Source organism: Dicentrarchus labrax, unplaced genomic scaffold (assembly GCF_905237075.1).
Source record: "Dicentrarchus labrax unplaced genomic scaffold, dlabrax2021, whole genome shotgun sequence".
NCBI classification, from domain to species: domain Eukaryota; kingdom Metazoa; phylum Chordata; class Actinopteri; family Moronidae; genus Dicentrarchus; species Dicentrarchus labrax.
Window position 1 is genome coordinate 9,594,997 of NW_026136709.1, and position 144,179 is coordinate 9,739,175.

General features: G+C 40.4%; 1 protein-coding gene across 1 annotated transcript; it reads right to left on the reverse strand.

Annotated features, from left to right (window-relative positions):
• Nucleotides 1-2,695: 2,695 nt before the first annotated feature.
• Nucleotides 2,696-86,238, reverse strand: ofcc1 (orofacial cleft 1 candidate 1). The gene is made up of 26 exons (XM_051410848.1): nt 86,162-86,238; nt 83,749-83,825; nt 79,030-79,096; nt 78,475-78,654; nt 75,149-75,253; nt 74,414-74,497; nt 71,876-72,100; nt 71,452-71,549; nt 69,972-70,058; nt 69,554-69,630; nt 68,162-68,288; nt 66,327-66,389; nt 63,488-63,730; nt 60,144-60,292; nt 59,815-59,929; nt 58,700-59,021; nt 52,522-52,613; nt 50,589-50,734; nt 37,697-37,948; nt 35,019-35,271; nt 34,359-34,522; nt 30,513-30,672; nt 11,133-11,330; nt 5,677-5,815; nt 5,365-5,473; nt 2,696-5,001 (listed from the first exon to the last, which is right to left on the reverse strand). The coding sequence occupies exons 2-25, from the start codon at nt 83,764-83,766 to the stop codon at nt 5,400-5,402; spliced, it is 3,438 nt and encodes a 1,145-aa protein (XP_051266808.1). The 5' UTR covers nt 83,767-83,825; nt 86,162-86,238; the 3' UTR covers nt 2,696-5,001; nt 5,365-5,399.
• Between the last annotated feature and the right edge of the window lie 57,941 nt (nt 86,239-144,179).

Here is a 144,179-nt window from a genome sequence, read left to right on the forward strand (position 1 = left end):
GAGTGGAATTTAATTTGTGGTGCTCACAGCTTCAAAGAATGACTTCAAAACTTCAAAGCCATTTTCAGTAAACAATTTTCATAGGGACTTTTTCTTTGACAGAAAGTAGTCCCAATGAAAACTGTTGGCAGCAAATAAAACAAAAATGTAGGTGAAGTGACCCTTGAACACGACTATTGAAAGAACAAATATTCAAGTAAAGGCTCTGATGTTTGAAATTATTAGTACTTCTTATTAGTGCGTCTACACAATTATAAAACCATTGCAAATGGTCAATACAAAAACTGTTTGTTTTTTCACTCTTTATTTAGTCAAAAAGTGTATTGATGAATATAATCCAGAAAGTTTTAGGCTGACTGAGGATTTTAAGCCAAAACGACCTGCATCATGATACACTCATACTGCATACTGTCTCAGATCAGTGTTTCTATTCCCTAAACAAACCAAATACAGAGCATTCATTCAGATTCGGAGGAGTGTTTTCTGCCATCCATTTAAACGCACTGGCTTTCAAGGCGGATTGAAACCCACAATATGTCCAATGCATGATGTGTACCTTAGTTCACAGATCCATAGACTGCCTTGGCATTATTGATGGTGATGCCTGTGTCCAGCTCGGCCCTGGCAGGTGCAGTAACGCAAGCTGTCAGTGTGGAGCGACCAGGCACATAGACTGATAGAGAGAGACAGCCAAGCCGAAGCAGTGCTGGCGTGAGGAGGTTTAATTGCTCTGTGTGGCATGGAAATGACTGTGTCCAACAGTCATCATCATGCATAGCCTAATGAAAATAAATTCTCTCAACTATATTCTGTCATTTTATTCAATTATGCTACAGGAGGCAAAAGGTTGCTGAGCTGAGTGTATTATAAGTGTTTGGTTGAAAATATGATATTAAAATGCCCAAGTCAAAATTATAAGGAAGATTTGCTAAGATATAAATTGATCTTTTTTTCCCAAAGGCTGGACTGGCCAACGGAACATCATGATATTACCTAGCCAGCCTATCATCAGCACAGCCACTTTTTGAGTGATGAGTCTCCTACAGGAACCAACAGCTGTATGTGCAAATCATGCATATAAATCAATTACCAGGGCCCTATGTACTTTAAATGCACCCATTAATTAAGCAATGTCAGACACAATGAACCGTGAAGTTCATTACATTTTTAGCATTCAAACCCAGGATTATTTGAAGAGTGCATGAGAGAGAGGGAGACGGGTTTACCTAATGATTAGCCCCATAGCTCAATGTCGGGCAGACGCCAGCGGAAATTTCAGGAAAGCTGTTGCGAGAGGAGACAGAACAGCAGTGAGCTGTCTCAGCAATCTACAAAACACGGAAGGGTTGATCAAAAGGAAAAGCAAGGAACAACAACAACTACAACGTGATCGGTGCTGGCTGTGCCTACTTTTGAACTTTCAACTCAAAAAAGCCCTCTCACGCAGCCATCCATACAAGTTCTACCTGATGGACTGATGTGAGTCAAATTTTTTAATATTCTCACTTTGCATTTCCTCAGAGCTTGAGTGCACAGTGAGGTTTAATATATATGCAAAGTTCTCCCGAACAGTGCATGCAACATGCAGGTGCAAACATGAGTACTCTGTGACTAGTGATGTGTGCACACGTAGTATACATCACAGCTAAGCTAACAGTGCATTTTTAATGTATCCAGTAAGTGTCTTAAGAAAGTCAAGAATAGTCTTAATCTTTAGGGTGAAGTGATAAAAAAGAATCAACAAAACTGACGCTTCAAGGTTTCCTTTCATCTACAGCAATATGCAGGTGTTTTTGTGCCTGTGTGTCTGTCAATGTGTGTTGTGTGTGTGTGTGTGTGTGTGTGTGTGTGTGACCTCTGTGTTGCTTCGTGCCAGGCTGCAGTTTGGTTCAAGTTGTTGTGAGATGACAGGAGAGGTTGGGGTGTGTGTGTGTGTGTGTAAGGGGGGTGAAGCAGAGAAGAAGCTGGGCCCAGCTGCCTGGCATTAAGCAATGACCTCTGCATAATGAAAGATGGCGACAACATTTCCCACTCATTACAAGGTTCCACACTGTGACAAGATTTGCATATTCATATATTTTTCCCTCCACCTCCCCTCCCTTTTTTTTTCACCGCAAATTATTTTTTTCCTGTGAGCAGGACATCTGCCTCCCTGACACTGCTCTGGAAGAGAAAAAATAAATAAATATGTGTGCAGAGAGGCACATGATCTATCCAGATGCCACAGAAATATGGCACGATGTTGACATCTCCGCACACCCCGACCGTGTGTGTTTTTTCCGCGGTTTAAGCACCAGGAAATCATGTTAGGGGTCAGTGGAGAAGAATACAGCTTGGGCAGAAAAACCTGACAGAGGTCTGGAATGTATATCTGTTTTGCATATTATTGTTCTACAGTGACATAAATGCCACCAACACACGGGTGGTGCAGGTTGCGCATAGTTGGGGACGACTAAAATTCATGTCACAGAGGAGAGGATCAGTAGATGTGTTCCTGAGCTGATTAGACCAGACCTTTCATTGAACTGGCCTAACCATAAAGCCGAGGTGAGTTTTTCTGTGTATAAATTATACGTTGTATAAAAATAAATATGTAATAAAGAAGAGAGCATTGTAACGTGTTTATTTACATCCAAAGATGGAAAATATCTATGTCTAATATATATAAGTTGAGATTTTTACATTGCCTAAAGTGTTTGAAAAAAGTTAGACTTTTATTTAATATTTCAGATGATATTTTTCAGCAAAATAAATATTATTTATAGATGAGAAGTAATGTGAACATACGATTGAGGTACCCACAAGTTAAGCTGAATGTAACGCCAGACTTCCCTGATGGATATTATACCGAAGGTTTTCTCTGATCAAAAGAGTATCAGAACGCCAAGCTCTCCCACTCCTTTACAAGACATAATTACATTTCAACATCAAACAAAAAGGTGCCATAAATGAAGTTGGGTAAATAGAAAATACAGACATGTATGCAAAGACAGTAAATGTACAAAGTTCTTCATCAAAAGAAATGATTCAGTGGTCCGCTTAAAAAAAACAATCAGAAAAAGGTTTGAAAAGAAAAAAAAAACAAAGCAGCAAAAGTGGGAATATGAATCCCTTTTATTTAGTTGGGTAACTTTAATTCAAATGAATCAGGCTGAGCTGCACCCGCCAACTGTGCCCGAAGAGTTGCCGATCTCAATGTGCAGCATAACGATCACCGCAGCACTTCTGAATACAAACTGTTTTATGTGAATACCTCCAGCTGAGGGCTACATAAATATAGAATTAGACAAAGTGTTATTTTTTTCTTTTTATGTTTTATTTTTCCCCTCTTTTCTCACTCTCCAGCAACATCCCCAGGTTGGGTTGGCTCTAAGCAGATGTAGGCACTCACTTCAAAAAGTTGCAGCTCCCTTATGATAGCTCTGCAAAAAGGTTTTCTTTTAACTTAAATCAGCAAATGTGTGTAGCAGAGACCTAGCGGCGTGTTTCTCTCCCCCAGAAATAATTGCTCCCAGGGATCAATTTGAAATTTAAATTGTGGTGAAATGGTGTTTGTCATTAACAATCAAATATTTGAACCATTGAAATACCTTTGCCCCCTCTGTATCGGCACCCTCTGCCCCCAGTTGGAGAATATTGCACAGGGCATTGTTTTGATGATGATGAACTGCAAAGCTGCTGATACTCTCAGAAAACATCACACGAGAGAGAAAGCAGGAGGAGAAACAAAAGTCATTCATCAAAAATTATAGATTTATATCAAAGTATTAACCTATCAAAACAGATACAGAGACCAGAGGAATAATATTTCGCTGTTCAGACCAACATCATGTTCTACATATACTGTGCTATTAAAGAAAGTCACAGAGAAAGTAAAAAGAACAGAAGTTGGGTAAAAGGGGAAAAAATGTATACTATAGAGGTAGTAAGGTAGGACAAATGGAGAGAAGGAGAAGAGGTCCCTGTCATCTCTGAAAGGCCGGGTCTCTGCTTAATGTTCATTATGGGGCTGATTGAATTGGGGGGTGTAGCACTGTCACTGTTAATGGAGTGATCTCTAATTGGAGCGCATTAGCTCTATAGGTTCTGGCTAGTCTCAAAGGCAGACAGAAGGACAGGAAGCAACAACAGAAACCTGCCAATGCTGACACTACACCAAAATAAACAAAATGTCATTATCAGCTGAGTATTTGCACACAGTGGAGATGGAACTGCCTGTAGAATTATGCCAACATGTTGTGCTTTCCTCATTTTGTATTACAGATGGACTGGTGAATCCAAAAATGTCATCTAATTTTTTCTTTAATCGTGTCTTCCTTTTATGGGGACTTTTAGGCTGCGAAGGCCTGTGGCTGAATGAGTGTGTATGAGTGAGAGTGAATGCATTGTGTGTGTGTGTGTGTGTGTCCATATGCACTGTGCGCCACCGCCCCCCCTGGGCTATGAATGCAATGCTTTAAACATGGAGGTGAGGAGCAACTTCAAGGCCAAAGTAAGGTGTGTTCCTGATAATGGCAAGCATGAACAGCCGCTATCGCCATCCAGAAAGACCAAGAACTTGATCCATAATGGCTGCCCATAAAGGGGAATCATCATCAATGAAAATGACAGGTTATTAAGATCCGATTTTGGGTGGGGGGTGGCTATGGCTTTAGTATGATAGGTTAGCTATCTATAAAACCTTTAAAAGCCTGGCCCTCAATGACATCAGTCCCGATTCTCATCTCCCTGCACCCTGTGCCAGAGACACATGCTAATAAGCTCACAACCTTTAATTAAGCAATATGTGTAAGTAGGCAGCCATTATGGCCTGATTTGTGAGCCACTTCATTACACTGAGCACCGGCTAGCAGACACATATTCAATACAAATCAAGCTGGCCTGAATATTATCCTGCTTAATGTGAGGCCAATATTGATATTTTATCACTCGTGTTCTGATTAGTGACTTTTAGAATCTTCATTTTTCATTGTGTTGAGGCAGCGCTGAACACCTAACGACCTGCATTCATTAGAAGAGTAGCGGAACATTGTTTATTAGGTTACCAATAGCTTATCAATTCACAAATACTATTCATGTTTACTCGAAAGAGATGCAAGAGCAATATAATTTACTTTATTGTTTATCTTGTGACTCAACCTTACATCGTTTAATTTTTTGACAATATTAAGAGTTTTCTTTCTGTAATTTAAAGGTATAGTACCCAGGAAGTACTACACAAATAATTACACACATGCATTTTTTAAAAAGGTAGTCCTTTCAACTGAGCAACTGTTCAACAATTCTGTTTTTAATATTTGAATTATTCAAGAACTGCACAGTATATTACAAAGACTAAAACAGACGGTTGATCGGATGACTTACTTCAAGGTCCAACTATCTCTTCCTTTGCTTTGATATCATTGGTTGAGGTCTTGCAGTGCAAAACTGGAGCCACACCCACTTTCTCCTACTGGCTCAACACGGCGGGACCCTGAGGGAAAAAAAACGTTGCATGAAACTGTAAATTCTGCCAAACAATCAGCAGATAAGAAAGGTGTGGACGTAAGACCATCACGTGTGTGAGATAAGGTGACAAGGACTACCAAACGTTTACTTGTCTTTGTGTGCTCTCAAATATTGTGAGCAAGCTGCGACAATAACACAGGTCATTTTTAATGCCGAAGCACCACTCACTCCCAAATAGTTTCTTCCGTTTCCGTAGCTGTTGTGGAGCACTTGCACCTTCCTTGTCCTCTCTCTGACTGGCAGAGCCCTGACCCGGGCAGGGCATCATCCTGGCTGGATTGTCCACCACTTCCACGTCACCAATCACCTTCAGAAAAAAAAAAAAACATGCATTGGAGAGTCAGCGAGGAAACTTAACAATAAATGAACAGTACAACAGTGTTAAACCCAACTGTTTCAGGAGATCCCTGGGGGGGCAAATGTATCAAGCATCTCAAAGTACAGGTTGAACTTGGATGACAGTGACTGAGATTGGCAGGAGAACTGCTATTTTCCTCTAGGCCTGCGAGTAGTGTTGTCATGCACAGTCTCTACTCTGTCCTGGTGCTTAGAGTGAACTTGGAGGAGAAGCAGAAATGGAGACTTTGTATGACACACTACCTCTCGTCCCAGAGGGGAAACAGCTCTCACAACTCTGGGTTGGCCTACTTATGTATAGTGATATGAAATACAACTTAAATCTCACTGGTACGAACCGTGATACATTGTCAATTTTCTTTAAAAAACGAAATATATTTATCATAAAATATATAAAAAAATAAATAAATACATTCAGTGAAATTGTGGTGCATAAATAATGACTGGAAATGTTCTGCATTCTTTCCATACAACTATATTTTATAACAGCAGCATCAAGTAGTCATGTCTAAAAGGTAGGCTGGCACTTTTCTAAAGTTGCAAATTACACACACAGAGAGCAGCAATTGAGCAAACTTGAAAAAATTTTTCCACAGAGTGCTTCTTTATCTTAAACTAGTATAAACTTGCCAGATAATTACATGCGGTGTACTTTGGAGAAGTCCTCCTGCTAAGCAGATATGGCTGGCAGGGAGGCATTAATCTCCTCATGCAACATACAGTACGTAGCCAAGGACACCCCCCCCCCCCCCCTCTCTCTCTCCTTGTCTGTGTCTCTTGTAGCCACACACACAATACATAGAAAAGACAGCACACAGACACAGCATACAGAGCAAACTCAATTCCTGTATAAATCATATTCATATTTCTGAGGGCTGCCGATGACCTCACGGCAAATGAAGCGTGGGTCCTCAGCTCCGCAGCGGCAATCAAACGTGTGGCAGAGTAATTACAAAAGAGGGGTAGGAGGGAGAATTGATGCGGTTTGTCAATTAATGTTGCTGCAAGGTGTTTTTTCGAAAGGTTAACTTCTTCATATTCTCTGCATGCTAAATTAGGTCAATATTGGTCTGGCGAAGAGTGGTCGTCATGCGCAGACGGACGGTGGGCTGAGTCATGGAACGACAAGACAAAGGGTCCTTGTTAATGAGAGATTTGATGGCATATCATGATGATGAGGTGTCCCTGATGAAACAGCAATCTGCGCTCTGTGCTCTTTACCACTTTGCATTGCTACTGCCTACCATTTCTCAATAATCTCCATTCATCAACATCAATGTCATTATTAGTCATCATCATCGTATTTCTCAGCTTTGTCACAGTTTAAAAAATATATAAATAAAAATCTACAAATTATAAGGGGATAACCTCTCCTTATTATACAAACCATGCAGATAACTAAATGCAATACAGTTAAAACCTTACCATGTGAATAAACTGCATACCTTTTGTTTCTACAAATGGTTAAGCCCCCTACCTAAAAAAAAGGGATAGGGATAGAAAAAAAAAGCACAGCCAAAATTGCAGAGAAAAGTGTTTTTATTTATACAAGTCGCTGGAGATGCTCATCATCAGCGTTTTTTCCGAGCCATAAATAATTTGCGCAGAGAGGTAATATTCAAGCTGGCAGAGCCTTAGTTGTGCATCTTTAATGGAAGTTTTACAGAAGCTGAGCCAGTTCTTGCATATGCTGCTGCCTCCCATATGGAGGAAAGGAGACAAAAGGAGCACAGTTGGCTTGTCCTATCTTTTTATAAGTCCATCGACACTTAAATGCTAGCCCCGGAGAAAAAAACGACACAGGGGGACATAAACCCACTGTGGTTTTAGGAGGGAAGATAATGACTTTGCCTGCATTAATTTCTTCATCAGCCATCTTGTTTCTTCAGACAGAGTGGTTATGAGGCCTTCTCTGAAGGTCCTAGGTTATATAGATTGCATTTCCCTGCATAATTTCGGCCCGAACAGTTGTTGTCAGCACTGCATTTTGTGAGTTGGCAGCTGGGGAACATCTGTTTATAGGTAATGAGTGTTTGAAAACCAACACCTCACTTTACCTTTAATGTCTTTTATTGGAGCACACTGATGGGAACATAGCTTTAACTTTTTGTATTGTTGTGATTCAGCTGGAAGATTTCTTCAACATGGTCAATATTACAGACACATGCCTTGGGCAACACACTGAATGAGAGCATATGATGGATCATTAATATTAACTTTCTTTAAACAGAATTCAATATGCAAGTCAATAAAGACTTCATTATCGTTATATTTTTTACTACACACTCACAACTCAGAATTTACTCCTTCCACAACATCCCTACTCTTGCTAACGATGCAACACAGAAAGAAAAAGAAAAACTTTCAGTCAACATAGGTGGTTCAATAATGGCTGAATAAACAACAGAAATATTAAGTTTCTCATGACTCTCACCATCCAGGAAATCAAACAGGACACACCTCGCTGTTCTGTTCCTTCCAAACAGTGTCTAACAGTGTCTATAGCTCAGGGCACTTCTTCCAGGACTTGCTTTTTAAAGGTGTTCGTTTAGACAAATTCTGGGTGTAAATTTGAGGGTATTATGCAAAGCTGCTGGCCCCTGGAGCTGTGGTCATGTTAGTCTAAGGGAGGAGTAAGTCCTCCGGGGCATTGGTGTCTAAGACACTGCCTGCGAAAAAATAGCTCTTTAAAGGAAATGAGCCATCCATCAATATTTCCTCAGTAAATGGAAACAGACTTCTTAAGTAACGGGATTAGTCATTTAACTAACTGGGACAGAGGATGCAGTCATGTTATTATAAAGTCAAATAAAGTTTTTTTGTCACTTATGATCAAGATTTCAAAACAAAATACAAAAAAAAAAACAGTGAATATATTGTAGATCCCACTACTGCAACTAATAATAATAATAATAATAATAATAATAATAATGGGAATATTTTATTTGTGCATAGTACACATCCTATATTGAAATGTTATCACAAAAGTAATGATATGTTGATATGCTGCAAGGATGCCTGTGTGAAAATGTCAAATAAACCTCAGCATATATGGCTTAAAGTAAAACAAATTACATTAGTTTTTATTGCTTAAACAGGATTCATGCTACATAATACTTTGTCTGCTAACATAGCAGTGTAACCACATCATCATAAAACATGCTATTATTCGGATAAGTGAATAAAGTAATAAGCCTATACGGGAAAACCCATAAAATTGCTTTAAAATGTCATAAATCTAAGAACAGAGGGGGACTTCTCTGCATTACTGTGGTCACTGCATCTCATACTAGAGCCTTTTTCTATTTCATTCTATATTTTTTATCTATTTAATTTTTGTAGAAGTGTCTGCACAGCTGTTATTTCTCTCTCAGGAGCTGTCACCTTACATCTGAAGGCCAGTTTGTACACAGCACCCTGTCGCAGTGTGTATATCGCTGCCAGAATTATATAAAGCACTAATAAAATCAGCTCAAGTGTTCTTCCGAGTGCTGGGGATGCCCTTTGGTGATTCCTGGATCTTTCCCTATACATAAAACCGGTCTATATATTCAGGGGAGGATTAGTTTTGAATATGTAAAGTGGGGGTCCGTGCTGCGAGGCGAAGGGGAATGGCACAGTGCTCTCTCAGCGATGCTGAGCATCGGCGTTATCGCTCCCCACTACCAGCGGGTGAAAGAGGATGCCATCGGCATCTCTTGCTACTGGAGGTCCCTGCCTGTTAAGTTGCAAGGAACAGACAGCAACACCCAAGGGAGACAGTGTGTGTGAGAAAAGAGAGCAACGGAAAGATAGAGTAAGTGTGTGTGTGAATGTGTTTCCCAAGGACAGTAACACCTATCTTTCACTTAAGGTGGCCTCTATGAAACTCCCTTCACAGTTTGAAGAATGGAGAGTCAGCACAGCAGAGATGCCTGGAATTCATTCTTTTACCCTCACTGGGCTGAGGTTTGTGTGTTGGGGTTACGCGTGTTGTAAATTTGTGTCACGTGATTGTTGTAGGTTTTTGTGTATACCATAATTTTTTTTTCCCACAGTAAGTGTAGATCCTTGTGTTTGTCTGTGTCAACGAGTGTGTGCTGATTGGCTCTGTACAATCCCCCCAGATGTCTCATCTGCTATGCACAGGTCTAGAGGCTACTCAGACACACACACACACACACACACACACCGACACCAGTAATAAATATACCGTGCTCTGTGTTTACTCACATAAGCTCACCATCACTCAAATTATGACGGAGAACCATTAGAACGCAAAAGAGCCTCAGAGCTAATTGTTAGCGCATATCACCCCCTCCTTCCTCAGTCCTCTGACATTCAAACTTCAAAATATTCATTTTGTTGGGATGATCCAGGTTGCTCTTGGGCGACTGACAGAATGATTGAGGAAAGGAATGACTCTTTGCTACTGCAGCAGTTGTCACAAAGCACTACTTTTAATTAGGCAACAATCTGTGAATCAGTCTGCTTCTGACCTGCCTGTCTTGCAGGGACATGGAGGACGAGGAGCTAAATATAAGTTAGAATAATCACAATGCACTGCAAAGTTGGGCAGCACTGTCTGCTTATTTTTGTGCTGTTTCAAATTACATCCCATCATAAGCCATAACACAGTGTTAAACAGGCACTAGAATTTTTATTATGCCATACAGATTGTAAATGGTTGTTAAGGGCAGAGGAGACAAAGAAAAAGGTGAGTTTTGTTGACTTTTGGTAGCAGTTTTCATTTGCATGATGAACTTGTTTTGACTTTTTTTCTCAGGGTAAATCCTGTCAATTCCTGTTTGAAAATAAAAAATAATTTCCCATGGAAAAAAATAAAACGTCGCTGTTATTCACCCTTTCAGACCACAGAGCTGTACTGTTGGCTTTTTATTGTTCTGAAAGCAGAATAATAAACTAGTTATAGCATCTGTTTCTGTCCTCTCTTCAGAGGATGAGAGAGAGAGAGAGAGGGAAGGAGGGAGTGGTTTGTGAACCTCAAATCCATCTCTCCACCCTTTTACTCTGCCTCCCTTTGTCCTCCTCTCTTCATTTCTCTGCCTTGGCTTAGGTATGTGCTTTCTCTGTATTTATGTTCCGATAATAAATTGCATTTAATCCCTTTGTCAATATCCTATGGTAGAATTGACCCTGAATATTGTCAAATAAAACTTTCACAGGTAAAATAAGGAAAGTGACCTTGTACTTACTGTAAATTCCAGTATACTGTGAAAATTTCTTTTTTTTGTGGACACATTGTATGCAACATGTTGATATCCCACCTCAATGATAGCTCCATCCGGTTGTCGGAGGAAGTGCCTGTATCTTTGTTTCATCCCACTCAAGTACAGGGTGTAGACTGCCACATGTGTGCTGGTCTCTCCATCTGGTAAGGGTGCCCTCTCCCTTGGGCTTTCACTAGGGGCCGCAGAACCTGCCAAGGGGTCTTCCGCAGTCCAGATATAGTCATAGACTGCCACCTAATCAAGCACAAAAATGAAGGAAGATAATGACATATTGTGAGCAGGGACTGTAAACTCTTGAATTTCTCCTACTGGGGATTAATAAAGGTATATCTTATCTAAGTCTTTAAAGTGGGCTGCTAAATAGTATTGCATTAGCAATTTATGTTGTTGGAAAATCAAACCAAGAAGACAAAAAACAAATGGATTAAAAATGAGGAGAATAATGTATGTGAAAGGGAAGTTTTCAAAAAGATCGATATCTTTCTATCAATCCTGTCAAACGTGAAAATACTCTTCAGCGCTTGCTACAGGTATGTTGTGGGTATAATCCTCAAATGGCACAAAAATATGTTTCCGTAACTCTATTTTATTGAGATAACCCAATATCAAAAACCTGTGTTAATATGTATATATTAAAATCAGTCTGAACTGTACCTGTACCTGTAAACGGTTAGATGTTCATTTTAATTACATACAACTGCAGCCACCAGATAAGCACCACTGGCGCACAGTACATCAGCGCGCTAATTCCTAGTAGTGCATGAGTCCTCTGGGGCCTGATCTGTGGCAGGTAAAGAGACAGGTTGTGTTTGTGATCATGTATACATGTATAATCCTGGTGGCAGGCTTGTTTATGACTCTTTGTGTGTGTGTGTGTGTGTGTGTGTGTGTGTGTGTGTGTGTGTGTGTGTGTGTGTGTGTGTGTGTGCGGCGTGTGTTGGGGGCTTACACACCTGTAATACGCTGCCCCTCTGTGTTAGGGTGAGACACGTGGAGCAAGCGAAGCGTGTAACATGTTATATAGGTCATGTAACTTGAAGTCATCCATGTGTGAAGATCATGGAAGCTCTCTGCCTTTCTGATAGTGTCTGCTGGCGGAGGCTTGAATGTCTGATCGCATGGATTACTGTAGATCGTATACATCATGTTAACTATAACACAAAGTAGTAAATCCATACGCACACACATTAAATGTAATGAAACTATGACAGAGCCTGTTTTGTCTGGCATAAATCCCAAATACGTGTTCCAGACTGCCAAACAAAAGGACTTTTTATGTGATCCCAACTCACTCACTTTACCCTCCCCTTACAAACACGAAGGAGAAACTATAGTGGCCGCAAAATGTGCAAAAAACAGCAAATGCTCCTATCTTATTCCGTTCTGGGCTACTGTAGAAACATGGCAGTTCAGCAAGGCGACCTCAGCGTCTGTAGATAACAATGGCTCATTCTAAGGTAACAACATAACAATTCCTATATTCAGGTGATTATACACTAAAACATACCTAGGAATCTCATAAATGTTACATACTGGACCTTTAACTTTCACACCACAGACCAGTTAAAACCACATGTCCACACACATACACTCTAAGCCACACACACACACACACACACAGTCAGAGTCACAAAGAGGAGGAAGTTTTTCAAGTAGTTTGTAAAACTCAAGGTGACCCCCTAATTGGCTGCGTAATTATGATTCGTCTAAAAATACAGAAAAAGGAAAAAAAGGCAAACTCATTCAGCGGGCCATGAGTGGCAGGGTCAAGCTGAAGGAGAGGTTTAATTTGGTGGTGTATCGATGTCACCCCACACTTATAAACGCTTAGCCAAACACAACTCTAGGCACTTCACCGAGAAAACAGTGGGAGCCATTACCCCCCTCGTAATTAGAGACACTGCATAAACTGCGAAACAGACAGCCCCGTGAGTAGAAAGGACCTCATTGTCAAAATGTCAAAGAGTCACAAGTGCAGAGAAAAAGAAGACTAGCCAAGAACATTTAAAGAAGGTGTGTGTGTGTGTGTGTGTGTGTGTGTGTGCATGTGTGTAAGGGGGGAGGTGGGGACGCGGGGATGCATCTCTTCAATGCTAATTAAGACGCTCATTAGTGAAATCGCCTCAACTGCGCCTTGCCTCTAGCTTGGCCTCGGCCCACACTGGGGGAAACTGATTACCTGAATTCCTTAAGTAATCAGCACCTCTGCTAGGCAGCAATCAGTCTGTTTGGATAGTGTGTGTATGTTGATTTGCTGCCTTTTTTTTTATACATTTTAAGTATGTGTGCAGAAAATCCAAGACCTTCATATATGGCAGTTTTTGGCTTGTTCGTGACACACTAAGAGATCACACATTGAGAGTCCCGAAAAAACTGGGTAAGAAAACATCATTTCCCGCTGTGCTGGTCACAGGAAGTGTGCCTATGACCCGGTTAAGGCCCCAGTCCAGGATTGTATAAACCAAGCTGTACAGTGGTGATAGAAACACCATGGCTTCAGCCTCTGTACTCTAAGTCACTTTGGTTAAACACACCTGCTTAAATTTCCCTGTGTGGTATGCATGTGTATGTATTTTGGCTTGCATGAAAATAGATTTTTTTTATGTTAGCCATGCCACCATCCTACGCTAATTAGCACGTGAAATCCAGTTGACAAGACTAGACAAAAGCTTGAAAAGGTGTTTGTGTGTTCGGTTTGGGTGATGCCATTTCATGCAATGCACCATGGCTCTCAGGATGCATCACTCCTGAGACACAAAAAGGAAAGGAGCATTAGAGGGCCTGTCTGCTCTTCACTACTCTGTTCTGGTCTGTTGTGTTGCGTTATGGTGCTAGCCTGGCTTCTAGCCCTAGCTTGAGTGCTCTCTCCACTCCACCATTGTTCCATTTGATAGCACTAAGTGACTGATTTAGGTTCAATGCCTGCATGGAGCAGACAGGCCAGCTGTGGGTTAAGCAGATAGCATTCAAGTGAGCTAACCCAATTCAAACCCAATCAAGCCAGGATTTATTGTTGGGGTCTGTATTTAGAAATCTGATAGAGTCTGCATCAGTCCCTTGACTTGCATCAGGAGAGACGGGCCTTATTTCTTTTAGCGGGGGACTATAAACAGCAAACCATGTTTTCCAGCAGGGACATAAATTTCAGTATTTGTAGACATTACCGCAAATGCACACAGAGAATGGGAGGGAGGGACAGGGGCACAGGAAGTGGGGATGGCACAGCTGCAGACATGGCTCCATGGTTCACAAATATAGTCTGTCTGTCTTTCTGGGAGAAGATGCGATTTCACACCTACCGAATCATACCATACCACGTATGAATGCAGAATAAAAGCAGTCAGTACTTAAATACAGGCGCCTGTGGAAAGCTTTTCTTTCTAAAAATCCACTGTGACTTGTAATAAAATTTGACTGACCTGTCAATCATTTTTATTCAAGTGTGTACAAATATAAAGTGTCAAGAGATGGATTTGGATTTCCTTTGCTGTTTTGTTAGTTTGAGGCCAAAAAATAGGCATCACTGCCTCAGAGATAAAAGGGTAAATGCACTACATTCTAAAAGGGATATTCGTTTGTGTTATATTTAAAAAGTGACCCATATTCAAACCTAAATTAGGATTTAAACTTGCAACTAAGAGCTAAAAAGAGGGCAGACCGTTTCTGGGAATTAAACAGTAATTTTCCACTGGGTGATAGACTGGTCTAGTAAAAGCTATGTCTGGGATAGGTACAGTGTATTTTATATTTTTATCTCACACGTCCTTGACTGTCACAAATATCAAAGTCTGACATTTTTCTCCATTTTGTGACATGTCGATATAAACACAGTGTCTAGGGTTGACCATTATTAAAAAAGGACATTTCCGCTGTGACCCCATCCGGCATGTCCCTGCTGACAACCAAAACACTTCCCAAACTTTACCCTATGACCTTGCACAAAACTTTGCTAGTTTCAGATGATAATCAAAACACAGTGTCAAAATGGGAACAAATCAAGTCACCCGTAGTCAAGTAATGTGTGCTTTAATCCACCATTTTGAAAACACTACCATAAGGGGATAAGGGGGGATGCATCACTGATTACTAAACACAAACTAGCAAGGCCCCTGAGTGAGTTATCCATAGCTATTAAACATGTAGCCTTTATTGGGGAAATGGTAGACATGTGTGTCCACCTAAGTAAGTTTTTTGCAATTGTGTATGATATATGAGTACATTATGTATGTGTGTGTGTGTGTGTGTGTGTGTGTGTGTGTGTGTGTGTGTGTGTGTGTGTGTGTGTGTGTGTGTGTGTGTGTGCACTTGTGCGTGTGACTGAACTGAAGGCAGAAGAGAAAGAAACGTCTCAATGGGCAGGCAGACTGAGCCGGGCTGGCGACTGTCCAGGACCGGAGCCTAAGGCGTGGGTACGAACAGGCCTGTCAGTCCCCGTGATCCCTTAATGATTGATCCAAACTAGATAGCCATCATTACCATTCATGCACTCTCTCTTCCCCAGGTCTCCCTTCCTCTGTCTAATTTTACCTTCCATTTGCATGTTCCCATGGACTAATTAAATCTTTCCCTTCTCTCTCATTCTCTCTATCTCTCTACCTCACTCTCTCTGTCTTTCTTTCTCGCTCCATGTCCATTGGTATGAAAAATAATGCAGCACATTTTTGGCACATTATTATGTATGAAATGTGAGGGCATAATGTATTCCAGTTGGTTGAAGTTCTCTAGACCCTGCCTGTAATGAGCACAACAGAAGTAGACTTGCTACACAGCCTGTGTGAATGCTATACCTCCATTTTCTCCCCTCTCCGTCTCTCTCGCTATCTCCCCTCCTATAGACAAAAGCGGCTGACCTTCCTTTCGTCAACCACCCACACGCTTTCTTCAGCTGTTTCCCACTCTTCACGCAGTTCATACGTTGGAGGGCTGAGGTTTCCTCCTGCCACCGCCATGATCATTTTGGTTTGTAGTTCTGTCCCACTTGGCTTTAATTTACAGTGGGAAAATAATTAGAATCTCACTTTTGCGAAGAGTGGAGTGAAAATGTAAACAATGCTTCCCTGCGGGCGGGTGCTTCATCACTTTGACAGGTGCATTTGAATTTGCCTGGGTGGCGGACAGGCTTGGTTATTTATGTGTCAGTCGCACATGGAAGCCCCGGCTGTGGCTGGGACTACGGTTGGGACTGAGACTAGGGAAGAGATTGGAGCTCTGGGTGATGCCGGTTTAGATTTGAGAGAAAACTGAGGATGGTGTTGGTTCTGCACCTGGTACTTGGAATGGGCTGGTTCTGGCAGTTAGAAAGGGCTACGGATTGGGAATGGAGCTGGATGTGGAACTTGTGCTGTGGCTGAGGACAGATTTATAGCTGTAGTGAGGAGGGGAAGAGTACTAGTACTGATACCTGGAGGGGCTAGAATTAGAGTCAGGGGGAGTGAAGTATGGCTGGGTCTGGGCATGGGAATTTGGATGTGGACAGTGCTTGAGTAGGTTTGGAAATAAACTGAGGAAAAACTGTGTATGGGCTTGGCTTCATGGGCTGGTACCAGCATGTTATAATAAGTCGGTGTATGTTTATTAGAGCTTCCTATGTAAAACAAGTATTTACAGCACACAGATGCTGTGAAAGTGCCAAGTCAGCTGAATATTAGCCAGTTTCCTGATGTTGTCCCAAGGATTAACCAAATCTGAGTCACAAGAGCACTGGCAAAGTCAGTCAGGAAACATTCAGAACTAATTGGGATACATTTTTGAGCAGTTCTGATTGTTATTGGTGGGATACACCATATGGACTATTGCAGCAGATTAATAAAGGACAGACTGGCAGCAGACAGGGATGCATGGGTTTATGAAGTGGAGAACTAGGAATGTCCTCAAGTCTAGTGCTACACCAACTGCCACACTGTACATACGTTAAGGGCATAACAGTGAAAAATTAATTGATACAGGTCTCTTATATTATTTTAAATGGTAATGGTAAATGGACAGTACTTGTGTGGCACCTTTCTAGATTTCTGACCACTCAAAACGCTTTTACACTACATGCCACATTCACACAGTGATGGCAAAGGCCATCACAAACAGTAGCTAACTCATTCATTCACATTCATACACACACACATACATACACCACACATACATACATACACGGATGCCCAGCATCAAGAGCAATTTGGGGTTCGGTATCTTGCTCAAGGACCCTTGCAGCGTGAGGAGCCAGCGATCGAACCAACAACCTTCTGATTAGTGGACGACCCACTCTGTCTCCTGAGCCCACAGCCACAGACACTGGACAACATTGAATCCATAGTTTTCATAACAAGCTATAATTCTAAAATGGATGTCCACAATAGAATTGAACTGTCTCCTGATCATCTACCCTCACACAAACCTGTAAGAGCCTGTTAGTCAACTGGTCATGGCAATGGATGAGGCCTAATAGTGTCCGTGATGTTTTTCATTAATAAATGGCTAAAGATTTAGAGGGAAAGGATCATCCTTTTGTATCAAGCACATATGATATCAGGGCAATGGAAACTGCTTACAGATGCTGTCATAAAAGTTTCACATGTGAATAGTATTTAAAACATTAAATCTGAATTATATGCCTTAATTGCTTATTTGCTCATAGCAACTTTGTTAACCACTGTATGAAAGCTACTGTATGTTAAACACTGATTTCAATGAACAGTGATTTTAATAGCCTATCTTTTGTATTTATATTGTCACTGTAATATTGTTAATTGCTACCATTTGAAATAGATTTTTCTGTACATTTCAAAACAAAAGGCAGTCATAACATGGAAATGCAGTGGGCACACTAGCAGAGATAGAGCAGAAAGGAGCATCAATGATTATTGCCAACTGAGAGAAGAGGTAGACATGGTTGCTTCTTTTGTCCACAGATCCTCATCCACACGCGCACACACATACACACTCATCTACATGCTAACACACACACATATACATCCATGCTCACAAACAGACAAAGCCTCACACAGTGAGGCAACGCATGCGTGCTACTCCAGTGCCTGCGGGCGCTTGGGGCTAGGCAGCAGGGAGTGGGGGGAGGGAGGGGAGGGTTGTGGGGAGATGGGGAGGTGGGGGAGGAGTGGGGAGAGGAGTGTGTACTGTGCAGAGGCTCTCTAAGCTATAGAGGGTCAATCCCTCCACTTCACCACCACCGCCGCCGCCCTGTCTGTCAGAGCTGGCCCGGGCTCGAGGCCCGTTTGCTGAGCACTGGGTTCATACCACAGACACAGACTGTATGTAGGTACACACATGCAACACAGGCTTATGGATACATGCACCAACACACATGCACTGGGTTCGCATGCTCACACACCAATTTGAAATAATAGGCACGTATACTGTAGTACAGATGCATAAGCTTTATACGTTAGGGGTCACAAATGCACATGCTCATTCACAGATATTAACGCATGCAGATATGGAAGCACACACTGGCTTCATGAAACACATACACATACAAGGCCAAGACAGGATACAGCACATTGCACATGGCTGGGAACAGACTAAACCATGAAGCATAAAAGACCACCGACATACATGCATGGATAAGCCAAGCAATGTCAGCCATTAGGATGGAAATAGATATGCTATTATTGTAAATTTGGCCAATATGTGGACGGTCGGCAGATATAATTGGAGCAGCTTGAAAATGGCATGGATGCACACTGTCTGCGTTGGGCCTGATTTGGCTGAAGCAAAGGTCTGTGTCTGGTTAAACGCACCACTGGACAAGACAGGCTACCCATTCATATTTGCATGCAGGGGCACACACACACACACACACACACACACACACACAAACACAAACACACAGAGTGACAAAATAGCTAGTACGCTACAGTAGCTTTCATCCACCCTCCTCTCATTACTGTGCTTATAAAGCAAAGATCATTGTCTATAAATATTTCAACATGAGTAATCATAGTTAAAGTGCAATAACACACTCCATCCAAAAGTAGCACAGACCAAATTGGACTTCGAGAAAAAAGATAAACAAGCAACAATGACTATATTTACAGTCAGAATAAACCGAACAACTTTAAAAGAGATTATCCAGTGAGATAGCATCTCTGAGTGCCTGAGATAATCCAGAAAATAAGATATGCATAATTCACTGTTACTAATCTCCTTAACAGAAAATAAAGCCTACTCCCAGCCTACAGTAAACAACTCATAGTACCCATCTTTTACTTCCACACCATGTCTGACTCACCCTGGGCCCTAAGGAGATCACTTTTCCAGGTTTGTTCTGGAGCAGATTGAAGTTTACCTGCAACTTTATTTAAGGAAGGAAAATATGTGTACCCCATGTTTTAATTCTTCTATAATGCCTGTTCACAAATGACACCTGCAAATATGGAACCTCAAACCTGCAACACCAAGATAGATGAGAGTATTGCAAATTGACAACGCATTTGTCAGTTGAAATATTTGCAAGAAGATAAAATATAGGATTAATATGAAGAAAATATAAAGCATGTGCATGCACAATAAAGTACATACCTCTATTGAAACCTAGGTTGCTACTATTTAGTATTTTTAAAGGCTACACCATGATTTTTGAAAACGTATTTTCTCAGTTTCTCAGTGTATGGAACATATTTTAAGACGTTGTGCTCAAAATGTCAGGAGCCCAGGCTTCATATTAAGATGCTGCAGACAGATGCCAAAGTTGAGTATTGCCTTTGATATCCAAAATTTGACTTTGGAGTAGCTTCAACCTAATCAGGCCTTGGAGGCTGGAGGTGATAAGTATCCAAGCCAATAACCGAAATGAGAGCAGGGAATCAGTGGTAAGACGCACACACACACACACACACACACACACACACACACACACACACACACACACACACACACACACACACACACACACACACACACATGCACTGACATGCACTGTCTCTTTAAGGTTATGACTGAAACCCTTATGAAAAAAAAAACCTTCCAAATGTCTATCTCTCCTCGGGATGTCATGTGGGGCTGTTAAGACGCGACACCTGTCACAATCACCAGACCTTCTTCATCCCCTCCGGGCCGCAGGAAGCGGCCAAGGTCAAACTCTTTAAAGGGAAGGAAGGGAGAAAGGGGAAAAGAAGTGACTAACGACGGACAGTCACAAAGAATCAGATCTGTCAAGTTCAAGCTGTAAAACCTCTGTGGAGTCAGGGGCTGCATATGCATCTGTGTATGTGTGTCTGAGTGAGCATTACATACAGGATGGCCGCTGCGTGCACGCAAAGTGTTGTCTGCAAATGGTACGTGCTGTGTAACATTTCTTCAGCTGACATAATTAACTTCTGTTTCCACAATGTTTGCATGGTCTACTCATGTAGCATCAATCAATGAAACATTTCGGTTAAGCTACATTCTATAACCACACCAAAGATATGAGCCAGGTGGTTTGGGCGTGAAAACCTCTGGCGCAAGATGAGTCACATTAATTTTTCTTCTGCTTGTGCAGAGCTCCTGCTAAAATCTTTTCTTATTCTTCAACAGTCCAATTTGTTGCCTTCTGTTTCACATTATGGGATGGCAGGGGAACATGGCAGGGGAACAGGGCAGGACTCCTTAGGAGGAGCTGGCCTGATGGAGGGGAGGTAGAGGATGAGGAGAAGGAGGGAAGGACGGAAAAGCGTCTCAAAGTGGTGAAAGCCTGGCGTCAATCTAACTTCTTCCAGCTGGACATGTTTTGACAGCTGACGGGCGAAGCTTAATATTATGAAGAAATTAAAGGAAAAATCTCGTCCACGTTGAGTCACATGAGGCAAGTGTCAATTTGAAGAACATTATATTTTGAAATAATCTCCCAGAATCTTAGCTTGATCCTTTCTGTGTGACACGGAGGTCGACCATACTGTCAGCTGCTCACTAAAGGCACTTCCTTCTTTTGGCTCTTTTTCACTCCCTCATTCCCTCCCTCTTTTCCCTCCGTCAGAAAAGCCTGCCCAGGCCCAGGCTTTGGTAGATAATGACATCCTCTCCCTGGATTAATTGTGAGGGACACATTAAGCAATGGGGCTGACACTCCCTGTAATTAAACTGTTCACACCGACGAGTTCATACTGGAACACTTTCTCCTCTCTCTCTCTCTATCTACTGCTGGAACTGTGGGCCTGTTTAGAAATGGGATGAGACATTATAATGCTGCATAACCTTGTGGAATTTAAACAAAAACAGGAGTGAGCTTAAGGTTTATGCATTGTATGATCAATTTGCCTGACATTTATCAATACAAAATAAGTCCCTGATTATATTATGACCCCAAAACAACACCTGTTTTTGGATACAACAAAACAAGGTGGTAGATGTAATTTATATACCCCAAATGAATCACTAAAAGTCAATCAAATGATCACATTTCATCAGATTTCTTCACAGTTAAACCAAATACAGTGAACACATGCCATCGTCTCTCCTGCTAGAGAAAGAAAGCTAGAAATTGCTAGCATTTATAAGACAGTAAAGGTGCCAGAAAAGGCTCTCCACTCAAGAGGAATTTATTTCCTCTGTGACTGCAAAACACGTAACAGTACTCGAAAAACTCTTAAATAAATAAAAGTCCTCAGAATATTAATTATCCAAAGCAGAGCCTATGAGTCATACTCTAACCCAAGAAGAGGGGACAATAACGTAGAGTATTGATATTGATTGTTACCATATAGAAAATTAGTGCGCAGTCATAGTGATTTAACCTGACTGCACCAGAAGGTTTGTTACACAGAATCATGTGGGAAGTTGTTGTTGAAAGCTGCTTTCTTCTTTGTTGGTGATTGGATGAACCATTTATGACCATCTATCATAGGCAAACTTCAACCAATCAGATCAATGAACCATATAACGCAGTCAAACTCTTACCGAAGTGAGTCGGGAGAAGAGCAAACACATCTTTTCCAATGAGAAAAGCCTTCAGTGCCATTCTTTGCTCTTCTTTCAATGACAAAAAATGATCTACTTCTGATGTAGCTGATGGTTGCAGCATAAGCTAACCTCTTTAGCCACCATTGCTGTTTACAGGCAAAAAGTCGCTCATGCTATAGCTGTCAGTATTTCCTCAAAGGATGCTGATTGGTCTGGTACCACTGTGGTTCGGACACAACCGGACAGCTTAAGCCTAGGAAGATGGATGTCCGTGTGATCTTGTGAGTCCAGCTGCCCTGCGAGGTTAATAGTGATCACCTATTTGCCAACCTTTGTTTGTTAAACAGTTAAAATTACTTGTGTCTGTAGACCCACTGAGACTTTGGTAATAGTTCTTCTTGTGACCATGCCCTTACATGCCCTGGTCTCCTGAGAAAGATATGTATGGCTATTGCGTATGTCCTCCTGCTCCCAGCAGCAGGTGCTAAACAGAGGTCAAATAAGAGGCACATGTATCATAGAGAACAATGATGACTGAAAAAAAGGGTGCGGGGAACAGACTCAACTCATCTCCCATAGCTCATTTAAGGTAGAAGTGGGTTCATGGTAAATGTGCACAAAAAGCCCTGAATAGAGTTTTTAAAAGAACTGCTGTTGTTGTTGTCACTGAATGAAAGTCTATGCTCATATACGTCAATAAGCATGTATATAGCATATATTTTTGGCATCAAAAATGTTGTATTTGCACCTTATTGATGTTTTATATTGCATTCTTTATATGTGTACTCTTTCCTTTTCCTTAAATTCTATCTTATCGTCTCTGACGCATTGTATACATTTTCAGTATCTGGATCCAAGAGCTTAAACCCTCTCTCTAGTTATTTTTGAATCATAATTCAAAATGGTATTATGTTTAAATATCAGTTGGCTGGTGAATCCTCAGAGACATTTGATTCTGGCACTATACTTGGAATGGGATGGGTCAGTTTGCATGGATAGGTTTTGTATTTACATCCATAAAATCTTATATGTATGGACTGAGAACGAGGTGAGAGTGTATAGGTGTTTGATCTTTATCTGTTTTCTTTCATTCTTCTTTTTTAACCACTGTGTACCGCTTTCACACATTACTGCCCTGCAAAGTCCATGACCTTTTCAGGAACACAGGCATGTAGCCTTTGCAGTCATATCTCATATTGAGCTCCCTAATGCTCTGTGGAAACTGTGCTTGCTGCTACGTCGTTCCTGTCCTTGCCTGCCTGCCTCCCTGCCTGCCATCGCCTGGGGCCATTGGGGCCCTCAGCGCTGTCCACTAAAAAAACTCCATCCGTTGTAATTGAAGAAGCCACTCTAATGTGACATGCACGTGCAAGCGCGCAGAAAGGTTTGTGTGCATGTAGTCACACTTACGAATGTGCATGACGGTGTACACGTGCTCAGACATAGTGCAGAAATGCACACTTTACACAGGCCATGCACATGAATAGTGTTGCTTTCGTCAACAAAAATTATGACTAAATATCGTCGTCAACGAACCTTTATCACGTGACGGAAACGAGACGAGAGGCAACGTAAATGGTGGTCATGTGGCGAAAACTATAATCAAATATATAATGCAATGTTGACGAATAAAAACAGGACTAAATGTGGTTTGCAAAATAAAAACTCTGCTAAAATAGCTCTTCATTTTTGTTGACAAAACGAGACGAGACAAAATGTTATAACGTTATTTTGTCTCACTATTATTATTATTTTGCAATATTTCTGTTTCCTGAGTCTCGGGGCTGCATCAGCGCACTGCGCAGACGCAGGCGACGTCACTTCCTCAATCCCCACTTGCGGCATTATTTAGAAGATGCAGCTGCGGTGGGTTAACGTTTATGACAACTCAAGAAACAAAGTTAAGTCTGGCACAAAGAAAGGAAAAGTTAAACTTGAATGTAATATCAATTTTTTCTGGCATTGTCATTTGAAGCTATTTTATTTATTAATTTTATTTAAATTTATGTGTGTGTACTTCTTACATGTTTGGTAGGTAAAATAAATATGTTGTAAATTCAAATCAGAGCGTCTTCCGTGTCTGGAATTGAATGTTTTCTTGAGTCTATAAGGTAACAATAATATAATAATAAGATAACCTTGTTTGACTTGTGAAAATTTTGGTTTTGTCTATACTATACTAGGCACTTGTACTATATTAACTGGGTTAAATAGAATTGCATTACTAAAAAGAGACTAAAATACAATTTTCATTGACTAAAACTAGACTAAAATGTCATCAGTTTCCGTCGACTAAAACTAGACGAAAATAGTCATGGATAATTCTGACTAAAATAAGACTATAATGCTCAGACTTTTAGTCGACTGAAACTTGACCAGACTAAAAAGAGTAAAAATGTGACTAATACTAATAAAAACTAAAATGACAGTTTGACACAAAGACTAGACTAAAACTAAAATTAAAACCGGCCGCCAAAAACAACACTACACATGAATGCACACATACTGACCACACTGCTCTTTAGTAGAGGTTATGGGGGGTGGGGGGTTGGGAAGACTCTGGTGACCCCACAATTACACACATACACACACACACACACACACACACACACACACACACACACACACACACACCATAGACCAGTAGTTGCCCTCTGACTCTAGACGACCCCTCCCGTGCTACTGAAGCACTCAGCTTCTCCTCTCCTCTCCTGGTGTTCCTGTGTTGCTGTTATGGGTTCCTGTTCAGGAGCTGAGGGTTCTATTGTTATGTGACAGCGGTTCCTGTGTATCCGGTCACGGCCTACCGCTCCCTCTGTCCGCCTTCCTCTACAAAGCTTCTTCTTCCTTTTCTTGAGTTTAGATTTGCATCTCAGGTGGCCTCCTACTCACTTTACTACTTTACTGTACCATTTCCACAGCAACACGGATGAGTGCTGCTTTGTATTGTTTTCTTGAGTTTCAACTGAAGTGCTTAATTGTAGAGAGTTTACAGGCCATGTAGATTTTATGATGTTAAAACTCCTCATTCATAGTAATACATTAATTCTGAAGAGGCCTTAACAAACTGAAGCTACATCATTATTTTGTGTAAAAGGCAAGAGAAAATATTGAAGACTATTTCCAAATTAACTTTTGCAAAGCTAAAATTGTTCTTTTTTTTCACAAAGTAATTGGTAGGACAAAGAATGGTAGTATCTCTCTGGTCAGGTGGTAGCATCATGTCGCTGCTGTACATTAAGATGGAAAACACATCATATATGATTAACAGCCAGCCTCCCAGACTCAGGGTTATCATTACCACTCCAATCTGTGCTGTTTGACTCTCAACAGGTTTACTCCCCACCAACCACGCTGCTGCTGCAAAGCACCTTGGGTGTTCCCAAACTTGCCCGCTGGTAACCCATTACCTAGACATACGGAGACAAACGGCACGAAGGTACGCAAATGTTGATGCAATCAGGTTGCGAAAACATCTCCAGGGCCACCACACAAACCCCCTCTCTCCTCCCTCCCTCATTCCCCACTTCTTTTAATCTCTGCCTCTCTCCTTCAATTATCACAATGTCACCACCACCACTGGGAAAGTTTCCTTTTGGTGAATTAACAGGAGAAGAGCTTTGCAGCGGGTAAGCTGGCGCTCTACTCTGTCATTGTCATGGCGGTGGCTCTGACAAAACAGTTTGCGTACCTGCTTAAGTATTACAGAAATTAACACCTCCCTTCCAGGTACAGTAATCAAGAGGGTGACGGGAGACAATTAATTAGGTCCATCTGCATCACTGCCTTTACATAATTAATGGGGCTCATTACTGAACCACTAGCATGATGTGGAGCATGCTAGCACACTCACTAGCTCAGAGCATGATAGCACTGAAAGCACTAGGAAAGAGAAGATCTGTGTTTGTTTGTTTCATTTTGGAAAAATGGGCCTGTAATGGACTAATCTGCAGTGTCGCCTGCAGTTACCTATCAAAACCTAAGTTTATTCCACAGGTTTTGTTGGCCTCCATGCTAAGCCATCCTAAAAAACAATGACAGTCACAGTTCCCTTAAAGGTCCAGTGTGTAACATTTTGGAGGATCTATTGGCAGAAATGGAATATAATATTCATAATTATGTTTTCATTAGTGTCTAATCACCTAAATAGAGTTGTTGTTGTTACCTTAGAATGAGCCTTTTACATCTACAGATGCAGTGGGTTGTCGTCTATGCAGTCTACCATGTTGAACTGCTATGTTTCTACAGTAGCCCAGAAGGGACAAACCAAACATTCTCCCTCGTGCTTGGAAGGGGAGGGTGAAGAGAGGGGTTTGAAATCTGCAACTACACCACTAGATGCCACTAGATCCTACACACTGGACCTTTCACTGGCAGTTTGCTCTTGAAGATGGCTTTGGCTGCAATCTCTTTCTACATGTTTTTGACTTTGAACCACAGCAATTATCTATAAAGACATGTACTTTACTTTGAGTGTAGTCTTCTTATTCTTATTCTTGGACAGGGGCCTTAAGTGTCCAGTCAACCACACTTCTCCATAAAGATATAATAATATTACAAAAATGAACATAAGAAAACACAAGTATAATCTCCAAACAATTTCTCTTGTGGTTTAAGCAAGAATTGAACAAAAGCACACTAAGTGCAGAATGTGTGACATCTCCTACATATGTAGATAGCTGTGTGGTACAAAAAGTGTGAGGTAAGTGTTAAAGAATTTCAATTATGAAAAATACCATAATTGGTGTGTGAGCTAATGCCCCCTCTCTCAGCTGTTATCCACAACACTTGGGGCTACTGATCTTTGACGCAAACTCATTCTTTTCCCTTCCTTCCTGTGATCAAATTAAAGAGCACACAAGTTGATAGGTCCCTGACTCATTCACCCTCTTTGCTTAGCCAGTAAGCTCTACTGCTGACATCTTAACCTGAGAGTAATGTTTAAACCTCGAAGCAACTCAAATGATCATATGGCATGAAGGAATCTATAATATAAAGTTAATTGGTGAGAAAGTAAAAATTAGATTATGTTTTATGACTGCCTTGTGAAAATTACAAGTTTGATAATAATAGGCCATTTGCAGGTTAGTTATTGAATGTGGATTATTTTTTTATTGTTTCACTGCTGGAGGGAGATACAGCATCAGAGACAGTTCTAAGTTACAGTGCAGCACATCCAGAAAATTTGTTTCAACCTAATTGATTATAATCATTTTTTGCTTTGACTTTACCCTGTATTGTGTTGTTGTCTAATGTAAACCGTACTAATTTCATGATACACATGAGAGTGGGAAATCTCTGATGCTTTGCACATTGCATACATTTCATCCATTAATGCCAATTTATGTTCTCTTATGTAAATCTTAGATTCAGATCTTTTTGTGTAAAAAAAAAAGGAATAATTTGCTTGTCCCATTAATGAGTTTTCCCATTATAGTTGATACTGCAGGTAATGTGACCAGTGATGACAGTTAAGGTACAAGAAACCCTGAAATGTCAGGCATAAAGTGTGTTGCCTGGTCAAGCATAGTGAAAACTGGCTGACAGATTTCTAACTTGTTTCTATTAAATGTTTCCTGACTGATGCACAGTCAAGCAACAAATTGCTACCTGTGATCCAGTGCAGCTTAAACATCTCTATACGGTGCTATAGAAGTAAAATTGCTGCTGCATGTTATAACATAATTCAAATTAGATTAACCTTAAAATACTTTCGCTTGTGATTCTCTAAATGATTTTGAGTTGCCTTGTCTAGCACCTGACATACAACTGGTCTCAAATTAGGCTAAAACAAACAAGAGGTATTTGCAGTTCCTGTTTGTTCCAAATCTGATTTGTTGAAAATGTCATACATTATCCTTTTAAGAGTGTACTGTTCAATAACTTTCTAAAATTGGCTCAATATCAGACTGCAGCTGTTCCTGTGAGTGCCTTGTTTTCCTTTTCCTCATCCCTCCTTTCTCTCACTCAGCTAATGAAGGCCTTGTGGCCCACTGTTATTAAAATTACGCCCTTGCCTCTGATATTAATTGGGTCCGTAATAAGGAATGCGTCAGATTCATTATTTAATTGCAAGGGCACATTTGGAATACAGTTTCTGAAATGTATTTTTAATGAAAAACACTACATCCTGACCTAATCATATCAACCTTATTCTATCTAATTAAGGATGCAAAAAATCATTAGAGTTGCAAAATATTAGTTTCAGCTCTGTCGGGCTGCTCCTTTGCTCGCCTTCATGAATATATTTTTTTCCTGTCTATGATAAATAGTTAATGAGGGAAAAATGACAAAAATTTGCATGTAGGCAAATTAGTCTAATAGGGATATGTCTTTGCTGAGTTAGGAAAGTGACCCTTTTCACAGGAGAAATTGTTACAATAATTATGAAATAATGGCAAGGCCCATCTTATTCTGATGAAAAATGGCTGGCTTGAATAATGTAAAAATCATAAAATGCAATAACCCTAAATTTTCATCATGCTGGAGAACGTGTTAACGTGTTAGCATTTTATCAGTTTAATAATGCCAAATTAGGGACAATATGAAGTATGCAGTAATTGTTGCTGTGCAGGGAGATATGCAGTAATGCAAGGATGATTTAGCAGTGCCACCACAGCAAGAGGCCATCAGTAGCTAAATGAAGCATTTTCTTAATCACAAACTTTGGGGGTGTAATTTCTTCCAAAGTCTCCAAACATTGGGAGGTTCAATTTTCTCCCAATAAACAGGTCCATCACCATCCCATTAGCAGTAGTGTAGTCACCTCTCAGAGCCAGGGTTGCAGTTCATTAAGGCTTGCAAGACAGGTGTAAAGTAATAGGACTTGGGGGAAAAACACACACTATGTATGTTGTAAGTAATGCATGTCTTATCTTATATAACATTATATTGATTGATTGCTTTATTGTTTCAAATAAGATAAATTTGCCTTTTTCAAGTACCAACAGTGTAAACAATAGTCATCATCTTTTCTCGTATTCACAAGCTCAGTTTTTATAAGATTCTCAATCAAGAATAGAGGATGTGAGGTCATTTACTGATAGTATGTTGAGTCAAAAGGTCTATTCTAGCATTTTTAAGCTTACTATGATGACACAATCCTCAATAAAGGTTGTGGCATAGCAGATCAACACAAACTAACTTGTTAACATACCAACTGATGAACTGCAATCATTATTCCTGTTTTTGTGACAAATTCTAAGAGACACAATCCTGTATTTATTAATGGTAATCATTTGTTCATCAGTTGTAACACTATCAATCGGTTCTTGAGAATTTTCTGTGAAATGTCTCTAATTGTGTTTGTAAAGATGCAGATTGCCTCCATTCAGACTGTAGACCATAACAGTTTAGACTGATTCCTCAAAGCAGGGTTTCCCAGAGGAAGTTGATTTTCTAGTAATTAGATTTTAGCAGTCATACAAATATTAACTACCTTAACCCTCACAAAACATTTCTGGATTAGTCAAGCTTGTTTTTACTCCCCTGTGAGACAAAATGGTGCATCATTTCTTTAAAGCCAGTCCATTTTTCACCAGAAACAGAGAATCTACTGGAGTTTCTGGTTCCATTTTTACCCCTTTACAGCCATTTGAACTTGTGCGAGCAAAGAGCAAGGGAGTTAATGAACACGGAGAACACCGAGCGATGTGTGCCACTAACAAATCCTAGAGAATAAATTAAAGGGGGCTGCAGTTTGATCGCTGGGTTCCATTTCCCTTATCTCAACAAGTCACATTTTCAATCACTATGCAAAGATTTTACATCGGGTGTAGGCTCAGTGCTAATACACTGCCCTTCCCTGTGTCATCACCATCGACCTACGCTGGGCTGTCAAACATGCGGCAGCTTCTACACAGCATTAGTAATTTCATGGGGACATGCATTTATGCGAAATGGAATCTTGCATTGCCCATGACACCAAGTTGTCCACATTAAGAGAATGCCCAGTGTAGCATATGCATATGCACCCCAGTATGTGTTGATTGAGCAGTCTTTCTTTAATGAAATATCTTCGGAAATTGGTTTCCACAGACTAATCAGGCAGCCCGCTAGCCGAGTTTCTGTTTTGGTAATTATCTTGTACTAATTAGAATGAAGCTAAAGACCTCTGAGATGAATTCTCAGCTTTCTGAAATGTAACTAAGGAAAATGTAATGATATAAAATGAGCCTATTCTATACATCCTCTCGGACGTAATATCTTCGTTAAAGTGACCCAATTGAATGTGGTATTGATGAACAGCCTGATTCCATCATGGCTACCATTAAACGTCCTTTCAGTATGACGCTCATCCTGTCTTTCCTTCAGCATTGCAACATGCCAGAAACCTCCTGGGGTTACAAACAACCAACTGTAATTCCTTCTCTATACACAGACCAATCTAACAGATTAGTATCAGTGACCTTTTGGCTCATCTTCTTGTTAAGAAAACATCCATTAGCCCAATTAATCTCCAAGGGTTTGAGGAGAGGAGCATTGTCTAGAGAGAAAGGAGAAGCTGCAGTGTAGTGAGATGCCTACCTTGCGCCTCTCCCCATTGAAGCCTCTCCACTGCTCCGCCTTTTTGACAATGTAGCTCAGCTCCTGATTGGACAACTCCAGGTCTTGAGGCAGGAAGTACGCCCCCTCCTTGGCTGTGAGCCGCTGGAAGACGTCCAGCATGCGACCATCGTTGTGGAATCTAGAAGTTGTGGTGTGAGAGAAGAATTGAGGAGGGGGAAGTGGTAGCAGGAGTGATGCCATACTGAATCACTGTCTTTGCCCTGTAAAGGTCACACGGGGTCAAATGTCAAAGCAAGGAAAATACATGCATCTTTCCCTCATGTCAAAGATTATAATTGTGGATAACTAGCTGGGTGGCTACCTCTGTGCCAAACAGCATTATGTCCTATTTTTCACTGTCATATAGGCTGGCTTTTATAGAACAGGTCAAATCCCGATGATCCCAACTTGCTGGAAGAACACATGAATCTTCTATTGATTACACAAAGCATGTTTGCAGTGTAAGTATAATACATCAATTCAAACACAATGAAAGAGCAAAAGGAATCAAACAAATTGGCCTGTGAGTGGGAAGCACTTTGTTAACACAAGCTGACTGTATCAGTGTCTGTGTTTGGCTGTGTGTCTGCGTGGCTGTACATCTGTTAAAGTGTGGGAGTCAGATCCTGGGATATTCTTCTTCAGTGTTAATGCTAGAGCTTCAAAGATGGCAGATGCAACGGACGTGCTGGTTGCAGATGTGTCTGGAGAGACCGGACTGAGTCACAAGAAAACGTTCGGCACAGCAGAAGGCATATTGATTCATACCTCCAGATGAGTGCACATCACCAAAGTGTTATTTTTCTTTTGCCACACAAGGGTGCATGCAGCCAACCTCTAAAAAAAATCACCATGTCTGTAAACAAATGCCTTGGCTGACCATCAAAACCAGAAGACCTTGTGCCCTTCCATAGAGATTCTAGTCTGTCAGAGGGTAATCAACTCTCAAATAAAACCAACATCAAGGAGACCGGGATTTATACAAGAAGCTGGTACGGAGCTTTGAACTCAGCATCATTCCCCATCGCTCTTGGGAGAGGGATGTTTGTAGAATCTTGACCTCAGACACAGGAATAGCATGCATTCATTTTCATCCTACACTTGAATTGTGCTTCTCATTCATTTATGCGGTCTCTCTCTTGGAGGAATTCACCATCTTTGTATCCTTGTGCTTGAAAACTGGCTCATTTCCCTTAGTGTTGGAAGTGCCCTGAATGTAAGTTTGTGTTACTTATATCTGGGGTATGACCTGGATGATAAGGCTCTCATCAGCTCTTCTTCAGTATAGGGGTCACCTTAAGGACATGTGTTAACTTATGGAATACATTTTAGCAGAATATTCATGATAACACGTCTATGGTGGATAAAAAGGGAAGGTTACTTTTGCGTACCTGTGTACATTAAATGCATTCAAACTGAATTTGAAGAATTATGCAATTTTTTCTATATAGCTTTAATTGCCAAACAATAGAAGAGTGTCCTACTTTCCAATCTCATACCAGTACACATTAATTTCACAAGATATAACAGCCAGTGCATTCTTCATTTAAGAAGAGGTGATCAATGAATAATTTGGCTATGGCTATGGTGTCTCACTGCTCCCTTATCCCTAAGTCCCTGTTAAAACTGTATGTTGCATGTGTAGATGGGTGACAATTTAAAGGATAAACCAACACAAATCTCGTAGTCTCTGGAACCCTCTCTATGCTCCCATAGGTGTTCAATTGATCCACATAATTTTCATTCTCATAAAACCTTTCAATGACCCCTCAGGTCCAGTATGTCATGTTTCTCCACTCATTCATTCAGGTTTTTAATTTCATTTGTCACCCGTTTATACATATAATCATGCAAACTTGTGTACTAAATATCTTTTAACACAGACACCCACACAAACAGAGAAGCAAAGTAATTGCACAAGGGAACGCAATCTAAGACATTTTTGTTTAGTCTTGAACCGTGTAATAATTTGGATTTAACTGCACCACTATCAGTGTAACATCACTCTCTTTGGTGTTTATGAAGTTTCAGGGAGGATAGAGGTGTAAAACGCATCACTGATGTGTATTTTCGCAGCCAGTGAATAAAGGCTGCCTAAAATGTAATTAAAAAAGGATAACAGTCCATTCTATCTATACATATAGCCCGAGGCATTTTTTTAGAAATAGGTCATGCTCTGTGTCAGAGCCCCTTCCTTGCAGCCAATAGGAAACTGTAACCCATAAAATTATCAGCCTTGCTTCAGCCTCGTGGCCTACATTCAATACAAACCCGTGTGGCGGTTGAGTGGCAGAAGTCATTATTCCCGGCTGCTGTTTTAATATTGTCCATTTAGCTGGAGCCCGATAAGCGTCCCGCTTACTGAAATTAGATGGCACCCTCTCCTCAGCCGCCAATCTCAAACTGATTAATTCAATAAGGGTTTTCTTACATTTTGAGCCGTTAATGGAATTTGGTCTTATATGAGGGTGGGAGAACACACCTTGGATGAATACTGAGTTACATTATTCAGTAATTTATCACCCGCCCTTCTACTTTTTTTTTTACTTCCATACTGCAAAGAATGATGTCCTTCTATTATTTAAAAAGTGCAATAGTCATCTTTTAAGCTGGAAATTTGGAAGCAGTGGTTCTGCTGTGTTTAAGTCCGCCCTCGCATTGCAACAGAGTGTCAATCTCCTGTAATTTTCTAAAACTGACAAAAAAGCTATGTTTAACTCAGCCAGTGAGAGATTCTTACTGAATGTTTTGTTTTTATCGTTCATTCCTACAAATCAGGAAGCTTCTAACCGCTCTGAAGAGGACATGAAACCCTAGTTGAAATTTTTTTTAAACAGTCTGAGGTGCTAAACCATAATACAAAACTAGCAAGTGAATGCTTCAGCATGGATGACCTCAATCTGCAAGACATGAGTGGAACACACAGTGCGTTAAGATGCGAGTACATGTGTGCACCACCATGTATATGCAGTCCATTTTAGTCTGTATGAAACCTGCAGCGATACCAACCATGCAAAACATTCAGCCTAATCGTATAATGTAAGGGGGTTACATGTTCACGCTATATCAAAACACATCTAACTTTTGAATTAGAAACGCTTTCAATTTTCCAACCAATTGCAGAGTTTGGTACATTCAAAAAAGGCAACTGTGTGGTGTGTGTGTGTGTGTGTATTTCCGCTTTTGTGTCTGATAACTAAATGTGTGTTTGTGTGAAGATGTGTGAGGTTGATGCATAACTGCATAAGTAATTCCATGCGACTATAAAATCAAAATGGATTAACTCAACATTTGTTTTCATTTTCTGTTGTTTTTTGTGCTTTTCTGTGGACAGAGGAAAGAAGGGAAAAATGGCGGATGGGGAACATGGCACGAAGCTGCAGGGGTGGAGAGTTGAGAGTTATTTCTGAACAGGTGCTTGAGAATAGTAGGCTGGTGAGGGCCAGAGTGTTTCAGAAAGGGTCCTCTTCTTCATTGGCAGACTGTCCCTACAGGCTGCGTCAATTCAAAAATATCCCAATGATAATTCTCAGCTTGAGCTGTTTTGTAATGCTTTTCAGCCACCAGGAAGGACAGACACAGAGCTTAAAGTCAAGGGAGAATGAGCTATATGAAACAAAAAAGGAACTGGATTCATTGGAACCGGAATCAATTCTATTTATTGAACAGACTTTAACTTGGCTCCTTTTTAGGTTGCACCTGACTGATGCGCATGGCTCATTTCTGTTCATGGTAATTGGTCAGCACGCTGAAAACAAACATGAAATTCACAGTTAGCCAAGTGATAGCCATTGGATCAGGTCACCATCTTCCTGTGTGTCTCACCTGAGCAGGTAAATGGTGAGGATTGTGATGGAGAGCAGGAATAGCACTGCGTAGAGGAAGAGAGTGATGATCACTCCCGCTCCACCTGATTGGTCAGCTCGATAGAAGTGCCAGTAAAGCTTGGCTGCGTCACCCACCGGTGTGTCTGGGCTGTAGGCGAGATGCTGAGGAGACAGAGATTGAAAGAAAAAGGAGAAAAAGAAGACAAATCTGTAACAGTTAGATGTATGAGACTGGACGTTTGCAATATGGTGAAGCTCTTGGCCAGTACAGATTGATCAAAGGAAGACCACATGATGGCTCAAGGACTAGGTTTCACATACTGGTCAGCTGGTGTTCCTCTTACTTCTTACATCTTAGATTGAGAAATACAATAAGTACAAATATAAGTTATTATTATTTGGTCAGACATAACCATATCAGTGTAAATTAACTTCTTCTTGTCAAGTGACTGACAACTCTGAACAGTCCAAATCATTTCAGCCTTCCTTACTGACAAAATCCAACCCACTGCCAAAAAAGACACCCATCTACCCTTGCACATTTTCTTTCTCACCCTCTCCCCTCCCCCCTTTTTTGTAATCTAAAGTCACTTTGCCAAGATAAAGTGAACTCCTATTTAAAGTGCACAAGTGTCCAAGTTATTTTTAAGTGACTTACCCCGAGGACAGCGTCCACTGCAAAGACTGCCAGGGGGTCGAGGACTGTCCACACTCCCTGAGCCATGATAAACTTTGACGTGAAGGAAGGGAGTGAGCCAAATATCTGTTGACAGCCCCATCTGATCAGAACCAGCAGGAACGTTACTGCATTCAAGGTCAGGGGACCCACCACCACCATCGCCAGCTCCTCCCGGGTGTGGAGCAAAGAACTCTGGTATACGAGGTCCACCGTGTGCGCGTGGAACTGGAATCTGGAGGGAGAGGAAACAGAGGCGGGAGATGTGCGTGTGGGTAGACTAGAGCATGAAGTGTGTGCACATGTCAATATGCGTGTAGTATATTTGTGTTTGTGATGCTTTGCAGCTCAAGGGCGATTGGTTCCAGCAATTCACACACTATGTTATATTGTTTGTAGTTGATTCAATCATGTGTAATTAGTTTGATGACATTTAACATGATAATTGGCTGGTTTACTGCCGTTTTCTGCCTTACCAGTCCCATGTGATGTGCTTAAAGAAAACTTTAATTGGCTTCATAATTTGTATAGACATCAAATTTAATAAAAAATAACACCTAAAAGAAAAACAAAATTGAAAAGACAGATGCTACAAGTATCGGTATTAATACCTGTGTTAACACAAATCAGATGGAAACTTGAGGAAGCTTTTCCCAGCCCCCTATTGTAAGTTAGACTCCACATTTACCGCAAGCCTCATGAGTTTCTTAATCTTCCCATCAGTCAGGAGGAGGCAGAGCCAGTGGTGGGAGAGGAGAGGTCCAGTTTTTGCTCATTAATTTCGATCTGATTTGCTCCAAGAGTCAAGCGTCTCTCAGATTCTGTCCATTAATCTGACAGTGGAGGTCCATTGGTGCTTTATCTGAGGCAAATCTACAAACACACAGATTCAACCCTCCAAAAGTCCTTTCAGAGCACCGAGATTACCTCACTGCATGACCGGTACAGACAGAGGAGTTTAATGTTATTTTTTAACACTGTGGGATTCTCTTTTCCAGATAAATTACACTGTTAAATCTAATTCCAAGAATGACAGGGGAATATTTCATTTATAGTGAATCTTGATATGATACGATGAAACTTTAATAAATTTGACATTGCATTTTGACATTGGCAGCATCATTCCATATCAAATATTGATGGTGGCAGCATCATTCCATATTAAATCAGATCTGGTGTCTCTTCATATGTGTGTGTTGATATGTCAAAACTTGTGGTACTTTTGTAATTTGGTTTTAGCATGTACAGTGCTTTTGCAAGGGGATGTGCATTGAAAGTAACTAAGTACATTTATTCAAGGACTGTAGTCAACCACAATGTTATGCTACTTCATACTTCTGCCTACACACAAACGGTCCAATATATATATCACAGATGGGTACTTTTACATTTAGTTTTAGTTAAGTAAAAGTGTTGTATTACTACAGTGTCAGCTTATAAATAACAAAACAAAAATAACAAAAAGAGAAGAAAGGAAAGCTCAGCTTTAGGTGTGTGAAGCAGCACTACGGACAGAGACTCCATTGCTCCTGGGCAAACCTTGCTGTCCGCTGATGTCCGAGGGTGGATTATGGGGGGAAGGATGAGGCAAAGAGAGTCAGAGAGGAGGAAAAAAGTGGGTGAGATAAAAACAAAAAGGGAGGGAGGCCTGTCATCACACTAACCACTAGACTGTCACTTGGTCTCTCTCTCTTTCTATCTCTCTCTCACTGGGCACCACCAGCTCTGGCCATTGCATGGAGAGAGAAATGCTTGGAGGGAGAGCAGCAGATTCGGACATGTGGAAGTTGTCATCTGACGTTGACCCCCACTGTTTTCGCATTTTTGTTTTTTCACCTCCTATCCAACCCCTCAGTCCATCCTTTTTTGTTTTTTATTCAGCCACATTTGTTTTTCTCCGTCAGCCTTCTTCTATCACTTTCCATGATTTAACACGTGATGTTTGCACCCCCATGTTATTGTAATAAAAACCTGCTTGTGTGCATGTTTGTAGCCAGCTTGTTTTATTGTGAATGAATTAAATCAGCACCATATGCCATTGAGATGTGATTTAACAGTTCTGTGGTATCTTATTGCTGTTTATTATCAATGCTGTGTACCAAATAATAACAATAAATTCCTTCCAAATAATGTAGCCTTTTGGGACTTAAAGCCGTGTGGTGAAATCAACAAACTCCCCCAGCAATGGTTTGTTAATATTGAGAGTCTTGTTAAAATGTTAATGGGGAGATTCCAAACAGATGATTTGGGCGTATCCAGAGTGTTTTTGTGTGTGTGTGTGTGTGTGTGTGTGTGTGTGTGCATATTTGCCAACACACACACTCTGCACATCCTCTGCTTCTTTCCATCTCCACATGCCATTTCACCAGAACCACACTTTGCATGTGTGTGTTTGAGCTTGCATACATGTCTGTTGTGTTGCGTGTGAATGTGTGTGTGTGTGTGTGTGTGTGTGTGTGTGTTTGCATCTGCAATTTGCCTATGTGCCTCAGTAATCAATGTATGTATCTGCTCTCCATGTAAAGGGATTTATGTCATCAGCAGCGTGGTCGTCAGAAATTGTCTATGTAGTTCTGCTCTGTGTGTGTATCCATACACCCCCCCCCGCCCCTACGTGTGTGTGTGTGCGTTCAGGGCGATATCAAAGGAAGCAAACTCACTTGTTGACAGGAACTGCTATGGCCTGGAGGTAGAGCCACTGGCTGCAGTAATGCAGGTAGAGCCTCACAAACCACATCAAAGCCAGCAGCAGCATAATGAGGCCGAGCTGCCGAACGGAGCCACGCCAGCTACTATGCGGCTGTTGTTGCCGCGGCAACGGCAGGCCCAGCTCGGACGGCAACATGCGGAGGGTCAGGCGGGCTCGGTCGGACAGGCGTGAGGGGCAGGAGCCAGATCCAGTCAGTACTGAGCTGTTTTAAGACAAGGGGGAGATAAACACATATGACAACTTAATTATTTTCTTTACTTTTTCTGTTCTAATGATAATAAATTCAAACACCTACACAATAATTACATCCTTAAACTATCAAATGTCCCAGAACTAACTCTTTCTATCTTTTATTTAATTTTTTAACACAGGATGATTACAGTAAACAGTACATGAATGACAGTGTCAATTTAATAATACTAAATATATCTATATGACCTAAATCGATAAAAAAAGTAATTCTTACAGTAATACCACAACCACCTGCTACCAGACAGTGGAAACACTACCATTTTGTCCACAGGGCCGCCAGAATCAACACAAAATCAAAGTTTCTTGTAGCTGCTTTAAATAGTAGAATACAGTGAGTGGTTACAAATATAAAGATGGGTTCCGAGATGAGATCTAATGACGTTGTGGATTCACATTGCAAATACTTCCTTTACTTTGCATGACATGTAGTATTCAAATGCATGTTTTTGCTATCATTCATGCATACATTTGATGTTTTGGAATATTACATTTCCCTAATGTATATTGAAATTGACACACATGTGCACAAATGTACTCTCACACACACACGAACACACAAATAGATAGGAATCCCTTCCAGCAGTGCTTAGTTTCCCTCAGCACCTCTGCCTCCTCTGTGCCGCCCTTTGTCAGGCCTGCTCAACTATTCCCTTTCATATAGAGGGCACAGATGGAACAGTGGAGGCGAGAGGAGGCAAGAGAAGAGGAGAGGAGAGGAAAATGAAATGATGTTAGAATGGGCTGATAACAGCATTTAAAAATGTCATACACCACATACAACACTGTACACTGTGTGCCTGAGTGTAGTAAATTTGTGTGTGTAGCTACGTGTATTGACATCCATTTATTATATTCTCAACATGTCAACACAAGCAGACACCGATGACCCCCATCGTCTGGCTGACAGTAATTAGACCAAGGCTAAAGTAGGTGTATACAGTAGAGCTATGGTTAGCATCACAGAGTATGACTGAAGGCCTTTGCCTGTGGACATCCCTGTGTCTCACCACTGTGTCCCAGAGCACAGTTGGAATTCACTTTGTAGTGTGTATCTAGGGAAAATGGTACACTGCCTAAAGACTAAAAATGAGAAAAAAAACAGAATCAATTGTATTGCACCCCCCTCGCCAAATAATTAGGCTAGACTTACATCAAAATGCACTATTGTGTTTTCCTCTGCTTGTATTGCTGCAGAAATACGAACTGCCACGCAGTTGCATTTAAAACGAAAAGGAGATGATCTTCACTGTTCCTGTGAGGTGGGCACACTCTCCGAAGTGTTAAATTATTTGAAGTTATCAAGTTCCTTAGTGGATGCACAGAAGAGCAGTGGTGTAGCTTACAGTACACGTGGGAGAACTCGACATTCATTCAGAAAATGCTCAGTCAACAGTTTGAGCTGATAAATATTCATAGCCCGGCTGAAATAAACCCAAGCAGAGAGGATAAACATCTGTCATAGAAGTCAGCTACCGGTCAGTTCTGTGGTTGACGCTTTAAAATACAGCATGTATGCCCAGAATTCCACTGCATACACTGATGCACTGTATCGCTGTATACTTCCTGTGTGAGGTCAGTGAGATGCTCCACATAAAAGATAATATATGCAATAGGGATGTAGGGAGAATTACATTGCATCTATTGCTTTTTCATTACATGTAAATTAAATCATCTGAAGGCACTGTTTACTGTTGTTTGCATTCTACTATTAATGTTACATGAAAATAGCAGCTATTTATAATGCGCTGCCACGGCCTCCATATTAATGAATGACACTGACGATAAAGATGACTTTAAAGTCACTACCCTGAATCTTTAGAGGCAATTACTCCATGAAGCAAAGAAGACATACTTGACAATAAAGATTTACAGGAAATGTTGCCAAAATAGTTTTTTTTTTCTTCAGCTTGTTGAAAAGTGTGCAATTCCAGTGTCAAATGTGTGTTTATGCAAGATTTTGAAGTGTAACGCAAACAGAAAGATGATAATGTATGAGCAAATGTGTGTCTCTGCGTCCCTATTGTGATTTTGAAAAAGGCACTTCCATTCTGGTCCAAGCTTTATCACGGCTTGCTTCACTGTGTGGTTTAAAACTGCTTTCCACACGTCTGCAAAAGTGGAATTACAGAGTAGACAAAAAAGCAGTGTGTCACAGACGCAGGCAAGATGCTACCCTGTCAAGTAGCATTAAACGAAAATGGCAAATACAACCTGACGCCCATCTTTCATATAATGAAGATATTGATGATGCATGAAAGAGGAATATTTTTAGACGTCTTCGTGTGGCGGCCTCTTCCAAAGGAAACTGGTAACAAGATGTGAAATCTGTTATCACCATTGAATTGATTTCATTATGGCACCTCCAATTACAAAAGTACAATACAGAAAAAGAGGGAAAGGCAGGGGGTGGAGGTGTGGGCTTTTTATCTTGCAGGAACGAAGGATGTTTCATTCCAATATCACAGCTTGTCCCCTGAACGACTGATAGCATGTGGCGTAGCGGCCCAGAGATGAAACTAACCATTTGAACAGGCATGCATTGGCACATAATACTATATTTTAATTGTAGTTTATATTATTCTGTGAAATCTGGGCCAGAAGCTGTTCCCTCATTATCTTTTGATATGTTTATTGTTCATTCCCATGTCATCAAAGCACATTGCAAAGGGACTCATCATCCTCCTTAAACATTGGCACAGAGTGCCAGCGCCCGTAAATCAGATTTAACTAGCGTATATCTGTCAAGTACTGGAGTAAGAACCATCTCCTGGACTGGTTTTCCCAGGCTGTGTCCCTAAATGTTGCATGGCATGACAGCAAAACGGGAGCAGTGCTCTTAAAAATAGCACAAAGTGAAAAGCAAGTACAGACAAGTATTAAACCTTAAAGACGGCATGGGTAATGAGAGATGGAGGAGCGGAGGGAGGAGAGGAGTACAGTGGGCTGTTACATTTTAAATAGCAGATTTATGGTGAGAAGGCTCCAGGGCCGAGGAGAGTGAAGGTAACCCTCAGAATCCCTCCACATTGCCCTGATGGCTTAAACCCTCCAGTCTAAGGCCACTTAAAGTATTGGACTTATCCCTTTATTTTGAGGATTAAGTTATTTTCTGTCACTTTCTTATTTGGGCCACCGGCATTGTTTATAAATGCGCTAAAACCACACATCTTATTCCACATAGTCGAGGAATGGTTTGCTGTTGGGGAAATAGAGAAAGCAAAGATACAGTGTGAAAACAGACTTAAAAGATTGACAGATAACGTGATTGTTTTGGCCCAGATGCACAAGTGTTGTGGTGATTATGGAAGTGTGATTATCTTAGGTGTCAAGAGATAGGACTGAAGATACCACATCTTTGTTTACATTTCATTTTTGAAGAACGCTGATAATGCATTTGTTTTGGATTGTGAATATATCTGTCATCTGTCCTATGTGGGTTGCACAACCAGTTCCTTTTCTAAGGCTTTGAATGTAATTGAAAAAAAAAAAACTTGGTGTATACATGTGGCAATGTAAACAAAATGTCAAGTTCAAATCTAAATTGTTTTAATTAAATTTTTAAGCTATTAAGAGGGCCTAACCCAAACCCAAAACAACATCATGAGCAACATATCTTTAATGATGGAATGACAACTAGAAATGTAGTTTTCCTACCTCGTTGTCTAACTGTAACAGAGCACAGACGTTACTAAATCTAAATACCAAGGTGTATGTGTTTATCAGTTTCCGTTTTACTCACAGCTCAGATTTATCTTTTATCTTATCAGATTTATTTGATTAAACTCATAGGAGTTTAGTTTTTTATGACAATGCAGGTCAGAGGCAATATGGAAGAAACAGAAGCCATATTACTGCTAAAATGCTGGATTGGGAAACGCAGATGTTACACGGGAAGAGAAGTCTAATATTTGCATAAATAACCTATGGGATCAATCCACAGGCAGTCAAAGGTTAGCCAGTGAAGGACTTTATAATAATGCCCTTGTCAAAGCAATGAAATGCACTGCAAGTATCCAGTAAACAAACACATCAACACACACACATACTGTACACATATACACACTGAATGACCTTGATAGTGCTGTTTGGAATTTCCAAAGACAACAATTTACCATTATTATCAAAGGTCATTCTCATTCCGAATATCTGCGTGTTTAGATAATATATACTATATGATTTAAGCTCTCAGCTATCGTATATCCATATGGTTACAGATAAAACATACAGCATACAAGTTCCTGTGTAAGGACAATGTGTTTTTATATTAACATGCGTGAACAAATGTGCATACTGTATGTATGCCAGTCCAAGTTTACATCATGCCCAGATGCTATGGTCATTCTCACAGCGGAAACATTAATATTTAACTGTCTATTTACTGCACTTACGCAGAAGCACACAAGTTTACGTAATGACTGGCATATAAGCAGGGCTTAGCACAGGTGGGGCAAATATAATTCAGGAACCAATGAAACCTCACAAAGTGGAAATCACAAAGAAAACCCGCTCCCACAAGATGTATTAAATGATAATCATTGGTTACTAAACTAGTATCATTTTTGCAAAGCACCTTGAATATGCGTGTGCATAAAAACAAGTTGAACAGAGCAGCATATGCCTGCAAGCCTTTTAGATAATTGAGTCATTTTTATATCATCTTGAGAGAAGTTTTATTTATACTGAAAATAAAAAAAATAAAAAATTGCTTCAGATTTAAGTTTGTGCTCCCTCTTGCTCTCTCACTCTCTCTCCTCTTTTTTAATTTTATTTGTTCCAAGAACAATTACCTTACCATTTGGGGGCTTTATAAGCATAGTTTTTTACACAGACCCTGGCAAAGCGAGAATACACATAAATGAGTTTCATTGACAAAATGGGAGCACAGTGGCAGGTATTTGGGGTGTAGTTAAAAGAGAATTATGGAATAGTGACTCAGCTGCAGAACTGGAGTCCATCATCATATAATTAAAATAGTATAACGATGCACCACCAAATTATCAGAATTATTTGCAGCTGACAGGGAGTGGAGGAGAGCATAATCAAAAGCAGTGAAAAAAATATGTTCCACTTAATTAGGAATCCATGTTTGACTAATAGCTGGCTGCTCATTTTTACAATGTGAGGGAGGTTCTCACATGCAGGCAAGCATATAAGGGAAATGGAAAAGGCCACAAGTGCTCTTGTGCTGTTGATCAGCTAGCAGTGGCTAGGATATATTGCTGGCACAGAATCCCAAGTTGATAGAACTGTTGATTATATCAAGATTTAAAGTGAAACCAAATGGGAGACTGGCAAGAAATATTCACATCAGCATTGTGGTGGTTATTAAGAGCAGGATTTTATGAAGGCAACCCAAACTGCTCCTTGGGGTTATAAAGTCGGGAATATGACACTCTAAGGTTATGACCATCAAAATGATCTGTCTATATGTAATCAACTCAGACAAAAATACAAATTCCTACTTTTTGATTATGATCAATAACAACACAGATATGAGAGTGGTATTAGATGATCATGAAACTTACAGCTGGAACGCTTACACCATTTTTATTATCACACCACTGCCTGTGAAGGAGAACTCTAATCTGATGATAATCCAGTTTTGTGACTCCTGCACTGGCCAAACAAACCCCTCCTGCAAAAATTTGTTTTGGCCTCCACGCACACCTTGGAATAGTTTCGATGTATACATGAGGTAGCTGTTTCATTGCCATGCAACATGTGGCGTTTTTATGGAGCGCCTGACTTAGCCCGAGAGGGGATTAAAACATGGAAATGGCAGGTCCCTTGGTGCGCTATAAACTAGGGTGGAAACATTTCAAATGCAGATGCACCTGGGATCAACAAACACACGGGGACTTCCCAGGCCCTCGTTACACACTCGGCTACTACAACTACCACCACAGTCCTCAACAATGAAGAACAGGTTGTTTTTCTCTCTATAAACTTTTTTTGGGGGCAGTGAGAAAATAGTCAAAACATGGCGCCACCAGATGTGTAGTACATCTAATGATTAATGCAGGACAAATAATAAATGTTCTAAGGAGATCTATCCATTCATCAATTTGGGTGAGGCGTACAGGGAGGAGTGCTGCGGAGGCTGAGTATGTGCCTCCAGAGAGTTGCATCAGTATTTAAATGGATTTCACTTCTCTGACCTTGCCTCATAACTGCAGGACATTGTCACCAGAGAGATAGAGACAGAGAGAGAATGAGGAAAGGATGGAGAGAGAAAGATGGAGAAAATTAGAGGCAGAGAAAAGTGAGATAAAGACAGAATTAGAGTGAGAGGGAGAGAATGAGAGGGAGAGAGGAAATAATTATGAGCCAGAGAGACTAACTATGAGTAATATGTGTGTATGTAGAGAGCAATTAAGTGGGTGATGGACAAAGAAAACAGAAAGTAAGAAATAAAAGGGTTTCTGTGCCGAGACATGACCTGAAATGCCACCCAGCGTCACAGAACAAACTACTGTAGCTCTTAAATCACTCTTTTTTTCAATTCTATCAATTGGATGAACACGGCCTGTTGTCTGTTAAAACTATTGTTTTTATGGTGTGGCCAAACTGTTACTGTCACTTTTTCTCTTACTTTCCAGAATCAAATTTTTTATATATCCCGAGCTGCTGTAACACTTAGACCAAAGGATTAAACCTTGATGCAAAAAGAATTACAAAAGTATTTCGGATGAGGCTGTGGAAAAACACCATGAATGGGCTCAGGCTTTTGTCTTGAGTGTCTTTTTAAAAATGTCACTCATATCTTATATATCTGAGCCTCCAAACAAATAAAGTTTCAAACAAACGCAAACTGTTAACTGTGGTGTCAGTGCAATTACCAATCAAGCATGCTCTGAACTGGACACGGCTAAAATAGGTGCTGATGACATCATGCCCATATATGCACAAATATACACGCTGTGAATCAAATTCTGATTGCATCGACATCTACAGCTTGTCAGTTATATTATTAGAGTTGCCTGTCAGTGATGTTTTCCTAAAAGTTCATGTTTATTTGCACAGGGCACAGTGCATTAGTGCATGTTTGTGCTACGGTGCATTAGCTAATATGTATCTGCATGTAAAAATCCACTTTTAAATTCTTGGGGAGCTGTTTGTTGACTTTTTGTGATATTCTTTAGATGTTTATGTCAGACTGGGGAACAAGTGATTACAGATGAAAAAAGAAGAGCGTGAGGGAAGTGTCACCTCTGGCCTAGCTCTCTTTCTCTGTAACACACACACAATCTCTCACGCGAAAAATCACACGCAATCACTCATATGCCCTCACATATAGTTCCTGTCATTTTTTTCTCTATCTAAACCCCCTTCCTCCCCTCCTCTCTCTTACGTGTCTGTGGGAAACACATTCATTTGACCCGGACCACCAATGGGACCGCAGTCAGCTCTGACTGACACCCACATCACTGCAGATTAACCAATCATATTGCAACATTAGCCTGTCAGGGAGCTGACAGCTCTGATTTCCATAAAGGAAGCAGCACGTTGATTGTGTGTGTGTGTGCGTGTGTGTGTGTGTGTGTGTGTGTGTGTGTGTGTGTGTGTGTGTGTGTGTGTGTGTGACTGCGAGATCCGAAAGTGACCCAGGGCACGTCTGGCCACAGAAAATCCTAACATGTGCACTTGGGCTGCGGTAGCCAGGGGGCCTCTCTTACACACACGCATGCACGCACTTGCGCGTACACGCACACAGACACATTCCTGCCCCCTCAGCACAGGAAAGAGCCCTGGAAAGCACTAGAGACCCAGGGGTGAACAGCACTGCCATCACCACCCACCTCTCCTACCAGCATTACATCAGAATTGATTGACCCTTGCACTGAGTTGTGATTCGGAGCTGCAGTATGCAGGGGATTGACAGCCTGGAACTAGTTGTTATTTCAGGTGGTTTTCTCTCTTTCCCTGTCTGTAACTGCAGGCCGATCTCTCTTTCTCTCCATGATGGTTCTGCTTTGTAAAGGAATGACACTGCAGGGTGGATATACTGAATGTTTTATGCACCTGATCCTGTGTAATTAGTACCATAGACCAATGAAGATGAGCAGCCCTGAACAATATAGCTGTACACTTTACTGCTAATCTTACACTACACACTCCAACAGATGGAGGGCACAGGAAGATAGAGAGACAGAGACACATAGTGAGTGAGTGCTCTGATAGGCTCGGTTGGGGGAAACGGGTGGAGAGGATTGTTGGTCCCCAACGAGGCGAGCTAACTGGGGGAAATTAGGTCAGTGTGTTCCCTCTGACTCCACAACAAGAACAGGCTGTGCATGTGTGCGTGCGTGCATGTTTTGCCGGTGCACCTACAGAGCCATGCTGCAACGCTACAGTAACATACTGTGCAGGTCTGTGCGTGTATGTGTGTGTGTGTGTGTGTTTGTGTACACTGCCTGCCACAAGTTGGCATGTGAGTGAATGCGCTACCAAAGGTCGGGGCGGATTCTAATACAGGTGATAATTATTTCCAGCGCAATTTCTTCAGCAGCTTTAATCCAGACATAACAGCAGTGTTTGATAACTAGCTCTAACCTAAATGCTGAAACTGTATTTATTTTGACTCATCACCCAGCTAATTGAAACAGAAAACTAGGATGTAACTAATCATGACATCATAACCAGTAACAAAATAGCTCTGAATATGAAAAAAAAAACAAAAGGTTAAGTGACATTTATCCCCAAATGGCCATACAGTCTTTTGGAGTTAAAGCTTTGGGGACAGATGGAGTCAGTTCTGCAGTCATTTGGCCTCCGGAGGATGTGGATGCTCTACTGTTCTACCTCCCACCCAGCTTTGTCTTTACTCTGTCTCTCTCTTCATGTCTCCTGATCAGGACAAGTCACACATACTATAATTGATATGAGATTTAGGGGGTATATTTCAATGTAATTAGAATCTTGATAATTGGACTAATTAGATCTAATTGCTATGTGAGAATGACTTTGATTAAAACAGGTTTCTCTCCTCAAAACCAGAGTAGGAAAAAAAACAGTTGGGTAACATTGATGAGACACAATACTAAAGCTAATTGACAATAATCATGCATGCAGAAAAATCTAAATCTCTATTAGTAACAACCGTTTTTCAAACATCTGGTAGTTCTTCATTATTAAAGGCCCAGTGTGTAACGTATATGGTTCATCAGTGTATAATCACCTGAAAATAAGAATCATTGTTTCCCAGCCTTTCATCCAGATTCCTGGCTCTAGGGGTGGCCACCATAGTTTCTCCTTTGCAGTTGAAAGGGGAGGGTGAAGCGAGGGAGATGCAATCTGCAATTACACCACTAGATGCCACTAAATCTTACACACTGGTCTTTGTTAAGTATTTGTTAAGATGTCAGTGATTTTTATTTTATGTAAAATATGATGAGGTTTGCAAAGCTTGAAAGCAAGCTAGCAACAGTAACTTATAAAGTAGTGAGGTACTGCTAAAGTACCCTCAAAGGTGTAAAATCAATTCAGTCTGAGAATGTTTACCTTTTCTAAAAGTTGTTGCCGCACCATCCGAAAGCATTAAATTGGCCCTATCGAATTACAACAGCCGTATTGAATCAGGTGCTTTGATTTTGCTCAGTGCTATTCTGTGAGAAAAAAAGGTGGTTAAGATTACACTTGTAGACATCAAATAAGCTGGAAGGTCGGCAGGAGTCTTTCATGCATGTTCAAACAGATAGGAGCAGCATAGGAACTAAAAAAAAAAAAAGAAAAAGAAAGAAGAAGATTCATTCCTGGCTTGTTTTCATAGTCTTTTTCATATGCCCAGAATTGACTTGCAATTGTCAATACCTACAGTAAAAGGTGCACAGCGTTGTCTTTGAAATTGTAATTTATGGTTTACGGTTATTATGGTTCCATATATCATGTGGGCTTTTTTTTTTCTTTTTTAAGGGGGTAGATGTGCTTTTGAGGTTATAAACCTGGAACTTTAAATAATTTAAAAAAGAATAATCAAATTACTAACTCCAAAAATGCAGACAGAGGCTGATCCTGGCCCCACTGAAACAAAAACTTTAAATATAAAATATGATTTATGTATAACATCATACATAATAGAGACACTTATATCCCAGAAGATGTGTTTCTAAGTAGTTATGTTAGTTTGAATAGATGAGGTGATAACATAATAATAACTTGTTGTCATTAGACGCCTTCATTTAAACTGTGAGTTGCCATACGTGTAACAATATTATTTTATTTTTAGATAGTTGGGGTCTTAACATAAAGTTAGACTTTAATGTCACATCTGCAGCCACAGCCTGCAATGTACATACATGAAATTTATAGTTGTTATAAGTATGTGCAGTGAACATAGTGTGGAGCTCTGTAAGACAATGACAGTGCTTCCTTCCAATACATTGCTTTACATTTATTTTACTCTGTGAATAAAGTGCTCCTGACTGTGACGTTCTGGAAATGAATGCATTGTGTTAAAGATTTTCTGTGATTCTCAGACTATCCAAACTGAATCTTACTGTTTCTAAGTGTTTGCTTAATAATGCATGAGCATCTGATTTGCACATTTGTGTCGGGACGCCCTATAAAAATCTCAATGAGCTCAGTCTCTCGTGGCTCAATAGATGGCAGTAATATCCCTCAATCACTGCAGTATGAATCCTCATCCCACATAAAATGCATGTATACACAGACATCCGTGCACACTGCGCACACATACTATATGCAGACGTGCACAAGAAATTATGTACACGTAAACACAAACACACTCCCACGCACGTGCACAAATGCATATGAACACACACACACACACACACACACACACACACACACACACACACACACACACACACACAAAAAAGATACAAGCGGAGCTCTCAAAATGCCAGAAGAGATGGAGATGACATCACTACAGCACATAAAATAAAAAATCAGTAAACAATTCCTTTCGTCTGCGTCTCTGTCAGTCCTCAGGTAATGTAGAGAAGCCTAGAATAAGTCAAACAGCGCAGTGGGAGAGTTGGGTGAGGGTATGACTTTGACACTGCAGTGTCTTTAACTTCATTGTGAAAGCCAACACTGGCACCGTATCTTTCTAATGCTCTGATTAGGCGAGGGCAAAAAAAAAGCAGCCTTTAGCTCAGAGATACTGTAATGTGTGTGCTTGTAAAGATGAAATCAATAGCAGCAGCACCTTCACAGGGCATCAGGGAACCGCCAGGACTCCAACTCAATACAATCCGTACCTATAACTGACAGAAATGTCTCATCTCACGGAACCCGGCGACTGCTCAGAGGTAAAAAGCGGCACTATGAATAATCGTGAAAACCATTTAATTGTGTCCCTTTGTGTGCTGCCTGCCTGGGCTCTGTGTTCGTTTTGTATTCACTCTCCCTCAAGATAGTCCCTGTGTCGTCATTTGTTGGCAGGATACGCTGGTAATCATTTGAATTCCCCCACTATGTTCAGAAGATGTCAGGGAGTAGTCTCTGATCTTGTTTAATATGTGACCAGCAGCTATAAATTACCAACTCCCAGAAATGAGGAAACATGGGTACTTTTAAATCTCCAGGGAGAGCTCTCTTTCTGTCTCTCTCACACACGCAGACTCTCTCTCTCTCTCTCTCTCTCTCTCTCTCTCTCTCTCTCTCTCTCTCCCCCAGTGTAGTAGTGTGTGTGGTAATCCCCTCCCCTTAATTTAGTTGACGTTCAAATAAAAACAAATACCTGTGACTTTTTTGTTGAAATAAGCAATTTTGCTTTTAGCCTATTTCAATGCTCCATGGGCATACAGTGCTGCACCTTGTTGCTTTTAACACATATGGCCAAGGTGTTTGAAAATGTGTGCTTCCTGCTTTGTTTATATTTCATATATCCCCGTTTTCTCATTAAAATCAATTGCTGTAAGCCACGGTGAGGAGGAAAACAAATTTTTCCAAACCTCCTTTGTTGCATTGTGTTGTGCAGTGGAGGAGGAAACAAATAAACCACATAGTGACATAATAGAGGTTGAGCAATGTTTGGTTTGGCTACATATGCAATATTGTTACAAACCAAATTAGTTGGAATAAAACTGATTGTTCTGTCTTAAAACTGTAAACCACAAATTGAAATTTTATCTTATAATTCAAATTTATTTTTTATTATTATTATTATTTATTTTAGACATTTGAGCTCATGTTAATAAAAAGTTCAGATTTGATTTAGGGTCTATGAATTAGTATGTATGAATATTAAATGTAAGCTCTTATGGTTAGTATAATTTCACTGCTTTTTAACAAAGTTTTCAAACAGTGTGACTTTCTTTTTTACAGGACAGATCAGGCCTTCTGTGACTTGTTTATGTTGACAAATTACAACTGAGTTATACAAGATTAAAGCTATAGCAGTTGCAAACTTCATTTAGTTAGGATTTCCCTTGGAAGACATGTGACTACTGTATCTATATCTGTACAGGAGGTGTTCTAGGCACATTTTGTTGTCAGCGTCTGTCTGCTAGATGCCGTGCTCATCACTGTCTGTGAGGCACCCGTTGTCACCCACGTTTTTTTTTGTTTTTTTCTACATTTGAATCTTGCAAGACTAAGGCGGGATAATGAGTGGTGAGACTTACTGTAGGGAGAATGTATACTCCTCCATCTCCTCCGTGGAGAGGTTCTCCATTGAAGGCTGCATCTTCTGTTTGTCTGCCTGCCGAGGCGGTGCGCCACTGCCGCTCACGCTGGGGCCGCAGCTATTTGTCTTCTTGATTGGCTTCTTCTGTGAGGAGCAGAAATCGGGGAGAACACATGCGGATGTCATTTGTAATCAAAGCAGGAAACAGGCCTCTGAATTTATCTTGGGGGATGCACACGGTGACAGTGACAGTGCGTGTGGCACTTTGGAGCCTCTCCTATATCTCAACCGCGCCTCAATTGACACGAGACAAGAATGACGGCAAAATCGCATACGGCACGCCATCATTCAAGTTGAGTTCATTTGGGAAACATGGGTACAGTGACGGTGGCGTTAAATATGTGATATTTGAGCAGCTGGCACTGTTTTTTTTCCACACAAGTCGTTTACTGTCATCGTCATAAACACAGTCAAATGGAGTTAGGAAGTGGGGTTTTAAATATTTCACCAAGGTACTTGGGAGCAGATATTATTTGTTAAGCCGCCAACATGTTAACGGCTTGCTTTCCCTGGCCCTGTCAGCCCTGCCTGTGTTGCCCTTGGGTGGGCTTAGTGCCTTTCTGCTTGAAGTTGTGAAATACTCACTGATGTATGTTAATGAGATCCACAGTTGGAATAAGCAACCTCTCTCTTTCTTCCATCCCGTCTCCCTCTACCTCTCTCCATTTCAGTTTTTTCATCTTTTCCTCTCCTCCATCTTACTCCCTCTCTCTTCCTTTTTCTCCCTCTGAGATAAACTAGGCCCTGGAAGTAGTAAATGGGCAGGGCCCCATAAAAGCTCCATCCGTTTTCATAGGGCAATCTTTGCCAAAGCAAGCTTGGATTCCAGAGTGATGATCACAATAAAAAGGTGGAAAGGAGCGGGAAAGAAAGCAGAGAGAAAAAATGCAGGAGATATATAAACCGCAATGTTCTCCGGTGTCTCCCCACAATAAATTTAATGCAATACCTTAAGAGCGGATTCCGTATATAGCAGGATTCCTGCCCTGTGGGCAAAGTGGTCGCCTGGAGAAAATTCATTTTAATTAGGCCTGCACTGCAGGTTGAAGGGTTGAAATCTGATCCCTAGCGCTCCCAGGCTGGGGCAGGTTGGAGATCACTCCACTTAATCATTAGACAACTGGGTTCCACACCACGACATTTGACAGAGTTAGCAAGGTTTTAAAGATAGGGCCAAGAGGAGAAGAAAAAAAACATGGTCTACAGAGGCTGCAGAGAAATAAAACCTCATATCAACAAACTCATTTATTTAACAGGTCATCACTGATTAATGGTGGTCTGAAGAGCCTCTTGTACATCAGCAGAAGGAGGTTAGTAAGAATAAAGACTTGGAGGGATGGAAGAGAGAGGTAGGAGGGGAGGATGTGTATACGTGTGTGACAGATGGAGGCTTGTTCATAGGCTTCTAACTACCTCAACAATAACATCACAACAACAAAAGGCCGCAGCGGAGGCACAATGGCAGGGGCGGACCGGGAGACAGCAATGCCAGATCAGCACACAGAGTAATTTTGCAATTACCACTTCAAAGTATGGCAGGTAACATGCAGGCTTTGATTAATTTAGCTTAAGTCCTCTGTAGCACAGGAAGAGGCGTGTTTAGAGCGGCTTGGAGAAAAAAAAGGGAGGCCTGGCTGGCTTTGCTGATTTCACAGAATTTGAGCTGCTTTGGCTTGTCAAGCAGATCAAAACTGGCTTTGAAGGCTGAAAAATACCTGTTAGTGTGAAATGTATTTTGACAAATCTCAGATAATAAGCCGGGGAGGTGTGTGCAGGGGCGCAGAGAGGGGCGGGAAGGGAAGGGGAAGGGGAAAGCGGTGAGGGTGCTCATTTCAAGGGTGGGAAGAGTTTCCCTTAAATCACAGTGTTACCTTGTAGTGAATCCCACCCTCTGCTTTCTCCCTGCATGGATCACTCTTCTCTCCCGTGTTTCCAGAAATGGCTCCCGAGGATGGATTCTTCCCTGCAACCCAAAAAAGAGAAGTAATGTGCGCAATGTGAGTGTGAAAAAGAAAGAAAGGTTCATGTTTGTTTTCTTTTGCAAACCACATCTGGCAATCATAGTGAGGATCAAGGGTGGCTGAGTAATATTTATATTACACAATCCAAATGATTATGAGTTGTTAAAAGGACTGATGAACTATAAAAGCAATAATGGAAATTGAGGAATAAATACATTATAAATATTTTAATGCTAAAAACTAAAAGGTTTCATGTGTAAAATGATTTTTAAATTGAGGTAAAATGCTAGGTTTGTAATGACACTTAGATAAGAAAAATACCTTAAAATAAATATGTTGTTTGCAGTGTACCAAGGAATCAAATAAAATACTTCTGCATTTCTGAACACACTGCAAGTATTGCTTTTGTCTTGTTTTTCTACTCCTAGGCAGGTAGTGAAGATGTTTTGCTATACTATCTGGAGACTTGCAAAAGAAACAAAGGCTGGTTTTACTCTGTACAGAGAGAAGTAGGAGTGTTAACTTATGGAGATCCCACTGCACAGTCATCTCTGTCTCCCACAATCTCAGAGCTGAACCTTCCCAGCCTCAACGCTCTAATGTATGCAATTAGAAAAGATGAAAAATCAAAAAAGAAATTAAGTTTGGTTGTAATACATTTTCCCATTCTTCTCTTCTTTGGAAAATTACTTTTGAAGTATTTTTCATCCTAACCCTCTTTTTTTCCTTTTCTCTCTCTATCTGTCTCACTCTTTTTTTTTTTTGCTGTAATTTAAATGGTAAGCCGCCAGATGTGTGTCTCATGCTTGAAGAGTCGGAGATCTGCATTATTTAGCATATTAACATTCACAGAATTTAAAAAAGGGTTCCTGCATTGCCTGGAGGTTGTAATTAAGTAAACCTTAGCTTGATACATGTAAAAATCTCACTATGTGAAACTTTTTTCCCCCCGTGGAACCAGTCACATCTATATAATACATATGGAAACCTCTACGATGATATAATTTTTCCCTTGCTGCAGGATTAAATATATCAGTAATAATAACTTAAATATAGGCAACACATCAGGAATCCGTCTGACAGCTAAAATGTCTTTAAATGGCAAGAAGAGTCTGCTCACTGCTATTTTGAAGGAAGTCTGAAATTTCATCCTGACACAGATGTAGTTTTTAATTACCACTGCTTTGCTGGTAAGCATTTGGAGAGCCTACAGTTACAAGGTAATAATTGTATTTGTTCTGTGCGAAGGATAAAATAATTTAATGACATTACATAACTGTATACTCAATTTTGTGTTCACCAATTATCTTTTGTACATGGTGTGAACATATCTTAATGCCTGGACTTGAGGAAAATGTATTTTTACACACTCCAAATGTAGAAAGTCCATTAAAAAATTAAATAAAATTACTGCCATGATAAAATGTAAAGAATGGAAAAGTACTTAGAAAGTGTGGGGAGATGGAGCGCATCAAGAGGCACAAAGTCACAAGAGACCCTTTTTTGTCAAATACACAAAATATCTATTTGGTCAGTATCTCAGTTTTTCACCCACAAAGAAAATACAATCCGCATGTCTAAGGTCTAAAACATCCAAATTCAACTATTTGTCATTAAAATCGCAGTTCATTGTTTTAATAGTTTATTTCTAATATTCCAAGTAGACGTACACTTGACCAAGTATTACATTACAGCAAGGTGTGTGTGTGTGTGTTACTGTGCACACAGAGCAAGCCAGCCCATGGCCAGCTGCTTTTACACACACACATACACACACACACAAGGACACACACGGACATCTCAACCTCTATTAGCAAACAACATCAGCAACCATGGACTCACAGACTTGGACCACCATGGCACCTTTCTTAGACTGCGTAACCACACACAAACACACACACACACACACACACACACACACACACACACACACTCTCTCATTACACCAGGCCCCACTTGCTAATGCGCAGTAGCCGTGGAACCAGAATGAGCGCAGAGGCAGCATCGGCAGCTTCGACATCATCGACAGCTTCGACAGCTAAGGGCTACGTCTGTGAACTCAGAGCGCTGGAGCTGCCACAACTCCAGCCTCTCCGGGCACTCAAGGCCAACAACAAACTCCTTGTTATCCCCCTGTGCGCTCTGAGCTGTGTTAAGACCAGCTCACACACACACACACACACACACACACACACATACTCATCCAGTGCATACGCTGTATTGACGCACCCACACACAGAAAGGCATATAAGCAAAGATATTAATATGTAGACACTTGCATACATGTACAAACATTTTCCAGGGTAGAAATACAAATGAGTGTACCTCACAACGGCATAATTCAACACACCTCTTTTCTCTCTTGCTTACACACAAAAACAGGCCAAGGAAAGAGAAAAGCCTGAGGGCCGTAACACTGTCGAGACCCCATCGCTGTGTTACCGGTGAGATGCAACCAGGCTGAGATGGCGGATCTTGCTCACCTAGGCCCCCTAATTGCCTGATGACTGGTCCAAAGTTACAGAGGGATCAAAGGTGAGTGACTCACGGATTACCCCTGAGTCCATGTCGGGATTTGTGTTAAGGTTGCAATGATACTGTGAGGATTTGGTGTCGCTTCACACAAGAGTTTATTTTCTTGCAATCCACTTTAATGACAATAACAGATATCCAGTGAATGCTAATATGTAGATATGTGTGTTTTGTTTAAGGACTTTTTCCCTGTTACTGGTGAAGTGTGTAGCTCTTGAAAATTAAATCTGTGTTTGTCATGTTCACTGAAACGCACATAGGCTAAAACTGCCTTATCACACAAAAACTATGGATTTTCAGTGCGTTTTGGAGGCAAGACAGTGTCACCTTTGGGTGTATTTGTCCCATATGCTCTGTTTTTGTCCCCCCACGCGCACTCCTCTAGGCTTGTTTACCACACCCACTGTGAGGGTTTACATGTGTATCTCTGCAAACAAGCTTCAAAGGTTGAATCCATCCATTTGGAATCCGGACATTGTTGAATTAATCGGAGGGATGCAGAGTGGGACTGATTGAGAGGGTATGATGTAACATTGTGGTTTGAAACTCTGATGACTGGGACCGGCCTGGAGGGGAGCACATCCTGAAAGTGCAGGGCAGCGCTCCAAAGAAGACATTAGATGAGGAATCCTCGAAATCACCATAGGGGCTCAAGGGGATGGATGTTACGACGCATTTGTAAAAAAAAAAAAAAAAAAAAATGAAGAGAAATGAAGAAGTGATACAGTTATGGCAGAATCATCTGCGTGCTCACAGTGATTCACTAAAGGCGATCATGAAACAAGACACTAATCTAATTAGTCATTTGGGTTCAAACAAACCCAATGTAACTGGATCATTCAGTTAATGTGAAAGGTCACTTAACCCAGTGCGCCTCTAGCTAATCTCTACGTTAAAAAGCCCCTCACTCCATTATGCTTGGACAAGTCAACTGAGGTAAATTAGAATTATTATCAACCAATAGCAAGTGAATGTGAAGCACAAAACACCCATACCCACACAACAGCACTTTGAGTATAATCTTCAGATTTTTCGATCAAAACTTGTCAGAGTTACTATCTTGGATTGGGATGTCAGGTTTTGTTCTGTAATAGACACCTCACCACACACTGTGATTTTTCTACAGGGATTAATTAACTTAAGGCCTCAGGAATACAAACTTCTTGTCTCACTGTCAAGCTCTGCTGTGTGTACGTTATCGCAGTGACAAGAGGTCTCCGTATACTTGTCCTGATTCTGAGACAAATGGGTAATGAGGAAAATCCTGGCGTCACATGCGCAGAGAAAGCGATCTCCACACAGCACACATCAGAAACAGAGAGGCATGAACTGGGAAGGAAATGTCTGAGACCCCCAGACTTGACAGAGGACTGAGGAACAGGGGATAATTTGTTCTTCTTCTCTGTGCTGAATTGGATATCCATTTTTGGCTAGGTTAAAGTTGTCCATCCAATCGCTTCCTTCAACCTTGACGTAATCTCCCCCATCTGAATGCCATAATTCACTCCAGAGGTAATGCAAAATGAACGGATCTGTATGCAAATGAGGCGCAAACGTCAGGTTGGCTTAGGAAACAGTGTGGATGAGGTGATGTGCAGGACACCTTTTGATCCGCTATTTCACTTACGGATCGGGTTCACTTCCCAAGCAACCTCTTCACCTGGCTGCGAGAGTGTGTGTGCCAGACTAAGCAGCCGGGTGTGTTGAAGAGACCTGGTACCTTTTACCTTGCCTGGCAGAACATAAATCTCCCATAGTGAGTGCTTCCCTCCCTCCTTCCCTCTCTCTCTCTCTCTCTCTCTCTCTCTCTCTCTCTCTCTGGAAAGGCAGTCAGTTCGTTGGGGACACTTCCCTTGTGGGCGTTAGGATCTCTGTGGGGGGTCACAGGTCAGTCGGCGGAGGAAGCGACAAGCTGTGAAATGTAAAAGACCAATTTCTTCCACATGTTTCAGTGCTGGGAGAACACTGCCAAGCTGTCAGCCGGCATCACGTTTAAAATGGGCCAGGGTGCTACCCAGCAGACCTGTCACAACTCATTTGTAATTAAAAAGCCTGTGTGATGTTTAAAGCAGAGCACCCCAGAAACTTTTGAGGACTGTTAAATAAAGATGAGCTGTGCGTGCAAAAAAAAAGAAAAGGAAAAAAAGGGGGATGTATTAATAACAAAGAAGCTAGCCAGTTGCCTTTGTAGTAGATCAATACCAAATGAGCCTGTATTTGATTCCTGGCTATAGCCAGGATGTTGGATGACTTGAGACTAGGTTACAAAAAAGAATAGTATGTTTTTAAAATGAGAAAGTGGATTCTTATTACTATTAACAGAAGTCATTAGCCACCTCAAGATGTGGTTTCAACTCTGATGGACACAGTTCTACCTATTCAGGATCATATTGGAGCTTATCACAGCTCGCACTGAAAGAAAAGCAAAGGAGCACCAGTCCATCACAGGACTAAAACATGGAAACATAATCATATTCACACCTGGGAATGTAAGTCTCAAATCAACCTGACCTGCTAGTCTTCAGACTGTAGGAGGAAACCAGATCACCCGAAGGAAAATCGTGCAAATGCGGGGGGAACATGCAAGCTCCACACAGAAAAGAGCCTTCTTTCTGTGAAGCAACACTAACCACTGAGTCACTATGCAGTCGCTGCAGTAGTTCATTTGCTATCTAAAATCATTTCATTCTGTTTCCCAGTGCCACTGGAAAAAAGTGATACAAAACAAAGGAAATCAGATTATATTTGAAACTTGAGTATTTTCATAGATAATGGGACAGATAACGACTCCAAGACGGTAATCAGAAATGTGTGATGGATAGTTTAACGGCGGAAACAGAACTCTATTTGAAATTATTACTCAACAATTTCAATTTTTAGAATGTAACACAATGCATCGTCACATTAAGCACAACCACATTGTGCCAGAGCCAGAACACCTTTATGTAATGGCAAGGTAATACAACTATTTGTGTGGGCGAAGTCAAAATGCTTTGTGTATTTTAGCTTGGTTGGGTACTGAATAGATTAAATAGCAGTCATGTGAATGTAAATGTGCCACCACAGCCTATTTACTAAAAAAAAACTGCCTTACTAATAGCTTTAAAACATAACATATAAAAATTCAAACTTAAAATCTACATTTAATAAATAAAATATTCAAAATGCTGTCAATTTATTAGTTTATATAATGGTTTTCATGTCATCATACCAAAGAGGGTTTGTTTACTTATTTAAGTTGTGGTAATTTTAAAAAGCTTTATCTGAATTTGTTACAAGTGCTGTGCTTACTGCTCAAACATTTGCCTGAACTAACATCAGTGCTACAGTGTATCTGTTGAATTTTTGCATATAATCTAACTGAGAAAACATTGTTTATTTGTCTGTCAAGCTTGGCCCACTGTCTCTACCCAACCCTACCCTCAAGCACATTCACCTCAGTGGAGAACTGTTGTAAGTGAGGCCTGCCATTCTTCTTATCCCAGTGCTTGTGACATTAGGGTGACATTTTCTCCCCACTGTGGCATAGTCGGGGGTTTTAACATTAGACCCCTACCTGGCAGAGATGAGGAAGAGCAAGCAGAATCAGCTGACAGGTGGAGAGGAGACCCCCGGTGAGAATGTACCACAGCGGGCTCTCCTGCTCTGCTGCTGGGACTCGCATGCCGCTGCTTTTGGGGGTAGAACTGGGACTGGGGATGAATCGGCTGAGGACGGAGCTGGGCCTGTGATTGGGGCTGGGGCTGGAGAGGCAGTTGGCCTTGGGCTTGTTCAATATGGACCTCAGGTTGAGGCATGACAGGGGGGTTAGGTGGGAGTAACGGCAGGGTGATGCAGCACTCGGACCCCCCAGATGTTCTGGAAGGGAGCCTCTTTACCTGAAACACCACAAACAAGAGAGTGAGAGAGGTCTACATATGGGTTGAGTGAACATTAATATAACCTCGTCATGTTAATGTCATCAGCAGTTATGGTAATATCATTCCATTGCATCACCAGTGTTTGTGGGAAAACAGCATGTGTGTAATTAAACTACAGGTGTTAGTGATCAAACTGCAGACATAGCCAACTATTAGTATTTGTCATCGTGTGCTATGATGGCATAAAATAATTTAATTAAGACTAGTATGAATATTGTATGTCCTATCATGCTGTACATTTGCAAAGATGCACACAAATATGAAATCAAAGCAATGATAATGCAGTAATGATAATGCAGTAATGATAATGCAGTAATAAAAACAACATGTCACAGTCGAAGGGACAAATAAAGAGACAAACCCAAGACAGAGAGCTTTGTTCTGGCTTTTAATTCAATTAAGATGTTTACTAATCTAATCAATGCATCAGCTCAAATGCATCCGGAATTGCTGGGTAAAGATGTGGTTCTTGTTTGCTCTCTGGGGCCAATTTCCAATTGCTCTACAAAAGCTTTTTATCATAGAAAATCCAACCCCCCATCTACCCAGATCCACTATCCTGCCTCCCAAATAATGTGTGAGGGAAAAGATGCATGTACACACACACGCACACATATACACGATTATACACAATCATATGGTTTAACTACAACTCATACCTGCCCACAATTATGAATATAACATGTAAAAAAATACAATGAGATTAGATGAGAATCTTCAAAGAAGCATGCACACACACACAAACACACACCTGGAAGTACAGGTTGCACAGCCAGTGGTCTAGATCAGAGGAGATGAGGGCTTCAATTTTTTTAAACTGGTCCAGTTGTGTGTTCGGCTCCCCCCTGAGTAGAGGGGTCTTGAACCTGGGTCAATGACACATAGCCAGTAATAGTCACACTCCGCTCAACATATTGGACAACTTTTTGGCATTCAATCTGAAGGTTTATTCTAATTTCATGTCACTCCATGTGATGATTTTGCTGGGAATCATAGTAGTGTATTGATCTAAAATATATACTGTTCAAAATACAAACTCTTTTAGGTCCAACAGTAATCTTTGATCTGCCTTTGACACACCTGCCGTGGACATGACTGAGGTCTGGGCCACTAACAGGAAATGCCCCCCAGGCCAGCACAGAGCTGATGTGGCTGCTGTGTCCTGGTAGTGCGATCAGTTGGAATACCATGACCATGGAGGGGACAACCTCACAGGCTGCAGGTAGGATCTGCAGAAATAAAGGAAAAATATAGTTTCAGGTGAATATTCCTGCAGACCCGTACACTTACACACACATATACAGACAGACTTTCTCACAGTCACAACGGCAAAGACAAACAGACACAGAGGTTAACAAAGGACAGGAGCCCCTAGGCAGCCACTAAATGTGCATCCTAGACTTGAATCCTCTTTTACCTTATTTCCATGTTCTTTTTAGAGCCTACTTAACTGCCATTCTTGTCCGTCCAACTCAGCAAATTGCCAAAAAGGAGATTTTGTAATGATAAAGACTGTTGGCACCTAACGCAGGGTGGAGGGGAAGTCGAGAGTCGTTGTAGTCTATGAGCTGACAGTTACTGAATTCTACGATGCAGGGAGGCCACCATCAATCAAACTAATGACATTAAGGGTGTCTTGCACAAAGCAAAAAGTGTTAGTGGTTAGCAGTTGATGGCAAACACATACATTCTTATTTATCCAGAGAACGGTGGGTTTGCTTAAAAAATGAACTGACAGTGAGGTGTGTGCCACTTCATCCATCACCGGGTGGAAATATTTTATTCCTTTATTAGTTGTAATGGAAAACGCAGGGGACTTGTTTTAACACATAAATCATGTGTATCCCTCCTACCCCACCCCCTCCTATCTGCTTTTGGTATGCACCTGTGAAATGATGGGTAGTAGTGTCTGACTCAGGACACAAATTTATGGCATAATATCACGGATTATGGATATTGAGGATATTTCATATTATTCATTTACTGTAAGAAATATGACCTGCATAAATAGTAATTTTGTGCATGTGCGAGTGCATATGTGTGAGGTGCTTGTATGTAGACATGTGCGCTTGTTGGCATGTATGTGTATGTGGGAAGTGTTGAGGTTTGAATGTGCTTCAGAGGTTTTCTCAGTTCCTCTGTTTGCTGGAGGAGCTACTTATACCATTCAAAATATCTTCTTTAATTCAAAACACACTGATCTCACTTTTAACAAAAGAGTGCATGTGTCCACACAAGAAGTATATAGCAACTATTATTCTGCAAGATGACTCCTTGGTTCTTCCTCAACGACCAACGCGTAGGACAAACGAATAAAAAGGGGGAAAAAACAAGAGCAAATTCATGTCTCTCCATACAGACTTCCTGGGATCTTTCATCTTTCTTCTCTTTCCTTCTTTATTCATTCATTCTTCTTCCCCCTTTAATATTAAAATGTGAAATTGTATGCCTCTTCCCGATTTCAAAAACTGCACAAAGACTCTGAGCCTGACTCCTCTCAAGTGCTCCCACTTGCCAGCATATCCAAGACATCTCTGACTGAACTGCACTGTTTCTATCTAAATCCAAACCCAGACACACAAAACAAAGGGTGAATGAAAAAATAGGGAGAGAGAGGGAGGAAAGGAAAGGAAAATAAGCTCCTGGCTTCCCCTTACCATCACTAATTCCTCATTTCCTCTTAGAAGGCACTGCAAGCACTCCTGAAATCGCACGCTATAGTGTGGGCAAGGGGAGAGAGAGAAAACATCCAAGCCAATCCTGATAGTCTCAGACAAATCTGATCAGCGCTTCCACCACTATCAATGAGGACAACAACAACAGGTTTGTCTATAAAGCACAGCCGAGTGTTTGGCGGGGAAAGGAGGGAAGTAAGAGTGACATGAGGCATTTAACATGCCGTTCTTAAACCTTTTTTTACCTCTGAATCAGATCCCAGGTCCACATTCAGTTCATGCCAGCTTTTACCCAATCCTTTATGTTTGATGGGAGCTGGAAACAATATTATCAGGATGCTCTAGTTCAGTAAATACGCCCACCAGCACATTGACAGTGTCCACATGTGCAAAATACTCCAGCTAAGGCCTTTAGAGTTGCCATCAGAACACTGAAGAAGCCCTTTCTGAGCCTGTACAAAACTCTATGGGATCAGGAGGGACACTGGATTTAGTGGCTTCTGTTTTAAGGTTTCTCTTGTGAATCTTTTGTACTGTGCACACATCATCAATGAATAAACATAAACAAAGATTTCTAATCCACTGGTCAATATGGACCATCCAAAACAAGTATGTGGGTTTTTTAAGATTAGTACAGCTCCTATAGAAGATGTTTTCCCTCATATCAAGAGGTTTAGGAAAGTGGCTGTGAAATGTGCATAGATTTCATCTAATGTAATCTACTGTGTTGTTTCATGAAGAGGACCAAATGTGAAAACATGTTTATTCTTTTATTATGGATTGGAAATGGAGGTTGGGATTCTTAATACTCTTCAGAAATATTACATTTCAGTCAATTCTGCCTAACTTTTCTATTTCTTTCTTTATCCCCCCGATCCAGCCCCACGTTGTTACAGATGCTCAAAGACATGCAGAAAAGACACTTAATTTTTCACTGCATTTGTACTTCTTTTTCATTCCAATAAAACATTACTTCCTTATATAAATGAATAATTGATCTTGGGTTTGATTTACATGCATGGATTAAATGTCATGTTTGAAAAGTTGTTGTTTTATTCATATGGAGATCCCCCAGAGGATAACCTAGAGGCTGTGTGTGGCATATTTTCATATGCCGTCTTTTACAGCAATATAACTTCTCATAACCATTTCAATCTAGAAACTGCTCCGTCTTCACTGCAACTGATGAAACCATGGAAAACAGAAAGAGGAATTTGGAAATACTGTAGCAAAAACAAAAACTAAACATGCAGTGTGGTTGGTTCTGTCATATTAGCACAGCATGTTTTATTGTTTGCTTTTATCTAAGAGGACTGTTTGTTTTTAAAATCACATTTTTATAAAATTTTTCCATTGAATTTCACATCAAAGGCTTTGTCCATGTCATTGGAAGTGAACATGTTTTAATCCAGGGTCCCTCAGTGTCAAAATTGCTTTCAGATATAAGATGTTTCATATTTATTCCAAAAAAAGAAATATTCAAAGCAGCTTCCCAGGCATCATATGTAATTAAATAAAATTGCACAGTCACAAATAACAACCCGATTGTGTCCTTTCCTTGTTGAATAAAAACATATTAGTGTCAGTACAGGAAAGCATCATGTCACTGGTACCTGCAAATAAACTGCAAACCAAATATTTAGTACAGTACCATATTTTTTATATTTTTTAACATTATCCTAACCACACATGTTTTAGCATGTACAATTATTTTTGCATTTAACCAACATCTCATCAAAAAATCCTCACCATGAACAGGCTCTGGTTAATGTGCAGGTCAGTGTCATAGAAGCGACCCCGATGCTCAATTGGCTCAGTGGACACCACCCATTGTTGCTGCTCTTTCTTGCTGCACCAGGCCAAAGCTGGACCCCCTAGACGGCTGTGAAGGGCAACACTGACAGTGTAGAGGCCCCTTGGTAGCTTGTCTCTGGTGGCTTTTAGGCAACAGACACACACCTCCACAGGCTGGGGAGTTGTGCTCTGGGTCACCTAGAACACACAAAATGCAGAGCATGAGATTTGATTGCAATATTTTGTCGGTTCTGTATTATCTCTAACTCAGAAAGAAATGCACAGATAATTAATAGATAATCCTGAACCCCTTGCCAGTGTCTTTCTGTGTTACTCAGCCTGTAGTGGACAGCTTGACTTGACTTGTCATAGCACTGTCAACCTCTAAAGAATTAACTTTCACTTAGAAAATTTGATGGCATTATTCCCTCTTTTAGTGGTATTTTTTAAGTTGCAGGTAGGTTGTTTGTTGAACAAGGAGAGTGTTTTTATCCAACTGCAGTCAAGCAGCATTATATGTAAGGCATGCCCAGTACAGCTGCAGGCTTCCATCTACTGATCTCCATTCAACCATTTAGGGGTTAAGTGCCTTGCTCAAGGGCGCATCAGCATTCCTTGTAATCAAATTTGAGAGTAATATTTATTACATTGGCCACATTGCCCATTCAGATAAAGGTTTCGGAACGCCAACCTTCTGGTAGTGAGCTCATCCCACTAACCTTCAGGCTACATCAGCCCACTTGTTTATTTTCGTGTTTGTTTTGGTGACATGTGCCTCTTTTTGGGGCTTAGGATGAGTAATAGGGTAAGCTGGCTAGACAGTTAAGTTTTTTATTTAAACATAATCAGAGAACAATATAAATACATATTCAGTCTTTTGTCCCCTGTGGCATCTGTTGAACAACACTGAATAAAAAGTCAATCTGGCTTAAACAGAGCCCCTTTGGTCTTTATCACCATTTATATGTTTTTAAACTTCACTAACAATGTTGGTTTGTCTATTACTTGACCGATGGACATTTTGTCCATCCATTTCTTCATCTAGGACCAGCCCAGCATCTCAAAGGCTACTGGGCACATTGCCATTCAATTTTGTGAGGACATTAATGGTCCACAGAATATGATTCCTGATATTTTTGATGATCCCTTCACCTTAATTATAGTAATATCATCAGACCAAACGTTCCACTTGTGTACGACAAATATAAAATCCTATCCCAAACAATCTTTTCCTGCCCTATCCTATCATTTACCCTCCTGTTCTATAAAGTACAGCTTGAGAGATAGACAGGAAAGGACGTGCAAGAGACAGAATGAAATGCAGCAAAGGGCCACAGGTCAGATTCAGAACCATGGTCTATGCAGCAAGGACACATGGGGCATCAGCTCTACCAGTGAGCTACCAGGGCTCCCTGTATCCTATCCTGTCCTATCCTATGCTATCCTATCCAGTATTATCCCATCCTATCCTAACTCATCCTATCCCTATTCTATGCTATCCTATCCAAGCTTATCCCATACTATCTTTGCTATCTTATCGTATCCTATCTAATCCTATCATATCCTATCCAACCATATCCTATGCTATCCTCTCCTGTCCTGGTCTATCCTATCTTGTCTTATCCTATTCTATCCTATGGTATCCCATCCTATCCTATCCAATCTTATCCCATCCAATCCTATGCTATCCTGTCCAATCATATCCTATTCTATCCTATCCCATCCTATCCTATGCTATCCTATCCTGTCCTGGTCTATCCTATCCTATCCTATCCTATCCTATCCTATCCTATCCTATCCTAACCTAGTGTATCCTATCCCATCCTATCCTATGTTCTCCTATCCTGTCCTGGTCTATCATATATCCTATCCTATCCCATCCTAGTCTATCCTATCCTGTCCTATCCTATTCTGTCCTATCCAATGCTATCCCATCATATCCTAACATAGCCTATTCCATCCCAGCCCATCCTATCCTATGCTATTCTATCATGTTCTATCCTATTCTATGCTATCCAATCTTATCCCATCCTATCCTATCCCATCTCATCCCATCCAATTCTATCCTATCCCATCCTTTCCTATCCCATCCTATCCTATCCTATCATATCCTATGCTATTGTATCGTATTCTATCCTATTCTCTCCTATCCCATGGTATTCCATCCTATCCTAACATATCCTATTCGATCCTATACCATCCTATTCAATCCTTTCCCAACCTATCCTATCACATCCCATCCTATCCCATCCAATCCTATCATGTCCCTTCCATTTCATAAGTGCATGCATTTATTTCTCTCTGATTATCTAAGTTGCATCTCTTAATGCCCATTCATTTAATGTATTTGAATTTACACTGCGTTGACCAACTCCCTCGGGCAAATTTTGAGTATCTGGTAATTAAAGCCCCCAATTCCAATCAATGACATCGTAGCACTCAAGGGCTACATGCGCTCACACACACACACACACACACACACACACACACACACACACTCGTACGCTGTATTTGTTTTACAGTATACGGTGCAATAAGTGTTGTCACCAAACAAGCTGAGGCTGTTCCTAGCCTTTTCACAGGCACCCACCACACACACATTCACCTACCAGTGGCTGGCGAAGCCCATTGCTCTGCCAGCCTCTGAGGGGGGAAGGTGTGTGCTGAGCCCTGCAGTAATGCCCCTCAATCTCCCCACTGTGAGCATCTTTGCATACCAAAACAACAAAAACAATTTAGGCAGAAGTGAAATTAGTATAATTGGTGGCAAAGCGGTTTAGCCCACACGTCTCACATTTGGGAGGAGGTGATGGAGGCCTCCAAACCCCCACACTGGAAGGAGATGTATGCACGCAGACTGGAAAGGAAGAGGAGGAGGAGGAAAAAAGGAGAAAAAAGAAGCAAAGAAATATAAAACAATAATGTCACACCGGTGTCCAATTTGCACTATGTGTGTCTTTAAAGGGTATTGTTATTATCTGGCCCACATGGTTGCACAGGCGTCATAAGAAACAGTCAAGACAGCAAGGAGAAGGTAAAAGGTGAAGTGAGCCAATTTTCCATATCAGAGGTGGTTTGTTTGCCCCGAGCCTGAGTTGTGCCTAAAGTGCCATAACATTACAGCACTCCTACAGATGAGATCAAAGGCTCTAGCAAGGGATCCTCCGTGGTTTTGCTGGCAAGCGGCCGTCCTTTCGCTGAAATATCTTTTCAGGGCTTTCCACACATTGACTGATCACACAAAATGCACTCTTAATAGAGACAGGAAATGCCACATACAAAAACTTCCTTTCTTTCTAAGTATGGGCTAATATTCAGAGATTAAGCTTTCTCGTTAATTATTTTCATTTTAATTAGTAAATCTTAATTAACAATGAACATTTACCCTTAAAATTTTTTGGCTTCGGAATGAAGGAGGGGGGTGAAGAAAGGAGAGAATAAATATGACAATCTTTTTGGGACCTCCGGGCAGGATTACTGATGCAGGCTGCCTTAGTTATTAAACACGTTCTAAATTAAATGCCTCCATGAATTTTGCACAGAAATATATTTTCATAGTTTTGCATGCCAAATGTGACATTTTATATTTCAGATTCATCTCGCTGCAGTAATTTTAGGGAAATGTCATATAAACAAAGATTTTGTCATTTACCAAAGGAAATTACTATGCGTGGCAGGTTTGGCCATTGCTTTCTCTCTCTCTCTTTCTCTCTTTCCCTCTCCCTCTTTTGCCCCCTATTCTGCCTGTGCCGGTTGTTTCAAGTCAGCAAGCCATAAAAAATCTTTATCTCAGTGAAACACAGCAATTTGGGAGATAATCGAATGGTGACTGGGGGGCACAAACGCCAGTCTGAGGAATTATACCACAATCTCCCCTGCATTTACAACCTTCCTCAAAGCCAGTTGTCACCCTGGAAGGAAAGCCCCCGACTGAAGATTCATTACATCTTTAAGCCAGCACGGTGGCATGGCAGCCTCATCCCCAGATGCAACACAACAGCACACTCCTCCCACAGCTGGTGATGCTACCGCTAAAGCTGCAGCTTCCTTCTCTCTTTCCCACTTGGTTCTCTTTTCTCTCCTCTCCCTCTGTTCCCCTTTTTCATCTCCAAAGATTCCTTCTCCCTCCTACTTAGACTCCTAAAACCACAGACAACATCCACACAAAGCAGGAGAAAAACATCTTTATATACGGAATAAAAATAATGTGGCTGCATAGTTTGCATTCAGCGTATGGAAGCCTTTTTCTCAGCGCTATATAGTGCCTGTGTGTGAATGTGTGTGCCTTTGTGTAGGCATGTGCACATACAGTCCCCTTTGGTGTAATGAAAGGAGTGAAGGAATTTGGAAAACTAGAAAATAAGGGATATGATTTTTCCCATTCTCTAACAGGTCGCATTCATCACAGGATTTCACATAATTACATCATTTGACTGTTTTTTAACAAACAACCTTCCCTCTTTTTTTTTTTTTTTTTTTTTTTTGGATGATTTGTAAACACTTCCGGATCAATACCTCCCCCCTGTGAAATAACCTTTTAGACATTACGAGGTATGTCACTTCCTGTTTGTGTGCTTCCTACAAATGTGTGTCGCTCAGTCCCCAGTCACAGCGGCTGACAGATCTTACCTGCCACAGGGGCTGTGATGCTGAAGAGGAGGATTCTGGGAGCTCTGTCATCTGGCCGTATTTGGCCACTGCTTCGTCTTGGCCTTCCCCCAGCGCTCTGAGTGACGGGCTTTCAGTGGTTCTGCTGCTACACGCACAAACACACACACACACACACACAGACGTATACAACAACTCACACAAACATAAGAAGCTAACCCTGTTAACAGCCACCTGCATTGTGGACTCTCTGTTGTTCCACTCTGTAGCCAACAGCAGCTCAATCTAATAACACCACAACAAAACACTTTCCACTGGGTCCCTCTCTCTCTCTCTCTCTCTCTCTCTCTCTCTCTCTCTCTCTCTCCATCTCTCTCTCTCTGCCTTTCTCGGCCTTTCAATCTTATCAGTGGTAATGTAATAAGCGGTTGCTTCGCTCTGTCTCCTCGCCACCTCTCTTAATTCCTCAAAATAAAGCAATATCACAGGGGCCCTGGCCTGCCTGTGACTGGGGATAAGATGCTTGTAAAAGGAAGGATAATTCAGCAAATAAATGCTCGGCATCAAAGGCAGGCACTGGGTCTTTCTTTCCTTTCTCTCCCTCTCTCCCTCCTCTCTGTTCGCCTATCAAAAGTATTACATGTGCTTTCATCAGTTCACAACAAGGCACAATGTGCTTCCTAATGCAATTACTCGACCTCCATTAAATCAGAAACAGTGGAAACAAATGAATTACACATTTGTTACAAAAACCACAAGTCAGCTCTGCGTCTCTTCTCTTTATTTTTTTTTCTTTCATAGGCGTAGGGAGAGAAAAAGTGAAATCATTTCTCATTAAATTTCAGGCAGATGTAGCCCTAGGTGATGCATAGAAAGTCTCCCATGTCTAATAGCCACCCACCATTGATATCAGAAGGAATTTACAGGGTTCAAGGCTGTCGAGAGGAGGTCATCTCGCTAAACTCCGAACCACATTCATCTGACAGAGCTGGTGTCCGACTACCACCCACCCATAAAACAACCAAACAAGAGAAGATACTGATGTGTACAGTAGTTTCTTGATTTTATCATGTCAGCCAGCATGGTAGTCCATAATTACTAAAAACTTAAACATGCTAAGCTGACTGCCTGTGGGGCTCTCGTACCAGATTTGATGTGTGATCTCTGACTAAAGTGGATGGACTAAGAATTGATGTGCCTCCAAGCCCAATGACATGGACAGATTTCTGTGCCCTCCAGCCATACTACCCACAATGCAATGCCCGTCGACGGGAGAAGCCATGCAGAGGACACATGAATTACATGCCTTCTCGAATGTCAGTGGGAATACAAATGCCTTTCATACAATTAATGATTACAGTCATGTGACATCAATTTTACAAACTGTAGAAATATGAAATGGGCTAGACTTACCACTCAAGCAGCGTGTTCAGCCTGGGTTGTGGTGCCTCTCTCACTGTCTCGTCACAGTGTCTTTGTGAATGAGGCTCCTTTGAAATGTTAAAGTGGATGTGTTAACAAACATTGTTAATGTGTTAGCCATCACTAACATTATCATCTAATGGACAGCTTAATTTAAAACTCATCACAGATATTATTAATTTCTTCGACTGGATGTAATGAAACATTTCTGGAGATAAGCATTTGAATGTGGCAGGTTTATGTTATGGATGAATTAAATAAGAAAGAGCATGCTTGGATGAATGTGTTGAACAGCATACAGTCCCAAAGTGAATGTCCTGTAACTAAAAAAACAACACACCCTTCATACAGTATATATATATATATATATATATATATATATATATATATATAGTATATGGGCCTTTACCTTAACATTCCCAGTGAAGAAGGCCATTAGTCTCTTCTTTCTCTTTGCCCACTCACTCCTCTTCAGTGGTCCCTTCTGAGCCGCTTGCTGAAAATACGTGTAAATACACATGCACACTTTCTTTGGATGCAGCTTTATGAAACAGTGCAGTGCACCATAATGGCAGAATTAAGCACAAGGAGCAACTGTAATGCAATCTGCAGGCAATCGATACTGAGCCAGGCCCTAAAGACATGTAGCGTTTGATGAGTATTTCTGCCGGTTTTACATTCAGTCAGCACATTCACACTCCCCATTCAAACGCATTGACACTGCTAAGTGACAGCGTCTCGCCCTGTAGAGGCTTTGTACAGCAGAATAGAGAAAGAAGAAAAACACTATTATTTTTAAAATAGATGTGAAATCTCTGGTGGATAATGTGCTTTCAATGGGAGGTGGGTGTGGAAACAGCAGGAGAGCGCATACATATTATGGCAGAATAAGATAACACTGATCCCAATACTGATACAGTACACAGTAGATGCCACTGATTATCCAGTAAGAGAGGATGAGTCAACTGTTGCTGTGGCTTCCAAGTGATACTGAGACATTGTTGAACCATTTTTTCCCAATTACGTTGACTTTCTATTCATATAATTTGATACTCCTACTCTCTTTTCAAGCGAGATTAAAACTAAAAATACAGTGGATAGAAGTTCTGCATTCTGTTTACATATGCATTAATGTTTGGGTTTCTTTACAATCTAGATTTGCCAACACAATGGAAACCCCATATTCTCCCATTTCCTTTCTGACTGATGGAATACAAACACTTGTTTTGAAAGAGTCTTCAGATCTTAATGCTAGTTCACAATATCCCTACTCCCCAGTTGGAAAATAAAATGTAGTCACGCTCTATTTTTCCTGAAAGGACTATAAGACGAGTAAAGAACCAAGCAAATTCAGCTACTGTCAGAAACAAATATGCATAATAATGCACAACAAAGTTCAAAGACAGAAAAAAAATGTCTCTACAAATAAATTAATTGTGTGAGGATATCATATGTAGCATAGATTATATCACTGAAATCCATGCAGTTATTCAGAGCTGAGGATGAATGAGTTATCTAACCTTGAATGCATGTTCTACAAAAAGCAATTTCACATGAGTGCATTCAGCTGAGATTCAAACCATCTGCACTGAAAATGAAATGCAGAACTTTTATAAAGGTAACAGTGGGGAAAAAAGGTTGGGGACAAAAAGTGGAGCAGAAAAGCAAATCTGCAAAGAAAGAGAAAGGAAATTAGTAAGCCGAGTATGTAAGACACACACATACGTATACACACGAGCATGTGAATAGACAAAACAGTTAAATGTACACACACACACACACACTCTATGTCCATTAGCCAAAGCCACTGATACACAACATAATGGACATGGCTGATGTGCTGGTGAATATGGGATGATGACACAGATATTCCTCTTTGTAGCCCTGACCTGCTGCAGTGAAAGGCTGCCAAGCGTGATCATGTCAGGCCGCACACGCTCCCTAAGCTGCTGGGTGTAGTGGGGGATCACCTCCTTAGCTCTCGCCACTGCAAGAAAATATACATTGACATCAATAGCCTTATAATATTTATCAAAAATCAAATATGACTGCAGAATTATGCATAATTCTTTGTGTGTGTCCCATCATGTCAATCCACCAATAAAATCGGTTGGCATAAAATACTGTCCAGAGACAAAAGATTTAACAAATTAGTCCTGGAATGATTCCTCGCTAGCTTTAATGATTCATTTTATATCAAGTATGTTCAAAGAAAACACATTTTACACAATCATACTATGACTGTGCTAGTGCTATATTATACTAACTTCAAATAAGAAATCAAGCACATAACAAATAAAAGCATAGCATTACTTTTTACAGTGCTCTCTCTGCCCATTACCATCCTCCCTGCTTCGAGTCCAGCCTCTCCTCCCAGCCCAGCACTAGCCCCAGCCTGGGTTTTGGCAATGGTATGGGCCTGGGAGGGCCTGGAGCCCGAGGCATCACCACCACCATGGAGCAGCAGTCGCCGCTGAAGCACCGGATCACCCGCCTTCACCTCCAACACCTCCTCATCCCTGGAGGCTAGCAGCGTACCTGGAGAGTTACGCATCAGTGGGCATGCACAGACACACACACACACACACACACACACACACACACACACACACACACAAGCATACACATACTGATGGATGTGCATACTTACCACATCCAGAAACAGACACACACTCACCGAGATGAGTTTGTATACACAGACATTTATACAAGTGGACAATGATGTACTCTAAGAGAGTAACTCACACAAATACAATGTGAGCATTCACAAAACCACAGTATCATTCACACCTATTCCTCACATCCTGATCTTGACATATTCATATTAAGGTGGAACCTTAGTTATACATGAACAGGAAGGACCAAATTAGCCTGCTTTGCTATTAAAAAAATAAATATATTTTGGCTAATATGCTTGCAGTCAAGAAAAGGAAATATCTCGTAACATTCATCCGAAATCCTTTTAAAATGAAATAATCAACAGGAGTTTTTTAAGTTAAGAACAGATGTAGAATAGGGAACATGAAGTTGAACTGAGCTGTTTCTATGCAAGGAATCAAAGGAAGATGTATCATCTGTTATCTTTAAGGTGTTTTAAGAGGATGTGGCTTTATGCTAATTTCGAGTTCTAATGTTTTCACTAACCAACCTCCACAACAAATTGTGAACAAGCCCATGTATTGAAAGAAAGTTTTCTTCTGCACGATACGTGAACTACTTTCTTGTTTCTGGTACTGAAAGCATAGCATCAGCATTTACAGTAGCTAACCTGCTTGCTGTGTGTCTTTTCAGTCTTGCTGCACCGCCTCATTGGTAGAAAGCATAAGGTATTCTGTGTATTCAACGTGTGCAGTCCAAAATGTGTAACAGCCAAAGCTGTTATCACTGCCTAATGCTTTTCACATTGAAGCTGATATCAATGCCTAACGCCTCACAGAGAACTAGAATGAATAGAATGCCAGTTCTGTCTTTCATCTGCAAGCCAAAGCAATAGAATTTATCGAGATAAAAAGGAGGAACTGAAGATCTTAGACAGACAGAAAGGATTTCTGCCGGATTTTTTTTTCTGAAAAAATGTCTACAGCACTGGCCACTGTCCATTTCATTAATACTTTGTCTTATTCATGCTCTTCCTCGTGAATGTGGCGCTTTGTGGCAGGCTGTAAAAGCAAAAACAAAAGCCTGAGAAGCAGTCACAAAATGTCAAGATCAGTACTGCAGCTGCAAAGAGGACTTGCGGCCTACACCGGTGGGAGGCATCCATACAACAGCAGGTGATTGTCTTAAAGTCTATTGTAGCTTGGTGAAGTGCTTACTGGCAGTTGCAGCATTGGACTCCAACAGTACAGAAGTAAGAGCTCTCTCTCTCTTCCTCCCTCTCTTTCCTTCCCTGTGTCTCAGCCTATTGCATGGAGGAACTGTTAATCCAAGATCCTCTTTACTTTTTCTGCAGGATTTCATGAACATTCCAAGACAATGGATGGGGCTGCTAATCTCGGTGGTACAGCTAAATCCAAGACAATGGCAAATAATACAAGCCGGCTAAATTCTACCGTGTTGAAGCGGGCCTAAACCCATCACTTGTGCTCTGGAATTACAAGGGAGATGTGCGTCATGTCAACAGGATCTGGTGCGACTGTCTTCACCCAGAACAATGCTAAGCTTAAACCACCTCAATGTTGCCTGGTTGGCTACATATTTAAATGAAACTGAGCTAATGAGAAAAGGCACGCCTACTATGAGACAATGGCTGTGCTTGGAAAGCACTGACTACTAGTGAGGGTCTGTTTCTAGTCTTATTCTTTGTTTTATGTTAGTGCTGCTTTCAGTGTAAGTGATAAATGTAGCATCGTCTTTTTGTCTGGGTTCTTTATGTTTTCACTGTCTTGAGCTTTTCCTTAAGATACTGTCCCTAAAGACAGCACTGCTCCAATCATTTACAATCACTGTTTCAAATGGTAACTTTGGTAATTTGGTTTCATGGTGATAAAATACAATTTTTTATCAATATATTACCGTGTAAATTAAAAGACACGAAACAGTGTGAAAACAGAATTAATACACTATTGTAACAACATCAACCAGTGACCAGATTTAGAAAAATGTTGCTTCAAACAAGATACATTATCACACATGATCTTGGCAGGAAAATACAATCAGGACATGTCAAGTGATTAGTCATCACAAGGGATTAAACTATTGAACAGGAAATGTAATTAATTGTAAAATAAAGCAATTGTTTTAAACTAAAGTTATAAAAAAAACATATCTTTGCTATTTGGATTAGGTCCAAACAACCAACTGCTTATAAATAACCAATATACAGGAGCATACTAATATGGGGATACATACCAGGTATATTTATGAAGCTATCGTCCTCATCCAGCAATGCAGCCATTCTTTGATACAGTCTGTTTTCATCAGCATTCAATATTGCTACAAGTCAAAACAATTATAAAATGAGTACACCCACATAGGTGCTGGAAAATTACATGCATACATGCATTTGTGTGCTCAAAATTACTTTCTACTTATCAGACAAGTCAATCTAAACCACATCTTAACATGCAAACCGAAGATATTAGCCGTGGCTGGAGAGGGGTGAAAATCAAGTGTATGCAGAGGGGTAATGAAATAGAAGCATTAACATGCCTGTTAGCCAGCCTGTCATCATGTGATGAGATTTGGTTTGGCGAATCCTTTGATATTACACGGCAGTGATATCCAAAAGATACAGGTGAAATGGCTTCTCCATTAATAGCCATGTTTCATTATAACATGCATATTACTTGGCTCCCAAGAGCTCGCTTTTAATAGGCCTACTTTAGGAGGGGGCTGCAAACTATTGATATGGCTCTGCGTGTGTCATTTGACAGGGGAAAGAAAAAGCCATGGTGAAATGAAAACTGACCAATGATACGCGACCTTCGTCAATGACAGCGAGTTGGGAAGCCAATCTAGTGATGCCATCACTTGGTGTATTTACATAGACTGTCCTGTCGTCACAAATGGCGGCCTGCTACCGGTGATCTCTCTCACCTCACTTTAATGAACCGGGGAGAACTATTATGACAGAGAATGGCATACTTAATTCCAGCTCATCTTCAGCGCTGACCCCAGCCATCCTGCAATGCCTTGGGTCTGTCTGCTCTGCCGACAACGGGTCAAAGTAATTTTGGGCACGTTTATTTCCTGTGGAAAGAGCCAAAGACGAGAGAATGAGAGAAAGAGGGGTTGGGAGTTGGTGGGGATGGGAAGAGGGGAGTTGTACAGGTTCAGGTTAGTGGTTATTAGAAGCACATGAAGCGAAATGTTAATTTTGAAACCCACACTGTCGAAGGGCAGGGGCAGCGGCTGCTACCAGATAAGGCAGAGCCAAGATGAGACAGGAGTACAGAGGCAGAAAGAGAGAAGTGGGAAAGAGACTGCTGGGTTTCTCAGTGCACCTCTCCACGGCCTGCGGTGCTCTGGGGCCTAATTAGCATGCCGCAAAAGGTCACGGCAGGCAATCTCTTAAATACGACTGCCATATGTTTGCCGTGTTCAAAAGGAACTAATGAGAAAGTCTACAAGCTCAAAAGTACCTGGAATTTCAAAGACAATACCTTCTAAATACTCCGAGGTCAGCGGCCTAGAGGACCGGGCAAGTTTGGAGGAGCAGATCCAAAGGAAAATAACCTGAGCCCATGTCTCATTGACTTCTTATTAGCAATCACTGACCTATGGGTATCAAGTCTGCTCCACAGACTTTATGGGAATCCAATGGCTCCGGGGTCTTTCTATTAAGGGTACACCCCACCAAGCAGCTTTCTTAACCCCAAATCATTCTCATTACAGGCCTTGAATATTTCCCTCCAATCTAAATTGCTTTACTTGTATTTCTCAGGTTGTGGGGCAAAAAAATGCGCGGTGCATTAAATCATGTTATATATTCCACACAAGGATTGCTTTTATAGAAGTCTGAGGGTATCGGCGCTTGGACGCATAAAAATGTGAGTAAGTGTGTTTGCATAGGAGCACCACTGGCTCACTAGGCCACAACCCAAAAAAGCTCAGTGGGATTCTTTCGGACTCCTATGAAATATCTCCACGAGGTTTTCACACTCTGTCCTTACTCTAAGTTAAACAGTCAGACTGAAATACTTATTAAACGAAGAGCAGCCGTATGACTCCTCAACGGTGCCATAAACTGACTGTGAAATTCTCATGTTAAATCCCTCTGCATCATTAACAGAGAGTTTGAACAATTTCTCTGCAAATAGCTCTGAGGTTATGAAACCCTTTTTTCAAACACACATTTGCATAATGGTAGCAGCTTCGTGGATCGCCTTTTGAATCATATCTGTGATTTACCTAAATAGTCTGGCTGTCCTCCAGTTCGTCTCTCTAATGAAAATTTCAATTCTCTGTTCTTACATGCACAATATCAATAACTAGCACTTCTTTCCAGCCAGAGTTCATGTTAACAGAGAATGAGAGATAATGAAAGATTTTGGTTAAGGCCAAATAGAAGTGTCACAAACATAGAACAATCTGCCTTTGTGATCTTCCAATAAAGGCACACAAGTCATTGAACTGTTATGCATATTCAAACTCACTAATGAAAAAGTGTTGGCTTATTTTGTTCTAGTGATTTATAGTTTGTTTCTATAAATCCTTTACTCAGTGAAATTACCACACAGAAATGAAATTATAAACCTATAAAACACATAGCATGTGATATCCCTTTGAGAATTGCATGTGTTTAGCGGTGTCCGTTCACACAGCCCTGTTTATAGCAAAACCTATTCATATATATTACATTTTTCTGAGTGCTAATATTATAAGCTAGAAGTTCATTTTGTATGCTTTAAGGGTATGGCAAGTGGGCTAATTTGTATTTCCAATGAATAAAACAAACAAGAAGAGATAAGATTTCCTAGTTTCTAATCATCAAAATGCCAATACATGTTTAAAAAATGTCTATCTTGGTATCTTGGTACACTAAGACGTAGTAAACAACTTTTTGAGAGCTAGGATTAGGGTTAGTTAGTCAGTATTTCTTCTTTACATTTGATTTTGTGACAGAACATAATGAATGGAGAGATTATTTAGATGTGTTAACCAATATGACATCATTATCTTTTACTTTAAATAAGCATATAGCAGTGAAAATAACAGTGTTGCACAAAAATTCAGTTTTTATTGTATTGTTGTATTGTTTTTATTTAAATTTCATGAACAAGTTTGAGTTTATTCTTTATTCTTGGTTTGATTTTCTGGTGGGTGGTAACAACTCTCTCCAATGCTAAAAACTTTTTTGCCATAATGTACTGGCTTTTTTTATAACGTTTTTTATGCAGAAATGTACTACGAAAAAGGTCACTTTTCTCATGTGTGAAGATGAAATTTGAGCAATAAAATTTCAAATAAATGACTGAAACTGAAAAAAAGGTCCCATTGTCCAATTCCAGCATTACTCTCAGTTTAATATGCCTCCCAAAACAGAGGGAACCTCATGCTATCAGTCTTGGGTCTCGGAAGTGATCAAGAGAGAAAAAGAGACTTTGACTGTTATATCTGCTCTTTAACCATACCTATACACTGGGCAACATGTTTTAATCGCTTTCACCACTAAAATAAATGGGATATACGGGTGAAAAACTAAACAAAACAGAAAGAAAGATGCTGACAGTTCAGTCAATGAAAATGTTTTACATTTAGCATTAGTCTCATGTATCATATATGTTTATGGTCTGACTTTCTAAGCTAATGAAATTTTTTTTTGCCCATATGCTGGCAAGTTCCACACACTGTGGTAAAGTGTAATCCTACCTCTTGTGCATACAACATCATGATAATAATTGCTAATAATTACTAGCCATGCACAGAAAAAGCAAAATGAACCACATTAAATCAAGAATCTAACATGTGACTCATCCCTGAGAAAACTGGCACGCTCACAACCTTGAACACATCCTAATTTACCATCCCATTCCTCAAGAGTTCTCCCTGACATACTGAATTATAAGGGGGCATATTCGTATGCCTGATTGGCCTTAAGCCGTGTTTCGGGGGCGTTGTGAGTACACCACACAGACAGCGGATCGGCTTGGTAGCGTAGTACCGTATGTAAATGCACTCTCCTATGACTCCAGCCCACCACAAGGCATGTAGCCGAGAGTGGGAGTCAAGGCTGATTGTGTCGAGGGTACTTCTAGATAGAGATAGAACACCCACTACTGTAGCGTTCTCCAGCGGAGGAAGAAGTTATACGAGGGTTGCTTGTTAGGACACGCTTGCTTTGGAATGCAGGGACCAAGGGCCCCCCGAATGGAGAGAGAGAGTGAAAGAAAGAGGGAGAGAGAGAAAGGTTAGATCAGGAACACATCTACTGTCAACAAATTTGAGGCTAATGAAGAATGAAGCTTCACCTCTTTCTTTGGCAGGGGCTTGCAGCTCCATTTTTTTTTGGTGAGCTGCAAGGGTGCTATCTGGCCTGTCACCTCGAATTTCTCTCCCCAGCCAAACCGGAGGAACGGAAAGCTCGGTGCTTCCTCCTCCATCGAAGGCTGGGTTTTCTATGCCTGCCAGAGCAGCTCTCTCCTCTCTCCCTGACAAAATAAGTAGAAACATAAATAAAAATACAAACACTGACATGAAGGGGCAATACAACAGTTAGGTCAAAGCTACTCATAAAAAAACAAAAGCATTTTTAATGACAACAATTTTTTTTCTATTGGTGATTTCTCTGCCCCAAAATGTTCAAGCGCATCCTCCTCGAATGACACTAAAACACAATTAGGTTAAAATTAAATCAGAATCTTGCAAAGGAGGAGAAAAAAAAGAGGAGAAGAAGAAATGATTAAAATAATTACAAATTGCGCCCTGACAAGCAAGAGCAAAATTTAGCCCAAAGCCATTTGTCTGTAATTAGTTAATTAATCCTTACACAAATTATGAGCAATAACTCATCAAGCAGGACTCACCCATCAGAAATTCAGCCGACTTGGATTTCTTCTGCTTAGGTTGCTGCAGAGCCTTCTGCTGTAACTTCTGGAGGGAAATTGTTAAATGAATAAATTAGCTGCAGAATGAAGATCATCATTTATGATCCGCAACTAACGCAGTATTTTAAATATGGGACGACACTAAAATGTCATTTAATTTACATCGCCGCTAAAGGGGTCAAGCACTAATTGAACAACAGGAGTGGAAAAGAATTTAATCATAAATAGATAAGAAAAGTTGACATGAATGTGTAATGAAGGTCACATTAAAATACTTCCTCCTTGTTTCTAAAATGAATGGGCATCAACACTCTCTCCTGGAAAATTATGCTTTTTTTACACAGGCTGCATGAGAGTACACAGACTTGGTGTGCAAATGAGAAAGGAAATCCAGGCACACTCCTCATTAATTCCATTGACATGAACTCAAACTAAAAAAATATTGAATGGAGAGAGAAAAATAGTCTTTAAATAACTAGGTGCCAGGTCCCTTGTATTTTGTAAAGCTTGGAGAATTTTCAGTATAGTAATTTCAATCAATCTATCTATCTATCTATCTATCTATCTATCTATCTATCTATCTATCTATCTATCTATCTATCTATCTATCTAAACATGTGCTCAGTGAACAGTATTTTGACTATAGTGTTGTAGGTGGTCTACATGGCATGGCATGGCATGGAAAGAAAAGGGAGGAATGTATGAAAGCAAGTATGGGTTCCTTTGAAATCAAGAGTATGTGGAACAAACTCTGCAGTCCCACATTTCTCTCATTTCTGCGGACGAGCGGAACAATAAGAAAGCTGAGGTAAAAGGCATAAGTAGTTGTTTTTGTTATGGATATGTTTACATAAGAATGCGCCATATAAAAGAGCTCTGTTGCTCAAAGCGTATGGAGCTTTTTAAGCATCATTTTATGCAGATTTCAATGATGAACTATGCTCATGCCCATGAACAGCATGTATTTGTATACAATATTTAATTTCAAAGGCAAAATCAAGGGGCACAATGAGTGGGGGGCTTATTTCAACTCTAAATGACAGAGCAATTAAAATAGAGAAGGACTACTTCCAGACCAATCTGGTAAGAGGAGTTTTTGTAAATCTGTTTTTACATTCAACAAGCCCTACAGCAAGACATTCATTTATACCACTGAGATTAATGCTTATCTAATTGTAACTTATTTAAAAACCATTTTCTTTTCGACTGGGTACCAATCAGTTTTTCTGAGTTTCACATACTGTGGAGTATGAGACTGGCAGATTTGGCATTAGTGGCGGTTGCCTCCCTGTGTTTCTTGTATTTTCTTATTTCCATTTCATCAAACACTTCACACACCTTTCTGCAAGACAAATATTGTTTGGGTGCATATGCAAATTGAGAAACTCCCTGAAACAATTAGGGGAAAATTAATCAGGTAATTTTGCTAATAAAAAAATGGCACACAATCACCATTTGCTTTGTATTACACCAGGCCAGTTTAACAATATTGTGTTGTAAAGTAAAGCAACCATTTAAATAAGCCACATGACATTAGCATTCATTATATGGTATTAAAATTTTGATCGTTATTGGAACCTCACAGCCAATTCTGAAAAGCTTAATGAATAAATTGAAAATAACTGTAAAGGGTCTACAGTAAATTCTGTTTTTACTTGATGCTGTAAGATCAGAGATTGTTGTTCAGTCATCTACTCAAACATACAGTTATTTTTGGACTTGACTATTTTCTTGCTAAAGTAATTAATCATCATATTAAAATAATGAAGGAGGATAACGCTCTTTATTTCGCAAATTATTGTTTTTGCCCTAAGGGCTAAAGGCACTTTGGAGAGATGAGCAAAAATCAAAGTCACATTAAGTTTTATCTTAGGCTATACAAATGTATTTTGTTTATCACCCTAATTACTGTACAGAATAATCTAGAATATCATCATAGATACTGCAATGTATCACCAGTCATAAAATTTAAGATTACTTGAGATTTTTCTATTTTTTTATAGTCCTTTATTAATTTCTTTGTGTAATTTGAATTTCAGTACTAGCTCACAGTTTGCTTCTGGTTTAATTTTTCTCACTATGCAAAGTAAATTAGCTCCATGTCCTGCAAATGTCAATAAGTCAACTGATTACTCTAAATGTATTCTTGCCTTGAGTTCAGTTACAGTGGGGGAAAAAAAAACCCAGTAAACATACAAGGGAAAGTACACAGAAGGAGTACAGTACATACACCCCAGGCCTAAAGCTTTGGGTCATTGTCACTAAAAATCTAATCCACACAGCGCCATGTGAGCCTTTCTGTCTAGAGAGCTAAGAAAAATGCCTGGTTCTCATCTCGCTCCCTAGACCCCACTGACATTGACAGCATGCTCCTTGTAATACAAGGACTGTTGTTTAATGTGCCATAACCGGATGGAACATGCAGATGTTGCATTTCTAAAATGATAAACAATTCAATCCTGAGGAAAACAAAGTATCATAGAGGTTTGTGACATAAATGGGATTTTTAGATGTAGGAATTGCAATGCTACTTCCATAAGAAGAGTGACAGCAGCCACGTAAACTGTCCCAGTGCAGGCTTAAATTGATTATTATTTGCCTTGTCACATTGCAAATAAATGTGTTAAATTTATGCCACTACACTAAAATTGCATGACAAGAGCTTGGGTATATCACAACATACAGTATATATGCAGTAGCACAACGCAATAGCCCCTGAGTTCATCTGAAGGCGTACATTCCCCCTTTAACCGTCACACTTTCCACATTTCACTCTGCAGCACACAAATTGCTTACATTGCAGTCAGTATAAGAAAAAAAATAATTTAGAACTGGTGACAAAAAAACATCCATGACTTTTTTTTCTTTCTTTCTTTCTTTAAATGTGATTGTTGTCAAAAGGAATTGAGCACAACAATGCCTTGTTCAGTTCTTGTTGCATTCAAAGGCATAGCTAGAAGGGCTTGGGGAAGACCGCTTGCTGCTAGGGGCTGGTGGGCACAGACCAGCTAGAAAGTGAATTTTGCATACTGTACGGATCATCGCCCAGTTCAGCCCAGTCACATTGAATCTGCCATCAACCAATTGTGCTTCATGAAACCGTCAACCCTCATTTACGTCTGCCTGTTTTCTTCCCCACGCAGCTGTAAACAAGGCCCCAGCTTTGAGCTGTCTTCCTCTGTCCCTGTGTGCGTTGCTTGCCAGGGGAGCATAGACAGCAAAACCTCACAGAGCTACTTAAAGCTACCATTTCCAGACAAGCACCCTGTGCGCTAAGGCATAGGAGTCAAGGACGACAAGAGTGTCTCTGGAAATGACAAGAGTTTTAAGAGCTTTACATAGAGATCCATGTACATGTTTTGTCTCTTCCTTGAGTTTTAATTTGTGCTTAAAAATCCATAATATTAGTTTTGTGCTTTCAGGCTATTCTGATATTTGACTCCTTAGTGTGGTAATGATAGGAATTTGAATGTGAAAGAATGTGAAAGTGAATAAAATCATCTTGTCTTTATATATATATATGTATATGTATATATATGTATGCATGTGTGTGTGTGTGTGTGTGTGTGTGTGTGTGTGTGTGTGTGTGTGTGTGTGTGTGTGTGTGTGTGTGTGTGTGTGTGTGTGTGTGTGTGTGTGTGTGTGTGTTAGTGTTTGAATATATGTCATAATGGGTTGTAACAAAATGATAAAAGATATAGTAAAGATAGACTGAAAGCCTTGCTAAAGTTTATTTTGTTTTCATGTTTATAAAGTCTCTTTTTATCTATCCACATAATACAAATGGCCATATCAATAAAATGTCATAAGTATAATGAAAACATCTACAAAGCATTTTTATTTAAATCACTAAAGATAAGGTTAGCATTTTGTTTCAAAGGCACACAAAGCCAATTCTACCCTTAAAATGTGAAACCATCTTAATTTATAGAGCAGCCTTATATGTGCACGGTAATTGTGACCCACCAAACAGTTTCTTATTAAACAACAACCGCGTCAGTTGGTGTAGACAGAAAACATAATTAGTATTCAAGCTTAATTAATCTACGCTGGCCCCCTTTAAGTGAATTAGTCAATTATTTATGCATGTGTGCTCCTTTGATGCTAACAGATTATGTATGTTACTGGAAAAACCTTGAAAAATGACTTTGAAAACTTTCCACCATAAAATGTCACTACAAGCTTTTGCACTGGCTTAGAAATGTCAGTGAAGACCATGAATAGTGAATTAATATTTTAAAGAATAAATCTTCCCAGACTAAACTGCCAAACTTCTTCATATTCTGATTATTGCCAAATCACCATGCCAGATATTTCAGTGCCAGTCTGGGAAACATTGTCATTCATTGTCCGAAATCCAGAGCAAAAGACTAAATATATGAGTCAAATATGTACTTCTTGTGTGCCCTAATCCGTGGAATGGAAATCTAACACAGGTCGGATCAAGGTCTTTCCTAGGATCATGGGAACTCCTTGGGATTTTCAAGAGCCTTTTTGTTTTTACCCTTGAGAACCAGGCACTGGCCTCTGGACCCCTCAATCCCCTACTGAGAACCCAGAGGCAGTGCAGAGGAATGCTAAATGTCAATGGTCAGACTGCACCAGCACCTTCAGAGCGAGAGAGATGGAGGTACAAGGCCTGACCTCCTTGTGTTCAGCTATGCTGCTATGAAGGGCCAGAAGTGAAACTGTACTCACGCTGCTAAAGGTGTCCATCTCCACAAACCGCAAAAGATCCTCACTGGCTGACCCTGATATCTGCACTATGGCGAGGCCTGCAAAACAGATTGTGTAAAAAATATGGTGAGAAATGTGTCAAGACAAATAAGATGAATTTAAAGTTGTACAGCTCCCAAGAATCTGAGCTAAAAGTGAGGGGAACCTGTTATTGACTTAAAATCAAAACTTTCAATTTACCTTATAATTCAAAGTTTGCTGTTGCTATTAGAGCTTTTTTAATGGCTTACTGTGTAGCACAAAATCCTCCACTCCATACAGGGGTTACACTATCTCCTGCTTGTGTGTTTAAAACTGTTATCCCTGCAATGCATCTCAGAGAATAAAGGACAATAAACACCATATATTAACACAGATAACAAATTATTTGCCCTGATTATTCAAATAGTTTATTCATTTACATCTGATACAATATCATTTGGTATTTTTATCGTCTTTTCCTATGGTAATTCACATGGCTTGCACAAGTTTCTGCTGAAATAGCAAAACAAACCCCAGGCAAAATGTGAAAGATTATCCCATACCATGCGAGCTAGGACGAAATGCTATACTTTTTCACACTGAACACTGCTCCACTGGGTGTGATTGAAAAACATGTAAAGCTATTGAATCTGTGGTTTGTATATGTGAGGGAAAATGAGTGTTGTAACAAGTGGGCCAGTGTTTTTGTAATTGTTTCAAATTACACTCTGCGTAATAACTCAGTGAAAGCAGAGCCAGTGTGCGGTCCATACACATTAACTAGGCAAAGACCACAGGATATCCATGCACCTTATCACAGCCCACAAAAAAACTTGATTGTGTAAACAACTGTGGAGACTAAAACTCTTTAGCTGTATTTCCAGCTGTGTCTATTTGTGTCGAATGACGCTTATCACCAGCTACACAAAAGAAGGATAATACTTTTAGATAAAGAGGTGCTTTGCAGCATTTCCTTTACATGTGTATTTTATTGAATTAAAGACACCCTAACATTCCTGTTTTTAATTTGCCTAACTGTCTCTATGTGTTACTAATAGAGCTGCGTGTGTGAATGTTTTATACAGGCTGTAAAACTGTGATGCTGTGAGAAAAATAAGTACATTAGTTGCTAAAACTGCACGCCTCCTGCCAAAACTGGCTTCTTAACCAATGACATCGCCAACACCATTGTTAACCACGTAAATGACTGACTCGCTTTTCTGCTTGAGGTTCAGGCTTTCTGTCAAAGGTCGTATGAATATATCACAGTACGAGCAACAAAGCCCTAAAATTGAGTATAATTCACATGCTGTACTATCAAACCAAAGAGATCCATGTGTGAGTTCACTGCTGTGTTGAATTATCTCATGCGCTTACTGAACAGTACACTTATGATAATATGCACTTCCAACACCTCATACAGCAAAATGATCTATACAGGGTTTCTGTGCAAATATTTTAGTTTTTGACAACCACAGCATTGTTTCCTAGTTTAATCACAGCAACATGGCAGTACGACAAAACTGCTGCCAACTGATTGCTGTATCTCAACTTTTAAAGATACCTCTCCATGATGTTTTCTAGACTTTGTTTCTGCACAAACTAGTGTTTTATGGCTTTCAAAATTATGCAAAAATAAATCGCACAATAGTCACACAGAAAACAAGTAGGCACATTGTTTCTCCTGAATGACATGATGCTATATTTGACCTGCAATCCTTTTTTCCATATCCCTCTTCTGCCCTGAGAATGACCATCTAATCTGTCATCTAGTCAGCTGAGCTCAATCAACCCTTAATCCAGAATGACAGTGGGGTCTGTGTTGCAAAAGACAAGGCACTTCCCCTTTTCTATGGCATAGTGCAACCTGAAATCTTCGCTTGACATTCTTTTTCCTTACCACGAACATGGATAAGGGATGTAATCCAATAGCCACAGAGGGACAGGGCACCACGCACCAAAGAAAATTTTATTTGCTTGTGGACAGAGGCCTTTTCTTAGTGTCTGACAAGAGCCAGTCTCCCTAAAGACATAGCGTCGACACAGCTGACAATAAGGGTAAAAAAAGGGCAGACTTGTTCTTCTTAGCTTGGCAATACAGACTTTTTGCATGCATATTTACTCCAAATGCACTCTTTGCACTTTAAAGAGCTCTTACAAAGGCATATATCAGCAGTGAAGTGCACAACAGGGGACTATATTTAAGTGAATTCATGCAAGTCTATTGTATTTTAAGTCTGGGAATAGTCAAAGTGCTATTCCTCAGTAAAGTTTCAATCAGGTATTGCCTTTCTAAGTACACGTTTCACCAAAGTATGTCATTTGATCCTACTGGATTATAAACAAAGTCTATTGCAAATAACTAGGACATTATATTAGTAACTATATTGTTTAGGATTAAGAGATATGTTACCTTGCAAGGCCCGAATTCTGCCTCTTCATGCCCAGCTGCACCTCAGTTGTCAAGGTGATGATGACGTGGTCCCCAACAACACAAGCATGTAGACATAGTCTCAGGTAACCTCCTCATGTTCACTTTCACTCACTGAGAGAAAAAGTACAGGAGAAAGTGAATTTAATTACACACCTCCCAAATGTATAAAATAAATTTGATCTCAGGTTTCTACTTGACTGTCTGTTAGATATACTGTATAAATGGAGTGAAGCAAAATGAAAAATAGTGCTTGTATAATAAAAGTAGGAACTGTGTGTTATTTAAATTCTGGGAAGGAGAGATATATGACTAAGTTTAATGCATGCCATTACCAAAACTGTAACCGTTGAGTTGTGCCAAGATAAAGTTTCATCTGTGTAACAGCCTCATCTACCAGATGGCACCACTGTTTGTGTTTTAAACGATGTTTCATTATTAATGGGGAGTGTGGCATGGCGCTCCTTCAAAGAGATGTTCACTTATTGTTTCAGCAGAACCAGAGATATCGCAGGCTGCTTTATCACCTTTTAGTGCCGGTTACAATGAACTCCCCCAAACTGAAGGTAAAGTACTCACAGTGCTTTGTAAACATCCATTATGTATTTGACAATTCACACAAAAGTTCCCCCATGCATTATTTAGAGGGAACTGCTGCAGACAAACGTATTTCTCAGCCAAAGACAACCCAGCAAGCTTTACAGCTGCTGTGAAGAATAGGTACAAAACGCCCGGCGGATTGGCCCGTTCACGTTTGGCATAAGGCATATTAACACTAATGTCCCCCTTAGAATAGATCATGAACTCCTAATGCTTCCCTTAGAACAAACAGTCAGACTGTGCTGTATTTATGACTGCAAAGCCATCAGGCCATTGGTGGCCTTTTCAACTGAGGATGAGAGATTGCTCATATGTGATAGCAATGAATAGTCTTGAATTTGTTTTGTAAATATGGAGTCAGTGTTTTGTTTTATATAAAGTTTATGATTGGTGCTGTGAACACTTGTTCAAGTGACCCATATTACAACCCCGCCTTGCTCTCTTCCTCCTTATCCCATAATGATGAAAACAATCAGAAGTTAACAAGGCACAATAATACATCATTAATGCACATTTTAATCAATAGAGTGCATGCATAGAGGATCTTTACAGCACCCATATTACAAACCACTAGGATCTTTTTTGCTCATTAAGCTGGTTAAATGTGATCTAAATAAGATGCCCACCGATTTGGACCTCCCATTACCTGGCTAAGCTGTCGTTGATCGTTTTTGCGATTAAATATAGACCTAAATCTCCATCTTATCCAATTAATTCTCTGTGCAGGCATGAGAGTGGCTAATGATGTTATCTTTCCTAATTAACCTGTATAGGGATTCAACTCCAGGACAGGGGATTGTTCATCCTTCATCCAAGTGTTCATTATTATCATTACAATCATTATCATAAAGGGGCTAACTTATGATGTTGGCCATTCCATCACCATTAATCTAGATTGAGTCCTCTTTTTTTGGGGGGGGGGATCCTTTGGGGTCATTTTTAATTATCACTAAAAGGATGGGAATTGTTGCAAAGCCGAATAAGTTCAGTTGTGGTCACAGCAATCACTGGAATCCCATAAGACCACATTACATGAATGTGATTTGACTACTTATGACTGAAGGGACATTTCTGATTTTGCTGTGTTTATGGTCCTGGACGCTGTGAAACTTTCCTCATAGTTTTCTGTCAGCTTTCCCATTGAATGTCGGCTTCAACCTATTAACACTGCAGACTTGGTGCAGATCAATAGCCCTCATTGGGCCATGTGTCATTAGTTAATCGGATATTGATGAGGGTATTGACACGCACCTAATTAATCTCAGGCCCAGTGCCGGCTTTCATATGTTTCCTTAATTATGCACTTAATCTTAGTCCTTATACAATCAGCAGGCTGCTGCTTCCTGTTTGACAGTGAGTAAAAGTTAGCTGTCAAGTCTCACTCTTGTATTATAAGTTTTTTTCCTTTTTTTCTCTTGCTTTGCTTTTTTTTTTAAACTGTTACATACTGCTGCAAACATGCACATTAAGCATGTTAAGTTTTAACTTTGGCACATGCACTTTTGGCTTTACAGTTACAACAAATATTATTTTTAAAAACATTTTCATTCAGTGATATTTTGGCAGATAACGGGTGCATATGGTGTAATTAGAAGATTCTGCACACCGGCACCGATACAGACAAATAAACATTTCAAATAAATACATGTGTACATGTAATTTATTGTTCCATTGTTGTTTTTATTATTATTTATTATACTATTAGTAGTATTATTTTTAGTCTTATTATAGATGTGAATGTTTACATGTAAGTAGAAACTCTAATGTCCATGTTTGGCCAAAAAGTCTCTATCTATCTTTCCTGCCACCCACTTTTGCTGTAAAGTGTATATGTATATATACAGTATGTGTAGGTATGTATGTAACCTTGTGTCCATGCATATGCTGTTGGATGTGAGCTCATATCTATGTGCTTTGTGGAGCTTCGTGTGTGTGTGTTGACGCATACAGGCTGATCAATAGAGCTGCGCATTAGCGTGCTGGTGTACAGATGAGAGAGCACCTGAAGGTGACCCTGACTACTGGCATCACCACAGGGCTCCAATAAGCTGCTACTCAACTGCTGCTCTGCAAACCACAAATCTCCAACTTTTAGCCTGCTGCTGTTGGTTTGATTATTGTTTATAGATACAGCCGAGAATTAAAGTATGGCCCGCAGGCAGCATAATTATTTACAGCTGAAAACTCATATCATTACCAGCATGCTCCTAATTGCCAGAAGTAATATCAATGTTAGTTGATTAAGTGTATTTTTTTCATCTTCACTCCCCATAATGTGCAGAGATTGTTTTCCCTCAGCATATGGGGTGACGGTTTATCTCAATACAGCTGTTCATCTGGCTTGATTTATTTTTTCTTTTTTTTTTCACTGTTCATTCCAAAATACAATATTGCAGTATCTTCAGAGGGTAGCGATCGATTGCTCCACTTTTTGTAGTTTGCTCACAAGGTCAAAGAAAACACAGGAGATTCATCCTTCATTGCTCGAAAATAATTTATCTCTGTAAAGATTTTCCCTAAATAGATACACATGTGACTTACCGAGGCAATAGCAGACTTTTTGACTCAAGGTGATGTCAGAGCTGAAGAGAAAGACCAGTGTGCTGTAAAGCTACCTTTAATTTACAATCAAATGATTAATTAAAACAAATGTTTATTTGGCCTGGACCTCCCTCCCTCTGCTATGAACATGTCAAAATATTTCATCCTGTATTTAAGGCAGCAAGAAAGATGAGGCTATTAATAACACCGCCTGTGAAGGGGAAAATACATAAACCTTGAAGGCTACTTTATTATTCACATGTAGATTACTCAAACATTAATGTGGCGCTGCAGCACTAGAAACCTATTTCTTGGACCTGAGCATAGAAATCTCAGACTTCATACTGTGAGTATATTTTAAATTTTAAAATTCAATTCCAGAAGGGCAAAGTTCAAATAGTTTTTACAGTTAAAAATCATCAATTTCATATATATTCTCTGTCAGAACACCTGCGTAACATACTTTTCAAGACAACATAGTGTTTTGCTATTTATACATCAATAAAAAATTCTGTTCACACATGCAACAAAGGGATACACCGTGTATGTATGTATGTCAGTTAAGGGTGCTTCGATTGATCGGTCACCGACTGTAATCGGCCGATATTCGCTCTAATTAGTTTGATCGTCGATCTCTATGAATGCCAATCAAAAGAGCCGATCAGCTCTTATGATTTTTATTCCACTGTAAGGTTATTTAGTCTTTTACACATATAGATTCACTTTGGCAGGTCACCTGGTATGTTAACAGACTCCTTTTTTTTTCAGAGAGAGCGAGTAGTTATCTGGTGGATGTGCAACGTCATTTATGAGCCTGATTGGCCAGTGATCAGTGATCGGCAGAGCACCCTTGATTTTAATATGGTACACTGAAACATTAGTGTGGTTCTGTCAGAAAACAACTGCATCTACTTGTCAAGCATTGTTGTTTCTACATTCTGGTTTCAAATCTGGAGTCAGTGTGTCATTAAGTTAGACTTTATGGTTCCCAATTTCTAAAGTTATTTCTATACTTGCTCTGCTTCCTCTTTGACCACAGAGTTCATGCAGCTTCGTAAGAGTGGGAGTGAGTGACATTTTGAAAAAAAAAGGCTTGCATGTGAAGCCTCATCTTTGCTTCAGTCAAACTTGCTGTGGAATGATACAGCAAGTAAAATGCAGGGGAGAAGTCAAATTTTCCATCATTTCCTTTGAATGCATCATATCTTGTAAGGAAAAAAAAAACTGACGTGGCCCCAAAAGATTGTGTCTATAAGGCAGTTACAAATCACAGGAATCCATCTCATGCTTGCAGAGTTAAAATTGTGCAGAGGAGTGGAATCATTGTTAAAAGGGCAATGCAAATAGTGATTAAAAGTGGGCCTAGGGTCCTCATTAGGGCATGATCTCAGAGAAATTGAGAGCAAGATGGGAGTGTTTGAGAAACATCTTGCTGACCAACAAGGGGCATCTTGCATACTACTGACTCCTCTATGACAAAGATTTATTATGCGCCATGTGAATCTCCCCCTTTGATGAGCACGCTGACTGCGAGTTAATGCATAAAACGCTTGAGGAAATCAGACAATTGTCAGAATGAAACTTGCTATAAATACATTTTCTTTCTTTCTTTCTTTGTCATTCACTCTGAGATGAAGTGATGTCATTGCACAGTGAAGGTCTTGTGATCCCTTTTAAAGATCAAGACGCCACAGGCAGTGGTGTATCAGTGGCTCAAAGGGTTGGTATGTATAGGATATTCTATGCAATACAGAGATGCTAAGATACAAGAATGGACAGATGACTTTGAGTTTATCTATTGCAGGAACCACATTTTGATGACTCATATTATACATGAAAGAAACATTTTCAACTGCGTGAGACTGATGCTTTGTTGATCTCATCAATTGATTTTTATTCATGTAATTCTTAAATTCATAAATAGCTATTAGGGACTTCTAAAAATCATTGAATCAAAGCTTTGTTTAATACATATTTCTACAGTGTATACCACCATATAGTGCACTGTGCTGATTAATGATTATTAGTCTATTGTAAAACTGTACTAGCCTTCAACAATAGCATGACATCTGTGAAATAGCTATTTGGCTGCATTTTTTTATCCATGAGAAACAAAGCCACAAGAAAACACAATCAATCATTACATGCGGCTTCCAGCTCCGCAGCTCTGAAACATATTTGGGAGACTTCTGGATTATTTTACTTATCTTTAACTTGAGTTTATGTACACTTTATGGTTGACTAAAGTACCACAGCTACCCCTCACTCCTTTAAGGGGAAGGCTCAGTCAGGCTGTGGGTGTGCTAACCGGAGGTGGTGGAAGTATCAGATCCTTTACTTAAACAAAAATACTAATATCCCACTCTGAAAATTCAAGTACAGTGGAGGTACAACAAAAGTCTTTCCCCCCCTGTAGAAAAAAAATTGAAAAAACAATATTTTTTATTTTCTATTTGTATATTAACTCTAGCTCTTTAATAAAGCATTTGTATATTAACTCTAGCTCTTTAATAAAGCAAAAGTATATGTAATCGATTACTCGATTAATCAATGGAATAATGGGTTGAATACTCCATTACTAAACTATTATAACTGCAGCCCCAGTTATATCTGGAACTGTTAAACATGACAAATGTGAACCACTAAGCTTCAAACATGCTTGTCCAGGGTAAGAGAAATTTCTCAAACTTGGATTTAATATATAAAGACCAGTAATTACATACTACTTGAATTGGGAAATCTTTACATTCTTTTGTGAAGATTAAGGGTTTATATGCTTTCAAATCTGCACCTGCTGTTTCTCTACTTTAAACAAAGAAGTTTACAACTGAAAGTGTTTTGCCAGCCAACTTAATTGAATTAGTTTGCTGCTCTGTTCATCTTCTTTGACTTGACAATGAACCCTATGATTCATGCCTGTCATTTGCTGAAAAGCATGGTGATTATAGGCGCCCCTAACTACTTAACAGTTTGAATTCCCAAGAGGTGGTGTAATGACACTATAAGATTGTTTCCGTATTAGTGGCAGTAGTAATTTCTGAAACCTGACAGTCTTTGGAGAGGCTTGTGCATTCTTGCAGGTCAGAGTTCTGTAAATTCAATCTGTTTTTGTGACCAGTGAGCAGATATATTTGATGATGGATGGTCAATAACTTGATCTGCCAAGTAAACTTTGCCATTCATCACCACAGAGTTGTGAAGTAAGAAAAAGTGTTTTCCCCATTTCAGATGTTTCCTTCAATGATATCCTTTATGTTATTAACATTAAAATTGTCTTTCAGATATGGCCATCAGTTTGAATTATTTTAGCAAATTCAAAACTTTCGTCATTTGCTCTTCAGAACTAAAAAGGGTGCCAAAGTTACTAAACAGTTTGAAGCTCTGTGATTGGAAGTTTCTTACCAAAATGCATTTTACGTTTCTCTATACCCAGGTTTGTACTTTCTCCAAATGATGTCTAACGCAATTCGATTTTGTTTAACCGGAAGAGTTTAATCCAACAGCTGTAAAAGTGTTCCAACTGTTAGTCACATAATGTCGTCTATTGGAAAAACAAATGGGAGACTTTTACTTCCAGAACAAGGCAGGTGTAGCGTGGGTGTCACAGTCCAACCTGTCAAATTACACTAACTTGCTAATGCTGTAATGTTATCCGTTACAATCTAGCTTTTGATACGTGTCAATACATCTTGCCCTCACATTTCCTGTCACTCTCCACTCTCATTTTCTGACTGCAAAACATTTCAGACTGCCAAAGGCAAAAAATATGCCTTGACATTTATTTATGTCATTTATTGAGGAGCAGCTACTAAGAACAAGTTTTTTTTTTTTTTCACTTTCCGGTAAAAACTGTTATTCATTGCAGCAGGTGTGCATCATCGGTGTGAGCGGTAACTACTATATTCTACTGTGGATTTGTGAACAATGATTTAGTTTCAGCTCATGTAGAACAATGGAGAAACTCCTTCAAGGAAACTGTGCTTACTCTCAAAAATGATAAACATATAGAGAAGCTTTATAAGCTTGTTTACGGCTCAAAAATTCTCATTTACTGATGATTCATAAGCAGGTCTGATTGAAGTAACATACCAGGAAACAGTTTGTCCAGGTTGGACTCCTGCTGTAACAGCAGCTGATTGCCTGAAATTAGATCAATCCTGAACTCCCAGGTCACTAGCTAACCCACACATCTGTCTAAATATCTAGGAGAATGTTTGAAATGTAAATGCCGTCAATGACCAACTCCACTCAGCTTGTCTTCAATGGACACGCAACGTTGACCCTTAGGGCAGTAGCAAGCTCATTGGACTATTCATAGACTGTGTGTCCTCTGCCTCCTGCCTTTTAAGTTTTTAAAGGGTATAATGTTCACTCTGTGAGTTTAACCTAGATCTCTTTTGAACTTTTAATGATCTATTTCCTACAGTTAATGATTCAACACTAAGTTTACTACTGTGTGTGCACTGACATATTAACACACAGGCAAAGCAAGGACACATTTAGATGTAGATGTTAACTGAGGTAACACTGTACTTCTCACTGTTTGCCTCCTTCTTTAACCCACTGCGTAATCAAGGCTATATTTCACAGATTACATTCATGTAATCCTTTTATTTCATTTTCAAATAAACATTTATGTCAGCAGAGCTACAACCACCACTGTATGCATCAGTGAGAACAGTAGCAGCTACTGTCTGTACCATGGTAGGTTTGTCCCGATGCTAATTCCTACAAATTCTGTAATTGTTGTAATTGTTGTCCTCGAAGAGACTGGTGCCTAAATTACAACACCTGAAACAACAGGTGTATTGTAACTTTTTGTAGTCTTAAAAGCGTGAAAAACACGAGCTGTAGGCAAAAAAAAAATATTGCCTTTAGCATTAGCTAGTTAGTGAAACAGTGGAAACAAAAGACTTTACTCACCAAGGTTCAATGAGATCAAACTAGTGACTGTAATGTAGGTTACATACTAAACTGAAATCTGATAAAAGATTGATGTAAATGTGGTTCAAGATGCCCTGTACCGGGATGAAGGACTGCTATGCTAAATTTGCCTGCTTTGTAACCTGCTGCAGTACATTTGGTTAATAACAATATAGTAATTCTAGTGAAAATATGAACTTTTTGTCCCCATATTTTCCTGTTTGTATCCCTTCTTGTTTTAGACAAAACAATCACACAACAGCAAGGCTCATACCTGTGAAGTGTTCTCTACCCTGGGATTTTAAAAGTTCAGGAAATAAAATGTGTTTTAGTAGGGAAGGTCACCATTAGACCAACTTTATTTACACTCTTAACTCTTTCGTTCACTTCAGGGAAAAAAAGAGAGCGATCATGCGTTGTCATTGACTGAGAGTGAAAGTACACAACACAAGAATACTAAGTAGTAAGTAAATCCTTCTGGGATATAGACTATGTTCAACAATATGATTGTGTAGTATTTATTTTGTGCCCTTTTTGTTCTTTGCCCTTTTAGCACAACTTTTGAAGATTCATACACAAAACTCATGCTTGTGGGATTTTTAAGAATGCGGTTCTTAAATCCAGTTAATCCACAGACTTTGTTGGTGTACGCTCTGTTTGCTGTGAGATGAACAGCATTAACATTTACTGTGTGGAAGTTGTTTAACCAGAGATGAAAAGTACATAAAAGGCAGAAGTCAATGTTAATGCAGTTGATGCATGATGTCAGTGTAGATCAAGCTTCCTAATTCTTTAATTGCTCGCATTTTAGTCGACATTTCATTTCGTCCCTCAGAGATCAGGCTCCCTTTTGTGTTAGGGACTGACATAATATGGTTGGTTGGGTTGTACATTAAATTGCCCTCTAAACAATGTCTTTGTTGATATAGGGTGAATCCTGCATGTTGCATCAGATTCTGTCATTTCTGACAGAAAACACTCAACAAGAGGAGCATTTTAAAGGCAGGTTATATAACTGCTTTGTCAATTGAACTTAGTTAGTACTTATGATTCCAGAAAACATAGACAAGAACAATTGTTTTGTAATTAATGAGCCCTGATTACCTGAAATAGTAACATTTTCACACTTTTCTTATGTATACTGCACGCTATGGTTGAGGTTTTAAAGTCTATCATTCTGCTTTTATATATTAAGTTCACATCATCTGCCTTTTCCAAATCTCAATAAACCCACTTAAAATGGAGAGCATGGTGCACCTTTTGCAGCTTTATCATTGTAGTGTAACTTAGGGTATTGACTGATGTTCAATTGAGCACTTTCCCTTCGATGTTTTTTGTCATCTCTATCTCTCTCTCTTTCTCCGCGAGACAAAGATTGCAGCCAAAGAGAATGCAGTCAGAGCTGAAGGCAATCACAGCACCATTCTCACATGAGCGAGTGTTAGATGTGGGCCTGTGTGGGGCAAGTCTAAGAGCTCAATATCTCCAGCACATGAAGTTATAAAGAAGACAGTAGCAAAGCATCCTCTGTTGTATAAAAGTCATACATCGCTCGCAGGCACCAAAACACAAAAGAAGTTGAGCCGTGAACGTATTATGAAACAAGATTGGAGAGTGGCAAATTGGTAATTAGCCTCTACGTTGCAAATGAGCATTACAGTCTTGCTTATGACTTTCCTCTCTGGTCCCCAAAGCCTCTTCTATTAATTTAGCTCTGAGGGGCCATCCATAAACAGGCTGAATAAGCTGTTAGCCTTAAAGACGAGTGCAAATGAAGGGCTGGCTAAATATGCTGAAGGTAACAGAGATAGCGCAACATTCAATACTCAAATTACAGTGAGTAGAAAAGGTAGAAGGTAGGAATAAATTAGTTTTCTCAGGTATTGCTGGAATTATGCACTTTTCTTGTGTAATTTCATAGAAATTGTGCTGCAACAATATAAAAAGAGTTTTAACTATTTAGTTATAATTATTTTGGAACAATGGGCAGGACAACATAAAGTTGCCGGACAAATTAAAAAGTTAAGTCAAGTCAAAAACATGGGCACAGGTTACATGTACTCCTTACATGTCTCTAAATGCTTGAAATTGTAGGATGCAGAATTTGTTTTTTTTATTACATAAAAAAAGAACAACTGGCGCCCTTCTCCCACCTAATTCATTCTTACAGATTCACTGGATGCAATCTAATGAACCAGAAGTAAATCTAGAAAATAAAATATCCAACAGTACAATAAAATTATGTTAATGATGTGTTGAATTATGGTGTACATGACACAGAGACAATAATCTGTAATCTGTTAGTGAGCTTTTCTGCAATATGCTTTGCCTGGCATGGTTTGTCACATATCATGTTCTGTCTCCCGGCTTTAATGGAAATTGCTCTGAACTCTTGAAATTCTGTCTCTCTCTCTCATGAGGTCAGTTTCCTGCTTCAGAATTCATTCAGCCCTCTGGTTGTCTTGCATAAGAACAAGTAGAGCCCATTACTACCAAATGAAAAGGAAGTAAGACAGAAACTTCCAAATTAATTTACAGTAGAACACACCTTACAGGTAACTGACTCGAGTTTGATGTAATTACTCCAGAAACCATAAATGGCTGTAATTGAGAAAAAGCCTACAGCATACAAGGATAACGAATGGCAAGATAATGGAGGCTGTGAAAGTCTTAGCTATTCAGATTGATGTTAGGGAGAGAAATCTCTGGCTTCTTTGAGATGGGCAATTCTCGCATATACACCTCACCAACACTGGTAGCACTGCTGCCCTGTGCTTGCCCTCCCCTAAGCATGGCGCTTATATTCAGATGAGCCAGCCATTAGCTCTAAGTGGTCTTTACCCCCAAATTCTGCCATTTCACAAATTAGCCAATTTCCAACATTAGATGTTAGCCAGTGGCTAGGGTCAAAAGGTCAGCTGTGGTAAATATGAGGTGCAAACCGGCAGTTAAGGGGATTAATAAGGGCTCATTCAAAAGCACTTAAATGGAGAGGGCAGCACGTTTACTGGAAAGAGGGATGGGTGCTGGCTATTCAGTATGAGTGACATTTCAGCTTTTAAAATATTTCTCTGAGCTCTCAGCTATGCACTACTCTGACCTCAACTATGGATGGCACAGGTTTTAAAGCCATCTCTCTCTCTGCTGTGGCCTACATAGTGTCCTAAATGGCCACTGCATGGTTTAATGCAATAGACAAAACAGCATTAAGCTTTTGCTCTGCACCGGAGTGAGCAGAAAGGCTCGTCAGCCCTGCAAAATAGACTGGAAATAGAGAGAGAAAGAAAAAGGGAGAGAGCACTCTCCCATCCCTGCCCTTCCACTCCATCGAGTATGCACCAGGGCAGACGGACATATGGGTGACGCTACATTCTTTAAAGAGAGTGAAGCGAATTCCTGACCCTCCCTTCCCACCCCCATCCCTCTCTCCCGCCCAGTCGCTCACAAATTGCACGTTCGAATGTCAGACCTCCTCTTTATCAAACAAGTCCATTGTCTGCCAATTCGTGGGGAACTGACAAGAAGAGGCTAGCAAGCTGTGGAACCTCTCGTCTGTGAATGACGATGTGCGTGTCTTTAGTTGTGCTTGCTAGCTCTTGTATTAGCAGTCAGCCTTTTTAACATGGCGGCACGTAGTCAGACACACAGCCAAAAAATCAATACAGCTTTGCATGGGCCTGACCCACATACAGTGAGGCCAGTGGCTGCCTAGTCGAAGCTGTTTCATTATTTTGCAAATCTGTGTGTGTGTGTGTGTGTGTGTGTGTGTGTGTGTGTGTGGCGAAATTTGTCAACGCATGCCTGTGTTGCATTTGTGAAGTTATGGGAAAATGTATGCATATACATTTGGGTGTGTACATGTGAGAGGGTGTGTGCTTGTTGATTTGGCATAAGAGCAGTGCAAGTTTGTTTGTGAAAATGCACACACATTCATGTGAGTGTGTGTATGTGTGTGTGTGTGTGTGTGTGTGTGTGTGTGTGTGCGTGTGTGTCTAAATGTTGGGTCCAAGTGGGTGTTGAGTTCACACAAGCCCTTCCTGCTGCCTGACTTCACTGTCACTGATTGCAAGCGACGCAGAGCTAATAAAAGAGCAAAGCTGACTGTCAGCAGCGATTAGGCTGGCTACACAGACACGACAAAGAGAGGGCAGAGCACCGCGACATTAGCTATGGTCATTAAACAACTTGAGTCAAGGAGATTTTCAGACTAACCTGGTTTATTAAAGGGGAGGAGGGCAGCGGTATAGAGCTGTTCGCTATAATTTTGCAACCATATTTGACTCCAAAATAGTAATTGAATGCTTTTGGACAGTGGAGATGAATTTAGTTAAGAATTTCACAAAGACTCCCGGCCTGTCGGGTGGATTTTTCAACGAAGCAGAAATCAAGGTAGAGGAATGGACCTAAAACGGTACAAATGCTTTGTCGCTCCAGCTGTACCCTAACAGGGTACAAGCACAAATGTACCTTTATGTCCTGGTACAAAAATGTACCCATTGGAAGGGTACAGCATTAGTACCTAATAAGGTACAGCTGGAGCGACATGCCATTTTGTTCCTTTATGTGGCAAAAACATACCTCAAAATTCAGAGACAAACATTATTTTTTATTTTTTTTTACCTTTTATTTATTCAGGAAAAGTTCACACAGAGGAAGGCTCCGTTTTGCAGGAACGCCCTGATCACATTCGCACTGTTACACATTCATACCTGGAAGCTGTCCAGTACAACCACAGGGGCAAGTGCTGCTTCTTCACTTTCCCCACCCAGAGTTATCCTGCTGGCTCCGGGAACCAACAACTTTGTAACCTGTCACAAGCTCCCTTCTCTTACCTTTAGGCCACCACTAACCATTCACAATTATTGACCAAAATTTATTTAAAGAAATTAGTTGACATGTTTTTTTTCAGTTCCTTTTAATTTTATTGTTCAGCTAGAACTGATTTGATCATAGCAAGTGAAAGCAGACTGCAGGGGAACTGAATGCCCGCTTTTTTCATCCCTTGCAACTGCATCTCATAGTCTTCAAGGAAAATCGCTCAGTCATGGAAATGGTTTAGTTCTGTGTTCAGGGTGTTAGTAACAGGAAAAGGAAGTGATGCCATTTTTTGTGTGGCCATTTTTGTGTTTCTGTTTAACGACACTATCTTTCTATCTGTCATTTTATATTCATAATAATCATCATTGCTGACTGATGCTCAGGTAGCATTTTCCTTGTGGTTTTTATTTCCACCATCTCACATATACCCTCACCGACACACTTGTACCCTTATTTTTTCCATTTTCTAACACATACATAAACACAAACACATCATTGTTTCATTTTTACTCACTAGCTTGTTCATGCAAATGCAAACATACACAAACACACACACAGCACATTGACTCAGTTCCAAGATTTCTTCCAGTAGCTGGCTGCCTTAGCAGGTACCTGTAGATCTCCTGACAAGCAGGTGGGGATTAGTAAGTCTCCTCTCTGTGCCTTTCAGCAATGTTAGCTCTCTGGCTGGCTGGTTCACTGGCTGACTGGCTGGCAGGAAGGTTACCTCAACATCTCTGCCTTTCCCTACCACCCCCTCCCTTCAACATCATGCATACCAATGATATTATCTCTAGATAAATCAAATATGAATGCAACCCATCTGCTTTTTTAGGATTAAGGGGGTACAAGTTATGTGTGCAAATGTGCTAGTAAGAATGGGAGGGAGGGTGTGTGTGTGTTGGTATTGCAAAGAAGGCTGCTAAGGCAGCAGTCAACCAGTGAAGGAGGGCTTCTGGCACATCAGCACTTAGTGAGACATTTATGAGCAAAACTAGCAGCTACGTTTCATCTTCAGTGGCCTCTAGGATGAAATGGAAGCTTAAATCGGAATCTGTTGATGACAGCGAGGATTATGAGAGAGAGACGAGACATGACGTAGGAGAGAGAGAGAGAGAGAGAGAGAGAGAGAGAGGCAGAGTGAGTAAACAGCAGTGATAGGGGAAGCAACAATAAATATTTTGGTGAGATATACACAACAGATACAGCAACTATACATGAAGTGTCAAACTTGCTTTCTACCAAGAATCTGAATCAGGATCCTCAAACTGTTAGCCTGCCCAGGCCTGTGATGATAACTCCTGTCTTCAAGTCCCACAGTTCATAGCATTCTTTCGCTACTTTAACCATATTATTTATGCCAATGATGCCCATAAATATGTCACAGGCCTGGCTTCTATGCTATGAACCTGATGTATATTGTTCATTTGTTCAATTTTGAAATGACTTTTGTGATCAACATCTTACCTAACACTATCTTCATTCTGCCAGTGTAAAACACAGAGGTAAGACTAAATACAGACCCCTTTCTGCTTCAAAAAGACTTAAGACATACAGCTCAACACCAGAGCGCCTTCAAAACTCTTAAAGTGACAGAATCATTTTATTAGTCATCCACAGAAAAGAGACACAACAAATATTCTGGTCTTTCATGCTTTGTTTGACCCCAAAGGTAAAATAAGAAGAATGAATCGATGGATGGAGAGAGGCAGGGATGGACAGATGGAGGTAATTAAAGGTAAGAAGTGACCTAAAAGCCCAGACAGGAGGCAGTAAAAGCAGCAGTTACAAGTGCACGTGGGGGTTCTTAGGAGAATGTGTAAGTGAGATGTAAACGGATATGTGTTATCATGGTGTGATGACACAAAGTAAACCATGCTTTTCTATAGTATTTTGATATACGATGCACCCTCTCAAATATACATAAAAGTTACTATATTGAAAGACAGAACCAGAATAAAAAAGTGTCAGAGTGACATAATATTAAATGTTTTAGAATTTTTTGCCCCTAAGGCAGGTTAGCCCCAATAAAATAAAAGAATTGCACACTTTTAAAATTTAGATTCTGCCATTCTGTTATTTATAGATTAACATATAAATCTAAAATGTCCTTTTCTCTTTGATTAAAAATTAAGCAACAGCAGAAAAAAGTCCTGCATAAGAGCATTTTGAAATCCTTTTGTTGCATGTACAAAAAGTCCGTGGGGGTCGATTCATTTTTTAGAAACCATGCATTTCAACTTGGGGTTGGATCTTTCTTTTCTTATTCTCTAATTGACATAATTTTCTTATGTGTCACATTCATTGTTTCCATCTATTTATAGATCAATTTTGCCTCCCACAGTGTGTACAAATAAGTAAATGTGTATGCATATGGAAGCATGCAGACACAGGTTATCACACAAACAAAAGCCCATATAAAATGCACATGCCTGAGATGCAAGCACACTCACAAAAATACACTCACAGTCATATAAAAACACACACTCACATGCAGTATGAGTCAGAAGCACAGATGCACACATACACACACAAACCCGAAGCCTGTTTTTCCAGCTTGCGTTAGAAATGACTGCCAAGAAGCAGGGCTATCCCACAAGCCCTGTAGCCAAGAGACCAAGGCTGATAACCAGATTGAAACTTTCTGTGTGTGTATTTGGGTGAAAGAGGAAGAGAGGCAGATTATTTTTTTGTTTGTATGCTATGTGCAGAATGAGAATAAAAGTGAAAATCTCTATCCCATGTGTGTTGGTTGCTCGGGTATATACAGCTTAATGTGCTTTTCATGATACTTCTGATTTTCTATAGTTTGTGTGTTTTGAAGATGGTTGTGCACTAAATGTGTGTATGTGTGCTCAAATGCTGCAACTTTTGTGCTTGTTTTCATATATGTGTGTGCTTTTGGCATTAATCTAATGTAGGCGTGGGTCGTCTGTGCACCCTGAATCCCTCCCACTAACCTGCCTTTGAAAGCCAAGTCTTATTGCTCCCCTTCCCCTCTGCAGGTCACCATCCCTGGGAAGAAGGTTGGCAGTCTGCCCCATACAGTTGGCCTCCCTAGGGTTCTCCTCCAAAAGCACCTCAGGAGGATTTTGCACTTCTCATCTGTAGCAATTATTCTATTACCATCTGTGTCTAAATATTTTTTCTGCTACAAATTGATGGTTGCAGGCATCTGACACTTGTTGCACTATAGCTTTCTGTGCAGGCTTTTATTATGCAGTCTTGCATCAGCTGCTTTAATGAAATTTAGGAAAAATTTATTACAGATGGTGAGGTGGGAAAGTAGTAGTGATCACTCTTTGTTATCTGTTCAAATCTTAAATATGTATTAATTGGGATTAGCGCCTCCTACAAAAAAAAATAAAAAAATAAAAAAATTTGAATGGGCTGGTAGAGGTTGGAATTAAGAATGGTTTTTACATCAGATGACTACATCTCAGAAAGCCAGAGACAACTGTGTTAGACTGCACATTGTGTTCACTGGACACAACAAGAGCCTGCCATTGCTGCTGCATCAAACATACCTTCAGGCAAAAGACAAAGACAGTGAAGGGAAGGAGTTTCTCACTTTTTTTGCTCATTTGTTATTTTTATGTCTCTTGCAAAACATGGACAAAAAAAAGATACAAAATCAGTTAAAGGTTGATTCTGACCTGCAATGGACACATTTAGAGCACATGGTCTCTTTTTTAAACTTTTACCAGCTTCTTCTTCTTACTGGGGTCCACAGAAAAAAAAACTACTTCAACAGAGATTATGTAAATAAAAGTATGTGGAAGTAATACATATGCATATGCACATGCATAATACATGTACTTACATATAAAACAGGTACTAAATAAAAAATAAAACAAGGTACAGTAGTAGTTATATAATCAGCAGCACTAAAATCAAATGTCCATGAAAGAGACAGATGCACACTCTTTTGTCATTATTATTATTGCATACATATTTGTGTGGTGTGTGACAGAGATAATGAGACTGATAGGCAGTGAGTCAAATTGAATATACAATAAAGGAAAGAGAGCATAATTACTATTTTGCTCTTTACTCTGGTTCTTTTATGGACTGTATTCACACTGTTCCAGTCCAGTAGCTGCCTTTATCAATGCACAAATCTATCTGATTTAGCATTGCTTCAAAACAGAGAGAGAGAGAGAGAGAGAGAGAGAGAGAGAGAGAGAGAGAGAGAGAGAGAGAGAGAAAGAGAGAATAATTGCCTATAGATGAGGAAACGTTTCTTTGAGCCATCAGCCATATCTGACATTACTGGTTCCTCTTAATGACTCTGATTAACTGTTGTCAGTGACTTTGTTCAGATGCAGCCATGAAATGCTGCGGTGAAAGGAACCATGAAAGGCCATCTTAATTTGTATTATAAGAGCAAATGCAGCCACTGTATGCATTGGCATTGAAGTCCCCTACTGTGCGTTCGTTCACTGGGTTGCAAGGAAAGAGCAGAGCGATACTGGTGCATTAACAAGACTAAGTGACTTTAAATGTACTAAACAATAAGGAGGCCATCAAATGAGCATGACAGAATTTAAGACACACCTTCTGAATGAGTTCACAACTTTTTGCCTGCATCTATTTATCTTTCATCTTAGTTTTTATACCTCAAAGCTTCTTCTCAAACTCAAGTTTAAAAACCCAGGTATCCATTTTGTATCTGAAACCCAGCATTGATGAGAACTCGGTCGATACAAAAAGTACACAAGCTGACGCAATCCAGATAGTACGCAAATGCTCACACATGCATGCACACATAAAAATACACATTCAGATTCTCAGAGCTCAAAACATTACCAACACACACATTTTGAACTGTTCCACATGCTCAACAAATCAATACAATTATCTTTTGTTCTTGAGACATGTTTTCTTTCCCCAATAAAAATCGAAATGTATTTTTATATGCCTAACACACAGCGGCAAAATGTTCAATGACAACGCAGCGTCTGGGGAATGAGGGAAGTCTTCGTCCCGGCAAACAAATACGTGCATTCTATTTTCTGCTCCTCCAAGATCAGATATTTGGGGCAAGGTGTTCGCAGTTTCCTCGTGGGTCTCTCAGGGGAGTCGTGTTTTGTGCTTCGTCTTCGGTCTGAGATAAATGAAAAACCTTTTGACTTTCCCTCCAAGGAGAGAGTGCAAGCAGGGAGGAACTGTGAGCTATGCTGAGGAGAAAGCAGGATGCCTCCAATGGAGAGAAAAAGAGAGAAGAGGGGAAAACATTAATAAAACAATTTCTTCTCATTATAATGCTGTTCGGCTTTCTATTTTTATTTTTGCGTTGAGGAACCTGCATGTCACTTTAGTTGGGAATGATTTGACACAGCACCCTTTGCCACAGTGGCATATTGTTGCATCTTTTTGTCATTACTCAATGTCACTTTTTTATCATATTCCATAATGTCGTATATTTGCCTGTTGAAATAATAATAATAACAGTTGCATATTTACACCAATGTTTTGTGTCAAGTCAGTTTCAGACATAAAAGGAGACTGTTTTTATTTCGATTATTAACTTTGCTGCCGTCAGTTTGGCAAGCATAATTCCCAAACAGTTGCTTGGGGATGGGATAGCAACGTGCTTCTTTTAGCATTGTCATCCGGTCTTTTGTTGATCTCTCCGTTGGTCTTTCAGCATCTGCTATATTTGGCTGATCAACTGCCCACCAGTCTGTATGTTGCACCATTAGCTTGACTGTGTTATTGGCTGAGAAACTGTCTACTCACCATCCATCTTTCTTCCCTCTGTTTTTTCGTCTGTGCGGCTGTCAGCGTCACATCACTCCGTCAGTCTGCATCCAACAGTTCCCAGTGATTGAATGAGTAAAGATATAAGTGAGGTTTGAGTGTGCTGACAAGGCTTTGGTGATCAAGGAGAGGTGCCAACTTGCACCAGGCAGTTGATGGATGATAATACAGTACCCTGGGGTTATCTGAATTCGAGTCATCACAGTAAGGGGATGAGATGTTTGCACTGTTTTTTAATGGAAGTAAGTTACGTAACTATAAAGTACTGTTAGCATTTGATTAATCATTCCAATTGGTCTTTGTATGACAGAAAGGCATATTATTACAGCTTATATTACTTATATAGCTAGTAATTGTACATTGGCCAGTTGGCAAAGAGTCAGCATATCTGCTATATGGGCATTTTGTCAGTCATTGTATTTGCACAAGTCAATATGTGAGTGTTAGTGTTGTGTTGGCAGTTTAGATGACAGAAGTTCAAAATAATGGTCAGGAAACACTTTCATCTAGGCCTAATGTTAACTTTGACTGTTTGTCTATGACTTTATGTTAAAGTAAGGTAAAGCTTCTGTAAGAGGTTGCCTCTAAGGTCATAGTCATGAAGATAGCTAACCAGCCTCTGCAGAAATATTGTCTAACCCCATCAAAAATGCATTTAATTTCTAAATAAGATTACTCTTAATGATTAATACACAATGCTAGTTTGTTTACTTTGGTTTTTTTACTACCTTAGCCACAAATGAGGCATGCAAACAACATTGTGTTTTAGGCAGATCTTATCAAGAAGTCAGTGTTGACATATTTGCCTTAACTGTTCACTTCCTTTTTTCTAGATGCTTTCTGCTTCTGGTGGTTAAATGACATGGGCACCATGTGTGCTGTCTGTAAATTGTCTGAATAATTAAATCCAACTGGACATGGATCAGCTGGTGGGCTGCTGAGAAGTTCTCATTAAATGGCGACAGTTTGTTAAAGGAATCAAAATGAAAACAAGTCAACCCCACTGTAAGTAAACTCAGTGTGAAGTGAAATCCTTTTAATATTTTAGTATCTGCAGTGAGTAACAGATATGTTTCTTTTCATACTGTGTTTCCTCTGTATCAAAGTGTAGTGTGTGTGTGTGTGTGTGTGTGTGTGTGTGTGTGTGTGTGTGTGTGTGTGTGTGTGTGTGTGTGTGTGTGTGTGAGTGGTGCAGGGTGAAAAAGAAACAAAAAGGTGTGGCATTATTAACCGGCTTGTTGCCACCTGCCAGAATCACAGATGTGTAGCGTTGGGCCATACCTGAGTACGTGTATATGTGTCTCCTGACACTGGGGGTTAAATCAATGAAAACACTGACAGTTGACCTTAAATCATGATGAGCACTTGTGCATCTTCCCACGGTGGTGGATGACATACACAAAAACTCATCTCCACTTATGATTTTATTTGCTCTCACTCTCTCTCTCTCTCTCTTTCGTTCTCTATCTCCACAGTAGTTATGTGTCACCTTCACCTGTTAGTCATCAGTCTATCAGACTTCTGTTCTTTCAGCGGCATTATGATTTGTCTTTACCATTCAAATAAATACTTCATATTTGGCTGTGCAGAGTACACGAGTGCACACAGTATAAAAAAAAACAGCACTGAGTCACAATTATTTCTCAGCTTTTGGTATATATAAAAATATATACCATCATAAATAACAATGCTAGAAAAATAAGGTTCTGACTATATGTCATGCTATTAAGAGGAGTTATCTAAAAAATGCTGATCACCAATAGTGGCTGAAGACCCTTCAACATCTCCCACTGTTGTAAAAGGCAGAACCTTGGCCATTTGTTTTCTCCATTGCATAAAGACTGGGAAGAGAGAGGGTTGAGCAAACCACCTCCATCATCTTCATCAAAGTGTCCCTAACCACATGTTGAGAGGAGAGATATCCTTTAAACTTGCTCAAGTGGAGGTGTACGTTCAACTTAAGGCAGGGCAAAAACAGCATTAAAAAAGCTCAATGTTCCCCAGTAATCCAATCGCATCACACCAGTCCCTAAATCTTTGTCAAGGAAATGCAATTGTTATAATGCGTTTATTGAAACTTGGGCAAGGTTTTATTTAATCATGCTGCGCTCTAACAGCACTGGCGGTAGATGAGAAAAACACACAATCTTTCATCACACCATCATCCTTGGGAAATCCAATTTGTTGCTGTTCCTCTCGCCCCGGTGCGCAGCACACGTGTGATTGCTACATGCTACAGCTTAGAACATGGAGTAAACTCTGTGTTAATGTGTGATGCATGTGTTTTTTCCTTTTTATGTTGTATTGCGTGTCATAGCAGTTTCATTTTTCTGGTTATTATAAGAGTAATTCAGTGTGTTGGGGAGGGTAGAGTGTCTCTGCTGAAGAAGTATATGTACATGGTTTTATATGTGTGTGTGGAAACCTCAATGAAACCCTAAACCCAGAGCACATATTCACACATCCAGAAGTTGAGCTCCACCTTCACATTACGCATATAACAATTACTTATTTACTTTTCATTATGTGCCACTTCATCAGAATTTTTTTTCTCTTATGACACAAAAGAAGGTTGCTTTAATGCAAAACACAGGACGCACTGTCAAACTGACATATTACAGTCTCCTGCCCAGGAGAGACTATCCCAATATTACAATGACTCATTTATTTTTTTTAAGGTATTTTGGTAGTAATTACTGTTGCATTCTGTTGGCCTGTTGCTTGGTACTTTTGAATGGCCTTTGAGTTTGTACTGAATTAGCCAGTGCTGTAGGCCTACTCTGAGTAACACCCATGCACTCATACACCTAAACCGTCCTTATTTATTAGACTATTTGAGCTGCTGACAGATCCCAGGTGTGGAACTCATGGTGCGTTGGGAGTGAAGACTTGAGTAATGATTGAAAAATGGCCCAGGCCATGCTCTCACTCTGCAACATCTCACAAATGTTCGGTGTGTGTATTTGCATGTGCACTGACATAAACGAAAAAACCTTTTCAACAGAACAGCCAGAATAATGGCACAACATTCCCACCTTGAACCTAGGCTGTGTAAAAGGCTGACTGTGCTCTAAAAGATTGTTTTGTAGGTGTATTTACATGTGCTAATGGAGATAAGGGTTTAAATGTGTGTCGGTTAACTTTCTTGGCCATAAAATGCCACGGAACTACTGACAAGCTGCTTGGCATCAGTAGCCACCACACCCTGGCAATGGAAAGTCTAGTCACTGCTTGTGAGTACATGTGTGTTTATGTGTGGTTATACAAATGTATTGTGAGTGCTCCTCATTCCTCCACCTGCCAATCTGGCATTATTTTCTCCCTCTCCTCTCTCTCTCTCTCTCTTATAAAATTTGCCAGATGTTACAGATTAGTCAGCATTTCACTTTGGCTCTAGTCTTAAGTCAAATGCCATCACCCCGAGCCACCCCTAGGTAACCATAAAGGCTTGAGGTTAACCAAATGGAGGAGGGCAACAAAATATAGTTGGGCATTATTTGCAGATGGGAAACCTTATGGTTGTAAACCAGAGAGGCTCTAATCCAGCTGTGTTTTAAGCCATTACTGTGATGTAGCCTCAGAGAAAATGAATTTTACTCCGTGTACGTGCACTTCATGTTCTGCTCAGAGCTTCATGATGTGGTTGACAATATGTTGACGGCAAACAGTGGCAGTTGGCAGCTCTGTTCATCAGGGGACCAACAGCTGAGTGTGACTGACAACTCTGACCTGACACTGTTTGTAAGGTGTTCCCATAACAACATAATTGACATCTGTATTGACTCTGTAAAACACATAGTAGGCATCAATTTTCTGTCTTATAAACTTTTAGCCTTCATATTCTAAATCTATTGGATCTATGCTGGCTTACGAGTTCTGGCTAAATTGAATAATACATTAAAAAGTGTACAAGAGCAATATGGGAAACAATTGAATTGTTCTAAAAACAGAGGACAACCTTCTAAATGCCTCCACCATAACATTTATTTCAAGTTCCAGTAACAGTTGTTCTGCTGGTGGTGATCACTATACCACAAAATCAGAAATAGTAGTCAATAGCAGTGGTGTTGAATATGAAGTAGTAATAGGAAGATCAGTAACATAAATAGTAGTGACAGCAGTACTAAGAGTTGCTCTCTAAGTACTTATAGTAATATCGATGGTACAAGTGATGATTTTTTTGCTCTTTACTAAAAAAAAAGTCATATTTATTACATTACAGTCTGTAAATAAACCATAAATAAATAGATGTGACTTATTTTTGAGAGGCATAGATAAAATGATCTTTGCCTGACAATGACTAAGTTGATTCAGCAGGATAAAACAAAGGGTTATTTACATTGAACCTCCTAAATGTAAATAAAAACATAGATTACAATCGCATTTGAATATCTCCTCCGATTTCTGTGGAAATTTTTACAAAACTCTTAACCGTCACAATGACAACAACTGTGTGACAAAGCATATGGATTTTATCAGACAGTGAGCCATTCTGAAGTAACCATTTGAATGGGAAATGATGTTCAGGTTGTGTGGAGTCATATCCACAAGTATACTGTATGTAAATAAGCCATTGATAACGGCATTTTCCCTTCTAATAACTCCACGTACACACACGTACACACAAAGGAGAATCAACCAACCTCTTCGACTCCTTATTAATGCCCAACCCAAACATCACCACAGGCAAACACACACACAGAGCCACACCGCACCAATATATTGATGTTTCATAGTGTTTGTAGTGTATAGTGTTTGTGTGTGCCGTGTTGGCTAAGGTTAGATTGCAAAACAGGTTGAGGTCAAAGAGAGTTTGATGTTCGGTGTATGAAGTGTGTATGTTTGCCCAACTGCAGTGATGTCACATGCATGTTCTTGTGAGTTGTAGTATTGCGTGTGTGTCTGTGTGTCTGTGTGTGTGTGTGTTTGTGTTGTGTGTGTGTGTGTGTGTGTGTGTGTGTGTGTGTTCAGCATTAAGGTGCTTCAGATGTTGTGGAAGCTCAGGCCCTCTGGCTTCAGCCAGCTGGAGTTCTCCAAATTAGCCCAGCGCTTCATTATGCAGCTCCTGCCCACCGCCCACCCCCCTTTCCCCAACTCTCCCTTCTTCCAAATTCTCATCCCTACCCAACATCTATCTTTATCCTCCTGAACCTCTCTCAGTTGCCCCAGTCTCCCTTCTCATCATCTCCTCATTTTCACTCCTTACTTTTATCTAGCTCCCCTCATTTAATCTGTAGCCTCCCCAATTCACCCGTGTCTGTGATCTCTTAAAAATTCTTCCACCTAAGCAATCTCAACAATTTAAAGCTCCAATCAACAGAAAATCATCAAAAATGATGATGAGAAAATGACCGACAAAACTGAAAAATTCCCTACCCCTCACAATAGTCGCGTTTAACCACCTGCTCTCCCCTCTCTTCACCCTTCTCCTCTGCTCTTCCCCTCTCGTCGCCCCTACCCCTCCATCTCTCTCTCCTCCTCCCCCTGCCCTCCCTTCTCTCCCACACCTCCCTCTCTTCTGACTCCCCTCTGCTTTAGATATTTAGCTCCAGGTGAAACAGCGAGCCGACCCTTATGTTGCCTCTGTCTGCGAAGCTTTTGTCCTCTTCCTAGTAATTGCACCGAGGCTCAATGCAGAGAGTGTGTGTGTGGCTGTGTGTGAATGTGTGCGTGTGTGTACTATACATGCGTGTGTCAGAGAGAAAGACAAAAAAGAGAGGAGGAGAGAGTTGGGTGGGGGTGGGGGGTGGGAGGATACTGGGTTGTTTGTGTGTGTCCGCCTCCTTTGCTTTTCATCTGTTGCCTATGGTGCAATCCACAACCCTGCTCCCAACCGACTTCCTAGTACCCACACACACACACACACACACACACACTCGTAGCCCTGCAGTGAGGTTGTTAGCAGGTGTGTACAGTTTATGTTAGCATTAGCCACGTTAGCCTAGCCGCCATGCCCCCAAGTGAGTCTCTGTCTCAATGGAAGCCAGGGATTTCTTTTCATTTGAGGGCTGAAGGGAGGGCCTCGGTTGCGCACGCATACACACACACACACACACACACACACACACACACACACACACACACACACACATTGGGGGGCCTGAGGGAGGGCCAGTAACTGAGCCACCAGCCAAGGGAGCTGGACCAATTACATTGTTAGGATAAATGTAGCGCCGGCTATGCATGGATTGTGGTACTTAACAGCCGGCGCGAAAAAGAAAAACCCTCCCTTCCTCCCTTCCCTTGCCTTCACTTCTCAGTTTGCCTGGGCGTTTTTAAATGGAGGGGAATTTAAAAACAGATTTATGGGTCAGTTAAATATAGTAGGCAAAACTGATTCCCTAACCAACCACCCCTCCTCTGTAACTCCCTCCATCCATCCCTCCATTGTATCTGTACCTCCCTTCCATCCCCCCAGTTTTTGTCTCCTTTTTCCTCCCTTTGGTCTTTTATAAAATGATATATCTCTTAAAAAGGATGGAACGTTTCCCCCAGTGGAACGCTCAAACACAAATTGACAATCCAGGCCTTGTGGTTTAATAGGCACCCTGTATCTCTCTAGCTTCCCCTCCCTTTCTTTCTTTCTATCTCTGTCTCCCTCCCACCTTCCTCTCTCCTGTCTCTTATTCTCCTGACCAACAAGGACTTATTAAATGAAGCCTTAACTAAATCTGAGTTAATGAATTATTCTAACACCTACGATGTGATTATTGTAATTAATGGGCCACCGACGTACCTACCTTCACACCAGGTTTCCTAAATGAACATCTTGCACAGGCCTAATGTCTCTCTTTTTGACACAGATTTAAAGCTTCCCCTGTCTGCCTTTCCTCCTCTTCAACTAACAACCCCAAATGCATTGTGGGATAGAAATCTGGGTCTGATATTCATTTTTCTCCTCTTAGGAGTGATAAAAAATACCCATGAGTATTTATATTATGGTTTTAATAAAATTGAGAGCACTTAAATTAGTGTTTAAAGAATAAGCAATATCTCAGTGGGTACATTGTTATATCAGTACAAGTTTCTGTGGGAACAGTGACCTCACATAATTTGCTCTGCATTTTGTCAACAGGCTTAAGTTCATGCAATGGTATCAGGGACTGTTTGCATTGGGATGACAAGCATCATTTGGCAATCCATAATGCTTGTTTTAGGGCCAAACACAATCCCTCCTCTATAGCATTTAGATATGTTTTTGCTGCTTTTCCTTTAAAAATCTTCTAGAGGAAAGGAACGGGGGAAGTGGGGGGGGGGTTCACTAAAAATGTGTTTACCTCACCATACTGAGAGTTGTAAATGCAACGGTTAGCAGGTTTTCAGCAGCGTGCATGGAGGTGTGAATCTCCCTCCCCACCATACGCTAGCCTCCAGCGCAACACACAGACATGTACACATATTTCTCACACACACACACACACACACACACACACACACACGTACACATGTTGCCTGCTGCTGCCTTCTGCTAATCCACAGCACCAGCACAATCCACTTTCAGGGCTGCGCTGCTGCAACCGCGCCAAACAGGCCACAAGTTTGGTTCCTTCTCCAAGACACACAGTTCCAGGCCATATTTGAGATTCTGTTTCAGCAGCAAACACACAGACCAGCACTGTTCAAAGTTCTAGTAGTATAAAAGCAGATCATTTGACAAAAAAAAAACCTTCCTGGTGTCGGCGCTAGTTCACGAACCTCGGCCAAGCCTTTCATCCCGAAGCCAATGTGTATGGGGCAAACATTCAGTGCGCTTTGATTTTCTAACCACTTAAGAAGATTCGGTCATGCTTAATCCAGTTTCTCAGCCGAATTTCCCTCCAAGCTGGTAATTATGGCTGAAAAAGTGTATACTTGCAGTATTGCTGTTGTTGCTGTTGTTACAGACCCCTTGTTAACCCGCGGGTAAAATGAGCAAGTTAACACCCAACCTGAGTGAAGTCATCCACAGCAGACGTGGATCAGGGGAGGAAGAAATCATTGCAATGCTGTTATAGTGCTGCACATGCTTTTATCTCATATTATTTCCTCATACAGATAACGAATGTATCATTTAGGATTTATGGCAATTTATGAACATTTGCACTTCTCCTTTTAACTGGGTCACAGCTCATTTTTCAAAGGGAGAAGCCAAAGGCCATATATTGTGACATATGGAATTATTTTGTTATTGTTATCAATTTGCGTCCACAACACACTTCACTAGAATCACTAGGCTATTCACTCTTCTTATTTAGTCCCCACTGTAGTAGTAAAATGTTTGTACAGCACACTTTGTTACCATTTTAAAATTTAACTTGCCTACAAATACATCTGGTTTGCCCCCTCAAGACGAAGTTTTGAATCTTGGGAAGAGGGAAATCCGTATGTGCTTTTGGGCTTAGGTCTATTTATGTACAGTATGTCATTTGTAGATGTGGGCGTACAGTTAAAGCTGCAGTAGGTAACTTTTATGAAAATAACTTTCACTATATCCTGACAGTGGTAAATAAAACAGATAATCTAAAAAAAAAAATCTGGTTCCTCTAGTTCCTCCTGGTACTTCTTACGGCATTTGCTAGAATCCACTGTTCCCAAAAGAAAACGACCAATCAGAGCCAAGAAAGACACCCACCACTTTGGGTTGGTGGCTTTAAGATAATTGATTGTTAAGTCTCATTCCCAGCGTTGGTATTTGACGACCTGTTAAGTTTCTTGTTGGTTGGATTCATGGATATGCCATTTGGAGCACAAGGAGGAGACAGAGGGAGCTGATGTTTTTCACAGATTATCATTCTGATCTACGTACTGTATATACAACTTTAATATATGAACATCTTAAAACCTCTTGGAAATGCGTAACTGTCAGCTTTAACAGAGTTTGCTGGTTAAGATTCATAGTTTTAAAACTACCACCTGTTTCTTTTTTTCTGTTCCTGTTTTCCATCTTTCCAGTTAGTGTTCCTGAATATGAATTTATTCACTATTCATTTATTTTAGATTTCAGATTTCAGATTTGTTTTGTTTAACAGGTCAACAGTCCCGTTTCACAAAGCCTGTGATTGATATGAATACACTTTATTAGCTGTATTTAGTTGTATCAGCTAAATAAATTCTATTTTCAGCCTTTGTCACTAATTGAATTCTGATAAAACTGTTTGTCCTATGTTGCAAAGTAATAACATATTTTACATCTGAGCCCAAAGAGCATAATTTTCTTTTTTCTATTTTTCTTTTTTTATATATATATATCAGATCTGCCAAAGCAGCAGTACTGTATCTCCCAGGTACGCTCATTTCGTAGAGATGTGAGGGGTACAGGGTTGACCCTTGTGGACCCTCGGCTGGTCTGTATGCTCTGAGCCCGCAGCAAAAAGGCAGCCCAGCACTGATGAGAATCCCTATAATTGGCCCAAACCTGCACACATGGCCTCAAGCTCCTCCACTCTACATTGCCAATGAGAGTGGAGGATACAGAAGGAGAAAGTAAAGCAGACAAAGGCAGCTGACCTGACTGAAGATGCAGCTACATATTGGTCTCTGTGAAAAAATTTAGTTTGGGTTTACCAGATTCTGAGTAATGGCTGGAAATGAAGCAGCTCACCTCACATGAATAATGTTACACTGAGTTTTTATGCAAGCAGACTTTGAAAATTCTCCCTTCAATTTCTTGATCCAGTATCTGTTGGTATTTTTTTACCTACAGTATATTCCCTATCTTTTCGGCACAATTTCTCTTATCCGTCTTGATCCATGCATTGCTCCATCCTCATTGTCACTGTCCGTGCATGTGTGTGTATGTTTGTGTGTCTGGTGCACCACTGCACGTGGGCCTGCTATCTCCCAGCCACACTTCTGGGGCTGGCAGTGGGACAGAACATCCTGAGGGCCCTAACTTTCCCCAGCTCCCCAACCCCTCCCTTCTCTCTTTCTTTCTCCGTCTGTGAGCCATCCAAGAATATGCCAGTCAGGTCCTGGGCAATCTGCATGCTGCCCTCATGCCATCTTCCACCTACTCTCTCATCCTTTCTCTTACTCCTTCTCTTCTCTGCATCCATTCCCGCTTTCACTTTTCCCTTTCTCTTTTCCTCACCTCCTCTTCGCATCTCTTCACGCACGTCTTTTCTCTCCACATACCCTCCCTGCTTCTCTCCTCTTTGGCCTTTGGCAGCAACTGTAAACCCGCTGCATGAAGTGGTGTCTGTTCGTAGCTCTGTACCGTATGTGTGGTGACGCCCTCTGGACACATTGGCACGCTCACTGACAGCTTGATTTGGACCCAGTGTAGCAGAGAGTAGAAGGCTAGTATTAGAAAGCTTGTAAATTTACATATCAGGGCAATATTATAAAGGATTTTATATGTTTATTTTGATGAGTTGAGTTCAAACTGAACGCTAATTCTGAGATAGAATTCAGTCAAACTCTTGTGTATGTGGCTCTTCTACCTACAGCTGAAGTAAATCAACATTTTGATTTTCAAAAAATATTTATTATACGTTTGCAACCCCTTTTAAAGTTTTTTTTTTTCAGTCTGCCACTGACTTAAATTTCATGATTTCAGTCATGTCAGAAATCCACACAGTCAAGGAACAGACTTAGTATCACCTTTTGTATATTTTCGCTGCACCATAGACTGCTTAATGATGACTGCTAAAATACTGCATTTCATCATTAAAAGGACTAAATGTACTTAGTTACACATATATTTAGTCAGGCTACATATGCTGAATGCTACACAGGGCATATTTCATTGTCACTGACTACTACGGAACAAAACTATCATCTAAAATCCAAATAATGACCTTTTTGCATTTTACCTGTTGCTATGGGAAACAACACTAGAAGAAAAAATAAAGAACACGACCCAAAATGTTACTTACTTTCAGTGGTTGCTGCTTCAGTTTTAAGCTTCTGTCATATAAAGTTGACTTTTCAAACATTTTGGTACCTACGGGAGCTTATTATCTTTGCAGGGTGGAGCAAAAATATGTTTCAAACTGAACCATTGTTGCAGGTAGCTGTCATTTCCCTTTTTGAAATTTAATTTGAATTACCTATTGTAGCCAAGGTGCTAGGCAGAGGTCATTTCATACAGGTTTTCTGCTTTTTGTTTATTTCATCTGTCTACTACATTTTCTGTACAGATAAATAACAGTATTTTGTTCTATTGGGCCCAGAACAATGACCTATACATTGATGTTTCATATTGCTTTTTTCTTAAGAAGAACATTAATTTTGTGCTGATTCAAATTTCCCCATAACCATAAAATAGTCCAGAAAAGTGCTTTGCTTTGAGTATTTTGGGTTATTTTCCCAGTGTAATCTATAACCTATGCAGTAGCCACACAAACTAGAGGCCATTGTCAGTGGGTGGGATGAAAGAGTGGACAGGCCGATGGGCAAATGGCCTGTTGTTATTGAATGTTATTGATTGGCCGTGTAATTCCACTGTATAAGGATTGATGTGGCTTCACTGTAGGCCACATCTGCATTGTAACAAATGGGAGGAAACACAACAGCTACTGTAGCAGGACCTCCTTCGAAAAGGACTGATTAATGCAGACTCCTCCAGGGGTAAGGATGGAGGGATGGATGGATGCTAAAGAGGAGAGCCTGGCAGCTAGCTCCTAATGCTACAGGGAGAGTGACGAGCGGGAGGGAGGAGAAGGAGAGAGAACGTCCGGGGGCAGGCATGCAGGAGTGAATACACACACACAACACACACGTGGGGAGGATTTTGACTCTTTAATCTTGCCCTGTGTTGCTTTGATAAGGAAAGAAATCCCCCCCTTGCAACGAAGATAGAGCTGTTCTCCTTTTGTCTTAAAGTTATGGGCATATTTATGCATGAGCTGTTTATTTGTGTCAGGCTTACAAATTAATTTCTCAGAGTCCTCGAAAATAAAGTGAGTGCCCAAGTTAAATGTGACTTTGCAGAGTTTTGAGACAAAGCGAGTCAGTGCTGATGTCTGTGTATTGATTTCATCCGTCTGTAAAGAATAGCTTCCTTGGCTGTAGCTATGAGTATTTACGTACACAAACCCACGCACATTCACAGAATCACATTCCTTTGACTCTTTCAATCAAGTTTCCCAAGAGCAAGTGCATGCCAAACCTGCAGTAGGTCACTGAATGTCTTGTGCACCACAGTTCTCATTCGTTCTTCCTCTCAACTTTGTTCCAAAATCAAATATGCACACACAAAAATTGGGGCAGCAACTTTCACAAAATGACTGCTCATATGATGGAAAAAGTGCTTCACTAACCACCTACCTTACAGTAACAGATAATTATCAAAGCATTTTCGCTGCTGACCCATCAACTGTTCTTTTTGGCAGGCTTTCATTAAAACCCACAATTCAAAATTTCCCCTTCTCATAACTCACAAACACACACACAAACTCAGGTATACACACACTTAGACAAATATTATGTAGCTGTCAGAGGTGCGGAGCTCTGTTTTGAAGCTGCTTCCAGGCTTTGAAGTCTGTGACCTTTTGGTCTGGCTCGTCACACACCGAAGCAGAACCAGACTGTCAAGTTGCCACTGCCTTCTGCCACATTCCACAGTGACTGCAACCGGGAAGCCATTTTTTGAATTATTTCTGTGTCACTGGCATAGACAAGCCTTCTGAGAACAAAGTCATGTGCTGCACGCACGCCCTCGACTACTTAAAAGATAAAATAGCCTACCATGCATGCAATGAACAGGTGAGTAAGGCTTTAAAAAACTAAATGCTGAAAATTGAGGAGGGAGAACTGAATAAAAAACATCTTCTTTAATCAACTGCATTTGTCCCCAGTGTGCCGTGTCATGGTAAATAGTGGCCTAGATAAATATATACTACAAACTGTATGCAATTCTGGGTGGTCTTAAAATAAAACTGAATAATGGATTAACTACATTTTGTGTCATACTTACTTACTTTCCTAACAACAGTGGCTGGGAACACAATATCTTTGTATAAACCTGTATAATGCTGCAACTCATTTTACTGTACAGTACATACATACACGCACACACACACACACACACACACAAACACACACACACACACACACACACAGACACTCACACATAAAAACATAACACACTGCTGCATAAGAATGTAGGTGTGTATGTGTGAGGGAGACCTTCAGACATCTGTTTATGAGTGTGTGCTGGCATTTTATGTCTCTTTGGACTGCTTTTTTTCTCCCCTTCTTCTAGACAGTTACTCATGCACTTAATTTATGGCACACCTGCAGAGTGTGTGTGTGTGTGTTATACTTATGTGGGTCTTACTGTGTGGTAACTCTTGGGCTCACAGTGGAACTGTTGATGAAGGAATGCTGCTCCCTCTGACTCACCTGATGATTTGTCTCTTACTTTGTGATCAGCACAGCAGGGAGATCCCACACAATAGGAAGGCGATGAGCAACACACAACAGCAGTGTTTTTCAGTTCAGGGGTTGAGATTCTAAGATGGAAATTCTTTCCAAAATAATCCTGGAGAAAATATAAGTTTTAAGATTTTGGCTGTTGTGTTTCCAGAATAAATCGCATTATAGTCTCTATATAGAAAGTGGATAAATGTCAACGATCCTGTCTCACAGTAATGATGATTTACTACATAAGTGTAATAAATACTAGCTGATCAAACATACAAACATGTGAAACAACCCACCCACTCACACTAACCCACACACAGTCCATCACAGTCCTGGAAAAGAACTCCTCATGAGACTTGCTGCAGAATGGCATAGTTACGCACTAAGCCAGTATAATCACATAATCAATGACTAAAGAGTTCAGTCCGCTGCCCTTTCTTAAGACAAGCACTGACAGACGGGCAATGGGAAAGAGCTGGGTGGGTGGTATTTAAAGTTCACACGTGTAAAAGCTTTGAGTACAGCCTTGGATGGATGGACACGCTCATTTGCATTTCTGCTTCTTTACACTCGTGTCTGTCTTCTGAAGCGTGGTGTACAGAGAATCACTCCAAGTGTGCTGCCATATCTCTCTCTCTCTCTCTCTGTCACACACACACTTGCATTTTGTCTGTCTCTCTGCATCTGTCTTGCTCTTGCATTTTGTCTGTCTCTCTGCATCTGTCTTGCTCTCTCTCAACTGTCAGATGTGTAAATACAAGCCATGCTTCCAGTAAAGCCTTTAGGCGAGCTAGAGTACACCCTAATTATGTGGAGTATTATTTAGAGGACACAGTTGTTAGAACGGTTACTGTTACTTGGCTGAGGTAAGGTACACAGATCTCCACAGGAACTATATTTTCAATGTGCAGTGGAAGTCAACTAAAAGAATGACATTTGATTATCTTTGAACCTGTAATAGGACCACCATCATAATAATCATTTGAGGTAAAAGAAAAAGTTGGACATCACCTCCCTATATTCTGGCAGTCAGCAAAAGTCAAGTCAGTTTCATGCATATGGCCCAATATCAAACACCACAAATTTACCTAAATGGGCTTTCCAATCTGTACAACGTATAACACTACTTGTCACAGATTGGTCAGCATCTGCAGAGAGAAGGGAATTGACTATATGATAGGTGTTCACAAAATTACGAGTACAAGTACAAACAAAAGTAACTTTATTATGAAATAAAATAATAGGTATAAAATAATAGTTTAGGTTACATCCTTAAAAAAGGAATGTCAATGTAGACCAAAAAATCTCTCACCGTTTGTCTGACCGTGTTTGCTGTTATGTCTGGCCGCCGTCTGCAGAAATTAAACCATATGTTTGTGATCAGCAACAACACATGGCACGAGCGTGGGATCCTGGGAAAGAAAGGAGAGAGACGGGCCCATACATCTTGGGCCAGGAAGGAAGAAGAAAAAGAATAGAGACGACAAAACAGATCCCATCTTTATTAGTAGGACTCGGACTGCAGGCTTATGTGTCCTTTTGGGCTCAGGTCAGAGATTATTAAAGAAATACATATTTCTCATTCTCAGATTTCCCTCTGCAACGTTTTCCACCCCCACTGTCTCACGAGGCAGTGGTAACATTAAAATACCTGAAAGGGATCAGCATTAAAAATGGCTATCGGGTGGTGACGGTCGGGAGTAGAGGCAGAGCTACTCCAGGCCCCCGCAGCCATGTGACAGTGATGTGATCTAGTTTAAACAACAGCTGTTTGTGATTCCAGGGGAAATTAGGAGCAAGATTCCCCTTGAGATGACAGCAGCTCACTACTCCAGTTATCTAAATGAGGTGTCTCCACGTCTCAGGCACACTCACCTTGTAAAAACACACTACCTTCTTCTCGTTGGTCTCTGATGTGTGATGCTGTTACATCACTCTGTCTCCCAGACTCTCTCTGGTGGATCAGAACATAAACTTATTCTATTTCTTGCTCTTTGACTTCCTTCCACCCCCTTCTCTTTTATCTTATCTCATGTTCTCACAATGTCCCTTCAGGTTCCATGAATAACACCTGTTGTCATGCATGTGTGTGTTTGTGTGCATCAAGCCACCCTCCTGCCTGCCTGGGTGCTGTATTGAAATGATTAGAGAGCCATTTTTTATGGTGCTTGCCTGCTTTCTGGGCATGTGAATACTTGCACAGGACTTATACCACGCTCCTCTCCATCCCCCAGTCTTACCCTCTGGCTATCCCTGCCCCGTCCCATAAAAATGATGCAATAGAACTGAATTAAAGAGGCTGAGATAATCTGTAAATGTTGCAGTATTTTGCCCCCTATAAATTCCTTTAGATTACTAAATACGTTTAATACAAGTCTGCTGTTTTGTGTCACATTTAACCCTTGTGAAACAGTTTTTATTGCAGTAGGGTTTGAGGTGTTTCAGCACCGAAAGGTATTATTGAACGTCTGAATGCCAGAAACTATTGACAAAATGTACAGAAGTGAAGCAAAGTATTCTGTACAGTCCCTTACATTTTGGTGCCATTGTGGTATTGTGATGTCGTATGGCACTCTGGCTGTGAAAGTTTGGCAAACGGCTGTCAAAAATACTGTACAACAGGTGTTGGGGGAAAGATGTTTGTTGTCACAAAAACTATAGTTGCGCGTTCCAAGTTTCAGTTAACTTAAAATTTCTCCCCTTGTTCCAGCAAAAGTGTAAAATCTCAGAATTGAAGTGTAAAGTTTAAATGCTCTGAGTGCTTCAGTGTTAGGAGAACCAAAAGCCATTGGAATAACATATGGATTCATAAACTCACTGGTATTTCTGACTAAATAGTCTTGGCTGTTTAGCGAAGCCAAAAACCACATAAAAAACCTTTGGATTCCAAATTTGACTAGCATTAACCTTTAAATACTCACACTGCTCCAGTGTTTTTGGGAAACCAGCTAACCAATGAAACCCTAGAGAGGTCCCAGCCTCCCGCTTCTCCCTCACATGTCTTTTACCAGGTCATATTGTTGCTGTTCCGTGTTAAGTGCTTGTAGCAGCCAACACATGGGTGTGTTTAATTAAAGTTATATAGCCACCATAAATGGAGTTGCCATTATGGATAAGGAACCTTTATGGGAACTTAAAAAATTAAGCCTTTCTTTGAAGTAGGAACCACATCATGGCTCCGAATAGTAAAACTTGTGGAGTAAAATGCAGTCAAATGATATTTACTTTTTTCCATAAAACACCTGGGTTTGATGTCAAACTTTATTGTCCTAGTAGAAGTATTAATTGGTTATTTTAAAAAAATTATATTGGCCAACTTAAGAGTTTTATAAACTGAAGAGCACATTGGCAGCATATGTACATTTCTTGATGTATGGGAATGGGACAAGGTGCAACACACTACTAAATGGAAACACAGCCTGAAATACTTTAGGTTCAGTCACTTCAGCTTATGGGAAGATGCTGTAAAAATCAAACTCGGATGTCTGGTTTAGATACTGCATTTACTTCATTCTTTGAGACTTGTATCAAATGTTTAAGCTTTAGCATTACAGAGCTGAGATTTTGTAATCAAACAGTGAAATCTGACTAATTTATCAGCACACAGTGTAAAAGGCTTCTCTTTATGCAGATGATGTCCTAATTCTTATTGAACAGTTATATCAATATATTTAAAAACTTGAATTAAATTACGTAATACATGCAACATGTGTGGCAAAATGTTAGAAGAGACTAAGAGACTCTTGTCCTCAAGATAAAGACAATGTGAGAAAATAACATCTGTGCTAGCCTTTCAGTGAGCTGCGATTCTTGCAGTCTGCGCTTAGAGCTAAAGGCTTTGTTGTCAAGTTCTAGCCACAAAAATAACTCCTCGCACCAGACTGCACATTGGCCACCAGTACTCCCACAAATATGCACTCATTCATCAAATCAATGCATTCCCCTCCCATTCACAGAGATCTCCTCCAGCAGAGAACAGCACAGCACAGCGCAGCAGCAAGCTAGACATGTCTGTTGGAGACTTCACAATGGTTCAGCAAGCAAACATACTTCCCTTAAGGCCCTTGGGACAAACACAGCATCAAGCGGAGGGACTCCAGGAGTGGTTGCTGCTGTCTTTTTTTTCCTGTGTGTGTGTGTATTTCTCAATGTGTATTGTGTGTTTACGAGTGTGTTACTGCACTGTTGCATCTGTATGTTTCCCAACAGATCATCCTCCAGATAGTAGTCAAATTTGTAATAATACACTTTGCAGGATTACTCATCATTCTTATTAACATGGCTTTGGGTAAAATAAAAAATGTTTTGGTCTTCATTTGTTTTCCATCTCTTGATAACTTATGTCAGTTATGTAATAAACTTCAGCAAAAGCACACTGAAAGAATGAAGCACACAATACTTGTTTTGGAGAAAAGGCGTCACCACAGGGTTGGCTGAATGAAGAGATTTTATCCTAAGGCAGTCTTGCATGTATTAATGAGATTGTAGTTGTGAAAAATGAAATAGAACAGACGAGAAGATTTTTTAATTTTTCTGAAATATTTTACTTTTTTTTATAGCCCTTGCTGATCTGTCTTCACTTAAACTACCAACTCCTATGGGCATCAATTATCTTTTCTTGTTGATAACTAATCATTAATTATGTAATACACTGTAGCCATAGCTTACAGAAGGGAAGTGAAGCAGACTTAACTTTGGGCACAATGATAGTCAGACATATTTTGCAATCAAATCCAAGTTAATTTAATGTGATATCATTTTGGCAAAGCAAAATGTTTTTGGTCCTAAATCTAAAAGTGCTCTTTCAGAATAGGGGACATACAGCTATCTATGGGTTCGCATGAATCACTGAGTAGTGGGATGGGGGTAAGAGGTGGGGGGTCCACCCGGGTTGGTACACCACACTGGGCCTGTCAGAGAAAGCAGTAGGGGTGCACATTCTTCACCTTCCCCAGAATGGCACCTTCCAAAGTGGATCCCCTGTCTACCCGTTCCCCAGGCCCCAGATAAGAAGCTCATCCGTCATCCACTGGGGCCGCATTAAATTTTAACTCTGGTTACCGAGTGTGGCCATTCAAACTTTTATCTCAAACCTTCTTTATCTTCTTTTCATTAAGTTCTCAAGCACTAATAGCCCTGCGAGTCTCCGCCGGGGTAAGGATGATGTTCTGAATAATGAAAGCTCATTATTTCTCCACAGAATGCTTGTTAATTCAAATGATGATATTAAAACTATAGTAGCCCTCAGCAGTCGGGTGATTTCTAGCATACTTTATCATGTATCAATATATACTCTGTTTGTCAAAACTGCCCCGAGCCTGGGCTGACATTCTCCTCCCGAGGAGTGGAGTGCTTCAGCCGGGCCTGCAATACTCTAAGGTGACAACTGGCAGAGTTTGTGCCTTTAGGAAAGTGGGGGATGGAGGGATGAAGGCAGTGATGGGGAGAAGGATGAAACTCAAAGAGCAGTCATTGTGCTCCCATGTCTATTCGACGTTTTTCCATCATGCACACACAATTCACCCCCCCATACACCCATGCACGAATACACTCACATCTGTCATCCTCATCTGTCTTTCCTGATATGTGCATGTGAGCAGACATTTGCACATATTCAATTAAATTCATATAGTATGTACACATAAGAACGCACATGCACATGCATGCACATGAACACCCATGGCCATTAACCTTTAAATATAACACTCAAGTATTTTATCTCCAAGACATGACTTATGCCCAGGGATGTTAGTATAATGATTGTGAATGAATTTTGATATCATTCCAATTTTTCCAGAATTATCCTAATTCCACTCATGGACAATATTTATAATGTCATAAAAACAGCCGTTACAGTTTGTTAGATCAGCATAGTTTGTTGGTCAGTCAACACCTCTGTCAGAATAGGTTTTAACTTCTTATTATATAAATTAGGTGGAAAAGAAATGCTTACATTTCTTTTACTTTTCTTTAGCTGTGTTTTTCCTACTACTATGTTGTAACAACAAACAATAAACATGGCATTACTAGTTCAAAATTACACACTAATATTAGATTGTTGGAATATGTGGTGTGTCAGATTTCTCACACAGTGAAGAGTGTGAATCTTTTCCCCAACAGTGTTTATCATGGTTAAATAAGCCTCACTCTTTCAAAAACAAAACACTTGTCTGTAGATGGCCTGTGTTTTTAGGCAACCTAGAACCAAATAGTAGATAACACACATTCAAATTAGATGAAAAAATGAGGAAAATGAATGCGTCAAGTGTTAAAATTCCACAGAGGATCTCGCTGCTCTAAATATATCCCTCTTATTCCATTACCTGGAGCGCAGCATTTATGTTTTGGCATCCTTTTGGCTCCTAAAAAAATGCCTGTGGTTCTTTGCTTGAAATGCATATCTGGGGGGTGAATGTGATGACAATATGTTTCAAATAGTGTGGAGGGCATATTTATTCTGGATTCCTCGAGAGAACAAAACCAGAGAAAAAGAGGTAGGAGAGAGATGCATTCAAAAGGGCCTTGGGTGCCGTAGATGACACACTTTGATAGGTGTGCTCCTGGACACGCCTTGTTAACACCGGGCCAGATACAAGCAAAATAATATATCGTTTGGATTGTGTGTTTATTTGCGTGTGTATGTACAGTATATGTGAACAGATATATCCTGTGCATATGCATGTGTGTGTGCAAGCTCATTCTTGTGCATGTTCCTTCCAGACAGAAGGGGAGACATATGAGAGGGAGAGTTAGGAGAAAAGAAGCCAGGCACTCCCACAGCAAAACACAACCTAACAACAAGTCACACAGGCCTGACTGGTTTGTTCACACCGCCATAGCCAGCAATACACCCCCAGGCTGACCCAACCCAACTATCTGTAAGCTTTTGCTTCAGGCATCAGGTTTCAAAAGGGGACGCCTCCAGCACAATGTCACTAAGCCACAGGCCCCAAAGGCCTTATTGGTACACATCTGCAGAGCATACATACACATACAATTTCATTTTAATTAATATTAGTATCTACATATATGCACTCAACCTACCTGCAACTTGAGCTAATAAATAGATAGGTGCAGAGCAAGGGGAAACTTTTTCTGAAAGATTCATTAATACATTAATGTGGTGTGTTGGTTTTTGAAGAGAGTGGGTGGAGATGAATGGACAAAGAGGTCAAGGATTAGGGGTCAGGTGGTAAAATTCAGGTTAGACCTCACCTTGTATTTTATGACAGAGATGTTTTGACTCAATTTACCTGCTTAGACTGTTCCAAATCAGATACTGTATTGAGAAGAAAGCCGCTTCTCATGCATTCAAAATATTTGATTTCCTTTTGGCTTCCCTTTCAACTACCACGTTGTTTTTCTGCAATCACCTCCTGAAGCAGTATTGCCCCTTGCCTCATACATTGCTCAGATAATATACCTGTCTCATATCTATATTGACAAAAGAGTGGTCTTGTGTCTTTCTCTTTCCATCTGTTTTTTATCTCGCTTTATGCCCCTGTCCTTTTCCTTGAAAGGCTTTTAAAGGAGCATAGTGAGTACTGAGAGAGTGGCAGGCAGCCAAGGACAGTGGACCTGGGGGGTAGAAGGCATTAGCCGGGAATTAGACACACTCACGCTCAGACTGGCACACTGGCCATCACTACTGCTACATTGGCCCCTTGGTTAGTCCTCAGTTTGCCTTTGTGTGTGTGTGTGTGTGTGTGATCTAGTAAATGTTGCCAGTTTCCAGTGGTGTTTCAGTGTTCCCAGTATCTGACCAGTTTTGACAAGCACAACCCATCGCAGCTATGATGTAGCTTTCCGCCTGGGTGAAGAGATGTTTCTTGAGATTAGCAGAGGTATGGCTTGTCTTCCTGACACACACACCTGGACAGAATAAACTAAAGCAATTAAGCCATGGACTGTTTGTATCATTTGCCTTGTTTCATCCCAATACAACAAGTTATTAAGAACTCTCAAATATGAGCTATATCTTTTAATATCTTGTTATTGGAATGCAAAGAAGATACTCACTTGATAAAATATTACTCTATGCCACACTAGTAATTAACTTAAGCCTGAAAATATGGTACAGATAGAGGCTGTATTTAAATCCCTGTCGGCTATCTGTGAGCTTTAAGATATGTTCCCTGTATACAGGATCCCATTAAAAGACGTATGTGGTGTAAAATACACTCATCTTTTTTAACAGTTGTTTGTAATTTATATTTTCATTGGCCCATAATCTGGTTTAAAAAGCTATTGCAGACCTCAGTTCCCCCCCCATCTCTCCTCCCCGTCTTTTCTCCCTCCTTGCCTCATAGTATACAGTGTGAGTGAAACAGTGTGGAAACTGTTGTCCTACCTGATAATGGATTCGGTGGCCCCCCTGCAGGCATGCACCATTGGCAGATACTGAATACTAGTGTGAGATCAATGGGAGAACGGGAGGACAGAAAAGGAGGGAGTTACGGAGGGAGGGAAAGAAAGAAGATGAAGAAGGGATGGGGCGGATAAAAACAGAAATCCCATGGCTTCTCCTGTTTGCAAGCGGGGTAGGGTAAAGCCGCCGCCGTAATCTGTTGTCAAGACACAAGGCCGCTGTAATGTCTTCCATCAGCAAGTGGATTATGTGCAGGGGAATTGTAATTTACACCAGCTTCACTTTTATGTGTCGCTCGGCTTAAAAGTTAATAGCATTTAGCTCAACAATAGCCCAGCCACATCGAACCCGTTCTGCTGCGTACCAATCTACAAGTGAGGTGCGATTGAAGTGTAGTTGTCCCAAACCCTAGACAATAGGGTGTTCCCACTGAGCTAATTAGCTGATGCCTGCCTATCTCCACGCCACACATGTCCATTGTTGCTGTCACTGCACGAATCTCTGTCCCACTGTATCTGTACAAGCTATTGTCTGCTCAGGTTCTCTTCAATAATCCTATGTAACGCCTGCATGTTTTGTCTTTAGCTCGCTGGATCTAAGTCCTGAAGTGACATGACCAGACATGGCTTTATAGACAATATTTGATTTCCTCTAAATTCCTCCATTTTGCCTTTTGTCTCAATGGAATTATAGGCCTTAAGAGGTAAAGCCTCATGTTCACAACTTCAAGTTATTGAAAATAACCTTAAAGGAAAATGCAGACTTATGATTTAAAATAAGACTGTGTTATATCTTAGAGCCGTGTCTGGAAGATTATCATAAAAACACCTAGAAAACCCTGTTTGATTTGAAACAAAGCAAGCTATATATACAAAGTGTTTCTGTTTGACCCAGACAAGATGTAGGTCATCCTCTTAAAGCAACAACTTGGAGGGCAAGTGTGTTATTTTGAACATCCAATACTTTGTGTCAGACTCTTCGCTGCGAAAATTAGTCATGAGATCATTAAAACACAGTATTTTACAGGATGCTGGGGTTGTCCTCCTTCATTGCTTTCCAAAAACACTTCTAGAGTAGCAAGCTGGGGAAGGAGAGAGCCAAGAAAGAGAAAGTCAAGCCCAGCTCAGATATTTTCCCAAGCCGTGTTGCCCTTGGGGAAGGCAGGTGTGATGTTGCAAGGTGTCCTCGGTTCTCTCCCAGAGCAGTTGAGAGAGGGGTGTAGGGAATTAGGACTGGGGTGGGGGTTTAGATATACAGATAATCTGATAGCAGTTATGCATTTGGGAGAGCGTGTGAAAACAGCTGCTGTTAGCCAGCTACAGTACCAAAACAGGTGAGAAAATAACAGTCAATAATTGTGAAAGCTACTGCCACAAATATTTCTTGCTTGCCTGCTAGAGGACCCGCCTGCATACAAGCCAGGTACCAAAAGCTTCTCAGCAATTTTGAATATAGATGGAACGACAATACAGGAACATCTCATTTTTATATTAGTGACATTAGCCACAAAGCGACTTTGCTAGTTCTAATAAAGTATAGGTGAAGCCACCCATACTATTACATCATGAAAAGGGGATTACAGGGACAGTTTCTCACAGTCTACTACACAGTATGCATGTCAGATCATTGGTTTGGACCTCTTATTGCTCTACATGGCTTAAGGAACAGAGGTTGTTCATATAATATGATAATTTGATAATTTATATCATACTTATTTGTGTACCAATTCCGATGTAGGAAGAAACATAATTGCTGTCTGGAATATGCTTTTTTTTTAGGAAGTGCTATATTTTTGTCCCACACTGCAAATTGTAATGCAGTTGATTGCAATGGATGGTGGGAGCACAAAGGACAGGGCTTTGACAAAGGGGACCAGGATTCATATTCGTAGTCAACAAAGACACTTTGCGTTAAATGTTAATAAACACGTCACATCTCATGTTTCAAGTCACTGTGGTTCTTTTCTGTAGTAAGACAAGGCCACAATCTTACCACCATAACCAACTAAGTTGCCACTGAACATTTTACTGTTCAGTATCAACATTTTGTGACTTGCTAAATATTTAGCATTAGCATTTTGTCATTATGCTGATGAAAAATGAATATAAACGTAATTTCTAGGATACAGTGTTGTCCAATCATACCTTGAAAGTTTCAGGTGGAACCTTGGTTGAATTTTATGCAGCATGCTAAAATGTACAGTGCAGTTAGTATATGGCTGGAAGGTTTCCGGCTGTACATGTACACAGGTAACGGCTCTACCAGCCCTATTAGCATCAGTCCCCCCTCCTGCCACACCCAGATCTTAATATACTCTAAAGGTATATGAGGCGAATAAGTGCAGTCTTGAATAAGTAAAACTCCATTTCAGCACTCTGCTCTATTATTAATACCGAGCAGGCTGATCTTTGATTAAGCTACTCAAGTGTTCTTCCTGTGTGGGATTTTGATTAAGACTGAGCTGTGTCTTGGAGCAGCAGAAAATGGCGGTTCTTTCTTCTCTATCCAACTTGTTCTTCCTGTGTTTCTGTCTATGTTCATGTCTGTGCATTCTCATTTTCCACATAACACAAACTCGTTCTCAAACGGCCACCTCTCTGTCTTCTTCACTCACTATCTCTCCAACAATGTGGCAAAGAAACAAACAGATAACACATATTGCATAAGGCACAACCATTCATCATTTATCACCTGTCACACTATCTGTGAGTTTACCAGCATTTTTTGGCAGTGCTCCAACAAAGAGACATTTAAACATAAAGCCATAAACTATAATATTTCCACATATGCTTTCACACATTAGTCATCTCTAGATTTGTCAGGAAATTTTGAGACTTTTGTAGTATGCACAGTGGCACTCATAAAGTTATTTCTGGTAAGCCGTTTAATTAAAGTGGTTCAAGTCATATAAGGATACCTCAGCAAATACTGTATGTCAGTTGTTTAACTGGAAAAAGGAAACTCCCATACAAACAGTTCAGTTTGTGAGCAAGCAGGCTGATAAAAGATTGTATAGATAAGGTAAAACTTAAACAACATATATGTGCCTCAGGAGGAACTGTATAATTACCAATGCATCGCTTATCTGTATTTTTTTTAGCAGAAGAGTGAAAATGTATGTGCTAATTTAATCATAGCAATGGAAGGTTCTGAGAGTTTTTATTTTTTTTGCAGAAACCTGTTATAATCCGTAATTTTGCACAGAAACATCATAACTACTCGTGGCCAACAATATAATACATGGCGTTGCTGAAAAAAGAGCATATATACTTAGTAAATCTTCCCTAGATAATTGAAAATAAGCTAAGCTTTTACCATGAACAGTAGAGGCTCACTCACTTTCACTTAGATAATGGTAGACGAAAACATTTCTATATGTGCACGCGTTGTATATTTTTGCTTAGAAAGAAAGCGTGTTAATGTTTCCCTACGAGCAAGGTTTTTTCTTCAGCTGTGATGCCAAGGTGTCTTGACATTCATCGTTGCATCTGTCGTTAATTTGAACGCCCTGTTTGTCTCACTGAGCCACCAGATCAATCCCTCCTTGTGCATTACATGCAGTGCACACACACGTACACACAAACACATGATACGGAAGCACAACTGGGGAGAGATGTCAGTTGTCTTCCAAAGTCTTTTTCTTTTCCTCGAGGTGCTTTGAACAACATCTCAGTGTGCTTCTGCTCTCCTTCTATCCTCGTGCATCCCGTTTTCCCATGATCCTTTTATGAACACCTCTTCATGCAAAGCTTCCTTCTCCACTTGGGGCTACTTCTGTTCCATTATGCATGGTGGCGGGATTAAAACTGTAGACGCGATGGCTTCCCCCTTTCAGTGTCACGTGCAGGCATCAAGCGGCCAATGGTGTGCAAGTGTGACACGCAACAGGGTGCCCCGCTTGGCCACCCACACATCTAGGGGAGTGGGGAGTATGTGTGAGGAGCACGGTATCAAACGGGGAACATCTGTGGCCACTGGGCTGTGGAGACCGGGGACAATGGTGGCCCCGGGGCAGCCGCAGAGCCCTGGCCCGTGCCGCAAAGGCTAGACACAGGCTAGGGAGCCAACGATGCACACACACATGAACACACACACATACACACACACACACACACACACTGAGTGTTGGGAACCCATGCACACACACATCTCATTTCAGAAGGAAGGAAGCCAGGCTGGTACAAACTAAAGCCTGAAACACATACAGTGGACGTGCTTATGGCATGAACCAAAAGGCCTCAAACAAGTTTTTGGATAAATTGCTGAAAAGGATGTATCTGCCAGAAATTACTTTTAACTGGCAAAACTAATGAAAAATATCCCACTCATCTTTTTTTCAGTGCTGGTGTTTGTGCATTTGCCAGTATGTGCAATAGTGAAATATGGTACAAGCTGATTGAATGTCAAAGTTAGTTCATCTTTTTTAGTAGTTTAAGGTATAATTTCAGAAGATGTAGTAACCATATGTACATAAGCTCAGGTTTTGTAGGGGAAAATTCAAGATTCAAGGCACTGGCCATCTTCAGCTTCTCCACTTTTCACATCACTCCCCTTTATTTACTATCTGAGGCATAACCACCAGTATTATTTTAAACAGCTATGTGATTCCAGTTAATGTTTGCTGTCCTGTCCTAATACTATGTGGAGAGAAGTGAGTCACTCATTGCTACGCTACGGTAAGAGCAGAGAGGTAAGTGATTCTCTATAAGCTCCCCGCAGAGACACATCAGTGCCGTTTATTCCTACAAGCAGAGATGATAACGTGTGCGCACGCACACACACACACACACACACACACACACACACACACACACACACACACACACATATTAATGCTATGATACACACACAAACAGTCACACACCATTTGAATAACATATTCCACAGCTGCTGCAGCTCTCAATGGCCTCCCATGTGGCTTTTGTGTGTTGACATGTGTGAAAAGTGTGGGCATGGAAACAGACACAGATGCACACGGACAAAGACACACACACACACACACACACACACACACACACTCATGCACACACACTTAGCTGATCTCCTTACAGTGTGTGCTGTGATGTCACCTTGTAGAAAAAGCCTGCTCCACCTTGTCATGTTGTGGTATCCCATGTCTGCAATCAAATGCCCACTGACATGAAATATGACGTGGGAGCAGTGTGTGTGTGAGTGTGTGGACCCAGGTGCGTAGACCTCCCATTAGGGATCTGTAGGCGGGTGGTGCTCCATCTCACTCTACCAGGTCCCCATAGTGTATACAAACACGTACACACCTGCGTAGCACAAGCAGTAGCTGGAGTTGTGCCATGACTGACAGTACAGCGCTTTACAGGGTTGATGCTATGTGCAAATGTTACATCCTTAAAACTTTCAGTAGTTGAGGGAAGTATGGTTGATTGTCCCCTTTTGACGTCACATGTTCTATACGTTTGATGCATAAAAATTTGCACGCATTCAGTGGTTTTCAAGGTTATTTAGAGTTATTTAAAAAATCTAGATACAAGGTTGTAGGCAATCATTTCTTGAAGTCTATCATTCAATGGGAAATCTAGGATATGCAGCCTGTAAAATTATTATCTCTGAGGATGTCAACTGAAGACATTTGTGCTATCAATCATTTTGCAAGCGTCGATGTCACGCTTTTCAGATGGTGGAGACCTAACTTTGGAATATACCGCTCCCTGAGTTATCCTGCACTGCAGTTTCACTGTCTGATTAACTTGTAATTCACCTCCGTATTTTTCTTCCTTCTCACGCTTTAAATGAGTGAATCCTCTCACCACTCAGAGCCATGTGTTATTATTAGCCAGTATAGTTTGACAGGGTGATTCATTTCACTTGGAGACAACAACACTGGCTGCAAGTCATTTATTTGCACATCCTGTTTGAGTTTTAGATTTCACACACCATCCTTAATTACACAGACACATACACACACATAATCAGAGATGCACATACTTTTACTACACGTACACACACACACACAAACACACACACACACACACACAAACACACACACAGCACAGTCATTCAGAGGGTTTTTGACAAGTGATTCCTTCCTGTATCAACTGGCCTCCGGATAGGTATAATCAGCAAGATAACTGTGGGAAGGTAACCACAATGACAGATATGAGGAATCTTTTGTTGCTGGTCAGGAAAGAAAAAAAAGCTCAAAGTCAATCAGGAGAAGATAAATGCAAGCCATGTTGTAGGTTGACGCAGGATAGTTGATTGTGTGTCTGTATTAGTTTTCAAATCATGAATGGGGGATTTGCCAAATTGAAAGCTTTATGAACCATTCATATGGTGACATTTTGATTGAAACTATATCAAATCAAATCAAATACCCACATTTTTTTAAGAATGCACTTAAGTGGAGACCTACAACTTTCAAAATACTTCCCCCTTTTTTCAACAAGCCCACATGTTAGTTATGTACAGTTAGACATTTGAAGGTCCAGTGTGTAGGATTTAGTGACAAGGAGTTGCACATTGCAACTCCCTTGCTTCACCCTCCCCTTCCAAGCACGAAGGAAAAACTATGGTGGCTGCAAAATGCACAAAAATGCAAACACCCCTTTGTAGAGCTAATGATGGTTTGTCCCTTCTGGTCTACTATAGAAACATGGTGGTTCAACATGGCGGACTGGAAGGCGATCCGTGGAGTCTGTAGATATAAAAGGCTTGTTCTAAGGTAATAAAAACATCATGATTCCAATATCCAGGTGATTAATGACTAATGAAAGCATAGTAATGCATATTATATTCTGCAAATAGATACTCATATGATATGATAAACAGATATTACAAACTATCTTCAATATTTTCGAGGACTAGTTGTACGGTAAAGTTTGTATTTCACACAGAAAGTGGAAGCTAGCAAGCAAAACATTTTAAGCAAGTAAGCTTAGCTTGCTAATGTTAGCAGTGATTCCCAATAGACTCCCGCTGTTATTTCAACACTGGAACTGACTGGAAATGCCCAGCAGTGCAGTAGGTTGTCCTAGCCTCAGAATGTGACTCTGTGATTTGAATGACATCAGATGGTGCTATGCAACGGCTGACAATGTCAATCCCTAGCTGGATAACTATCTGTGTGGCCATTAGAATTGAAGTAATACTACAAACTATAGTTCCCTGCGACACTTGCAGACAGAGTCAGTTCAAACCAGAATTTCACACCCCCAGAGAACACTAATATAGAGGGCGCCATCACCATGAAAAGTAAATCAAACTTAAAGGACCAGTGTGTCATTTTATACATCATTTTCTTTATAGTATGAAATGAGGCTAGATTTATGGCACAAAACAGAGAGCAAAAGTTTTCAAATTTTCTTGTAAGCTTTATGATAGCATTAGGGATTAAATGGATGGAAAAATAATTGTAGGCCTCGGTTATAATTTATTAAGTCATACACAACAGGAAGGAAAATATGGGGCCCTGAGGAAAAGTTTGCTGCCTCTGTACAGTAAATAACACACTGAATGTGGACGCCGAGTGCCATTTCATTTAACCGAGGCCTACACCTGATTGACGTTTAACCAATGCCATGTCTCTTTTGCTTTCTCCCCACATTAATCCCGCTTCCTTGAACAAAATGCAATTCTGATCTGTTCATTTATGCTGTCATTCACCGTGCAGTTCATAGATTTGAAAAATAACAACAAAATGTCATTTTGCTGCTCTTTCTTTGACATCCTATAATACACACCTCACCTGGAAAGTGACAGAGCGTGATGGATCGACTTGCATCACACACACATACAAACATGTACACAAGTTGAGGAAAAGACGCTACAAGAAAGACAAGGAGAGAGGGCAAAAGGGTGTGAATGTAGAGAGAAAGAGGGGGAAAGGAGAAGGAGAGAGGGAGGAATAGAAAGAGAGAGATTTGAGTGAGAGGGGTTTGATATTTCTGTGGCCGTACACTTGTAAGCTCAAGCAGTTTCTTCCCTCCGAGGGACAGGGTCCGTTAAGTAGCTCTCCAGTGCCTACAGTTTAGAAAAGGACCGAGGCAATACTGGGCTAATTTAATCAAAGGTTACAGGCCCAGCATAGAAACACAATATTATGGCGATTGAACAGGAACAGGAAGGTGGGGGGACATGTCATTTCACCAGGCAAGGCTTAGGCCTGCTACTTTATCTCAACAGTATGAAGGCTAAGTCCCCCAACAGTCTCCAACTGCTGGCACTAACACACATTTCCATTTTAGCTAGCGGGCCGGCTAGAGAGGTTGATATCGTCTGACTGGCTGGCCAGCAAGACGAGGGACTGACTGCCATGGGTGTAAGAAAGAAGAGTGAAGGTTGTCTCTCTTATAAACTCTATTAAAGCCTCTCTTAGAAGTTTTAAACTAAAAATAGTTTGTCAGTTGACCATAACAAGAAGATTTGCAATCATTTTGCATATAGAAATTGTGATATCCAATCCAATCCAACTTTATTTGTTAAGCACTTTAAAAACAACCAAAGCTGACCAAAGTGCTGTACAGGAGAATAAAATTGTGATATATGTATATACTTTAAAAATCAAAGTTTTCTAATATAATTCTCAGCCCAGAATATTTAAAAAAGATGCTGGTTTACACAATACACAGTATATACTATATATTTTTCTTGTTAAAGTGATTAAAACACTATCATGTTTTTGGTCACTGGGCAACCCTTTAATGTTTACTTTTGGATTCCAGTGGATCTTTAGCAACTGTATGAATACTGGCAGGATTCAGACAGATTGTAATCTGTTTAGCCCAGCTCACTGGCCATGTCACTGTATAATAAACTGTCATAAGTGTCAGTGTTCTTCACCCCTAGGGACTTACTCTGTGTGTGTGTGTGTGTGTGTGTGTGTGTGTGTGTGTGTGTGTGTGTGGCCTTTTCCGTCTATCTGTATGTGTGTGACCATAACCGTTCACGTCTGTGCGTGTGTGTGCCGATCAGTGTGCACTAGGGAGGGGTTTGAGTTGTACCCAAGAGGCTACACAACAACACACAGCCCACAAAAGGTACACACTACACTGGATTACCAAAATACCAGTTTGAATATGCAGTACCCATAGACCACACATTTGGTCATGATACAACAATAATCAATTATCCAAAGCTCTGCTTTGAGTACCAAATACTACACAGATCAGCATTAATCCTCATGATAAGTCCCGTAAGAATACGCCTTATAAGTCTGTAAATTCCATTCACGTTCTCATGGACAGCTGCCCATTGCTCACTGGAGTGACTTTTGTTTTGTATTATAGCCAGTGCTGGATCCATAGGCAGAATTAACACAATTGGTCTATTATGAGATTAGGCCTAATGCACACTCCATCCCAGCACACACATCAAGCCATAAATACCCCTCGATTAAAACCCAACATGATTTGCTCCCAATCATTCTGCATGCAGGGAATGTAACTGAATAGTAAACAAATGAGGTATATTTAGGCTGCGTTTCGTCATTTCAGCCATGCACTGAGCGGTTTGGCTGTTCTGGCTTCTGGGCAGCTGTGGAGAGAGACAGGGGGAGTGAAAGAGATTACATATCTTGTTTGTGTGTGTTTGCTGTGTGTAGAAAAGTATCCACAGAAATTGGTGTGGTTTATGGGAAAGATAGAAATAGAAAGAATATGGTGTATGCTCAGTTTATGGGTGTGAATAGCGTTACACTGCTATAGAATATATTACAGCTAGCTAACGAATAGATAGCCGAGATGTGAACGACCAGTGCCGTGGCCTTGCTTGATGGTGATGTGGGGGTTGGGGTGGAGGTGGGGGGGCTGGTGTCAGGGCTTGAGCCTATCAAAAAGAAATCAGCTCGCCAGCTCTCTGGGTGCAGAAAGGCACATCTCGTCGGCTTTCACGGACCAAGATTGCTTTCACCTGCATTCCCCGGGGCGACGCGCAAAACACAGGCCTCAGCCGGCCTGCCAGTCACACACACTCATGCATGGACACACACACGTACATGTATACGCAGAAACATACACACACACTCTCTCTATCTTTCATGCCTGACTACAATAGAATCATATTAACTTGGTCCATGCATTCCCAAACATGCAGCATTACGTGGGAACGTTGGACGGTGCAGAAAATCACAATTATAAGCGCATACATTTAGAGTGCCTTTGTTCCTGTTCCTGCTTGCAGTTGTGAGTGTGTGTGTGTGTGTGTGTGTGTGTGTATGAGTGTGTTTGTCAGCATGTATATATGTGCTCGTGTGTATGTGCTGGAACATGCATGTGCATTTGAGTGTGAGTGCTGTGTGTGTGAATGTGTCTGATAGCTAGTCTGAAATAGTCTGAAAGCTGCATTCAGTTGATCTTCCAGGAGGTGGAAAAATGATGTCAAAAAGGCAAATCTGTATTTACCGGCAGACAGGTATCCTTGACTTGACAGCTATACAGTCATTATCTGCCTGTCATGTGTCGCCTGGGGCCACCCTGCCTTCTCCCAAAGCCCACGGTTCCCATGCATCAGACGCAGCCCTATTAGCTTACCTGTTTCCAATTCAAAGGCCATCGCCAACCAAAAAGACGCCAGAAGGACAAAACAAGGTGTCATATTTATGAATGTGTCAGCACGGGCCCTCCTGAAACCCAGGGCGCACCTTGAGCAATGAGCCTGACAACTCAACAGGGGCCTTTTCCAGTCAAGAGAAATGATACCTTCAAAAACCACTGGCGGGATGAAACCAGAATCTGTGCTACAGCGGCAGCGACACAAGGGGGGAAAACGCTCGTAAATCGCCTCAGTATTATTCAGCCCCAATTAGGGGAAACTCAACCTGTTACATCGACTAGAAGAGAGTGAATATCAAATGCTGGATAATGACTGGATGAGTTATAGAAGTCGAACAGAAGACGAGAAAGGCGGAGGGAGGGGGGTGTAACGGTGATGATTACCTCAGCGTTGTTCAGGTGTGTTTTCAGGTGTGTGTGTGTGTGCTGGGAAGTTGACATCCTCGACTCTTGAGCATATCCAGGTGCAGGCACTGTTCTACAATTTCTACATCTGCATTGTGAGTAAATGGTTGGGTAATTGCTGCCAATTAACTTATCCGATTGCAGATAAAAGCCTCGTGTTCTGCCAAGGAGTCATAATTAGACAATACTATAGTGTACCATTTTAGCTGGTGGTAGGTTCCCATTACCTGCTAATTCCAAACTTCATCTCGAGTAGTATTGACACATGGGTAGGGTGTTACAGTTTCTGTCTGTGTAAGTGTGTGTATGTGGGGGGGTAATGTTCTCAAACTACACAATGATTAATACATCGAAGGCTCATTTGTAAAAGGGGCTAGGGGGACACTGACCCACACTTTTCTTGTTGCTTGTGTGTTTGCCTTGTCTGAAAATACTTTGGCTAAACATGACATACTTTCTTGACTATGGAACGGACACTAAGGGGTTGAAAAGAATCAAAATTTCTTAATGTTTTTAAGCACAATCCCCTATTTCAGTCAAATTCCTAACATTCACCTAATGTTAAAGACTACGAGAACTCACAAACTATCTTATCAGTTCTTTCTTTAGAAAGGGTCAGACACCCAGCCCATGTTTCCTCCAGCCATGTATATTTGGCTTTAAGAGTCCTTTATCAAAACTATAGATGAGTAGGCCTACAACATTAATCTTTATTTTATTTCTTTTTTTCTTTCCTGAAGTTCTTTGCTGGCTCCATCTGCCATCCTGAGAGCCAAAAGCATTACAGCCAGATCAATACAAACTAGCAGCTCAGAATTTATATTATCAGCAGTGCCATTGATCTTTATCAGCAGTTAAAAGTTTCTGGGGCAAAATAGGGCAGCTATTTCTCGTTGCTTCTTCCATTTCTTTGAGCAAAGCAAGCAATGCACAGATATTTAATGACCAAGGAGAAGCAGAAACTTTCTGCATCACAGTGTTTCATTTGGTACCAAAACTGTATTTTAACTGCCCACATGTTACTTTGTGTAAAACCAATAATACTATTTCTTCTAAAAGACATGTCTTTTTTTCAGTGTCTGCTTGTCTTAGCAGCTGCAGCATACCCATTCTGTTTAGACACTATTCCATTCCTTGTTGTTCTTTTGTTGTTGTTGTTTTTTTTGTTTTTTTTTCTGGGGGGGGATTGGCTTGTATATGGAGCACACAGTGAAGTTGTTATACATGAAAGAAAACACATTATAAGTGCGTATATGGCGCTACATCTCTAAAGCAAGACTTGTTTTATATATATGTGCCTAAATATACATTTCAGTTCAGTTCTGTCGGTTCTATATTCTGTATTTGTTGCCAAAGCAAAACACAAACATCTCTGTCTCTCTGTCTCTCTCTCTCTCTCTCTCTCTCTCTCTCTCTCTCTGTCCATCTCCCTCTCTCAGTCGTGGGAGAATGACAGGTGTCCCGTACTGTGGCTGCTCTGGAAGACAAAGCAGCTGGTTAGGACCTCGGGCAGTGTGTGTGTGTGTGTGTGTGTGTGTGTGTGTGTGTGTGTGTGTGAGAGTGTGTGAGAGAGAGAGAGAGAGAGAGAGACACAGAGAGTGAGAGAAAGAGAGAAAAAGACATAGCGGTAACTTATTGTGCGATAAGATGAGGAGACGGTTTCTACTCTACTATAACTACCAAAGTTGAATCTCTGAAACTCAGCTGTTGTCATGTATGTCATGACTTGGTGGCAGTGACAGTAGTGTAACACTGCAGGTGAGATGGCTGAGGGTGAAGGGGGGAGTGGTCTGGTGATGGGAGATTCATCCACCCACAAGTATATGGCTTAGTGATCGGGTCGGATAAATATGGCACTGTGAAACTATGACAGCGGCTTTTGAATTAGAAATTGCATGTAGTTTAATCTTGCAGGTTATTTTGTGCATATCCATTGGCTTATGCGTTTTGCCCTGCAATTAAATTTAGCTTCAGACTATGTGTAAAGCAAATTAAAGAGGAAAAAGTTCACTATAAGCACAGTGTTGTTACTATTGCTAGCATAGTTCATTAAAACTAAAGGGCATTGCTAGCCTCAAGCTAATGATCAAATTTGCATCCTAAATAATTACATTACATGAAGCTTATTTCACACAAAACGCATTCACATGACCAATACATCTATTATAACTCCCACTGTCAAATATAGTTATGCTACTATGGGAAAGGACATCTTTTCACATTACTCTGCATAATACAGTTGTGTAACTGAGTGAATTCCATATACTTAACACTGTGTCATCTTCATTGATTCCTCAATAAAAGTCATCACATTAAGTAATTAGGACTGTTTAGTAAAATGGTAAATTTAATACTCTCAGTGTCACATATCCATGGATTTTATGTCCTTGTTCCACCTCCATAATGTCTGGATATTAAATGTTGTCTAATGTATTGGTTTATGTCATAATCAATATTCAGAACAGCTGCATCAGAAGCCACAGAGATTATCTGTTAAAGTTGCTCTGACATTGTTTATATCTTGCATAAGGTTGAGTTATGGAGGATGGTTGCATACATTGACATATGATGACTAAAACAAAATGCTGCTGAAGTTTGGGGATTTTTGCCTCCTGGTAGGTTTCTTGTGTGAGTAACTCTTCTGTCACCAGTGATGAAGGTTGTGGCTTTAGGCCAACCCCTTTAGAACAAACAAATGTCATTCATTAAGTCATATTTATCTGTCTGTCTGCCTCAGAGCTGGACTGTCTGCTCATGCTGCTGCCTTCATGTCTGTGTACCTGCTCATAGATAGATAGATAGATAGATAGATAGATAGATAGATAGATAGATAGATAGATAGATAGATAGATAGATAGATAGATGACACCCCACAGAGAAAAGGGAGACACTAGCCTGTCACTTTGACAGCTCAGATCTCCCTACAATCCCACTCAAGTAACAGATGCAGATTTTCCCAGGCTCTGCGTCAATATAGGGACACACACACAGACACACACACACACACACACACACACACACACACTGCTGCCTCAATGGGGACAGCCGCTCAACTGTTCTGGAACAGAACACATCACACGCTCTCCGCTCGCTGTCATTTCAACGGTACTCCCAACAGCAGTTCCTCCCCAGACTTGTCAACCAGCCAGCCAGCCAGTCACTGATCAACTAACTCCTGCTACCCACTGTGTTGAGGGTGTACAGTAGATCCCAGTTTCCCAACATGCAATTCAACAATATAATTGTGCTATTTTTTTCTCTCTCTTTTTTTTTGCACTATTATTCAGGGCCCCAAAGGCCACAGGTTCACCCAGTGTCAATTGGTTTGTCGTTACTTGATTAAATGCTAATTTGCATGGGAATATGAAGCACTTAAGCACAAAACTGAAATGTATAATTACCATGTATTGTGATAACAATGTTGTGTGTTTAAGTTTGTTTTTGTTTTGTTTTCACAAAGTAGGTCTTATTTTAGCAGTTTCTGCTCATGACCATAAGTTAATATAACACTTTACTAACCATCTTCACTATAAAGGTATAAAGTAGGAAATAGAGGTGATATACAGTGCACATATGATGGTCAGTTCTAACATGTGGCCTCATTTGTATATTACATAGATGATCATGTTGAACTTCAAATAAAAACATATCCAGTGTCAAGTCCATTTAAACAAATACATAAAGGCTATGAAACACAGCTTCTTAAAAGAGGAGAATATGACCTACAGCTAGAATAGGGAATAATAGTAAGGGTAAATTCAATGTATAGTCAGCTGTAAGAACAACAAAAAGGTATAAATGAACAAAAATAACAATATTATTGGTTTCAACTGTAACATTGCTAAGAAAAAAAAAGCATGTGTAACAGTCATGTCTTTGATGTATTATAGAACATATTTTTTCATTCAAAATCCATGTGTCAGATTTTCCACAAAATAAACGAATACATAATTTCACGTTTAGCTGTTTGGTGTGAGCAACTTACAGAAACAAGGAACAGAGCTAATTATGATGCTTTACAGCAGCTTTTGTATCTGTGTGTGTGTGTGTGTGTGTGTGTGTGTGCAAGCGCGTGTGTGCGTGCATGTGCGCATTCATGTGACTGTGTTAGTGCAGATATTTGTGTGTGACCGTGTGCGTTTAAGTATTATGTGTCTGCGACCGTGTGTGTTTGTGTGTTTGTGCTGTGTGCTGAGCTTGGCACCTGTTAACAGTGCCAAATAATGTGCTCTGTTGAAATTTTAATCACCTGCAAGTGCAAAACAAGAGCAATGCAATCAGGACCTAATTAGCGCAGCAATTAACACCTCTCTCTCACACTTGGTGTGTGCCAGAGCTCACACGTTTAGCTCTTGTGATTGCAGGTTCTCTTTTCATTAGCATTTATGCTTTGATTGAATATGTTTTATTTATCAGCAAACATTTGTTTGTTGTTGTTGTGGTGCTGCCACTGCTAGCTCCCTGGGTCCCTGCTGCCTGTTGCTTTTCAAAGATCAACTACGTGCTTTATTTTGAACAGAATTTGTGATTATTTCTTTAATGTTTTTATTTAAATGTGCAAAACAGTTCACTTGATAAAAACTGAAAAAAAAACTGGATACATATTTTGGAATTATAGCAGCATTTTTGCTCATTGATCTTTTGTATTTTGGCGACCATGGAAGGTGCAAAATGATTGAATTAGAATAAAAACAAACATTTTATTATTCAGTTACCACAAAGGTCAGTATGAGTGACAGCATTATGGGTATTACAAGTAGAAAAACTGCCTATTTCTCCTTCAAAAATATTCCTTACATATAGGATTGGCTCAAAAAATCCAGCCGCTTCAATCTGAAGTAAATCATATGGAATCTCTGGTTGACTGAGCAGTCGGTGTGGTACATGTGTGCATGACTGTCCATGCAATAACGGTAAAATATGAATAATTAGATTTTGATTGGCATATCTGACAATTGATCAGTGACCCAAGAAAAGAATTGATTACGGTATTTTGACACCCTGTTAGTTTTGCTGTAAAAATGCATATTTAGCAATACTTGTGATGTGCAAACACACACACAGGCACACACATTTCATTAAGATTTATGCATTAGACCTGAAAAAGCACATATGCAGCTCCCGTATTTAGATTTTGAAACTCATGGACATATATTCGTATTGTATACCAAACATTCAGAGGGGGTAGAAATGTGCCCTTTGCTGATTTTGTGTCTTACAGTTTTAGTTTAAGTGACGTCCAAGTGGACGAGGTCACTGATGACTATTGATCAGGCAGCTGCTCAGCCAGCCGGCCGGTCTGTCATGTAGGGAATGGGGATAGATTTGTGTGTCACTGTCTGTCTGACTATAGGCCTCCCGGGGAGTGGACCACTATGTGTTTGTGGTTTCGTTTGTGTGCTGCTGTTTGCATGTGTGCCTGTGTGTGTGTGTGTGTGTGTGTGTGTGTGTGTGTGTGTGGTGCACACTGGCCTCATTGGGTTATCCATTACAGCCTGTCCAGGAAACCAATAAGCTTCACTTCAACATGAGAAATATTAACTTTCCCCTGGATGGCAAGCTAATTATGGCTGTGGAGCCCCCACACCTAACCCTGTCCAAGGTACACAGTGTCACTGCAGGGGAGTCAAGTCAGCCACAGTGACAACAACTGATCAATGCATCAACCGATAGAGATGATCGAGGGAGGGATTTTACTTATCTGTCATTGGCTTTTTATGGATTTGTTAAGTATTTGTCTATTCAAAAAAATGTCCCTGCTTCAGCTTGTATTCCTTACATACCATGATAATATAGGAAAAATGTATCTTGTCATTATGTAAAACTGTTGTTTAATTCCCTTCATTTAGAGCAAACGGCACTGTCCCTTCCATGAACAGATCAGGAAACACGAGAAACAATTTTCCCCAACATTTTTTTTCATTCTGTTTTTTTAAAGCGATATGATCATATCGATGGCATGTACAGTTGTTCAGACCCAGACGATGATGAAAAACAAAAACGTCTGCCGCTCCCGTTCAGACAGGAAGTCTGCTTGCCCGACTCACTTGCAGTGTAAGAGACTTTGTTAGCACTCCATTTATTCTTGCAGATGTCAAATCATGGCTGCGTCTTTGGTGGTATTTCGGGTAATTGAATGTGCCAGGGCGCCGTAGATCTAATTTGATTTGAACAGATACAGTTTTAGTAGGCAGCAGTGACATCACTTCCCTCTCAGAGTGCATACTTTAGCATCTGTGTCATCACCCTCATTTTGGAATTCAACAGATGACTTATTGTATAGTGGTGTTGTGTGTCTTGAGTTGAGGACACACGTCTCGGGGTCAATCATAACTTCTGTAACGTGCACCCCAGAAAACAGAAACAAGTATCAATGCAGTACAACAGTGCTTTTGAGCATTTAGGCCCCTTTAAGGTTTTCTCAAATTATCTCACATTATCTGTTATTTACAAATCATCATTATAACCACGAGTGATGGAACATTTTTGTATGTGATGTAAAACTAGAGCCTCTTTTTTAAAAATGGACATGGACATATGGACACCCCAAATGTGAAAACACACTTATATGCACATCTCAAGTACACAACCACAGGGGGGGACAAAGTTAATACAGTTAAGTTCGAAAGCATGAAAAAGGGGTAACGCGCAATGTACGAGAGAGTGAGATGTTTACTTCACAGTCATCTGATCTGATGCTATTATGCAAGAG

What these genes read in the sequence shown, in the direction of transcription:
- ofcc1 (XM_051410848.1), bottom strand. An exon ending in CAGAGAGAGCACTGTAAAAA is followed by an intron (nt 71,550 to 71,875) that starts GTAATGCTATGC and finishes ATTTTCTTGCAG; the next exon opens with TGGCGAGAGCTAAGGAGGTG. An exon ending in GCAGCCTTTCACTGCAGCAG is followed by an intron (nt 70,059 to 71,451) that starts GTCAGGGCTACA and finishes ACGTATTTTCAG; the next exon opens with CAAGCGGCTCAGAAGGGACC.